The sequence below is a fragment of the Drosophila navojoa genome, chromosome 4 (genome assembly GCF_054131105.1).
Source record: "Drosophila navojoa isolate 15081-1374.11 chromosome 4, UAZ_NAV_1.0, whole genome shotgun sequence".
NCBI classification, from domain to species: Eukaryota; Metazoa; Arthropoda; class Insecta; order Diptera; family Drosophilidae; genus Drosophila; species Drosophila navojoa.
Window position 1 is genome coordinate 22,873,796 of NC_142892.1, and position 121,003 is coordinate 22,994,798.

Sequence of the window (121,003 nt, forward strand, 5' to 3'; positions counted from 1 at the left end):
AGTTATTTGGCTTACAAAATATTTTATTATAATTTGTGTATAGTTGGAAAAGAGCGGGAGGGGGAACGGCGGGTACGACAAGATGAGAGGAGTCACTCCATAGCCGAGTAGTTGGCGATTTTGTACACTCAACTTTGGCATCCAATAAGCCAAATTCCTGAGCAGCGACTAATGACCGTAAAGCCGCTGGCAAAAGCTAATCAGAAGTGGCTTGGGCATCTGTATGCGTGCGTGTGTGTGTGTGTATGTGTGGAAGGCAAATTGCGTTTTTAGAATCATTAATCTGCCACACTCGGCGCAGCCGTCAACGCCAGGCATCGACTCAACCAGAGAGATGATATGCCACCCAGTCCACAAAAGGGCACATTAATTTCCTCTGCCCGCCGATAGAGGCATTACCTAGGCGGAGATCTGCCCGGACCGATAGCTTTAGCTGATTGCACAAATGAATCGGCTGTGCAGCTGGCGGAGAATCGCGCGGCCCTCGCCCTCGCCCATCTGACCGTGGGTAAACGTTTACGCAAAACGTGCTGAGAGCGATTAGGTGGCATCCTTTGAGAGCGCCGAGGCAGAGATGGGCTCTGCTCGAGCAGGTTATTAAGAACTGGCTGCCAAATGCGGCGTGGTATATCTCCATATTACGCATACGCAGCGTGTTGCGTTATGGCTGTTTGATGTTTCAACCGGTCTGGATGTGAGCCTGTGTGTGTACCGCCGTGTGTGTGTGCGGGTGTGTGTGTGTGTAGCTCTTTATGATGACATGCCGAACATTTATGCAAAATGTTAATTTAAAGCCAAGCTGTAGACATTAGAAGCGCTCAGCGTGCTGGTAGCCCACGTGTTATTCTTGTGTTTGGCAGTAAAACATTGCCACAGTGGGGCATGACAAACGTAAGTTGCTTTGCATTTTAAATAGGGTTAAAGAGACAGCAGAACAAAAAATATGAATACATATATTATTATTTTTAAATTAATGCTAAAACATAATACAAATTAAATAAATTAAATTTATTGTAATTATATTAATAAATTAAAGAACAATTTAATTATATTATTTAAATTATATTTTTATAAATTTATATATATATATATATATATATATAAAATTTTAGTAAACAAAAATAAAACAATATAAATAGTAAAATCAAATATGCATATACATATATGTTTGTATGAATTAAACTTTAGAGATTCTTTTCAAACTCAAAAGCCTCGGTATGATAATAGACAGTGATTAAACAAAAGATTAGAGTAATTTTGTAAATTCGCATTTACATTAAAAACACTTTTCTTTATTGTGTAAAAAAGTTGATAATGATTTTCAACGCGAAAGAGTTTGCTAGCAAAGTTTTCATATCAACTAGTAAAATAATTGTTTAATGAGCTATCTAAAAATTCCCCTACGAGTATGCCCCGTTTATTTATGGAGATATATGGAAATGTGTGGTAAAAGTATAGCTAAAGTATTCATTTTTTAATATGAAATGTATCAAATATTTAAAAGCATTAGATAAATATGAAACATATGTACATATTTTTATGAAATTATTTATTTATTTAATTAAAGACGAATTAAAAGTCGTAAGAAGAGAGTTTGCTTAGGGAAAGTCGTCTCTTTTATTATAAACACTTTAGTTAAGCTCTTATGTGAGATAGATAGAATTTTAATAATTTGCCGGTTGCTCCACTGTGCATCTAAGTAAACGCCTTCTCATCAGCATGGCTCGTCATGCATAACTGTGGAGCTGCCACATACTGGGGCGCATTTCTACAAGTATATTCCATAGGCCGGATGGCTGGCTGACTGAATGACTGAATGACTCAATGGCTGAGTGGCTGAGTGACTGAGTGACTGACTGCGAACATTAAGACTGGGCTATCACTCACAGCTCAGCTTGCCATGCCTTTAATGCATTACGCTGCCATTTTGCTGAGCGCTCAACTTCATTACACGAAATATTGAAAATGGCTTAACAGGAAATTAAGCAAAAACAGCAGGCAGAACGAGAGCCGGCAGCTAGTCGGACAGACAGCCGACTGATCTCTATCTAAATCTAATGGATATAACACAAATCTTAAAGGGAAATTAGCTGTGAGAATGCTTAGCGAATGCGAATGCGAATGCGAATGCGGAATCGAATGCAAAGTCGAAGCTTGTTGTTGCTGTTGTTGCAAAATGTTTATTGTAATTCGGCAAGTATTTGTGGAATATGAATTGCGAGTATTTGCATAAATGAAATGTGTATGTAAATGGCAACTCGTAATGCCAATCAATCACCCCAAAAAGGCTGGGCTCATACTCGCTCACACACTCGCTCACACATACGAGTCAGCTCCTCCCACAGTCACACACAAAACCAATAAACTAAATTCGCATGAAAAAATGTGTTGGAGAAAAAAGTGGGAACAGAGAAAGAAAACGAACGTAGCAAAAATCGTCAACAACTCAAAACCCATACATGATGAGAGCCAGTGAGTGTGTGTGTGTGTGCGAGTGAGTGTGTGTATGGGGTGTATTCCAACCCTTATCCTTGGCAGGATATTACATGCTTCAACAATGTTGTAGCATTCCCAATAACAACACCAACAACAACGCCTTAACATTCCTGCCGAAAATGAAATTCTGTTTTGCATTTTATGTCGACGACTCCGAAGCCAAAAGCATAAAGAAGAACGGCACCAGGAGCGGGACAAGAACCAGGAGCAGAAGCTGAATGGGAACGAGAGCCAAGCCAGCCAAAAACATGACGAGCACAGGAGGCGACTCACAATGATGGAGCAAAAGCAGCAGCAGCAACAGCAGAAGAAGAAGAAGTTGCAGAAAAGAAAAAAAATGAAATCTAAACAAAATGCGTTCGAGCGTGTGTGTTCAATTACAATGTGTGTGATTGCTGGAGCCAGCACAGGGTCAGGGGACGGGGCAACGCTCACACACACACACACACACACACACGCGTATACAAGCTGGCATAAAAATTTACAATGCGAAATAAGCGAGCGAAACGCTTTTTGTTTGCTGCTGGTCGTTGCCCAAACCCAAAGCGGGACCAGGGACCCGGACCTCGACCCGAGCTAGCAGACCATCCTTATGCAAATAACAGCGAGGGCACATAAAAATAAAATAATAACAATACAATATTTTTTGATGACAGCCGCCAACACAACGATGTTGGCCAGCCCCGTTAGGGCCACACCCTCACGGCTCGGGCCGCGCCATTGTTGCGCTTGGGCTGGCTTCGGGATCTCGACAAAGGCGCACTTCAAAAAGACAGCGCATAAAAGAAAGGTTTAATCGACGCGCATTTCACGAGCAGCAGCCACAAGATGGAGAGCGGGCCACTGGGCGGGTGTTGGTCTAGGGGGGCTGGGACTGGCAACACTTTAAATGGGTTTTAGTGGAAATTGTGAAAATTTTCTTATGACACCATCACGATGCGTCATCAATTTGGGTTTTATGTTCGCCTGCCGAGAAATACTCGATGGGTCCATAAACAGCTAAAAGAGAGGGCGAAGAGGGAGCGAGAAAGAGAGAGAGACATTGGCACAAATGGGCTATCCCACAAATATGTCGCATATTGGGATCATTTTGAATACCTGGCAAATCAGAAAAGAAATCAAACTTTGGCCAGCCCGAAGCTGTGAAATGCCTTGGAATAAAATTAGGACCGTGCAAATATTGCTTCAATCGAAAGCATTTTACATACAAAGAGCTGTTTCCACACTCGAGATATTTAAGGATTGGATTTGATAAGGAAAATTCCTACGAATATTTGTATATGTTGTGAAATTCTGCGAAATCCGTAATCAATGCTGAAATTTAATTTGCCATCATATATCAAAAGGTCAAAGCCTTCTGGGCCCACTCTGCGTCGGTCGATGTTAGTTACATGCGAGCCTCAAACCCGAGAATCGCAAATCACAAATCAAATTCCTCGGATGCCAAATGCAGCAATCTAAATAATTATTTTTGAATACAAAATGTTAAACAAACAACATGAGCGGAGGCACTTAAAGGCGGGCGAGCGGAGGGAGCGGGTAAAGGATGCGAGGACACGTTCGGCAAGGACATGCGAAAAAGAAAAATAACTGAACACAGAAATCACATTTGAATAACAATCATGCCGTATGCAAGTTATTTCGATTGGGAGCCAGCCGGTCGCAGGGGCGAGCTGCGAGCAGCGCTGAGGAGATATTGAAAATATGAAAAGAAATAAAAAATAAAAAAACACACACACACACACACGCAAAATCACAAAGAATTCATAATAAGCGTCATTGTCATGCGAAAAATGAATAAAAATCAAACGAGGACAACGACAACAACGAGCAGAGCTCGTTGAAAAGGTAAAAGGGGTATGGGAGGGCGCGCGAGCGGGTGGGGCGGGGCTAGGAGCTGAAGGGCACAGAGAGGGTACATTGAATTGAATGTGTCGCACAGGATGCGTGCTTCGTTCATGTGTGTGTTGGTGTGTGTGAATGGGAGCGAGCATCCAAGGTTGTGCCGGATCGTCAACAAACATCATCTGCATATGTGAAAGGAGAAAGGCGGCTGGCTGCGTGGGCTGCATGAATTTTAAATGCCGTGCCAACAACTTGAGCAAGGAGCAGCTGAAACGAAGCTGAACAGTAGCAGGACCAACGCCAGCTACGGCCATTGTGTGCCAGCCTTGCTCGGAACGGAACGCGTCACTTGAAGCAGGATGTGCCCGTAACGAACGAGCGAGCCAGCGAGTGAGTCCAAATATCCACACCCATTCCCATACCCCTGTCCATTCCCACTGTGAAAGAGCAGGCTGTAGACTCAGTGAACCAATCTCTGCTGAGATGCTGCGTCTATTGTGCGTTGACAAATTGTTGCCGGTCGCTTGTGGCATTTAATTTTCATCAGACGCCGCCAACAGTTGCTGTCATAATTGATTTCATTAAACATACTCCAGGGAGCTGGCAGCTGGCAGCAGGCAGCTGGCAGCAACAAGTGGCGCATGCCTCGCAAAACTTTCAGCTGAAAGTAAAAACAAATTAAGCTGAAAATAAATGAGCCGTCGTTGACGTCGACAGCAAAAATAATTGAGGGAATTCCCACGAACGCTCCAGACAGCCCAAGGACGCTGATGAGGACGCGGCCAAAGCAGCAGGAGCAGCAGGAGCAGGCAGAGCCAGACACTTTGACATAATTTCTCAGCCAGACGATGGCGACGACGATGACGGCGAAGATGAGGACGAGGGGGAGGACAAGGGCGAGAGCGCAGTAAACGTCTCCCGCCCGCACAAGGACACGACCATAACCAGCCCCAACAAAGTTTTAATTAATTGCGCTGAACTTGCACACACACACACCCACACACATACACACACTCACAAGAGCTCACACATACATTGGCAGGGCAACGGCAGCAGCTGAATGCCAAAATACCAAATGAAAATGAGCCAAAGCACAAAAAGTTAAGAGCAAATTATTTTATGCACAGAAGGCACTGAAATGTTTTGCTTGGCTACGGTGGCTGGGTGATTGGGGGGTTGCGTGGTGTGATGGTGGTTTGTTTGGTCGCTGGCTGACTTCTAAATGTGTGGCCAATGATGAAACAAGCTAATAACTGAGGCGCTTGACTGTAGCAGTTCATAATTTCATTGTGTTGCTTGCCTCGAAACGGGGTGTATTAGAGAGAATACAGCTCTAAGAACAAATTGAAAGGACCTGAAGTATTTAGCTCTGGAAGTAATTTCGCTTCCATGTACAATTTCTAAGTGCGGTAACGTTTATATAATTTTAAGATTCTATCAATTATGGAAAATGGGAATTATGAATGGAATTATGAATTTGATGTTAGTTTCATCTGCTCAAGTATCTTAATTAAAGATTGGGTGAAACGGGTAGGAATCCATAATATGAAATATACTAAGCCCCTGCTATCTTAACAGAACGACGGATTGGAATTGGAATAAGCTATCGAAAGAAATTATAACATTTCACTGCTTTTGTTATACAGGAGTATTCTTATAAGATAACTGTTTAGCTCTTATTATGTTAGAGTGAGAAAGAGAGAAAGAGAGAGAGAAAGATATGTTGATCGATGAAGAGAGAGAGAAAGAGAAGAGCATATAGTAAGTGACGGACGTGGTGATCAGCTCGACTCGTTCTCCCGATCAAAAATATATTTAGGTATGCCACTTACTTACATTTTCGTAAATTGATCTTCCATTTATAATGGATATATTAAAAGACAGCACTCCTCACTCTTCCCTGCATTAGTAATGCTGAACTGATGTTTATAATATTCGATTGTCTCTGCAACAATTTTACATTATATTTATAATTCAAGCAAAGTCCCAACGCTTTAGAGTCAGCAGATTAATTCGAAAGTTTTACCTTCTTAGGGTAGAAATTGCAAAAATATAGACACTAATAATCAAGCTAGGCTCGCGCAATGGCGGTGTCTCGACGCTATGATTGAAATTAAACAAGTTTTCTGTTTGACTTTCGAGACTTTGCATAATCTCAAACAACATTTTCAAAATGATTCGCAACAGTTCAGTGATCCAAATGAAGCTGCAGAAAATTATTAAAAATAAGGCATGAAATCCTCAATCAAATTCATGATGCGTGAAGACAATGCGTCCCAGGTAGGACAGACAGCGATAGAGATACTGTTGAGGCTATGGGCATGTATGCAGATGATGCTTGGCCATATGCAAAGAGTTGGGCCTGCCCAGCCGTCACAGCCTTTATCAACAATTTGAGCATGAAATCTACTTTGAAACTTCTCCATATCTGCGAGTTTGCTGTTTATAAAACTCTAATTAAGTACAACCACAGACACTCGAGTCGTTGCTCAGTGTCTGTGCGTAGCGAGCGGTGGAAAGTCAGGTACCCCATGGCCATGGCCATGGCAATGCCCAAATTGTTTAACCCCCGGGCACAACACAATTGACAGCAAAACCAACAATCATACACACACACACACACACACTCACACGCAAGCACACTCACATACACTGAGAAAGAAAGGATGCTCTCGAAACCCTTTTGTCTGGCCCATTGTCTGCCGTGCCATCCGAAGGCGATTTATTGCCGATTTGCGCCGAAAATCGAAAGTGGCTTCTGCGCATTTATCGGTAGTCCTGCGGGATGGCAACGGAGGGGTAGGGGCAGAGGCAAGGGTTATCAGTTGGTGCCCTGGACTGGGGCTGGGGTGGCCGGTGCGGTTGTGCAACGCATTATTATAAATTTGCCTTTTAATTCACGTTACGCCGATTTTAAACAATGTCGAATCAAAAATCGAACTATGAATATTCATATTGCCCCCTGCCAACTGACAACTGTTAATGGGCGAGCATATGTTAGGCTAGACCTGGGGAAGGGTACACCGCATAGGGGCGGCAGCTCGAATTCTGCATAAGTTCTCTACTGTGTTATCTCTGTAGTTGCATAAAAAATGTTGATTTATGCGATCCGCTTTGAATTTTATGCCGATTTTTCTTTATGTCCGATCGCAATTTAACAAAACATTTACATGGCAGACTTTTTATTTGCTCTATGGCACTGGTAAAACATTTTAATGGCATGTGTGTTGGTTGACGGAGAACAATAGGGCTGTTGAGACGTTTCGAGAGCATGGCAATTTCATATGCAAAATATTTAGACTTCATAAATAAATGTATTTAAACTATTAATATTGTTCGCTTAACGTCTATGAAATCTAAAGTCTGGCATCAAAATAAAATCTCGAGGCTTAAGCTGAGCTGAGAATTCGCAACTCATCAATCAAATAGCAGAGACGGACGGAAATTCGTCAGCTGATAAGCCGAGCAGAGACGAGCGAGCGACGCCTCCTGAGCTCACCGGGATTTGGTTGGCTATTCAAATTTGTTGCATTGCGATTGATGTGGGCATTACGTGACCTGCCAGCAGTAGCAGTCAAAGGGTTTCTCTCTTTATTTTTATTTTTATTTTTTCTTCTAATGGCATTTTGGCGTAATTTATGCGCCTGTGTAAACGCCTTTGAAAGAGACAGACGCACGGAAGCTGAGTCAGCCTACCTGGGCAACTGTGAGCCTGGGCAACCCCTTGGCAATGGATGAGCTCGCAGCGGGCTCTGCTGCATAAATTACAATTTATTGCGATTTGCATCACTGAAACGGGCACACGGCACAGCTGCCTACAAATCCTGCTCAGACAGCTCAGTCAGCTCCTCAGCTCGACAGCTCCGACACTCAGTCTGGGCCGTTCAGTTAGTGCGTGAAGTCCGCAAGTGTTGGTCGAGTTGCTGTTGCTGTTGCTGTTGTACGCTGCTGTCGCCCATAAATTAGCAGCGTTTTAAAATGAAATAAAAACCTAATAGAAATGTTAAAGACGCCACGCATGCGTAAACGTTACGGTCAAGTGGCCTTGCGATTAACGCGGGCTGCCTCTGCGGGCCGCAGTCGCCGTTTGTGGGCGGGCACTTCACTTCAGTTGGGAGTGTCGGGAGTGGGGCAGTGCCGCTTGTTCGGGGCTCTTCACATGTGAGCTGCATGGCACATACCACACTCGAGTCAAGTTAATAATATGAAAGAAATCACTTTGCCGCTTTGTGCATTGTTAAAAGTTTTTAAGCTGCGCCTCAAACAGACGCCGGCTCCAACTCCAACTCCGACTCTGACTGAGACCTCGATGCATATGCAGAAAAAGGAGGAGCTGCTCGCATGCGGAAAATAAAGTTGTTTGTAATAGCGCTTTTGTGGTTCCCTCCTCAGCGCCAATGCCTGCGCTCAAGGTACTCGGCTGGTAGCCAGCAAACTTTGCTGTTTGCAAACTTTTATTCTTCTTATTTTTTTCATCGCTGCAGCAGCAGCAGCAGTTTTTTTCTTACGCCGCCAACAACGAAGGAGCAGCCGCTGCGTAAAACTTTTCACTTTGACTCCACTTTATTGTATTTCTAATACTTTGCTTTTCAGCCAACTTAGTCGCAGCAGCATGTGAACAAAGTAAGCGGCCAGCGCGTTGCCGAACTGTGCAAACGTCTATGAAAATGTGCTGGCTATTGCTCCACGCGGCCCCACTCGATGCGATGGAGTTCAAGCGCACACCCCACAAATTGCAGACAATTGAAAATTCTTACATTTTATAACGCTGCGCAATTTGGTAGCTGCGGTCGGGTTTCTATACCCTGTAGTCATAGTGGTATGCTGAGTGATGAACTTGTGCGAGCATGAGACAGTCTACACTTGTAAAATTAAATTAATTATTCATTTTTTATGAACTTAAATGAACTATTGTATATTTTAGGGCATAACATCATAAGATATACGATATTTCTTTAGCAGCCTGCTTAGTGACAGGAGCTGGAGCTTAGACGAAAATCATAATACCAATTCATCTAGATCTGTTCCGGTATCCGCTTATGCATTTTTGTTCTCGTAAATTATGTATAACGAATAGATATTTCAGAGAGTATATTATACATGCTGCACGCATTGACAGGCAGAGGTAAATCAATTTGTGAAATATTTCAGGTCAAGAATATTCACTATTGAAATATCAATCTCTCATAACTTTGTTAACAGCAACAGACACAATTAACATCTTATTTATAGGAAAGTGCCAGTTACATGTATTTCTATTTCTTAGAGCTCACTCCACCACTCTCAAAGGATAAGGAAGCTCAAACGATAATCTAATTTATGGATTTCCATAAACAGGGTATTTCGAGGCATATACATTACTTCTGACAGGTTATTCAACTTTATGGAATCGCAGACATGGCGAACTGTTCATTGAGGTTAGAACAGAGGCGTGTAAAGTAAATCTAAAAGCCAACTGCTCTGATAAGGTGGGAATGTAATCGTGACTGAAGTATATGTATTTGAAAATAACATATCCTGGCTGTTGGTGCTAAACCAAACATGGAAATGGAAACCTATAGAAGACATAATATTATTCACATACCATTTTCAAGTTTTTCTGAAAGTTTTCTATTCTATTCAAGATGTTTTCAAGTGACTACCTCTTTGCTTGTCTACTTTGTTAGTTTATTACAGTTTTAGTTAAATCACAAAGGAAAGAGAGAATTGAATTGTTTACGTCAGCAAATAAAATTAACCTCAATTAGAAATGAAACAACTGTTCCAGCGAGTGACATCGTTTGAAACCTCTCTATCTCTCTTTCTCGCGCTCTCTGCGTGTCTTCAGAAAAACCCATTAGCAACTCCAACTGGCAATTTCGTGAACCCGAATTGGAAACACATTCGCAACGGGAGCAGGAGGATTAGAAGGAGGTTGGGTTTTCGAGAGGAGCAGAAGAGGGCGAAGAGGATTCGCTGTTGGTCTCTTTGACTGCTGCTTGACTCAAGTCAAGCCAAATGAAATGTGATGAATTGTGTAATTTTCACTGAGAAATGGCATTTGCATGCGAGGCATGCCAAAGTGAGCGAATTTGTTTGGTCTGCACTAAAAGCGCAAGAGGCGAAATAAAAAACCGGGACACCAGCACACGAAAAAGAAGAAGCGTCAAACTGCCAACCAGCAGCAGTTGAAGCGGGCAACAGCGAACAAAAAGAAAAACGTCAAACTGGCAACCGAATGCTGGAGCTGGCAAAAGCTGCGGCACTCACATCTCATTAATTTGTGATTGATACGCTCTGCCACCCCCTCCACCAGTAGACCCCTCCATTTTCCTTCTTGTCAGGCGGTCTGTCCGTCATTCTTTGCCCGTCCGTCCGCCTATCCCTCTGTCTGTGTGTTTGTGCGTAAAGCGTCACAAATGAAATTGAAGTGTGTTTGTGATCCCATTACAAATAAGCGAGCGAGTACTGCGAATTCGGTGGGGTTGGCTTCCGTCCTTCGCATATTCGCATTTGATGGATTTGCACGCGTTGTGACACAAGTCACTAAAATATCTTATTACACTCGCACACACTCTCACACACACAGTCACATATGGGTGCTTGGCAGCCATTTTAAAATTTCTGGCTCACACACGTATAGTCTGCATAAACAAACAGGACATGGACACAACATACAACATCGGCTCGGCATTTGTCTTCCATTTATTTTTAAACTTCGATTTTTGCTCAACGCAAATTTTCGAATATTTTTCTTTTGCAAATTGACACCCTCACACACACACACACACGCATACACAGGGAGTCATATATGTAGAGCTTGTTAGTGAGCTCTGGCCATTGTTGTTGTTGTTGTTGCTGTTGGTGGTTCTATCTGGCTGTCAAGCTGCGGCTGGGTCCGCAGCAGCTTCATCAATGTTGCTCGCACGCCGGAAGCGTGAAAATCTACAGCGCTCAGCGCAAAAGGGAAAAGTTCACAAATGGAAAATTACGGGTGCACACGTGCAGCACACATACACACACACACACACACATACATACAACACCCACCCTGTTGGCAGCAACCTCTGCCACTCTCTGTTCGTTCGTTTGTCATTTCAGGTTGTTTTATTCAATTTCGAGGCAAGCGAAATTCGCAAAAAAATAAGCAGAAAAAAAACTCTTTGAAAATACAACGCGGAAAATGTCATGTGATATGTCACACATGTAGCTGTAGCTGCCACGCCCCTCGGCACCCCCGTCATGGTTTGCCTTATCGACTGCCATATTAATGTACTGGAAATTTGCCATTTTCCTTTGCAAAGGAAGCGCTTTTCATTTAGCTCCCGTCGCTCTTTAATCTTATTTACAATAAAGAGCATTGCCAAATAAAGGCCATTAGGCATAAATATCACTGCAAATATACGCACGCATACATATATGTACCTCAATAGCCCACACACTCATACCCATACATATACGCACATATACACACTAATATACATAAACATATACATATTTGATATATTTGCAACCATAAGCCATTCAGGGCCAGTGATGCGTGTCGCTTGATTCTAATCACAAGCATTGCCCAAACTCAACCAGGCAGCAAAAAGCGAAAAGAAACTGCGAAACTGTCCTCTAATAGAAACTTCTTTATAGTCGTGCAGTGCCTCCTGTCCTTAATTTTCTATTCGTCTCGGGCAGTGTCCTGCTCAAGCGAAAGAAAGGTCAGTTCGGACTATGTTGCTTTCCATTGTGTTGACTGTCAATTGGACAGCTTTTAGCCAGACCTTCGGTCGTTTCCTGTATTTTTTCATTTGAATTAGCACAGAGTTGACTCTTCTTTCGGCCAAACAAAAAAATTGCGCACGAATGGGAGATTGATCTGACAAAGGGAATGATTGCAACATGTGCAGATTGAATCTGATTGCTGTTGTTCTTATTGGCAGCGGCCATACGGGAAGCTCTCAGCCGACTTTCGATGTTCACTTCTTACAATCTAGAGAGTTGATTTCAGTTAGAGACTTAATTGATTGTTCATAGAATGACATTTCAATCAATCGAATTTCTAAATAGTGCAAGAACGTCATGTAATTCAAAAAATAACAAAAAAATATACATTAATATACAAGTTTCTATAATTCATAATCACAAGATAATACACTGAGTGTCATCAGGATAGCCCATTATAAATTTGAGTATAGAATTTTTTCTTTAATCCTTGCCAATATTTGTTTTCAAATAAAATGAGTTTTATTCCTCTTAAAATTAACCAAAACTGAAACTCAGCAATCGAAAAAGTTCTTGACAAAACAATTGGCAAATATTTATCACTAGGACTTAGCGGTAATATTACACATTATGTTAAATGGGTATAAGAGCTGACAAGCATAAGAAAGGTATTATTTAATTTTTTCAAAATTATTTATTCGATTTTATTCTAATAAAAAAAAAAAAAATCTTTGATGGTAATAATGATATATTATAGGAGAGAAAAATAAATAAAATAAACCTTAAGTTGTGCCGTCTTGATAATGTATTATATATGGAAATCCTCGAGAGTAATACTGTTATTAAAAACATTGCAAGAAAGTAATTAAAAAACTCTTAATCTGGATCTTTATTATTATCATAATTCTTTTTATACTCATTCACGAAGTGAATTAGTATATTGGTTTTGTGCAATGTCCGTCTTGCTGTCCGTCCGTCTGTCCGTCCGTCCGTCCGTCCGTCTGTCCGTCTGTCCGTCTGTCCGTCTGTCCGTCTGTCCGTATGAACGCAGTTCATTTCACCGCTATTGAAGCTAGAGACTTGAAATTTGGAACACATACTCGTGTATAACTCCGATTTATAAAGTGTTAAAATTTTCCCGATCCGCCCACTAGGGGCGTGGCAAATCGGAAAATGCATTTTCCGATATACCAGAAATCATGTTAGTTGAAGAGCTAGAAAGTTGAAATTTGGTATGTAGATCCGCGTTGACCCCCCAAGTCCAAAAAGCTATGGTGGATATATCTACGCCCATTGGGGGCGTGGCAAATCAGATAAAACTGTATCTCCTAAAGTTCTAAGGCTAGAACGTTGAAATTTCGCACGTGAGCTAATGCTATAATTCTATAATGACTGATGAAAAAATTTTATGTCTATGCCTACTGGGGGCGTGGCAAATCGGACCTGAAGATATAGTAATTTTTCAAATTTGGCTATAATTTAGGCACTATTGATGCTAGAGACTTGAAATTTGGTATATATACGCGAGTTGACCACCCAAGTCCAACAAGCTATGGTGGATATATGTCCGCCCAAAGGGGGCGTGGCAAACCGCAAAACTTTATATCTCCTACAGTTTAAGAGCTAGAAGCTTCAAATTTGGATAGTTGAGTTACTGGTAACGTCCTCTATCGATGCCCCAAAAATAATTGTCACGCCTTTTTGGGGGCGTGGCATATCGAAAAATACCCTGTAATTTTCACATTTTTTGAGCGTAAGCATTCAAATTTCGCATTTACGTTACCGTTAGCTCTTTCTAAGAACTGGCCAAAAATGAGGTGTCTACGGCCACTAGGGGCGTGGCAATCGGGATTTGTAGTATCAAATTGCGACATTTATATGCTTGAGCTATCTATGTATGTACATGTATATACAAATAGGCTTAAAAGGCATTGATAACACGGAAGGAAACATTTTTATAAAATTTAAAAATAAAATTTAAATATTTAAAAAATATAAAAGAAGCTAAAATAACAAAATTTGCAATTTACAAAAAAGAGTTTTCCGCGGGATTTGAACTCGCACCCAAGCCATGTTTGTCAAAATAACAAAAACAAATTTAGCCGGCGCCTTTGCCGACAGCGCTACCGCCTACTGTCAACACTAGTAATTAAAATGAAATCCAAAAATAAGATTCTTGTTATGAGAGTAGCGGATGGTAAATTCAAGAACAAAGCAAAAACAAATCAGTCTCATGTCAACGCTAGAGTATGCATTTATGTGTACATACATACACACATACAAATGAGCGCGTGCATAAGAAAGGCTGAAATGCTTGATGCTACATATGCGTGCAGTCTTATGTATGTACATACATATACATGCATATATGCGTACATACATATTTGAGGGCTTTTTAAGAAGAATAAAATATCTATTTTATAAAAAAACGAAATATTTATGAAAAAAAAAAAAAAAAAATTAACCTTGATGGGGACTTGAACCTCCGCCGCTGTAACAAAACTTGCGACGCCTTTGGCGCCCACGCTATCGCTTTGCTTTACAAACTGGTAGCTAAAATACAATAAGCTAATAACAGAGCGTCATCTGACAAAACTACAATAACAGCTAGAAAATCCAGAAATCAATCGCAATTGGTAGAATGCTAAAAAGCGCGCTTTTGTAATGTAAACAAACGCTAAAGAATCTGCAATAGGTGTGACCGAAAGCTATCAACGAAAATTACCATACATTTGTACTCAAAAAGTGCACGATCAATATAATAATTATCGATTACTCGATAAAAATTACCAAATGCTACAATATAATCAAAAAGCATAATTGTTTTGTACTAATTTTTTTTAAAGCCAAATTAAATTAAATTTTCAAAGGGACTGTGAATGAGTATTTCGCAGTCGGTAGCGCCCGACTGCAACGTTCTTACTTGTTTATTTATTGTATGGTTTTCTTATCATATTAATTAAAAGATTTTATTTTAGCTATGCCATATGTTTTCATATAATTTTAGAACATTCTCAAGAATTAGTGTAAATCACAAATCTTTTAATTGTCAAAAACATCTCAAGCAATTTCTGCTATTCAAGATTTCGATTGCAGCCTTTCGAACAAAAATTAGTTAAAAACTGGCTTAAGCATTATGATTAAATAGTATTCAGGAGCACGATAATGCCCACATGAATAGCTCCATGGCACGCCGCCAATATTTGCATATGGCCTCATCTAGCCGAATACTTAACAGTTTTGTGCTCCATTTCAATTTCCGGCGGAGTCTGCCATTGCTCAGTGCCGTGAACTCTGCTGAACATGGTGACAGCTCCCACGCGCTTTGGCCATTAATTTATTTCGCCGTTTTAATTTCGCTTTCGTTTTCATGTTTCGGTCGCAAGGCCAAATGCAGCCGCACTTGGGCGGGAGGCGGGCACCGACAGCAAAAAAAAGAAGGAAAAAATTGTTGCATTAAAGCGGGAGTGCAACAGCCGGCACAGAGGCAACGTCATTGCTGCTGCTGTGCGAAAATGAGCCAAGTTCGTAGTTAGTCAGGGAGCATCGGTCGACGTCGACACCGACTTTGCTGTTGCCGGCAGCGTTGCAGCTGTTGCTGCTGAGCTCCGCTTGTTTCATTTCATTTATTTCAGGCTGTTGCGCCCCCGTTTGGCCCACCTGCCGCCGCCTGGCTTATAATTTCGTTCAGCCATTAAAAATTTACTTGCACTCACCCACTCGCTGCTCTGTGGGCTGCGTCGCAGTTGTCGGGCTGCGCCGCTCTCGTCCTGTTCCTGCGCTCCGTTCGTTAGTTTGTTTTGGCGCAAGCCACAAGAGAGCAAGAGCAGCAGCAGCAGCAGCTCCAGCGCCGGCGACGCCGTCGCCAAATGAATGGGAATGAATGAAACGAAAATGAATAAATGATAATGAGAGCATTCGCAGCTGATGAGCCGGCCGTGGGAGCATCGCTGGCGTCGCTGCCGCCGAGCCCTGTGAGGGCGGCTCTTGTACTCATCGTTGTTGTTGCTGCTAGCTTGTGGATGCTGCTCCTTCCTGCTGCTGGTGCTTCTCTCATTTTCATTTTCGTTGATGAGATAATGGCTGTGTCTCTGTGTTTTTACTTTGCCTCTGCGCCGGCTGCCGCGACGCAACCTCCGCTTCTGCTGCTGATGATGATAATGAAGTTGTTGCTGTGGTTCCGACTCTGGCTCTGGCTCTGCGCTAACGAGTGAATTATTTTAAATGTGGGTTTCAAGGTCAAGGTGATGCCGGCGCTTCCGCTTCGAAGTTATTGTTTTGCATTCCTCTTTTCGCATCGCATTCATTAAGCGTCGCGTCGCCAGGGCCGTCATTATCGTCTAACGCTTTGTTGATTATTCGCACAGCGCAGGACAATGCGGAAAGGTGAATAACCCACGCGGCTCCCAATGAACCTCTGCAACTGGTGGTTGTGTGGTTGCGTCGTTAAATGTGTCAGAATTTTTTACTAATTGATTTCGGCTATGGATCGATTGGCTGGCTGCATCTACAGTGCTGCCTCTGACTTTGAGAGTGGAAATGGACAACTTTACGATGTTTATAAAATATTTAACTCAACTCTCTGAGCGCTGAGCGAGCGGCTGTCAGACAGTCAGTGCGGCTGTCCGTCGGTCTGTCTGTCTGTCAGTTGGTTGCTTGGCTGGTGGCAGAGTCGAACGAGAATGACGCACATCAAAATATGCAAATTGGAATTTCAAAAATACAGCAATATTGTTGAAGCAGTGGGAGACCCACTCCAGGCAGCATCCTTTTCAGCTCCCCTCCCTTATGTCCAATGCGCCACAGCCTCTGTCTCTGCTCGTATACACATACACCCATATAGTTAACCCGATTTTGGGCGCATGCAAATGTCTCGTACAGCCCCTGCGGCTGCCAGCATCGATGCTGCTGCTGTTGCTGCTGCTGCTGCTGCTGCTGCCGCTGCTTCTGCTTCTGGCTCTGCTGCTGCCGCAGCTGACGCCATGCCTGAGGCAGCAGACCGAGCCACCATTATTCGCCTTTACGGCTGCACACGGTGCTTCGCCGGCTCTGCTAGTGCCAGGGGAAACAGGGCGGCGGCAGCAGCGATAGCAGCGGCCAGTGCGCAAGCGTCCTGCCCGCTATCGTCGTTATTCTCGCGCCGTCTCTGTCAGTGGCAGAGGCCAGCAATCGCTCGTTCACTCGCACTGCTCTGCCTGAGCGAGTGTGAGAACAACTTCAACCACCACCAGCAGCAACAGCAGCAGCAGCAGGAGAAGCAGGAGTAGCAGCAGCAGTAACGTCGTTCCATTCCGTTTCGTGCCGCATAATTGCTGTGGGGAACGTTTTGGCAATCGAGACGTGCAAATTAACACTACGCCCCGTACACGTAACCGAAACGACGCGTCGCTCGGCACGTAATGAATGAAAATGAAAATGAGAAACAAAGACTACCGAAAATTACCCAAAAATGAAGTTTTTCAGCAGCGGCAGCACAGCAGCACCAGCAGCAGCAGTCGCAGCGGCAGAGCGGCAGTGAGAGCAGCAGACCCATCACGATTGCCAGTGTTGAATGAAAAAAAAAGAAGAAATTGAATGACGTAACGTGACGTCGGCGTCGCTGCCAGCAATTAAGCAACAGTTAAATTAAACGGGTTTCTAGTTCAAGGACACGCACCAGCAACAACAACAACAATAGCGACGTGCCGGCGCAGCAGATGCCCCGGCAAATTGGGATGATTCTTTTATGCTGTTGAGGAATGGGGCAACGGCCTTGTTGTTGCTTTTTAATTGTGAATCTCAGCTGAAGGCAGACAAGGAAGAGAGCGAGAAAGAGAGGGAGCGAGATAGATAGAAGATAGATGATACGAATTGAAATTGCAATATTTGAATATTTTTATGATGTGATATGATATAATATTATACAATATGATACGAAATACCATTACATACGGTACATAATATTGGATATGAGATATTTCGAACTTCATTGAATACTATATTATGTTCTATGATTATCGTATTTTATATCTAAAATAGTTTTTTTCTTTTTGTATACAACTAACAATTAATATATGTACATACATATTTTATTTGATATAACATAAAATAAAACAAAAGACTTCAAAATCCTTGTAGAAAGTAGTTGAAGATAGAATTAAAAATATAAAATGTAAATGAAAATATTTCGTATAATCTTCAAAATCATTTATTGTTTATATATTAACATATTTAATACAAATTCTTGCAAACATTAATTTAACATTTTCCTTACATACACATGAATTTTCTTTCTTGTATATACTAATCATGTTTTCGTTCAAAATAATTTAATTTTTCACAATAAGTGTATGTTTACTCTATAAATTATATTTTAAGTTGTTTTGTAAATTCTGATACATCTATATTTATATTTAACAGTTGAAAAGAATAACGAATATGTACATATAAGCATACACATGCAGTAATTTTGAGCTCATTTTAAATGTTTCAATATTTGCATTGAATATCGAATTTGTTTATAGTTTTATTCGCAATGAATTATCATATGCCGCTGTATTAGCTCTACTATCGCAATTAGCCGCGTTCACCTTCTCCCATCTCTAAACTCTCTCTCTCTCTCTCTCTTTTCGGTTTGTGAGTCGGCAACACGTGCTTTGGCGCTCATTTTCATTTGCGCGCTTTTCATTTTCATTCATTCAGCGACTCCCACTCTCCCGTTCCATTCCACCCCCGCCCCGCGACCAACGACTGCCGTTCACTAATGACGACAGCGCAGCAACAGCAACAGCAACAGCTGATGACGTCGACGTTTGCTCATTTTCTTTTAATTTTTGCTCAACTTCTGTTACGCGCTTTCTTTATTTTTATCGCCAGTTTCGCAGCGCGACGCGAGCAGCTGTTCATTAAACATCTGCAGCAGATGAGGCGCCGAAAAAGGGTTGGACGGCGCTTCAAAGTAGGCAATGGAAAATCGCAATTGCTCGCAGCTTCGCCTGTTTTGGGCCACTTTGCTGACTGTGCTCTGGCGCTTAATTGTGCGTACATGAAATATCGATTGTTGCCCAAAACAATTGTAACTCCTGGTGTTGCCTACGCAGCAGCAGCAGGAGTAGCTGCGAGGACATCCAGAGGACAACGGCATGCAAATCGCAACATAAAATATATATGTAAAAATGTGCTTTTCGTTGCTGTTGTTGTTGTTGTTGTCGCGAGTACATGGGCTACATGCTAACATATATATGTATGTGTGTGCATGCATATGTATATATGTATACATTTTTATGAGATAAAATAGAAAATTTTGTTATCAGGCAGCAACGGCGAAAGGATATAAAGCAGCGCACAGCCACACACCCACACACACACACACACAGGCACACACACGTCCATGCATCTCTAGTCATGTGGGTGTAGGTGTGCGTGTGCGACACTTGAAATGGCAATGGCAATGGCAGCTACCCTCGGCTTGCTTGGAATCCTCTTTTACCGCACTGCTGTCTTCCTCCACGCCGGCGGGCGGCAGAGCCCGCTCTCAGTTGGCGTTGCCACTGCCAACGGAAAATGTCTTCGGGTTGAGTGCTTTTCCGGAGAAAATGTAATTTTCTCATGGCAGTCATCCTCGTTGCCCGTTGCTCGTTGTTCGTTGTCGTTGTTGTCCTCGTCGAACGTCGCACGATTGAAGTGTCGGTCGGTTGGATGGCTGGCTGGCTGGCTTGGTACCTAGGCGAAAAGGAAACTTAAAGGATGCTGCCAGCTCCTTGCGCCTCGCCTCGACAGTTTCCTGTTGCCCTTTTTCACCAGCGCCTTGCAAATTGCTCACGCTTCTCTTATGCATGTGTGTATGTGTGTCTATATGCCTTCGTATGTACGTACGTTTGTATATATTTGCCTGTGCGTGTGTATGTGTGTGTGTGGTATTGTCGTGGCTGGTGCTGTCTTTGTCATTATCCTTTTGGGGGTATTGCGACGTGTCAAAGCAACAACGCCACGCTTGGCTGTCTCTTGCCTGGTCCTGGCTCAGTGTGCAGTAGCATCCATCAATTTGATGGATAAATATATGCAAATTGTGTATTAGCTGTCCTTGTTGTTGTTATCCTTTAGCAAACAGGCGCACACTCACATCCCCATCCCCATATCCATCTCCTTCTCCATCCCCATCCCCAGCTCCATCCACATCAATAGTCGCCAACAGTGGCATGTTGACGCTGCTGAAGCAGAGCTCTTTTTGGGCCTGTGGATCGAGTGTCGCTTGGGCCGCATTCGATAAATCATGTTAACAGCCAGTCAAAATGCAATACATAAACAATTGCAGCAACTGAAAAACTTTCGTAAGACATTCGCAATGCGGCCAGCAAAAGTTTACTCACCCCAGTTCCCAGAAAATACCCAAACATCGCTAATTGAATTAACAAACATGCGAGTTCACACGCTTCGAGGCAGGCGAAGTATAGTTTTTGTCTTTTCTATTTCCACATGTGTAAGCTGAGCCGGAGGGCAGCCCCTATGCAAATTCCTTGACACTTGGGGTTGTAATCCTTTTCAGCAGAAAAGAAGTAAAGAAAAATAATTTATATGCAAAGTCCTGCGCAAAAGAAATGACTATGCACAGGACCTGAGCGAGGATCGACAAACGAGAAAAAAAACGATCAAATGTCGCTGCTGTTGTTGTCATTGTTGCCTCATTTGCATTTGCATTTGAATGCCAGCGCACAGTCAGAGAGGTTAGAGGACGCGTCACACTGTGAAAATTAATATTTTAGCGCGTTTTGGTTTTTGCCATTTCTGATTGTGCGCAAAATTTATGCAAATTTTTCACCATATGACAGACAAAAGAAGCTGTAACAGTTTATTTTTCCTTTGTGAGGTGTGAAAGGGTTTCCTTTTGTTTAATTAGTGCACAAAGGTGAAAGGGATGATGCTCTGTGTGAACATGTCAAGTCGCAGCAGCTGGATGAATGCGATGTGAATTTATATGAGAGAGTAAAAATTTAGACAGAGTCGCGATAGATTTTTAAAAATATGTTTATATTAATTGTATCGGATTAGTTTAATATATTGCTCAAACTAAAAAAAAAAAACGTCGAGCTTTTATTATTATAATAAATATATTAAATTAGAAGCTGTCAAAAATTGATTAATTACTCGGGAAACAAGTTTTTTATATACCAAATAACCTAGTCAGAAACTATGATTGGAGTATCTATTTATATTTAGCTTCAATGAGTTTAATTTACAGATTTTTATACGTAATCTATATGTAAGATGCTAAATAATTCGTAATTCAAATTGAATTTTTTATTTTTAGATTAGTATTATATTTTTATAAATTGTTATATTTAAAAATAATGCTCTATTATTTCCCAGCCATCAATCACTAAGCTACACTCAACTCCCATCGCTGCGTGCTGGCGCCATCTATTGCCTAACCTTGGAAACGCGAAGTGTGGATGAACAAACAAGCAGTGCAAAGGATGCTGCAGCTGGCAAGCAGTTCATTTCAGCAATGTTGATAGCATCAGCCATAAAAATAACTCGAAATAAACTTGACTTATCGCTAAATTGTTTTAAATTGTTTGCTGTGGGAAGGCCAAGCTGGAAATATGCGAGCAATAAATAACGTTAAAATTTATGCATGAATATGTAAAAGTTGATAATGCAGAAATTAATTTCAATATTTCGCAACAAGATGCCGCAGCGAAATTGTAAAAATTGTGAAAATTGTTTTGCAGTCTGAAAATATTAAAAAGCAATTAATAAGCCGACCAAATGACTATTCGTAATTACGGGGCTTGAAGACGGCCAGCGCGCTCCATGAATTATGTTGTAAATGCCGCGCATACTAACAGTTCGGCCGGTTGAGGCTGGTTAAGGCTCAGTCCGTCGGTTGTAATTGCAATGCTTAATGAAAATGCAGCAGGCTGATGGAGCTGCACAGTTGCACAGTTGCTCTGTTGCTCTGCTGCTTGCTGCAGCTGCTACTGCATTTGTGCATTAATTTCAAAATAAACTCTAGCCTTGGAGGGAGGGGTAGGGGAGACGAGGTAGAGTGGAACGGGTCTGAGCGACTTCAACTTCGACTTCGATTTGATGATTGCTCGTTAATTTGCGTTAACGATCGGGACTGAGCATACCGAGGCAGAGGCACCGAAATTAAAAGAAAACAAACAAGAATGCTTAAGCCGTTAAGCGAGAAAGCTCGCAGGATCGGCTCGATCGTATCGATCAGTTCTTGGTCAGCAAATTATCTCCTCTTTTCAAGGCAGTTTTGGGGTGCAAACAGAGCGCACGGGGATAATCGCCAGTGTAAACATGCAGCACTTTGCGTGCCGATGCCACAAGACATGAAACCCTTCAATCAGCATTGGGAGCGGTCAAAAAGAGGGCAGGAAGCGGACAGGAGTTGGGCAACCGGCTAGCTGTCTCACTGGCTGACCGGCGTTAGGATTCGCACCGTTAACCAAACAAATCGGCTACAGCAGCGACGACGATGAGCGGTGGACGAGTGAAGGAAATTCGCAAAATGCTGTCGAAGGCATTCTCGAGCTCTCCTTACATGCATTCGCTTCAAATTAAATATAATTATATTTGAGTTCCGTCCAAAATGCAACACATCCATCATCGTAACCTCTGGGTGCCAGCCACATCAGTTCCCGCCACTGCAGTGGACGGATAGCTGGACAGACCCAGTTTTTGATAATGAGAGTGGCGTAAGCGAAGCGCGATGCGCCTTAACTCTTCTGCCCGGCACTTTATTAGTGCACCTGAGGAGCACAAGGTGCCCGAACTGGTTTCGAATGTCAATTAAGTCTCACGTTTGAACTGATTTTCCCACAAGTTAAGAGTTTGTCGGAATGAATGGACATACATATATAGGATAGTAAGGGATATATAAAAAGAATTTGTTTGATATTTGCAAGGAATAATAATTTAAGCTTTGTATGAATGTTAATTAAATATTTATCTCTATTGCAATCTTGGCGTTGATATATGACAGTAATAATAAAACTAACGATCCATCAAATGCAAAAGAATTGAGCCAGCTGAATTCAGGAAGTACAGATGCCTGCAGACCATGCAGCTGAGCCGCCCCTCTCTCTACATTAATATATTTATTTATATGTATGTTTATGACCTAGCTGTTTCTTGTGTAGCCTAGCGAGGTATATCATGTCAAAAACAAATTACAACAAGCGCCAAAAAATTAACATGAAAAGCGCATAATTCAATTTCGCCATATACTTAATGGCCCAGACATTGGTGTAGTGCATTCTAATTACAATGCTTGGGCTCCTTGCACGCAAGCCCCAAAGACGGAACTGCAGACTGGAGCTGGGGCTGGGGCTGGGACCGAGCCAGATGCCGTTTCTGGACGAGCGTCATTGGCTGCCCGAGTCGTTATGTCTTCATAAAGATGACAATCAGGCTGAAAGCTGCATGTAAACTGGGCCAAAGCAAAAACCCTGGCCATTTGCTACTAATAATAATAGCTGGCCACAAGTGAGTGTGTGTGCGAGTGTGCAAGTGTGTGTGTAGCACTTACACATTTCATAATTCATGTTATTATAATTATTTTTAAACATATTGCGCACTGGTCGACACTTTGCATGATTTTCTGCTCGAATGCTTGATTAAGTCTGATGTGTTGGTGGATGGGAGCTGAAGGGGGAACTGCAACGGCAGCCGCAGCAGCCGCAGCAGCAGCAGCAGCAGCAGCAGCAGCTTCATTTCAATGACACTCAGCCCTGGAGAGTGCATGTGGCACAGAGCTGGGCAAACGATCTGTTAATAAACACCTTCCTACCTACCTCACTCTCTGTGCTGTTCGGCCTCCCTGTCGCTCTCTCTCTCTCTCTCTCTCTCTCTCTGTTGCCCTCTTGTCTGTCTGCCTCTTCTCCTGCTGCTGCTACCCCAACTGCCCACATACTTCACATGTGTATGCATTATTTTAATGACAGTGCCGCGCATGCTGCTTGTGACGCACGCCTCAGATATTAAGTACGACAACGAGGATAGCAGCGGCAACGACGTCGCCCGGCTCCAACAACAAGAGCTGAATGCGCGAAGGACAACTTCTGAGAACAGGAGCATCGTCGCTGGGCACTTGTGTTAATTGCAAGGCGACATTCGCCGCCAAGTGGGGCGGGCTGGGTAACGGCGAACCAGCGACTGGCAACCAGCAACTGGCAACCTGCAACTGGGGAACGGCAACTGCAAATTGTAAATTGCGCTTACACAACTCGGCACTTGCAAGCTGTGTCACTGATCGAAAGTTGGCTGCCCGGCCCCGTTGCACACGCACTCGAATTGCGAGCTTATTATGGGTCAGTTGCCAGTTCGTTGATGATGGATCGATGTTTATATTGTGCACACACATGCGTACATGAATATATGCATAGGCTGCATGCAAATTGCAATGCTGACACTGTGCCCTGTTGCAGTTGTTTATTTTGCATTAATGAGTTTGTAGTTGAGTGTAATAACAGCCTGCAGTTCGATGCAGTCGTTGTCCTATATAGGCGCATACGCAAAGCCAGAATTATCGAGAGGTAACCAGGTCAGAGGCGCACTCTTTTCACAGTTTGACAGGAATTGGCTCGGCTGCCGCTCAACGCCAGGCGGCGCTGCTGTGCCCAGATTGTGTATTGTATTATTGATTTAGGGGTTGCTTTCAGTTGATTGGAAGATCAATATTTATTGGAACTGGGCCTAAGTCGAAAAACGGACGAATGGTAAGAGAGCTAGCTATCAATTGGGAAACAGAGTGAGAAGATTTAAGATGAGAGACATCAATAATAGATCAATAGTTGCCTAGAGTTGACATTTTTATGTATTCACTTTATTTATAATCTACCTCTAATTTAGTCTTTAGTATTATAGCAAATTCAGTTGACGCTGTATCCACATCCATCCACATTCTCTGCTGCTTCTTTCCTTCAGATATTGCCTCCAGTCGACAGCGACTGACAGCGAACAGGCAAAAACAAACAAACAAACTAAAAGTGTCTCAGGTCGCTTTAAATGGACTATCCCTGCATCCCCGTCCCTGCGCCCTTTGCCCTTCGTCCTTCGTTCTTTGCCCTTTTACTGAGCCGTACGCTCTGTGACCTCGGGCACAAAGGCTAGACAACCCTTTCTTTGCACAGTGCCCGTATCGAGACCACGGCAATCAGTTCTCTCGACGTTGTTTTTTCCGTCGCTTGTTTTTTCAGCATTTTCTGTCAAATCGTCATGATTTAATGAAAAAATCAAGGGAAAAAAACTTATTTGCATACGGATATAATTTAGCATTAAACGAGCCAGAGGCAAATCATCAAAAAAAAAAAAGGATTTTAAAGCGAGATTTCTTTTTTTTATCGAGTATTGTCTATGTGTGCGCGTGTGTGTGTGATTGTGTGATAGGAAATGGCTCGACGATATCTGTTTGTTTGAGATTAATATGCCGTGCATCTGTCGGTTTGCGTCTGTGTCTGTCTTTGTCCACATTTGGGGGATTGTCCCATAGTTCGGCCTGTCAGCTCGTTTTCAGTTTTTGTTTTGAATGATGGTATAAAATTAGCATGGATACGATTTCACTTTTATAATCAGCGAGGACTTTTTTGTCTCTTTACATATTTGCTTTGGCAAACGTATAAAATTTCATTGAATCAATGTGATGAAAGCGATAGTAAAACGGTGGCAATAGCTGATTCTAGCTGTGCTTTTAGCAAGAATATCAAGTTGGATATATATGCACATATTTTATATTATTTGCATAAGCTATAGTCATTTTTAATTCTTATTTTATATGAACTTTGTATTTATTTGCAGTGCTAAAAGTCAGTTTCATACATGTTTGATTACAATTATTAGTTTTTAAAATTTCATTTAAATAACTAAACAAATTAGTTCTACATTTGGTGAAATAATAATATAAGCCGCAAGTCTCCTAGACGTTGATTGGTTGGGCAATCTGATCTTAAACCAAGATTATAATCTCTAACTGCCCCAAAGCGGACTATCTTAGATCAATAATACCCATGCCTAAGTGCTTAGCAACAAATCGGGCATTTTCGTTATCAATGGCCAACGATTTGTGCCTTTATCTTGAGGCGTAGCACACGCCCCCATGCATATCATTAGGGAAGATTCCAGGCGGCAAGACGGCCCGCGCTTGCGAGACGCAGCTTAAGTTGCAACTGAAATATTTATTATAACTTAAATTACCTTCTAATTACAGCTAACGCCTCCGAATTACCATTTCTACCTGTCGAGGCACGGCCCTAACCCCAACGCCGGAGGCTGCGCCCCCCGCCGAGCGGCGAGCCCTGTGGAAAAACAACATGCAATGCGGCATTTACATAAGAAATTAGCTTGTAAAATTAATCCGCAATAAGCTCGCCTCGAACAGCAGCCGAGCAGCCAAAATTACCGCATTAAAAAGCAATTAGCATTTAAATATCGGGCCAGAGACCGAAGACAAAGGACGCTACAAAAGAGAGAGAGAGAGAGATTGAGCAGCAGAGAGAGTGAACAGAGATGAAGAGGCACCGCGAGCCGGGCCAGAGTAACGCTGCCGCATATGGGCGGCATTAAGTGGAGCTCTCTGAAGTGAAGCTGGAGTGAAGGAGAGCCGAGCGAGAGCAGTTTGCCGTCAAAAGTTGCTTGGAAATTAAATTTCCGTTTGGTTGCTGAGGCGTCGAAGACGGCATTAAAATTAAATTTGCGCTGGGCGCGCAAAATCAAATATGGCTAAATCAGCAATGTTGCCGATAAACAAACGCGTTCGGAAGCCATTAAAAATTATCATATTGATTAGGACCGAAGCGGAGCGACCTCGTCGATGGCCGAGGGCGGGTGGGCGTTTAGGTTGACAGGTTGGTGGTGGTGGAGGTAGAGGTAGGGGTGGTGGTGGCAGCTACAACGGTAAACATCAGCAGGCCTCGGAGCCAGCGAGCTGTGTCATGTGCCCCTGAGACGCGCACGAGGCGCATTAGATTAGGCCGGCGTCTGTTGGGTGGCTGATGCTTGTTATAGAAAACAAATATCGATTCCATCCCTTAAGTTTACACCCACAGCTATAACGTTACCCTCAATGGCCACCAAACAAAGGAAATGAAAAAACGAACGCAGCAAAAAATACAGCAAGCCAAAAAAAGAGAATACGAGAAAAAAACTCACCACCCACAGGCAGGCTGGCAGGCTTTCAAGCTGACGGGCAGAAGTACGGGCTCTGGCTCTGGCAGGGGCGTGGGCACACCCTCTGACAATGCCAGACGTTCGTGAAGGCGCCGGGGGTTTTGACTTCGACTGCGAGCTCACTAGAGAACTGCGAACTGCGTACTGCCAACTGAGTTGTGGGACTTGGCTGCCTTGGCTCTTCAGCGCCTGCTCACCCGAGCAGCGAGCAACCATTAAAATTTCGAAAATCCATCATTGGAAAAATGGTTGAAAAAAATGTGCGCACAACTTCCGTGGCCATGTTTTTTTTTTTTTTATATATACACATTTTTTTGTTGGTTATTTTTGGCAAGTCTCAACTTTGAGGTTTGAGGGTAGCTGAGGGTGCGAGACATTTTGCAAATATTTCTATAAATTTTTCAATATTCAAAAATTTTGTTGCACCAACGAGGCGGCTCAAGTGGGCAACTGATTTGATTTTCTAATTTGCCGCAGCGGCCAAAAAAACTCAAACGAATTTAAATCTGAGCTTCAGCCTTTGGCTGTGGCTGTGTCTGTATATCTATCTGTGTCTGTATATCTATCTGTGTCTGTGTCTGTGTCTGTGTCTATGGCTATATGAATGTCTGCCTAGGCAGCCATGTAAACACAAATCCAATCAAATAAACGAAATTAAGTGCACGTTGATTGGAGGCAAATCTGTTTTCAGCCTGAATGATGAAAATCAGCTGGAAGACCAAGCTCTGCGACTGTGAGTCAAATCGAATCAACATCAGACGGCGCAGCGCTGAGCTGTGCGACGACGATGTGCTTAGCTACAACAAAAAATTGATTTCTGCAAACGTGGCACAAAAACTCGGAATTATTTTTATTTGAATTTTCAAACACCAGCCACAAAATATGCCGCACACAAATTTGCATTAGGCACCTGTAATTTCTGCAGGACTGTAGGCAGTGGCAACCGCAATGGCAATTTCCAGGCCACGAGCCGCGCTTATCCTCCGCTCCAAGATTATGGAGCGGCTGCCCAGGCAACGCCACGAAAATTTTGATTGTTATTTGTGCAGACAGTAAAAGCCAAAGCGGTTGGCCCTCTCAGGAGCCCCCACCCAGTGGCAGGGGCAGTAGCAGGAGCAGTGGCAGGAGCAGTGGCAGGAGCAGCGGTCGTGGCTTTTATTATAATGCGCACCCATAACTTGCGAGAAGGTAGCCGCCAAGGCCTAGCAGGCTGCAAGCGAAAAATTGAAATGTGAAATATTTTTAAAAACCAATTTCGCTTAGCCGCCGCCCCTATCTGCCGATGCTCCTGGACGGGGCAAAGAAGCAAGAAAACGGCATAAAGGAAATTGTTTTGTCCTGAATTCATAAGAATTTCATTGTAGCTTTGAGACAACAATGTAAGCAGACAAATACTAAATAACATAAATGTTATTGCAGCATTGTTTACTCGTAGACTGTTGCCTACGTTCAAATTGAGTATAATTACAACAATAATTTGCATCACAAGAAGATTTCCAATATAAAGAAAATTGTGTTAAGTGACTGGTATATACCCTTCTTTAATAACTATTTTTGTGATGATATCCGTGTTTGGGCTGGAGATCAACGATTTGTAGTGAAGATTATCTCATTATGAGGCAATGATATATCATAGCATAGCTGTCGATGTAGATATGACTATTTATATATTATCTGTCGAGAAATCTGAATCATTATCGATTATATTGACTAATAAAATTATGGTGGTGCCAGACTGCCACAAAGTCGTTTGGAATAACTATGACCAATTCGTGTGCGCATGCTTACCAAGTTAAATATTATTTATTGAACTACTATATATGGATGTACATCCAAGTGTAGTACGATTTTATTCACCAGACAAATGCACAAAGTGCTACAAAAGATAATCATTTCTACTAAATATAACATAATATTTAAAGTGGGAGAGGCCCTGCAGAGGAATAATGTATTAAGAGCGACTTTCTCGCTCATCAACGACTGACAATCTCTCTTTTATATCTCGTAGTCCAAGTATGTAATCATCATCATGCTGAAGCTGTAGATGGCCTTGGTCAATTGTAGAGCAGTTGTCATCGACAGTGGGAGCATGTCCGCCGCAGTTAGGGAGCGTTCGTCCTGGGACTTGGCCAGCATGAGAATGACGAGCTTCTGCTCCCTCACCGGCAGCTCGTACCACAAGCAGTTCGAGTAAATTTCATTTGTGAATTGTTCATTCTATGAAGAAATGCATCATAGAAGGAATATTAGTCAATCAATGCGCTTACCGTGGTTTCTACAATGGTGCCCAGACCGCAAAAGGTGTAGAGCACTATGAAGCAATATAGTAAGTAGAATGGCGCTGTGGGCCAGTTTTTCATGAAGATGCAGGAGATAGTGCACAGAATGCCGAAGCAAGTTGATATGAGCTCGACAAACATGACAGCCGTGTATATTTTCTTTGTTCCTCGCAGTATTCTACAATAAAACGAAATACGGGGAGACTGCTTGGAGATTCTCTGTTGAAGACTCACGTCGCGTACTTCTGATGCCAGTCCAGCAGATCCCAGAGCTTTGCATGCATCTCCTTATACTTGTCTGGCTGCACGACCAGCTCGTTGAGCTCGTTGAACTTCTCTTTGAATATGTCCTTCAGCAGCGGTATATTGATAATGAATAAAAATAGATACATGTCGCCGCCAAAGTTGCCAAATGCGCCCAAGAACAAGAACGTGGAGTGGATGCCAAACATAATCACATATCCAGTGTCGGATTTGTGATCGATGCCTGGTATCAGGAAGTGCAAGATCATGGCTTTCTTGTTGTAGACGACGAGCTCGAACAGGGGAAAGCAGATCATTATGATGACCGTAGTCGTGTAGAGAAAGACGAAGCCCAGCACAAGGTAATAGAAGTTATTGATGCGCTGGTGCAGATACTTGGAGTATACGCGACTTCTGTCCTCGTACTCCCTGTACATGGACTCGTAGGTGAGTTGTATATTTCGTACTAACGTAGCATTACCCACGCAGCACACCAGCTTTACCAGGCCCTGAGCGCCCGAACCAACCGTGGCAATCGCAAGCAAAATGGTCGTGAAATCCCTCTCCTGCACAGCCCTATACACTGTGTATCCGGTGAACCCAAAGTATGCGAATATGGTGACAGTGATGAGATAAGTCCAGGCCCACATACGATAGTTAGGGTTGGAGACATCGGTGCCACAGATCTTAACACAGAATCGAATAAGTCTAATAATCGTAGCAAACCGAGATACAGCCGTCTTCGCCATTGCTGGTGTCTTAAGTCTTAAGGATAGGACGCGAAACAAGAGAAGCCTTTTCCCAGACTGTATGGCAATGCACGGAGGAATTTACTTTTATTGCAGCGAAAGCCTAACACGAATGTCAAAATATTGACAACTTAATGGCCCATTTGATTGCGTTGTTTTAAACTATGTAATGGCTCAATTAGCGTGGTCTTAATTTGTTTGACCTTCACTGCTTGGTAATATATTTAATATTTACCGTTTATTGTCAGACCATCAAACCTTTTGGCTTGCAAATACACAAATGTATGTATGAAAACATATCCACATTTCTTTTAATTTGTTGTTTATATTACTTATATATTATAAATTTATTTATATAAGATATTTTGAGAAAATTGTGGTTTGTAAATACTTATCATAACAATAACGAATATCAATTCGTTTTCCTTTTACATCTATATATTGCTCAGCTTTATTAATTGAATATTCTAATACAATACTAATACTTATACTAATACTCTTAGATCATCAAAGTCTCTAAGCAATTTCAGAATTAAAATCTTAAATTAACATGGAGTTTGTAAATAATTTTGAGACATGTTTAAATATCAGAACCTTTATCTTGCACATGTTCCTTTTCCTCATATTATTTATAAAGCATAATAAAATTACTTTAAAAAGTGCAGATCATATAAGCCCTTAACCAATCGCAGAATGGCAGTCAAAAATGCAAATAAAGCTCGTAAATAAAAATAAAACTTAGGCTTTAAGTATACAAGATACATTTACAATACTTTTCTCTTTCACACCTTCCCTTTCATCGGGATGTTGATTAATTGAGTATAACGCAAACAAGACGTAATCCGACTCTGAATGCTGTCATAAGCACTTCATAATTAGCATGCCCGTAAATTTGGCACACTTTGAGCCAAGTCCTACCCCGATGGCCGCTAACAAAAGAAAGCGGCTTGTGGTGAAAGTGAAATTGCGAAAATAGGCGCAAAAAGGCAACACACAACAAGGGGAATTAGCAAACATGACAATGCAAATGACACAAAAGAGAATCGCACACAAAAAAGACAAAACACACATTTAGAAAGTTGCCGAGGGGATGGCGACCCTCAAAAGTGGGATTCGATTTTGTGACTTAATTGCTTTGACATTTGACTCAGTCAATTTGCAAAACTGCAAGCGATCGATAAGCGATTGGCAAACAGCAATACACGAGGGTTGAGCGCGAGGGTTCGAAGCTATCAATGGGTATTTGGCAAATTGACGGGGCGTTTTGGGTATTGCAAATAGCATTAATGATTTGATGAGCTGTTGTGGAAACCTGTTGAGCGGCTCTATTAGTAATCAGCTAATAGATTAGATATATAAACTGTTTGTCTATCATGCACGAGGCAGCTGCGCACGTAGATCGACCCTGACAATTAGCATCCTGGGAGTTTCTCACGCGTCTTTCGCCTCACTTGCATAATGCATGAGGCCGGCTGCTCCTCGAGGCAGCCACTCTCAGAAAACGTGCTTTGACTCCAGTCTCATCGACGCCTTGGCCTTTGTCAGGCTTGCAGGCTTGCAGGCTGCGTGACAGGAAGCAAATGTCCTGTTGTGTCACTCATATGCAAATTGGCAGGCTGGCAGGCTGGCAGGCTGGCAAGCTGGCAGGATAACAGGATAGAGTTCTGGTTTTTATATTTTTTATTAAGCGTCACATCGTCTGCTCCTTGCTATTAATTAGAATAATAATTAATAAAGCAACTCCTCGAGAAGGATGCACGTGCAGCCGAGCAAAGGAATAAAGAGTCTTCAACCCTTTGGCTGCAGCATAAATTAGTTGCCTCATTGACAGCAGAGCCAGAGGCTAGGCAGATGCTGAGACTGAGACTCTGACTGAGGCTGAGGCTGAGGTTGAGGCTGCGACTGGTGCAAGTTACCTGTCGAAAGGCAAACCAATTAAATTACAACAAACAGCAAATGATGCGTACTTAAACACGTCGACGTGACGTGAAATCGAAAACCGAATGAGAGTGAGAGCCAATTCCCTGGCTACGTGTAACTAAATATGATTTTGGTGTGTTCGCTGGGAGCGGCTGGCTCTTTAGGGTTAATCGAAAACTCAATTTAAATTTGCATATGATTTCTATTTAATTTAGGAAAAAAAAAATTAAGGGGAGGTTGGCTGCTTCTGGAAAATCGAACTCTTTTTTTCATACTCACATTTTTTTTTGCTGGACAGCTGTCAAATGACTGGCAGAGTTTAGCGGTATTTTGTAGCTATTTCTTTGACGTTGTTTTTACAGAGTTTCAACAATATTTCCAATCTGCACACACTTCCTGCACAGACAAAAACTACGACAGCCACAGAAACAACAACAGTGAATAGCAAAAGGACCGCATCCTGGTCCGCTTCCGCATCCAGACCGCATCCTGTTCAGCTGCTGCCTCATCGGTTGCTGCGTATGCAAATTTCGGTCTGAAACATTTTCTTTTTTTTTCATTCTCGAAACCTTTTTACGTGGATTTTTTATTTTCATTCATTTTTTTGGGACTCGTGTTTCTGTTGCATGAAGAGCGAAGCATTCTGTTGTCTCGACAATATGTAACTGACACTTGAAGGGGTGTTCAAGCAACATTTGATGCTGTTGTGATAACCAAACTAAAAAAAAAAAAAAAAAAAAAAACATTTTAAAAACAAAACATCGAAACCATCAACTACCGTCGACAGGCGGCAATCTCTAATGTACAATTTCCATTAGCAGCATTAGCAGTTGGCATTGGCGTAGCGCAAGCAGAGGCCCCTTAAAAGTTGTCGCATGTTTGATGATTTACTGAAATATAAGCCTGATTTATGATGTTAAAAATATTGCGACTGGCCACAAAAGCAAGTTGCCTTCTCCCAAATGTCGTCTAGTACATTAAAAGTGGGCAAAAAAAAAAGCAAAAAGTAAGGATAAAATAGTCCAAGAAAAGAAAAAGAAGAAAAAGCCATCAACCACAGGATGTGTTTGAGCCAAATTGATATGGACCATTAGGGTGGCTGAAATTCGTATTTCTTTCGGACTTTAGCCTATTGCTAAAGATAAACGCGTGGCTCCTTGGACATTTCTTGAGAGAAATTGTGGGGTAGCACCGTATATTAAATGAGATACAATAAATCAGCTACCTTGCTGACAACGTTTGGACGTATGTGATAAAAGTTTTGTGTTTAATTGTATTTGATTTTTAACATATGTATCTTGTATGTGCATAAAATGCAAAGTATTAAATTAATTACTAACATAGTTGTCGATTTCAATTATTGCAAATTGCAGTCTCCCAAGCCGTTTCCCACAGACCTTTGCTGAAAACATAATGTTGTATATAGTTTCGTATGCTCTGTCCATAATTGAAATTCACAACTTCTTTCCACGAAAATATTCACAGAGTCAACAAATATGGCGTCGTTTGAGATGCTTGGGCCCGCCTTATCCCGGGGCAATGATGAATAACGGTGCTTAGGCGCCGGACATTTGATTAATGATGCGTTTAGCGCCCCAGCTCGGGCCAACTTGTGCGCGCGCACAATTTTCTACGCCATTTTTTTTTCTTTCGAAAAAGAGGATGAAAATTCGAATAAAAACGCACCGCACACTATTTCTCACAATTTTGTGTAGATTTTTTATGCCTGGGCATAACTTTATTTTATTAGCACTACGTGGCAATCTGCTGGATTTTCGAGGCATTAAAAGACAATTTTTACAACTTACCAGAGATGATTTTTCCTTTGCTTGCTTACTTTATACCCTACAGCCATCATGGTGCTAGGAGGGTATGATGAAGACAAACAAAGTTCCTTAAAGGCATTTTTAATTTAAATTTTCATTTCTATTTTTATTCGTTGAGAGATCCTTAATGTAAGCAATCAAAATATATATTTTAAAAATATATAGTATTAATATATTATACATATGTATATATTATTTGTAATATTATTATATATTATTATATATATATTATTCTTAGTTGTCTTCATATTCAAAAGCTGGTGATCATCTAAAATGTATGGCACGGTATGTTCTATTCGGTTATTTATACAGTTTCATTTTTTTTTTTGGCGGAGCAGACGTCAGTAATTTCTTTCTTTTTTTTGTGGCCAATAAAGTTTCAGAGCGATGTTTATTAAATTCTTGCGGGCAAGTTCATTAGACAAAAAGCTGAAATTAATCAGCGGAGCAGGTTTACCTCAGCCCCCGTACATCATTGTGAATGTACTGGCTTGTCGGCATCAGGATGACCATCCCGTAGACATGCATTCTCAGCTGTAACTGAACTTCAACTGCAACATTTTATAGATATTGAAAGAAACCCGAGAAAACTGACGGATCGATAGTAGAGAAGAATAAAATAAAATAACATCTATTCAGTTACTGTAAATAATACATTTTGTAAGCTGCCATAATTCTGAAGCCAGCAAAACCTATTCAAATGGCGTTTAGAGTCGAATACCATTACCCAACTAATTGTACAGTCAGCTAAAGCATGAACAGTTCATTTCTAAGAAAAGTATATATTTGATCATCTTGATCAAATCTCTTTACGTCCAGGAAGCATGTCAGCGGCAGCTAGAGAGCGTTCGTTCTGTGAATTGGCCAGTATAGGAATGACAAGCCTCTACTCCCCCGTCCTGGCGAGTACGATAGCTTTTGGAGACATATTAACACAGAAACGAATAGGCTTAATAATGGTCGCTAAAAGAGATGAATCAAGCGCCAACCAATAGAATATTTTCCGTTTACTGAATGGTATAACAATGAATGGTATAACACTAAGGATATTATTTTGTTGCCGCAAAAGCTTGACATAAATGACAAAATATTGACAGCTTAATGGGGCAATTAATTGCTTTCTTGTAAACAATATAATAGCTCAATTGCCGCTGTTTTAATTGTTTTAGCCTTTATTACTTGAGATATCTTTGTGCAAAGCAACCTACTAAATGTTCCGATTCCCATGACCATAATATGATTTATACCATTTAATGTGGGGCCCTTCCTCGGCCACCCACTTTATGCATGAGCACATTCGACACCCCAACCAAAAGCTGCACGCAATTGATTTAATATACAATTTTTAATAAAATCTCGTAAAAAAAAAATGTATACCAAAAGAAAAAGAGAAGAGAAGAAACAAGAAACAGAAATTAATCGGCACTTTGTTTGTGAAAAGCCGACGCACGAATACCGTAAATAGAAATTTAAAAATAAAATTAATAAAAATTAAGAATGAAATGGAAAATGAATAGAAAACAAAAGTATACAATGATTTAAATAAATATAGTTTAAAAAACTAATTGCAAATTATAAATATAATGATAAATACCTTAACAACTATCAATCAATAAAGTTCAAAAATGTATAAAACAAATAATGTGCATAATATATATTTAAAAAAAAAAGATTTATAATGTTAATTATAGTCAAGAAATTTAGTATAACAAATATAATACATATCAAAAATAAGATAATATAAATTTTTAAATTTAATTAAATTTAATTTTTAAATTTATCCACGATCTACAGAGATCCCCATGCTTATTTCTGTTAGTCAAATACTTCCATATAGCAAACTCTTTGTAGAAGCCTGCAAGACCTCAATGCAAATCCGCTCTTCAAATCTCGCATCTACTTTTTGCTTTTGGGCCGAACCGGAAGTGCAAAAGAAAATGTAAAGCGCCTAAGCTTGGGCCCAACAACTAATAAAGGCTATCAACAACAGCTCAAACAGCAAACAACAAGGAGAAAAACGTCTAAAACAACAACAACAACAACAAGCTCTAACGACGTGCAATGGACAATGAAAAACTGGCGCAAAACAAACAGCAGAATGAGGATGGGCGAAAGAGGAAGAAGTACGCGGTGCTGGCAGCAGAGTCGAACATTTTTCTTCATACGCACTCAAGTGTATATTTTCTCATTTTCTTGCATTTAACTTAAAACTTGCTTTGAAGTTTTGACATTTCATAAAGCAGATTTCGCTTCCCACCCAATGTAGATTTTTATTTATATACAAGTAAAAAATGCTGTTTTTTGCCATCGAAAATCCAAGCAAACAAAAGTAAAAGCGGCGTCGACTGAAATTTCAGTTTCAATCACCCCTGCGGAAGGTGTGGCCTCAGCCAAGAGAAAAAGGAAAAAAACGACCCTCATAAACCGAGGCCTCCGCTTGCTGCCAGTCCAAATATATATCTACCCTGGCCTGCCCAGCCCTCCCCTATGCTCACATGAGCAAGGCACACTGCGATGCGGCGTATACTTAATATGAAAGACGATGACGAGGTTGGCTTAAAGTAGCCAAGACGACGCGCAAGAAGATGACGCAGCAGTTCGGCGTAGGTCTTTGAGGCAGCATTAGCTGCCTCACAAAATTACTGGCTCGTTAGTCGCCAGGTAGCAGAGTCGCAGGAACGCCGCCACGCCGCAGCGTCGGCAGCGCTGCGACAGAGACAACGACTGAGACCTCCTGTCTCACATGCTCCTGCTCGCTGAGCGTTTGTTGTCTACTCGCTCGCACACACACGCCAGCCCTCGCGGTGGTTCAGCGGTAGGGGTGGTCTGTGCCTGCAGGGTACGCTCACTTCCAGTCGCACAATTCCAGTGGAAAGTGCGTGCACAAACGCTGCTGGCCGACAGGCGGCGCTAACGTCTATGCGAGCTCTGCCACTAATTGCCAGCTCCTTTAGCCGCTTGTTTTGGCTTGTTTATCTCTAATTATATTTTAATTTGTACAATTTTTCTGTTACTCACCTTTGCTTGTTGCCCCAAAGTGTTTGCTCTTCGCGCGCGAGCATCCTGGCGTACATTTTAATTGCAATTATGGAAGGCCGACGCTTGGCCGATTCTCAAGGTTTGTCCTTGCCACAAGGCGCTCTGCTTGTCACGTAGCAGCATCAATGGGCCACTAATTATACCGGCGGGACCTGGTCGTCTGGCTGGCTGCTTGGCTGCCAGGCCGCCACGTCAGCAAATTTATGCCGAATCTTTCAGTTGTTTGGGGGTAATTACTTTATAGACTCAAGGAAATTGAGCGAGTGCACAAATTCGGAATTTTAAGCAGAGGCGCAAAAGACAATTGGCACAGTGGGTTGGCACACCTTAAATTCGGAAGTCTTTGCGTGGATAACTCGTTTGCTGGCGCTGAACCCTCAGTAGTCCCCTGCAACCAACATCCTACAAAAGCTTAGAAAATGCCGCTGAAATTTCGCAGCCGAGAATCAGACCGACGAATATTTTCAAAGACGTAGTTTGGTGAAGCTAGTCACGTACGGGGCAGCTCATTTCCTGTCCACGGGTCACAAAGGTGTCAAACGGATGCAGGGACGTGCCGCGTATGCACAATGTCTCCAGCCGGAGCTTGTGGGCCCTGGCCGGTAATCAACGGAACCAAGGAAACCCACTACGCAGCTCAAAGTTGGGCGAGCTTTAAACGTTTTCTAATTGTTAAACTGCCGCTGGCCGACTTCCTTGCACACAGAATGAAGTAGCACGCAATTAAACAGGGCCAGAAAAAACCGCCGAAGGACTAGAAAATAAGAAAACGCGAAGAACCCCAAGCAATGCCGAAGGAGCGCTGCAGGCAGGCGAGAGCGCGCGCTATGTTAATTAATTTGCCAGGACATCCGTGACGACCGGGTGGGTGGGGCAGGACTCTGCGTGTTTATTTTACGCCGTCGCGCTTAAGTGGTAAGCCCCATTAACAACTGCCTGTCGTTTGGCAGCGAAATAATGGTGTTAGATCATCGTCGCCCTAGCCTGGACACTGTCAAAGGACGAGCGCTCGGCACTGTGCGTCATTTGAGCGCTGAAAGCTTTCAGCGTAAATTGTTGGAAATTAAGAAATGTTCCTCCACACTCACACTCACACTCAGATAGCTGCACAGCCACCCAAATAACCAACTGCCCAGCTGCGGTGCAGGCGGCAACTCCGGTGCCCCCTGGTTCAGGTTCCATCTTCGTCATATTTCATGGCTTTTCCGGGCTCTGCTCTGTTGTTTTATGAGCGCCATTTGGACTTGTTCTTCGTGTCGTTGTCGTGGTCCTTGTTGGCGTTGGCGTTGTTCTTGTTGGTCTTGCTGGGTAGTTGCCATTGTTAATGTCCTGGCAACCACAAATGGCGACCAATCTGCGCCCAACCACCAGTGGGACGGACGGACAACGACCTGTCTTTGGTTTGTCTTTTGTGGTTTCCTTGTGGATGTTTTTCTTTAATTTGGTCCCTGACAAGTGGCTTGCTTCTGGGCGCGCTTACAATAATTAGATGTAACGGATATTGTAATTGGTGTTAAATTGCGTCAGAGGCCGTGCTAATGCTTGCTCTTTATAGGGCTGCCGATGCGTGGATACGACATTTCCCCGAAAGCCACGAAAACACGATATACTGGAGTATTGGTTTTTTATTTTTATTGCCTTTTGCTCTTTATGAAGAATTACTTAGCGTCGAGCTCGAGCTGAATACATTATTTAACATCATTTCACACAAGTGCGGGTCACAATTACAAACCATTTTAAGAACCTCACGTAATGAAATGTAGAAACATACTGAATGAAGACACATCCTGAATAAATTCAACTCGATCATCGACGAGCCTACCTGGCTGCCGAAAAGTTCTCAGACTTGAATGTCAGACTTCTCATGCCCGGCAATTAGCATGACAATGTCTGGGATAAGTTCAGGATGCGAGGGCAAACGGCTCAAAGGGGTTAAGCAAAAGCACAAAAAACTCGTGATGAGCAGACAAAGGAGGATCGAGCCTTATGACAGGATATGATTGAGTTTGAATTTGAATAAGAAAACACCGACGGATGTGCAAAAGCGCAACGCGTGTGAAACGATTAAGTACTACGAATTCCTAGATTCAATTTACAGACTCTCCTTGTCCCCAAGGAACAGACTTGCCAGACCCACCACAGACTCCTGTACATAAATCACAGAGCAACATTTGCATAAGTTTGCAGTCCGAAACGAAATCGACGCCAACAAATGCTCACAGGCCTGCATGGCTGCCCTTTCGGAAGCCGGCGTCTAACTCTCTAATCAAATTAGCAACAGCTAACCGGAAGTGCAGAAATCTGCCAACACATTCACCTTTGTGCCCCTGCGTGTATCTCATTGTTAGCTGTGTTTTTGTTTTGGGCTGCAATTTTTATTGTTGTGCGGTGCAGTTTTATTTTGATTTGATTGTTAGCACATCAGCGGGAGGCCCTTGCCGCCGGCCGCAGCTCCTGCAAGACCCGCCCAAAATCGAGTTCTCATGCAAAATTTTGCATTCGTATTTGCATTTGAATGTGGCTCGCGTGCGACGAACGTCGAGCGGCGTGCGGGGTGCGGGCTGTCGGGTGCGGCGCATGAATCACTTATCTTTGCTGCTATTGATGATGATTCAAGTATCGATTTGCATTGATTTGCATTTCAATTGCACTTTTTCGACACTTTACAATGGATTATTTTGCAGTTGCATAAACTCGCTCCCATCCAAACAGACGCGATGTGATTTATTTATACGCTGCATTGAATTTCAAGTGATTTGCTCGCGACTTGGTCTGCTTTTATTGTGGCTGCGAATAATGTGCCTTTTTCTCTAATTGTTGGCGTCTAATGAAAGCCCTTGAGTTTTGACATTTGTATATGCTGATTACAACCCGCCGATGCGTTTTAATGCAGCATTCAAGCTGTCCAACGGACGAGGTCCAGCTGGCTTTGTGCTCTACAAGTAGCTACACATGATATCCATTGCCTCGAATTCCACGTATCACAATCCGCTGTCACATTCCAATGCAGTCAATCGCTTTAATTTATTTTTATTTCTGTACAATGTAGACAATAAAAGTATTTTTATTTATATTTATTGCGTTCACAACTCTATACAACTGGTAACTAAATAAAATAATTATAAATTAATAATTAAGAAATATTAATGAGTTAAGCGTTCGCCACTAAGTATAAGAAGTAACGAGTAATTAAGTGATTTACTGAATACTTTAACGAAATACTTTGTCATTATTTACTGTAAAATATGTATTATTTCTTATATCATCTGCATAAAATTGCTACATTTATATGACAACACATCTGATAACCTTGTATTTACTATATGAAAAACAAAACAAAAATATAAACTTATACAAAGTATAGCTTTACACTGTTTAACATCTATGGACTATGGACGAGAATGACTCGGTTTTAAATTCGGATGAAGAAAAAATAAATTCGTTTTTAATAAGCGACTATACCAAGCATTAGAATTTTCCAATGGGGTCAGGATAGAATCACTCTGTGATTTATTAACATGAAGGGGAACCCTAATGTGAGTCACATAATACTATTGTAACTGTGACTTTAAAAAGCATTTGGCAATTGTAACATGTACTAGAATCGATATATGTACATCATTTGACAGGTTCTAATTTTCTGAGTCTTGCAATAAATAATTCTACTTCTCCGGTGCTTTTCTATCATTAATAATTAAAGTTATGGATAATGGAAGCAAAAAAAAACGACAGTCGATGGATGATGAAAATGCACAAGCCAAAAGGCAAAGACTATGCAAGGATGATGATGATGATAAAAATAATGACTCGAATGTATGTAAGCGATTAAAACGTCAATCAAAATAAAATATATGCTATATATTTGTGACTACAATATATACAACATAAATGCAATTTATGGTTATTAAATAATTCTTTTGCAGCACTCAGCTGGCACAAATAGCCCGAAGCGTGAATCTCCTAGCTCGGATATAAAAGAAATTCAAAGCATTGGCACTCATGAAGATCACGTCTCCAACGTACCAGCCGTTTTGGGAGACTCGGCAATGGGAAATTCAGTGGATGATCCAAACTCATTAGCATCACAGGATTTCCCAGTGCCATCAGCTGATGCTTTGCCACTCTCAGTGGATATGCCAATATTGTCACCGTATTGCTTAGAGGTCACAATAAGCCCAATGGCTGTGGCACCGTCCGACTTCAATGAACTTGAATTAATTGGCTCTGAGCAGAAACCTAAATATGATCCCGAACCAGAACTGTGTGCTAATCCGATAACAGAAGCCTCATACGATATGGGAATGTTTGCATCTGAGTGGGGAATAAATGTTGCGAATGAGGTAGAGTCAACAGTTGACAATGTTCAAAGCTGTGATAGTCTGGGTGGTGAGCCCGCTTGTCTGGATGTTTTTTCACACGATAATACAGCCAGAAAATATGATGAAGTTCATGAAAATGAAATGGTTACAAAAAACGTGGAGACAAACGAAAGCAAAGATGATGATGATGATGATAATAGGGCCTCAAAAACTATAATTAATATAGGTGGCTGCATCTATTCTGATGTTGAATTTACTGATGACTCCGACTCTGAAAATTCATCAGGTTCAGGAAACACAGATGAGTCCAATGACGAGTCACAATCATCGGACAACAGTTTGGGAATTTTTAATGAGGACGATTTGCTTGATGAGCTTGAGAGCATGGAGACTGCCGGTAAGACTCAATTCATCATCATCGGTGCATCATTCCGTTCCACAGATATTAAAGAATTTTATTTAAGCCCCGTAGCTTATGGCTCAACAAGTACGCGCTTAGGTCATTCGAAAGCAGCGCAGACCATAGCTCCATCTATAGAGCAGCGCAAGCAGAGTCGGACAGATGCTCCCAGAAAGATCAATTTAACTAACATCAGGTGCTGGACACAATATTCTGTGTTAAATGTTTTATTCAACTCACATTTCACTTCTGTATTCTTTTCTCATTTAGTCAGCTATCCAAACCAATGCATATACAGAGACCTGAGTCGCCCATAAACTCTAATGTCAGTCAGCCAACAGAAGAAACTCCTCAGACGGTATCCTCTTCTGATAAGAAGCGAGACTTTGAAAAGACCACAATAACGTACTTAACAAACTTATCCAAAATGGCTGAGAATAAAGCGCAGGGCGGCATTGGAGCCGCCAGTATTATCTCTTCGCCACCTTCTACGAAAGATTCGGATACTGAAGAGTTGAGGTGGCGACGAAAAGCAAAGCAGCAGAAATCTGGCTCAAAGGTCGCTAAGGACTTTTACGAACAAGATAACAATATTGAAGACAACATGTTTGAGCCCGACTATGAAGAGGACGCTTTTAGTTCGGATCTTCTTCACTCAAACGTGCTGAACGATTACGAGAAACTGTTTCATAAAATTCGCAAGATTGTGGACCGAGTTCCCAACCGCTTCAAGTACGAAATATACAGCCTTATGTATCCGGCTCTTGCGTTGGCCTACCTGCGAATGGTTTCCAGTGGAAAGTACCGGAAAGGCAAGTCGTTTGTGGAGAGCTCCATGCGTTACATTGATCACTCTTACGTAGCACGCGTGGGTAAACTAATGATACTACAGACTCCAGGTGATTTACCAAACAAAGCCAAAAGGCTCCTCTCTGACGAAAAAATTCATTTCTGCATGCTCGAAGAGACCTATTACGTGCTTCTGCTCCACATGGAACGTTGGAGCCGTTCATTACAGGAAACATTTCTTAGACATTTCGATCTAAGTCCTTATGATGAAAACGAGGAGCCGCGTCAAGTCAATCGCATTGGTTCACCTATTTTGGAAAAGATTTATTGGGCTACCACCGACACAGTCAAAGAAAATAAGGAAAGTAGCCCGCGACCCATGAAGCGTAGGCGTTTCAAGAAGGACAAAAGCTCTCTAGCTGGAAATGAGTATTTGCCGATAGGCAATCGCCTCTACATTCCTACTCCGAAGCGTTGGGACCAGGAACGACTAAAGGATGATGAGGAGCGGCGCGTACCACTTAACCGTGAGAGCCTGCCATCGGCCTACCTATATACGGCGCAAGAGAGCTCAGAGACCGTAATATGCGCCTCCTTCTCAAGCAAAACCACAATGATTTCCATTGGCACCGACTCTTCCCTAATCCATATTTTCTCGTTGACTTCCTCAAAGCTGGTGCAGCTCAAGTCGGCAGAATGCCTGAAGAGGCTCGACACTAGCATATCCGGCATAGATGACAGCATGTTAGATGCGACCAAGAGAAAATTGAGACGTACACTCTATGGCCACCAAGGACCCATTTATGGATGTAGTTTTTCTCCAAATGACCGTTTCCTACTTAGCTGTTCACAGGATCGAACTGTTCGTTGTTGGTGCCTGCTGTCCTGGAACTGTGTTGTCATCTATCCCGGACACTGCGGTGCCATCTACAGCGTTGTATATGCTCCGTTAGGCTATTTCTTTGCCACCTCTTCAGACGATCGCACCGCGCGCATTTGGACGCAGGACAGCAAGAAATCAGTCTGCATTCTTATGGGGCATTTAGCCGAGGTCATCATCTGCCAGTTCCATCCAAACAGGCACTACCTCGCGACTGGCTCAGCCGACTGCACAGTTCGCTTGTGGGACGTTATGAAAGCTACTCAAGTGCGCATCTTCAGTGCGCACAGGAATTCCATCAATGCGCTCGCGTTCTCCATATGTGGACGCTACTTGGTCTCCGGAGGTGATGATAGTTATGTGATCCTTTGGGACACTGATAAAGAACAAATGGTTCGCTGGCTGTCCCACCACACTGCGGCTATCAACAGCATTGAGTTTGGGCACGATAACAAAATGTTCATAGTTGGCGGACATGATTGTAAGATGAGCCTTTGGGATTTTGAACGCTTGGTGAGGGAATATGATTCTGAAAAATTAAAGGCGATGAATAACCCGGACACAGACATTAACCGACCTGAACTAACCACTAAGGATTTTCTGATTAAATCATATGCCAGCAGAGGTACACCGTTCTATGAGTTACGTATTACACGAAGAAACCTTCTGCTAGGCTTCTGTGTCCAGCTAAAAGATAATGAGTCAAAACGATCGGCTGATAGCATGTACTCAGAGTGGTTAGAGTTTCTGGATATTTTAAAACTCAAGGCGTGTTTTCAGCAACCTAACAGTCAATTTGAATCAAATCACTATCAGGAGATGAAAGTCGAGGAACCGTTAAGTACCTCGGAGGATGACTCCTCGGATGGTGAAAACGATGTTGATAAGGATACACCCACGAAACAATATTTTAATTGCTCAGATGATGATAGTGAAGACACAAAACTTTTAAGATATCCAGACGATGAAGATTCTACAGGTGATGAGCCAGAAACAATAAGTGACCCCGATGAAGAATCCTCTGAGGATGACATAGAAAACTCAAATATGAAAGATCGGAATTCGAAAACTAAACAGGATGCAATTACTGGTCTTGTAACTGGTAAACCTTTTAAAAGACATATTGCCGAGAATTCTGACAGCCCTGACAAAACAAACGAACGCGATAATAAGTATGTTCGTCAGGACAAATCTGGGTCATTAACTAGTTCAGCTGTTAAGAAGTCTATTGATGATAGTGAAGACACAAAACTTTTTAGATATCCAGACGATGAAGATTCTACAGGTGATGAGCCAGAAACAATAAGTGACCCCGATGAAGAATCCTCTGAGGATGACATAGAAAACTCAAATATGAAAGATCGGAATTCGAAAACTAAACAGGATGCAATTTCTGGTCTTGTAACTGGTAAACCTTTTAAAAGACATATTGCCGAGAATTCTGACAGCCCTGATAAAACAAACGAACGCGATAATAAGTATGTTCATCAGGACAAATCTGGGTCATTAACTAGTTCAGCTGTTAAGAAGTCTATTGATGATAGTGAAGACACAAACCTTTTTAGATATCCAGACGATGAAGATTCTACAGGTGATGAGCTAGAAACAATAAGTGACCCCGATGAAGAATCCTCTGAGGATGACATAGAAAACTCAAATATGAAAGATCGGAATTCGAAAACTAAACAGGATGCAATTTCTGGTCTTGTAACTGGTAAACCTTTTAAAAGACATATTGCCGAGAATTCTGACAGCCCTGACAAAACAAACGAACGCGATAATAAGTATGTTCGTCAGGACAAATCTGGGTCATTAACTAGTTCAGCTGTTAAGAAGTCTATTGATGATAGTGAAGACACAAAACTTTTTAGATATCCAGACGATGAAGATTATACAGGTAATGAGCCAGAAACAATAAGTGACCCCGATGAAGAATCCTCTGAGGATGACATAGAAAACTCAAATATGAAAGATCGGAATTCGAAAACTAAACAGGATGCAATTTCTGGTCTTGTAACTGGTAAACCTTTTAAAAGACATATTGCCGAGAATTCTGAGAGCCCTGACAAAACAAACGAACGCGATAATAAGTATGTTCGTCAGGACAAATCTGGGTCATTAACTAGTTCAGCTGTTAAGAAGTCTATTGATGATAGTGAAGACACAAACCTTTTTAGATATCCAGACGATGTAGATTCTACAGGTGATGAGCCAGAAACAATAAGTGACCCCGATGAAGAATCCTCTGAGGATGACATAGAAAACTCAAATATGAAAGATCGGAATTCGAAAACTAAACAGGATGCAATTTCTGGTCTTGTAACTGGTAAACCTTTTAAAAGACATATTGCCGAGAATTCTGACAGCCCTGACAAAACAAACGAACGCGATAATAAGTATGTTCGTCAGGACAAATCTGGGTCATTAACTAGTTCAGCTGTTAAGAAGTCTATTGATGATAGTGAAGACACAAAACTTTTTAGATATCCAGACGATGAAGATTATACAGGTAATGAGCCAGAAACAATAAGTGACCCCGATGAAGAATCCTCTGAGGATGACATAGAAAACTCAAATATGAAAGATCGGAATTCGAAAACTAAACAGGATGCAATTTCTGGTCTTGTAACTGGTAAACCTTTTAAAAGACATATTGCCGAGAATTCTGACAGCCCTGATAAAACAAACGAACGCGATAATAAGTATGTTCATCAGGACAAATCTGGGTCATTAACTAGTTCAGCTGTTAAGAAGTCTATTGATGATAGTGAAGACACAAAACTTTTTAGATATCCAGACGATGAAGATTATACAGGTAATGAGCCAGAAACAATAAGTGACCCCGATGAAGAATCCTCTGAGGATGACATAGAAAACTCAAATATGAAAGATCGGAATTCGAAAACTAAACAGGATGCAATTTCTGGTCTTGTAACTGGTAAACCTTTTAAAAGACATATTGCCGAGAATTCTGAGAGCCCTGACAAAACAAACGAACGCGATAATAAGTATGTTCGTCAGGACAAATCTGGGTCATTAACTAGTTCAGTTGTTAAGAAGTCTATTGATGGCTCAAGCCCTCTTGTAGGTTCCGATATTGATTGTGATGAAAGTGGTCAAGGAACAGAAATATCTGAAGAAGGGAATTCAAATATGGACAGCGAGGAAACAGAGGAAAACAGCGAAGCAGATAATATTATTTGTATGGAAGGTATTAATTTAGAAGAAAATTCTATTTTTGTTTATTCCGAAGAAGAAGAGGAAGAGAAGGAGGGAGAAGAAGAAGAAAAAAAAGACGAAGAAGAAGAAGAAGAGGAAAAGGAAGAGAGAGAAGAAAAAGAAGAAAAAGAAGAAGACGAAGGAGAAGGAGAAGAAGGTGAAGACAAAGGAGAAAAGGAAGAAGAAGAAGAAGAAGAAGGAGAAGATGAAAAAGAAGAAGAAGAAAAAGAAGAAGAAGAAAAAGAAGAAGAAGAAAAGAAGACTCCTCCAAGCCTCATCCTCCTCGAAGATCTCTCGAAAAAAAGCCTATCAATAAGGAGAAAAGGAAGAAGAAGCCTACCCAGCTCCTCCTCCGCTCCTCCGCCTATCTCGCTCCCCATCCGCCCAAGAAGCCGACTCCTCCTCCTTTCTCTCATCCTTCTCCTCCTCCTCGAGATCCTCCCCTTCTCCCCCTCCTCCCTCCTCCTCTTCCTCTCCTTCGCCGCCTCCTTCGCCCCCTCCTCCTCCTTCGCCTCTTCTTTCTCCTCCTCCGCCGTCTCTCCTCCCCCTCTCTCTCCTCTTCCTCCCCCTCCGCCTCCTCCACTCCGCTCTCTCGCCCCTCCTCCTCCTCCCCTACTCCTCCGCGCCTCTTCTCCGATCCGCCGCCACTCCCCCGCCCCCGCCGCCAGGCCCCTCCGTTCGCCGGCTCCTCCGCCGCCTTACGCTCTCCGCCCAGCCTCACTCTCGCCCCGCCAGGCCCCGCCCCTCTGGCCCTGCCGCCGCCCCCTCCTCCCGCAACCGCCTCCCGCCGCCCCTCCCGCGCGCCGCCCCTTCGCCCCGCCGCCTCCGCTGCTGCCGGCGCCCCCGTTCCTCCCCGCCCCCTCGCCCCCTGCCCCTCCTCCTTGCCCGTCTTCCATAACTCCGCCCGATCAGAAGACTCCGAATGAAGGAAAAGAATGAAGTGAAGAAGAACGAAGGTGAAGAGAAAGGAGAGGCTACGGAATCAAATGAAGAATCAACTGGTGATGAAGAGGAGCCAACCCAGTCAATGATTCGTGAGGTACAACTTAGTGAAAGTGAAGATTCTATCGAGAGTGACATGAATGATGGTGAAGAATTAATTGAAGAATCAACTAGTGAACTTAGTGAAAATAACGATTCTTCCGAGGAAGCTATGGAAAATCAAGACTCGGATTATGGAGAAGAAGAGGCTACGGAATCAAATGGTGATGCAAATGAAGAGGAGCAAACGCAGTCAATAAATTATCAGACAGCATTACTTAGTGAAATTGAAAATTCCTCCGAGGGAGCTATGCAAAATCAAAGTTCGGACGATAGTGAAGAAGAGGAAATAAGTGAAGAATCAACAGACCATGAAAATGAAGAACCCCCAAGAGAAAACGCAAATTCTTCCGAGGGCGATATGGAAAATCAAAGTTCGGAATATGATGAAGAAGAAGCTACGGATATAATTGAAGAATTAGCTGGCGGTGATGAAGATGAAAATGAAGAGGAGCGAACCCAATCAATGAATTGTCAGACAGCATTACTTACTGAAATCGAAGATTCTTCCGAGGGAGCTATGGAAAGCCAAGGTCTTGTCGATATTGAAGAAGTTGTAGGAGAGGCTAAGGAAAAAATTCGATACTCAACTGGTGATGCAAGTGAAGAGAATCCAACTCAGTCAATGAATCGTGAACCAGCAGCCCTTAATGAAAATGAAAATTTGCCCGAGGGAGACATGGAAAATCAAAGCTCGAAAGACGATAAAGAGACCACGGAAATAATTGGAGTGTCAAATGACATTGCAAATGAGGAGGAGCCAGTCCAGATAAAAGATTCCGAGGCAGCATCCCAAAGTGAAAATGAAGATTCTTCCGAAAGAGATATGGATTATGAATGCTCGGACGATTGTGAAGAAGTAAAAGAGGCAACGAAAATATCCTTAGAATCAAATGGTGATGCAAATGAGGATTCTGAGGTTGAATCTACCGATGAAGTTCAGGACTCTGATGAAGAATAATAAAGAAATTCGATTTCAATGCCAACGGTTTAAAGGGAAATTAAAGCTAATAATTGTAGAAGTAGATTACAAAAACTGGAAGGTCATCAAATCATGTTACCCCCATGTTGAATATATGACAGAGGTATAATTATGAGGGATATTTCTTAGCTTGTACGCCTAAGATAAGAATGGAGCATTATTATGGAGCACGATTATGGGGAGACCTTACGCTAAATTAAAAAAAAAAAAAGAAAATGATTGAAATATAGATATTGAATTATTACAATTAAATTAAAATGAGCCGAGATGAATTAGAAGAGTCTGAATTTTCCACAGAGCAAAAGAATATAGATCACAGTTGGGGGAAATTCAAGTCCCCCAAAAAAGATAAAGTTTCCATTGAATGGAAATCAACATTTCAATATCTCTACCAAAACATTGTTCCTATTTTAAACTGCTCTCAGATTTTATAGCTAAATAAACCAAAAAAAATTATAAAATTATAAAAATTCCTGTAGCCAGAACGTCGCTCGACTACCCCCAAAGGAGCTGAAACAGTAACAATTTGACAGTTTCAGAAACTGGCCGGCCACGTGCACCGCCCACCATCTGCCCAGCCACAAAAGGCGTGTAAAATTTATAGACGCACGCATTAAAAGCCGCCAGGCACGCTCGACTAACTGCGTCGCACTCACCCACATTTGCTTCCTTGTTCAGTTGCGCAACGCCCACAACTTGCTGCTGAATAGTGTCCTCTTTATAGGTAACCCCCTTCCCTGACCCCGCCACACTCAACTCGACAGACCGACGGGACAATATATTTACGCAACTTCTTATGCTTTTGTGGTGGTTGGCCTTGTTGTTATTACGTTTGCTGGCTCCAAAAAAAAAAAAAAAAAAAGTAAGAAAGCTCTAGTCGAGACTGCTCGACTACGAGATCCCCTGAACCCTTCGAGCAACTGATATTTCAATAATAATTAGCAAACACACACGCACACACACACACACGCATACAAACAAACAAACGCATATACACACACTCACATATACAGGCGATTGCGCTTGGGTTGCGCTGCAGTGTTGGCAGTATAATGACAACTTATTTGTTGAATAATTTTATTTCTAGACGTACGATCGTAATGAAACTTTCAGAACGTAATCATAATGTTAAAATGTATGTGTATACCGAATCACAAGTCTCTAGTATTTGATATACGACTTTTACAAAGATGAGGGTGAGGGGGTGGATTTAGGTGTGGGGGGTAAATTTTAACAAAAACCGAAATTGTATAAAATACATCTTTATATACATTTTAAATTTGGAGACTCTAGCTTGAAAGATGTAGGAGATATAATTTTTTAAGTGATCGACGATAAGGTTTTTTATCGATAAAAAAGTATCGGAATGAGTTATCGTTTTTTAGTGATAAACTCGATATGCGCGCGATATATACGGACATTTAAAAAAAAAGTTGAAGTCTCTAGCTCTTATATCTTCTGAAATCGACGCGTTTTCAGTCATACGGACGGACGGACGGACGGACGGACAGACAGACGGACAGGGCCAAATCGACTCAGCTTGTCGCCCTGATCAAGAATATATATACTTTGTGGGGTCTGCCACGCCTCCTTCTGCCTGTTACATATTTTTAACAAAACCATTATACCCTGATTTCCAATTTTCAATGGGTTCAGGGTATAAAAAAAAAAGCGAGAGTCGAAAAAATGTGAAGAAAAAAATAAAGGAACTCAAGTACTGTCCTTTTTGTCCTGGCTGCTGTTGTCATTGTTCTTGTTGTTGCCGTTGTTATTGCAGGCAGCATCTTGTGCCTCGTTTGTAGCAGTTATCTTTCGGTCCTGCTGAGCTGCCCGCGCGAAATGAAATTGTTTACTCCACTGTCATGTGCACGTGAGACGTGGACAGCGCTGTGTCCTGGCTGCTGCTTACGGCACACTTGGTCTGTCGCTATCATACAATGAGAAATCTCTCTTTTTTCTCTGCCCAAAAAATGAAAGAAAATTCAACGTAATAATTCTTTTCCGCTCGGATAAGGTGCGATTGGAATGAGCGCGATGGAGGGTTGGACCACTTGCCTGGGCTTTTGCCCCGTAATTGTGCGCAATTTTTGTTACATTTGTGCTGCCCATTTGCCAGCAGTGGCAAACATCTTCAGTTCAGAATTTTGTGTCTTTAGTCCGGCTTTAGCTGGTCTCCTTTTGCATTTTGGGCTCTGCAAGTTAGCGATTCTCTCGCTTAACACTCCACCTCGTTTGGCACGCATCCGCTTTCTTCATAGCCAATTGGCATTCCGATACGGCTCACCATTTTGGTCTGCACACATGTGAAGCACGCCTACCACCCACATGAGCAATCGCTGGCTCACGCCTAAGCCTCGGCCATTATTCAGGGGCTTATTAAAGGACTGCGCATCAAACTGTCGCACCAAGGCAAGCAAAGCAAACAGCACAGTCCATTTAACTGATTTCAGGGAAAATAAAAACAGAGCGTAAAATAAATATTTGCAAGGGATATAATGTACTGTCGCGAGGGCGTGCGTTTTGCTGATGATGAGCAAACAACCTAAAGCGCAAGCATTTTAAATTCTTACAGCCTGTACTTTCCCTCCTGCGGTGCTCCTGCTGCCTGCATTCGACGGGCTCTCAGTCGTGGCAGTTAGTCCAAGCTAGGGCGGGCACTCGAGCTTAGCCCTTGCCCAGTTTACGGAAGCAGTCTTCAGCCCATTTAGAATCCCCCCCTCTCGGTCATTCGGTCCATCGATTCCACGACGCTCCTATGGCCGAATGGCCGTTAAACTAAAACCGCATATTAGCAGACCATAAATACGGGATGTGTTTTTGGACTCGGTACTTAAATATGATATATGTGCATATTGTATTACATTTGGATTTAGGGCAGCGCCAAAGACAATAAATTAGCCAGGACACACACCGATAATTGCACACATGCTGTGCCTGCACTCCTCGCACCGAACAATCAATACTCTTGCCATAGAGGCAACTATGTTTTGCATGTAAGTCAGGTCAAGTCATTATTGGTAAATGGGACTTATACCGAATCTTATTTTATTTCATTATAAAAATCTATTACTTTCTTACATTTGATTATCATTGTCGAACCGTTTAAAGCATGTTAGTCAATTATAATATTAATTCTTATAAATTATCTTAAATGCATTAAATAACATGCAATTATTAAAAATAGAAATAAAAATTGTTTAAATAAATTCTAAAATTTTATTTGAAACAATCAAAATATTCAAATAAATATTTTTTTAATTTATTCTAAATATTTGCTTAATACAATAAAAATTTATGGTATTGCTAATCATTATTATTAATTCTTTAAATTTATTTTAAATTACTACAAAATAATAATTAATCTATAAAACGATATAGAATAATTTTCATTTGTAAAAATAAACTGTTATACTTAATACTTTGTCTATTATTTGAGTTTTCAATTATATCACTCTATGTTTTCAGGCAAGAGCTGTATAGCGCTTGGCCGCTGCTGGAAGCCCTTTTGCGTCAGTGTATAAAATGCAACCCGTAATTATGTATGGAAGTGGCCAACATGCAATCCTCCCAGTTAGTTGACCGGCTGACCAGTTGGCTGCCCAGCTTGGTGTCGTCAATGCAACGTTTGCCAAATTTACACAAATTCCAATTGCCGGGCGGCAGCCAACTACCGGACTTGCGTTGACTTGAGTTGAGTTGAGTTGAGCTGAGCTGAATTGAGTTGGGGTCTGGGCTCTGGTCAGCAGCACTTCTGCTTTATGAAGATTGGCCCGAAACGTGTTTTTGGCTGGCCGCAACTTCTTGCTCATCTTGGCCCGGGTCGATTATTATGGGCAGCGGTGCGCTGCAATTATGTCGTCCAATTAATATTAACACAGCGGGCGGTGCCTGATGAAGGTGTGCGGACCGGGAGGAGGCTTGGCATTTTATGCATAAGCTATTTATGAAATTTATTGTCTCTGATGGCATTCACTGAGCAACGGCAGGCAGTTGGTTAACTGCGACTGGCACTGGAGCTGGGCCTCGAACAGGGACTGGGTCTTGGACCACCCGTTGGCCGTTTGCAGTTTGAAGTTTGCAATTCGAATTTTATGGTATCCAGTTCGAAGTTGGTGATCGCTGAACTTATGCAAAATCGTTTGATCGGTTTTTCGATTAGGCGTAAAAATGCTAAACAGATGTCGGGACCGCACAGGCCAGGCATCAATCAAGCTGTCAATATGGCAATATATGGCCAGAGCAAGGTGTCCGCATAATTGCAGTGCCCACAGTTAAAATTTATTATAATTTCCACACTTCGAACGCGAGCCGAACTTGAAAGTCAAAACTATTCAGTATGCGGAACATTTTTTCGTGTAACTCAATGTCATTATGTTGATAGACGTTGCACAAGAGGCAGCTGCCGCTGCAACGTGACATGCCGTAGGCCGAGCGGCAGCACTCGGTGCGCAGGACGCAATAGGGGAGAGGTACGCACATTGCGCGCCCTTTAATTAACAATTAAGTTGCAGTTTTATGACTAGGCCAAAGTCGTCCTTTAATCCTGCTGCGAAATTGTTAATGGATCCTTCTAGCTGCCTGCTTATTAAATTATGCATTCAGCTCGTTTCTCACACGTGCATAAATATGCAAAGGACTCAAATCTTCCAGGTTGACTAGCAGGCGCAGGTGCATCTGCAGATCCGATCCCTCTGATATGGGAGCGAGCTTATCTAGGGCTTGTGGCTTGCGGCTTTCGCTTTCGCCTCAGCCTCAGCTTTGGCCCATCACCACTTATCGCATAAGCTGCTTGTAATTGAATTTGCGCCGAATTCAGATCAGCTCCCGAGTTGGCTTTTCATTATTTTGCGTGTCGCATTTTATTTTATTAACATGTTAAGGGCCACGTTGTAATTTGGTTTTGGGCCTGTTCGGAAAAGTACACAAAAGAGCTCGAGGGCTGGCAGCGCGATGCGACGCGCTGATGGATTACAAGCAAATTGGTCGCAACTCCACCATAAATTTTGATGCAATTTTAATGAAATTAATGACCTGACACACTGGGCCACAGCGCGAAGGCTAAACAGCCCGAACCAGTTTGCGATTACGGGGAGATATCCCCAACAGACGCGATGAAAGCAAAGAGCATTTTGAGCAGATCATAAACGTAAGTGCAGGGTGACGAAAGTTTTTCGAGACTGGGCTCGGTTTTTAGGGGCGAAATACCCCTAATTATCTGCCTTTCATTCTGCTGAAGCTCCCCAATTCGAGCATGTATTACAGAAACGCCTCAAGTCAAACTAATCATTTATCCAACTCACACAATATGCACAATATATCTATACATACATACATACTATAGGCTTCTGTACTGTGTCTATAATTGTGTTTGTGAATGCGAATGGGAAATTGGCAAGTTGTGCTCTAAGCATGGAACGGCATGATAATTAGGCTTTGCTATACAATTTGAAAATGCATTTTACATTAACTTAATTATTTTCCATCAAAAAACATGCCAGCAGCGACATGAGAATGCGAATGCGAATGCAATTGGCTGGCCTTAAGTGTAGTCTAGATTGTTTATGGCCCTGCCACACGCACTACTTTGCAGGTCTCCCTCTCTCTCTTTCTCTGTGTGCTAGCTATTGCCCTCTCTCTTGGACGTTTACTGATAGCCAATGCTGATAACCGCTGGCCTATAGCAGAAGGTGGAGTCGGAGCTTGTGTCAGTGGCTCAGTGGACGGGGTGGCGTGGACAGTGCCACAACAAAGTCATGCGAGTTCTGCTTCCATGGAAAGCTCGACTGGGCTAGGGTCTAGTTGCGGGACGGGCTTTATCGCTGGCAAATCGGCCATCAAATTGCAGAGCAGCGCGTGCATAGATAAGGCCGACATAAATTCGCCAAGATATACGAGCCTCAATCATGAACGGCAACGGCAACGGCAACGGCAGCGGCTGCGGCGAGGGCAACAACAGGCGCAAATCCCGAAGCAATTAACACATTATATTCCCTGATAAATTGAATGTGTGTGGGTTTGACACTCGCTCTGAACTCAACATGTGGTGAATAGAGCAGTGTCCTCTCACCTGTCTCGCTCAGTTACCTTTCTTCTCACTCTACCTCTCCCTCTCCCTCTTCCACTGTTGTGCTACAACAAAATCGATACGCATGCGATGCGGCTGCTGAGACTGAAATAGAGACTGAGTCGAGCTGCTGCTGCTGCTGCTCTAAGGCAGGCCAAGCCACGGCCTCCGAGAACACGACGAAATGACAGGGCGCACAGGAAGCGAGAGCTGAAGTTGAAGTTGGAGCTAAGCGTGGGGCAAGCGAGAGGCAACGCAACATGCGCTCGGCATTATAATGCCAGACGCGACACAGACCGACCCCACATACACACACACACACACACACACATATATATATATATACATATATATATATATACACATCCACATATATTTGTATGTATGCACGCTCATATAGACAGGCGCAACTGCTAAAACGAACTGCTGACTGGCAACGTTAAAACCGGTAAATCTTCATAGAGTTTGCTGCGTACGTTGCTCCGCGTTGCTGTCTAATACCCTAACTTGGCCCAACAGCATCTCAGCTCACCGATGTCCCATGACTCGCATAGAGAACTCTTATTCATATACATATTAATAGCATTGATAGTAACATTGATTATGAATCGCCTTTGTATAGTTATTCTACCTAGGCAAGATTAAGGAAGCAGAAAATTAGTTTAATAATAAATATATTCCCATTTTTAATATACAAATTTATAAAAAAAAGTATTGTAAGTTAACCTGAATACTTGTTAAACATGTTAAACTCAAAAACATACTACTGCATAGCTAAAATAAATAAAATATAAAATTGTATACAGATGTCTTGTCTTGCAAATCAGTTTCTCATATCAAAATTGACTGCAGAGCATAGAAAATTCAGGTTGCCTAATTCCATTTGGCTTACAGACAACGAAGCTGCCGTTGACGATGAGGGTTTATTTCATGCTTACTTTGGGCTTCTTGCCAGTGCCGGTGCCAGTGCCGTAAGCAGCCCCCAGTGCTGAGCGCAGTAGATCTGCCACCACTTAAGCACCACCGCCCAACCACCCGAGCACCACTTGCTTTTCTCTCCGGGCCGGGCTAGCTACTTTTCCATATTCTTTTCAATTTAAGCGGCGGCGCGGGCTTGTTTGGGTTGGCTGAGGCTGACTGGCTGACTGGCTGAGGCATTTTCTTTTGCGAAACTTTTGCAATTTTCTATTAAAGCAATACACATGCACACATGGCTGCTGCTGCTACGGGTGGTGGTGGATATGGTGGTGGTGGCGGCGCCGTATGTGTGTGCTTGTGTTTGTAATTCATATAAAATGGAAAATTTTCTTTATATGTTGGCGCATGGCTTTTGTTAGTTCTTCCTCCTTTAGCTCGTGTGTTGGCCAAGCGAAATGCCTGCCTTTACTCCGGCTCTTGGCTAATTTCACAGTTATTCAGCAAATGTATTTACAAGCTGCAGCGCCATGTTTGTTTGTCCACATGACCTCAAAAGTTTATACGCATTTTGCCAAATTGCGTGCGCCTTCTTTCTCAGCTAGAGGCAGCCACACCGTCGCACCACCCAGCCACCGAACCGCTAAGCAACTTTCTATCATTGACTTATGCCACTGAAGCGTTGAATAGTAGTTCTCGACGTTTTGTGTGGCTTTTGCTTTTAGGCAAATTTGAGTCGACCACTCGAACAGGGCTTAAATCCTTAAAGCAACTCCAGAGAGTCATTGGCCCGTATCTAATCAGGAAAACTCATTCATGCCTCAGTGATGAAATGTGCTAGCACTCGAGCGCCGCACGCAGCGTCCACTGAGAATCACTGAGAAAGGCTTTGACCAGCACAGCAACTTCAAAGGCTTAATGCGCTGATGTGCCAGGATAGAGCTTGCCAGCTCTACTCCACACTCTACTGTGGCCACTCTTCAAGCTTGAATTTGAATATGTTTGTAAATGTTTTTCCCTGTTTGCGTTTTTATTGAAAATGGCTAATGGAGGTGACGAGCTTCGTTGGTCAGCCTCTTCACGCTCACCTGTGCCCAATAACATTGAACCGGTTGCGTGTGTAAAAAGCGCCATCAGCATTTGGGCCAAGAGCCCGCTAGCGATATGGTCACTGGCTGCAGTGGTCGACGCTGGGTCCTCGGTCCTTGGTGCTTGGTGCTTGCTATCTGCGGCAGGAGTCTAATGTGCTCGTGTCGCAGGCAAACGCGTTCAAAGCCATTTTCTATTTTTATGTGCGCACAAACTGTAAAAAAAAATGTGAGTAGACGTTATAAAAAAAGGCAGTTTCGCAACGGTGGCCATAACAACATGGCCAGAGCACACCCAACGGCCAAGTTAACTGCATTTTAACGCGCATTTCAATTTGGAACGGATATAATTTATAGACGACTGACTGGCGCTCGCTTATGTGTCCACGTCCGTGTTGTTGGCAACCAAATTGAACCGTGCGCTTGACTGCCTGCCCCGCCCCACCCGTCCACATCTCCCTCCCCGCCCATCTCCGTCTCGAGGTCCCTCTCCGTTGCCGTGCACAGCTCAACACCCACAAAGTCAAGGCAGAATCTGCATGCCATATTTATCTAGATTTTGTTTTCCCAGCTGCGTCGTGGCCCGTTAATGTGCAAAATTTAATAATAAAGTATTACGAGTCAGTGGCGGTTAAAGAGTTTAATGTTGTTTAACTTGTTGTTGGCGCTGCCTCGCCGTCCGCCTCCGTCGTCTATTGCTACTGCTGAGGCGGCAAATGCAATTTCATGTAATTTGCAGTTGCAGCATCGGATGCAGCCAGTCCAGGCCGCCTGCCTTAAAGTATGCTTCAAACTATTTGCTCGTCAAATTTGGTCTATGACTGCAAGTGACTGGCCAGCCTGGCATTTGCAACGTCTCCTTGTTGTCCTTCTCTGCTGATGCTGAACTTATTTTTTCTGCCATCACTGCTGTCCCTTTTTCCCGTTTTATTTTTCTTTTCTTGTTATCGTTCAGCATTTTTCCACTTTTCCAAATGTCTGCGTGTTTAAATTGAACAATAACCCTAAGTTGTTGTCGTCGAAATAATATTTTCTGTGCCCTCCACTGCTGATTTCTCATACAAATAAATGTGCGTCGCCTGCCTCCGCCTCACGGTCGCAGCTTTTCCTGCTCCCACGAAGTCTTTCTGTGCTACTTGCTCGACGACAACAGCGAAAATCGCAAAGCAATCAAATAAAATTTGAATAAAAGATTTTTGTCTGTCGCTGATTTGCGAAAAGTACAACAACAATGACAGCGAAAAATTGAAAATAGCAAAATGATGGGCGGCAACTTTTCGAGTCCTGCTCGGGGTTGCTTTTGGGGTTACACATACACTTGTATGTCAGGTAAATGAAAGTACAGTAATCTCGGCTAAAACTGTGACAATATCGACTGAATGGAAGCGGAATTATCGGATGGATGGGCTGCAGTATAATATTATGTGCTTCACTGAGAAGACAACGGGTATAACAGTCCTCTACAGTTTGCTTGTTACCCTATGAGATTCAGCGTGTAAGTGAATCTTATCTTTAATTTTAACAATGTTGTTTATTGACTTTCATTAAATTAAGTATTCGCTTCTTATTAGAGCTCGGCAAATAGGTGAATCATATCCTTCTTTCTTCCTTTATTTTCATTTTTAAAATGAGATTAAATTAAACATAATTAGATTCAATTACTAATACTGTATTATATAAAAATATTAGCTCAAGCTAATAAGCTAATACTACAATACAATACTACAATACAATTACTAATACTGTATTATATAAAAATATTAGCTCAAGCTAATAAGCTAATACTATTATATAATACAGTATTAGTAATTGAATCTAATTATGTTTTATTAATTAATAATAAATATCTTCTTTTTTTCTAATTATCTCATTGTTCGATTAGTCGAATCTCATAATAGTATATTATTGGTGCTCAGACTAATTTCCTTTCTCTTACGATATGCGAAATTGTTAATCAAAAACCGTTAGAAATGGTTTTTTTATTTTTATTTTTTTATTCTTAAATTTGTGCACATTAATAATGCGGCTCTGCCACAACATCCCGAAACCTGACCCTGAACATAAATTTACTGTGACTTTGGCCTTGACTGAATTCCTTTGAAATGCAAATTAGTTCAGCTCGCCAGTGAGCCAAGTGAAAATAAAATAAAATAAAATAAAACAAAAACTCATTACGAAAGCGCTGCGACAACGCTGCGACACTCCACGCAGCCTTATTTAATTTCATACCAAATTACACAGCAGCAACAGCCGCAGCACCGCTGTGATGAAGGTAGCCCACATTTATGACGTCACCGAAGGGCAGACAAACCGCTGCAGCAGCTTAAACCTAATTAGCCAACCTCGGCGTCGCGGCGTTAGCCTCCTTTATTTTCAGTGTCACGGGCGGCGACCCAAAGAGTCGCTGGTTCCGCCCCGCGGATGACCCCAGCTCTGAGTGGGGCGCATTAAATTACCGAACCGTCTAGGGTCGCATTAAGGACGGGGCTGGAGAAAAAAGAAGTTATTAACGCGCCAAAACGGAAAGTTGCGCGACTTTTCTTGGCAGGGATATTACAGCCAGGCAACGCAAAGTGCGAGGGTAGGGTGGGTGTGTTCTGTGGGTGCTTTGTTAAGATGGCTGTCTGACCTTATTGCAAAAGTGTTGACCGCATAACATGCCGAAGGCGTGGCACTATTTGGGTCAAAGCTGGCTGCAGCTGGCGCCCCAAATGTAATTAACACCGCCATGCGCTGGGTCTCGCCCTCTCTCTTTCCCTCTCTCTGTAGCACTTTCATCTGTTTGCTCTCGCCCACTCGCCTGACTCGCTCTCGCTATCCAGCACTCTCGCTCGCTCTCGCTCTCTGTCTCTCTTACCGGCAAACAGCGCAATTGGCTGGCACTTGTAACAGGAGCCCAGCACCGAATGGCAAGCGTTCTTAATTAATTTTTGGCGCCCTCTGCCGGCTTTTTCACTTCACATTTTGCATTCCGCCTCTCCATTGAGCCGGTTGATAGAGAAGGGGTAGGGGGCGGTCATTTTGACTGTTAATAATTGTGGTTTTGGCTGCTGCGCGTGGCTCAATGTTTTTGCTACGTGTCTATGCCAATGTGTGTGTGTGTGCGAGGAGTTGTAAGTGTGAATTGGATTTCGGTCTGGAGCCAAAAATATGCTGGGCGAGCAGCAAACAGCGAATGTCACTTTGTGAGCACAAGTGTGAATGGAATGGAAACGCAACCAAAGCCGCAACAGACACAAACACAGAAAGAGAGAGAGAGAGAGAGAGAGATAGCGACAGAGAAAGAGAAGTTCACAAAGACGGAGAGTAAACACAGAACTGAACTGGAAGTGCGTTGAGGTCGTCAGACTCGAAAATGTTTATGATGATGATGATGGCTAAATGCTCATTAACAAGTTGTTAAGCTAATTAAAGCATATCTTTAGCTACTCCTAAGATTATTTGTTAGCTTAAAGACAGGAAAGATAAATAATGAAATATGATATATGAAATATATAGGTAAGCACTAATTGCACAAATAATATATAAATATCTTGCATATATTGCTTCCTGAATTGAACTAATAATTGCCAGCCATTAATATGTATATCCAGTTTCACTATCAAAAGACATGCAACATACAATGAACAACCCTCACAGTTGGACAAAAAAAAACAAGTAAGAACGTTGCAGTCGGGCGCTACCGACTGCGAAATACTCATTCACAGTCCCTTTGAAAATTTAATTTAATTTGGCTTTAAAAAAAATTAGTACAAAACAATTATGCTTTTTGATTATATTGTAGCATTTGGTAATTTTTATCGAGTAATCGATAATTATTATATTGATCGTGCACTTTTTGAGTACAAATGTATGGTAATTTTCGTTGATAGCTTTCGGTCACACCTATTGCAGATTCTTTAGCGTTTGTTTACATTACAAAAGCGCGCTTTTTAGCATTCTAAGAATTGCGATTGATTTCTGGATTTTCTAGCTGTTATTGTAGTTTTGTCAGATGACGCTCTGTTATTAGCTTATTGTATTTTAGCTACCAGTTTGTAAAGCAAAGCGATAGCGTGGGCGCTAAAGGCGTCGCAAGTTATGTTACAGCGGCGGAGGTTCAAGTCCCCATCAAGGTTTAGTTTTTTTTTTTCATAAATATTTCGTTTTTTATAAAATAGATATTTTATTCTTCTTAAAAAGCCCTCAAATATGTATGTACGCATATATGCATGTATATGTATGTACATACATAAGACTGCACGCATATGTAGCATCAAGCATTCCAGCCTTTCTTATGCACGCGCTCATTTGTATGTGTGTATGTATGTATGTACACATAAATGCATACTCTAGCGTTGACATGAGACTGATTTGTTTTTGCTTTGTTCTTGAATTTACCATCCGCTACTCTCATAACAAGAATCTTATTTTTGCATTTCATTTTAATTACTATTGTTGACAGTAGGTGGTAGCGTTGTTGGCAAAGGCGCCGGCTAAATTTGTTTTTGTTATTTTGACAAACATGGCTTGGGTGCGAGTTCAAATCCCGCGGAGAACTTTTTTTTGTAAATTGCAAATTTTGTTATTTTAGCTTCTTTTATATTTTTTAATAAATATTTAAATTTTATTTTTAGATTTTATAAAAATGTTTCCTTCCGTGTTATCAATGCCTATTAAGCCTATTTGTATATTCATGTACATACATAGATAGCTCAAGCATATAAATGTCTCAATTTGATACTATAAATGCCGATTGCCACGCCCCTAGTGGCCGTAGACACCTCATTTTTGGCCAGTTCTTAGAAAGAGCTAACGGTAACGTAAATGCGAAATTTGAATGCTTACGCTCAAAAAATGTGAAAATTACAGGGTATTTTTCGATATGCCACGCCCCCAAAAAGGCGTGACAATTATTTTTGGGGCATCGATAGAGGACGTTACCAGTAACTCAACTATCCAAATTTGAAGCTTCTAGCTCTTAAACTGTAGGAGATATAAAGTTTTGCGGTTTGCCACGCCCCCTTTGGGCGGACATATATCCACCATAGCTTGTTGGACTTGGGAGGTCAACTCGCGTATATATACCAAATTTCAAGTCTCTAGCATCAATAGTGCCTAAAATATAGCCAAATTTGAAAAATTACTATATCTTCAGGTCCGATTTACCACGCCCCCAGTAGGCGTAGACATAAAATTTTTTCATCAGTCATTATAGAATTATAGCATTAGCTCACGTGCGAAATTTCAACGTTCTAGCCTTAGAACTTTAGGAGATACAGTTTTATCTGATTTGCCACGCCCCCAATGGGCGTAGATATATCCACCATAGGTTTTTGGACTTGGGGGGTCAACGCGGATCTACATACCAAATTTCAACTTTCTAGCTCTTCAACTAACATGATTTCTGGTATATCGGAAAATGCATTTTCCGATTTGCCACGCCCCTAGTGGGCGGATCGGGAAAATTTTAACACTTTATAAATCGGAGTTATACACGAGTATGTGTTCCAAATTTCAAGTCTCTAGCTTCAATAGCGGCGAAATGAACTGCGTTCATACGGACAGACGGACAGACGGACAGACGGACAGACGGACAGACGGACGGACGGACGGACGGACAGACGGACGGACAGCAAGACGGACATTGCACAAAACCAATATACTAATTCACTTCGTGAATGAGTATAAAAAAAAAAAACACAACTGTCAAACTGACAAACGGACAATGCAAATTATCGCTTATGCCATTGATTATTGTCAATTGCCAATCAATTTTGACTGCAAGTCGAGGGCAGGGCTAGGAGGGCTGCAAAAATATCAATTGCCAATACCGAAATGCCACAGCGTCACGTCAACTTGCGATGTGGTAAGAGTCTGAGAGGGAGATAGAGAGAGGGATATTGAGCCACCTTTTGTCGCCGTGGTCGCCGTTGTTGTTGTTGGTAGGCGCACAAAAGGCAGTCGATAAAACAAACAGAGCTGCCAGCTTGCCGGCCTGACAGCCTGTATTTGTGTATAGTTTGTCCCGCACTTGACTTCCCAGATGAACAAAGGACGTGAGCTACACAAAGCACACTGCCACACTGCGTGCCATGCTGCAACTGCAATTGTTGCAATTAAGCGCAGCAGATTTGCAGCGACATCGACTAGGGAAACGTGACCCCTATTGAGCCTCTATCGATATCCTGTTGTATCCTGCCCAGCAGTATCCTAGCAGTAAGTCTTGTCACCCCGTGCCCCTTGCCATTCCCTGTTCCACGTTCCCGTATGCTTCGTGCTGCTGCGTGCATTTGCATAATTTGCATATAATTCTCTGTCAAACAGTTAGAGATACAAAGCAACATCGAAATATAAAAAACCGCCGCTCATGTTTTTCTATAACTCTATGCAAATTCGACTGGCGTGTGAAAATTCCACACACTGCTGAGTCGCGGCAGCTGCTGCAACCAGCAACCAGCCGAAGAGGAATAAAAGTTGGAATATCAACCTCAGCTTCTTGATCGGTCTGCACTCTATAAATATTCAAGGCCTGCATTGACAGCTCTGCCACAAGTTTCGCTCAAACTTTTAGCTCTGTGACAGCAAAAACAATGCACCAGCCTTGGTCAAACATTGAAATAGTCCACAGTCAGAGTCTGCCGCCCCATGGCTGCTAGTCGAAGCGAGACGCGAGGAAAGTTTGAGCGTGGCACTTGGTTACGCTGATTTGCCGGCATTCTATCAAATCTCAGGTGTTGCGGCAACCAACTGCCACGGGGCTAACTTTGAGACGTCAAACTTTTAGCTACAAAATGAACTGCTTTTCACATAATAGTCGGGGCTGAATGTTGAGCTCTGATTGTAACAAAACGCGACACGTTCAATCAAAGGGCTAAAATACTCAGCCGATACTCAAGTCGATGTACTGACATAAATAAGCTTTTTCTTGTTCTCATTGCACAAGATATGTTCTATTTAAATTTAAGTTTAAAACAGTCCGTTTCGCAAAATGGAGTTGAATTTCGGCGTGGACACAAACTGCATTGATTACCCTGGCTGTGTAGAAGCAAACTCTTGCAAAAGTTTTGCCATCAGCTAGTCAGTCTAAGGTTTATGAATATATAAAGTCTATGAGAATATAAAATACACACATATATGTATAATATATTTTCTTTTCTTTGTTAGAAATATATGTAGTAATCGGATCTTATTAGGCAATCGGAGTTTGATGAAAAAAAAAAAAACTGAAACTTGAATAATGTAATATGTGTGCTAAAATTTATTATTAAATTTATTACAAACTTAGAAGAACTTTGCTGGTGCTATATATTTATATGTAATTTTGGAAGAACAATCATAAAAATATATTAATATATTAATTTTATGAAGTTTGATTTTCACAGTTCAAATTAATGTACAAATTATTCTAATTAACATTTGCTTATAGCACACGTACATATTTATTCTAATTCCTTGAAACTCACATAATTGCTTAATCAATAGGTTTAACAAATTTCAAACAGAAAGAACAATAACAACGACAAAACTAAGAAATGCAAATGTCTAAAACTCTTCGACTGAGCCAATTAACACGCCATAAAGTGCACGAAATGAGCATCGGACGAGTGGAGACGGTGAACGGGCAACGGGCAACGGGCAACGGGCAACGGAAACTGGCAAACAGTAGCGCCTCGCAATTAGGCAGCTTAATTAAGTCTCGGACATAAACAGTGGCTTAAAACGGAGTGCGCATAATGAGAGAATTTGCATAATAAAAAGCAAATTAAAAGTGTTTAACTAGCTCTTAAAGGTGCAGCGAAGCGAGCAGCCAAAAACAAGCACGGGTGCGAACTGAATTAGCCATCTTGCGAGCCGCTGGACGGTGGACGGTGGACGTTGGACGTTGCTATTGCCATTGTGGCTGAATTTCAGTCAGGCTAAGTTCAATTTGTATGCAGCCATTGGGTAAGCATTTCGGACCAACAGCTCTTGCCACCAGCCAACCCGGGGTCCAGTTTTGGTGCCATAAATTTGAGCAGTCGGCCGTGTCAGCCAGCAAATGGCGAACTGACCCACACTGCAGCAACAAACTTATTTTCGTATTTGTTGCCAAAACAAAAGCATGCCAGAACGAAAATAAAAAAATAAGATACAAAATAGGAACAAGTAAGAATGCTCTATTCGGGCATGCGAGACTAGCAGATACTCAAAGCGACGAGCTAAGCTGCCTATTAATGCACTCTTGCAATATAATTATTGTACACTTTAATTTATTAATTTCAACAATTTGACTAATGGTAAAAATTTGCATCTGTATGTTAATAAGTGCTTTGGCATCTCTTTCAAAAGATATAAGACTGCCAGATGGGTCAGTCAAATGTGGACAGAATATAACATGGCTTTGGTAGTTTACTTCGCCTCTAAATTAAATTTCCCTATATCTCTCACGATTTCACTAAAAATGTTTGCGAACGAACCACATGTTCCATTAAATATGTTGTATATTTTGCACAAATTTATTTAAAGATCGCCCATGCTTTCATTGAGATAATATTGTATTTGTATATTATTGAAAAATATACAAATAAATTAAATATATATACAATATAAATCCAGTTATTAAATTTTTATAAGCTATAATATAAACTAGATCTAATTGAGACCATTATTGAAGATGGTGTTTGTAATCATGACTTCATGAGGATGGGGCAAAGTTAGAGGATTTTTGATATGCAATTTGTACGAGAAGAGATATATGAATGGAATCGACAGACAGGTTGATAGAGCTAGATCCTGAACCTGATCAAATATCTATATAAGCTTGAAGGAGTATACCACATCTTCTTCCGCCTGTTACATGCCCGCTCAGAAGCCTATTATACCCTGGGCTTGATAGGTACAGGGTACAAAATGGACAGTGCCATGCGATCCTACATGCGAGTGTAGACCCTGCCCTAAGCGTATTTATCTGAGCTAGTGCGCATGCAGTTGGCAGGCAGTGTCTCGGTTTTTGGGCCAGCCCATTTCGGCAGACATTTGTCTGCAGCAGACATCGGGGCGTGCATTTTGTTTTCATTTGCCAAAAATACAAAAAACGAAAATAAAGAGGCGAGCGAGCGCTGTATGTTCTGGCTGCAAGTTTATTAGGGCGTATGATTAATTGCTGCTCGCAGGCGCCGGTACCAGGCAACTCGGGCAACATTTGAAGACCCCGGGCAGCATGACAGTGCCTAAAAACCGACTTATTGCCAATAAAAACTCCACGCAAATTATTACAGTTTATCCTGCAAACGATGGCCCCAGCGATTACCGTCGACAGGCCGAGCTCAACTGTAATTAAAATTGATGTGAGGCGGAAGGAGATTGGAACCATATACACTAGTAAATGAAACTAGATAAATCTTTCTAATGTAAATTCCTTCCTTGCCTCCAATTGCTGTCCATTACAAAATAAGCATATTCCGACAGCACTTTTGCACTGAAGTTGCAAAGTCTTTAAGCGAATTCCTCCAGCGCCCACATCATGGCCATAATTAGAAGCGGCTTTATTGCTCTTTGAGGCAAACGACTTCAGTTAAGCCATCAGATTGCCATTGACGTTCCCAGTGGTGCTCGTCTGCAATGTGCTTACTAATTTTTGCAATTGTATCTCTGGCTTTGAATGCAGTATCCATGAAATCCATCCAGCTATATCTATCAGTCTCCAGCTACTTGTAACTGTATCTGTGCCTTGCACGCTGCCACACTCACGCTGGAGAGTATTTCAATCAAAACCGCACTAATGAAGCCCATTGAAAATGCAATGCTTAAGCAGCAGCTTCCGATTGATGGCGCTCGTAGCCCCACCGTTCTCTCATTAAGCCATCGAGCCACCCAGCCACCAAGCCATCGTAACCACATTTCAAAGCGCAGAGCTCCAATTCCCCAGGCGCTTGCAGTTTTCCGCTCGGCGTCAATTTTAATGGGCGCGCTATATTAATGACATTTTCATTTCCATTGCATTGGCGATGGCGAAGGCAAGAAAAAAAAGATATAAGTATCTTTATCTTGTTTATGGCTGTATCTTGTCAGCATAATTATGAGCTATACCACCGTGTAGAACTGCATGCTCACTCCCCCTCTCTCTCTCGCTCTCCTTCACTCTGTCTGTCTGTTCTCTTCCTGCTCCGACGGTATTTTTTTTCTTCTGCAAGTGCAGTTGATTTCTGGTATTGGTTTTACTTTGCTTCTTTTCATATGCATGAAAATTCGGGTAGACATGGAACTTGGGTAGGGGGCGTGGCTGGTGGCAGGTGAGAGCTGCAACCGGCTCTTGTTCTGCTGCTGCTGGTGCTGTTCTCATTGCTCTTGTTATTGTTGTTGCTGCATGCTTCAACGCATTTCCACTTGCCATGCAAGAGGTAACACCACACCAAGCCCAACCACACTAAAGCCACCAACCAACGAACCAACCAACCACTGGCGAAATAGACTTCTTCTTGCTCTGGGCTGTTGATGTTGATGCCAGGTACCTTCAAGTATTATTATTTTTCCACATTTCTTTATTTCCATGTTGCCATAATTGCGTCGTCGTCGGCGTCGTCGTTGTAGTCGGCTGCAATTCTTTCATCCAAGTGCGCCTCATCACCGCTTCAGAATGTTGCCCATCCCTTTCGAATACCTCCGCCGTCCTGTGAGCTGCGAGCTGCCTGCCCCTACTCCCTCCCCTCGATCCCTCGCTCAGTCAGGCCCGCGGTAATTAAAGCGAACTGCGAAATTTTGTGTGTGTTTTTTTTTCGGAGCTTTTCAGCGCTGTAATTAAAAATTTGAAAAGTCTTTTTCTCTTATTTTATGTGCATTTTTTTCTGCTGGCGCAGAGCAAATGCTGAGCGCTGTGTGGGAAAACCGCGTCAAAAGCAACTGAAATGCATTGGACAGGGTCTCCCAGACTCGCCTGGCGCTCCCAACAGGGAGGTCTTGACTTAAAAGGGCCAGGATTTCTTTGATACCCTTTGAAAAGGGTATTTATTACGGGAGCATCAACTCTGCGAATTCCTAAAATACTCTCTTATCTGATAATGGCAAATATAATTTGCGAGTATCTATCGTGAATGCTCATTGTAGGGTATTTAAGGTTCGACATTCAGAAACTAACATTTGTGTTTTTTGTTTTCGTTTTCGATTTTTGTATGCTTTGCGCATGGCATTGATATAGGAAAAGTTGCGCGGATTGTTGTCATTTTGGTTATGGGATGAGCTGACCGCAACTTAAAGGCTTAAAGATGTGCGCTGTAAAAACCTAAGCGAACATGAAATGGACACAATATATTCCATATTTGTGGACAGCCAGGTTGGAGCTGAGTCCTTAGATTGAAAATATCTAAGTTTGGATGCACTGGCATTCTGATGGTTTTGTTCATATGTATGTAACCGGTAGAAGTAGGCGTGGCTGGCGCAGGAACAACAGACGAGTTAACTTAGACCTATACGTCATTCCGTCTCTGCGTCGGATTGTATAAGAAACTATAAGAGCTTGAGATTCGATAGCAACAAAAAATTGCAGGACTTCAGTACTCTTAGGTTGTCAGATGAAGACGAACGCCTGGATAGGCGAGAAAGCGAATAAAAAAAGGACGGACAGGCGTAAGGATGGGTAGACTGGAGGACGTACAGAGCTAAGGAACAGGTCTAAATCAGATAAGCTCGTCATTTTTATCGACATATCGTGATTTTAATAAGCTTTGTGAAGCCTCCTTGGGCCTGTTTCGCATAGTTTAATGGATTCTGCCAATTATAATAATACATTTCAGTGCAAAGAGCTGCTACAATTTAAGACTGAACAAAGCTTCGTAGCAATAAAGAATATAAAACATATGAATATTTGCATTTTACATGTTCATTTATTTCTTTTTTTTCTCTTTTATTTGTTTTCTCTCAGATTTCGCATTGCTAAAAATGTGCAAATTGAATGCAAATAAAATCATATAATATCAAATTATATCAACATTCAATTTTGTACTACAATTCGTAGATTTCTATTTTAGAAAGTCCTTGTTTTTGACTATAAAGCAGCAATCCTCTAGCAATGGACTAGACTGTGGTATCATTGATTGCTTGGCGGCATTTCGCAGCTATGTTTTAATCAGAGATTGATTTATTATCAAGGGACTTAAGTGGCTACAAGCTGCTTGTGAAACCTCCCGCAACGCAACTCCAATTTGGCAGCTGGCGTTTGGTGCGTTTTGTGGCCAATCTGGCGAGAAAAAACTGTCAACTGACCAAAAACAAAAACAACGCAAAGGAATCAGAGACGAAAAGACCACAAATTAAATTAGGCGAGAGGCAGAAGGCGGCCAGTGCAATTTACTGAATTTACTCGAAGCTGCCAGCTAATCAAATTGCCTTATAACCCGATCTCAGCCAGCAGCGATCGTCGACCAATTCCCGCGTGGACAATTGCGACGGTGCTGGTGGTGCAGCCACACAGACGGTGGCGAGAGTAAATAGTTTCGTCTTGCCATAAAATTGGGCGAGGGCGGCGGCGGTGGCAGTGGAGAGCGGCGGCAGTTGGGGCTGGCAGCATCTGTCAATTGCTTGGAGATTGATGCCCCTGGATAATAGCGACACGAACAAACTGCGGAGTCAGCAGAGTCAACGGTTCAACGTGGAGGCTGCTGTCGCACCACCGTCGGTGGTCGCCTGTCTTGGGACAAACTGAATGACAACTCTTTAGCCGCTGGCCGTTGAATGTTGAATGTTGAATGTCGAATGTTGGGTGCTGCCTGTTGGTAACGGGATCTTAAAGCAAGTTATTTGCCCAAAAATGGTTTCGACAGGCGGCGAAGTGTCGCAGCCGAAGACAAGTGACAACGGCGCATGCGTGACTTGCCAATGGACCAATGCCGATGGCCAATTGGCAATTGGCAATCGGCAATTGGCAATTGGAAGACACCCATTGTTGGCCTGGCTGTGGCAGCGTCTCTCACTGATATGGGTATATGGTAAACGCATCGACTGACTGACACTTTGTCAGCATACGCAGCTTCGACAAATTTGCCTTGTTTCCCAACAGCGACGGCAGCTGCTTCTGCTGCTGCTTCTGCGGCAAGAGGAAGACAAATACGAAGACGAAGAAGAAGAGGAAGGGGCTCACAAGCTTAAGCCGGCAGCTGCATGCCTAGACATGGCCTCAGATGCATGGGCCTAGACAAAGGCCGCATTGTTTGCGGCGGGCAGGCAGGATGCAATAAAACGCAGTCACAGGTGCATCAAATGTTGGCTGCACGTTGCAGTCAACATGTTGCCAAGTCATTAACTTGAGCCTGTTTAGGCTTTTGTTATATGTTTGTGATTACTGCTGCTGCTGCTGCTGCTGTTGCTGCACTTGAGCGGGGCTGTAACAAAAGGCGGCCCAGGACATGGACATGTTATATGGACGTGCACTGCTGTTGTTGTTGTTGTTGGCTGTTTTGCTGGTTAATTGCAGTAGCAAAACTTAAGGGGCTGCTGCAGTGGCAATGGCGCTGGCGTTGGCAATGGTGTTGCCAGCGCCTTGAGCGTTTAGGCCATTTGAAAATTGCAGCCCTACAGCTGGCTGAGGGCGGTGAGGGGGATGTTGAGTCAGAGCAACCACTTTGGTCAACAACAACAACAACAAGGACAACAGCAATTGCTGCTCCTCCTCCTGCTGCCATTGTGTGCGTGTGTGTGTGTGTGTGTGCGAATTTTTATTGCCAAGCAAAACAACCCCCAAGTGGCGCACACATGCCAATTGTTCAAGTGAGTGTATGTGTGTGTGCGAGTGTGTGTTTGGCAATGTCAACTGGGGCGGCTCACAAGCTGCTAAGTGCACTTGCCCATCATTTCTTTGCATTTCGTTTGGCATTCAACTCCGCATGTGTGCAAGGATAGGTGTCTGGTGAGGGGAGTCGGAGGTGCATCTAACCCTTACATGTTTCAGCTTTATTTATTTTCCTTTTTCTACGGGTTTTCTTTCCTCTTTTTTTTTAGCAACTGCCATGAATACATAATGCATTTGAGGTGCTTCTTCCGCTACTCCCGGGCAGTCACAAAGGCGAGCGGCTAATTCAAATGATGGCACCCCGTCCCAGACCCGATGTGGACCAAGCCGACAGATAACTTCTATAACATTCTCCAAATGTGGCAGAAGGCTGCCAGCTGTGCTGGCCAAGGGCATCTTTGTTCGCCTTCCGTTGCCGTTGCCGTTGCCGTTGCCGTTGCCAGTCGGCCGGAAAGTAATTAAAATCTGCGCTTAAGTGCAGGTCCTTTAAAACAATGGTAGCTCAGAGGCAACAAAAGTGTTGAAAAGCTACTGAAATATGCAAAATGAAATATTTAATAGGCCTCGGTAACGAGCGACTTGAAAGCAAACGGCATCGCGTCGCACACAGTGGCGCCTTCTATCGGCAGGCGTGTGCACAAATCTCTGCATCCTTTTCGAAAAATCATAGAACTCAACAGCAAGTCCTTTTGCCACACATAACACCGAACGCCATCTGGCGGGCAGCTCAAAAACTGTTCCCAAACACATCGCAGGCGCAAAACATCGCAATGGGAACACTCGCGCCTGGCAGTAGGGGCATCAGAGCAGCGCAGGGGAAAGCAAGAAAGCAAAACATCGAAGCGATGTTCACATCGCACAAATGAGTTGCGCTCACACCGAAGGCACTCAGACTCAATTACCCCTGCGCGCATTCCACTCCACTCACAGCCGCAGCTCGCAGGAGCAAGGCTGAGTGAAAGAGAAGCGACTCAGAGTCGCATTGAGTGCGAACAACGTTTTGCTCAGTGTTGCGCCTGCTGTGCTAATTAACGAAAGCTGCATTCAGCAATCCGCATCACTCGCTTCCACTTTAATAATTAGTTCGCATTGGCATTAAGGCTGCCCCGCTGCTGCCTTGAATAATGCAGAGAAAGAAAAAGTTTATATGCCCCACACCCGAGCGATAATTGTAGCCAAAGAATGCGAGCCATTTTCAATATGTTTCAAGCATTTCTACAACGCAATCGAAAAACTTTTTTCCTTGCCACCCGCAGCTGCAGCCAAAAGTTTGCCAAAACAGAGAAGACCAAGAACCAAAAACCAAAAAACTAAAAAAAGAGAGAAATACAAAAACAAAGGAATAGAATATCTCTTCAAATGCAGCAAATGAGCAAAAAATGTAAAAAGTGGACTCGCTCGCCAGAGCAGTGGGCAGAGCAGTGGGCAGCCCACTAAACTGCGAAAATTGAAATGAAAATTACCCATTGTGGCAGCATTTCAGCATTTCAATTCAAACTCCCAACCTGCACGTGCCTTGTGCCTGCTGCTCTGTTCGGCTAATGGTCCATTGCAGTCTATGCCAATCCAGCCAGCCTCTTCTCCTTGTTCTTCTTCTTCTTCTTCTTATTTTTCTGAAGGCGACTGAGAATTTTATTCATGTCGTGCGACGTCAACGTTCGACTTTATTAGTTATTTTCTGCTCAATTTGTGCTCGACGGAGGCAGGATAACAAGAAAAATTATTTTCATTTCATTCGACATTTACCATAATGGAAAATGCGGAAAAATAGAAAGAAAATCACTTAGTTTGCTTCAGCAAAATGCATTCATTGGCACTCGAGCGAGCCACTTCCAATTGGGCACTAACGCTGGCTGTTCACAATTCATTGCAGTCTGGGCACGTACTAGACCTAGATATTTCCCTCTTGTTATGTAATTCATGTGCGAACAAAGAATATTAATATATACATATCTTATGAATGAACATATATCAGATTTACCAAATAATAATGTCTAAAATAATCTCAATCCAAAATAGAGGAATAACAAATGTACTTAAAGCTCTTAACAGTTTGCATAAGTATAAATTCATTTTTTATTTCAAACTAATATGAATAAATTTTGCATAACGGACTTGCGGAGTTATTATTAAATGTGTTGGTAGCTAGTTTTATTGAATAGCTTTAAGTAATAATGTTACATTCATTTAGATTTTAAAATTGGGGTTTCTTAATGTATGTTCTTTAGAGCAATTAAAATCTGAATAATAAATATGATATATTTACATATATTTGTATATAGGTTTTTAAAACACTTGAAATTAGATTATAATGATATAAATAGGTTTAACATATTCTTCCGATCCTTTTAGTTTTCCATTTTTCTGATTTTGTTTAAGTTTGAACCCATTGAAAATGGGAAATCAGGGTATAATGGTTTTGTTAAAAGTATGTAACAGGCAGAAGGAGGCGTGGCAGACCCCATAAAGTATATATATTCTTGATCAGGGCGACGAGCTGATTCGGCCCTGTCCGCCTGTCTGTCCGTCCGTATGTATGAACGCGTCGATCTCAGAAGATATAAGAGATAGAGACTTGAAATTTTCACGCGCATATCAAGTTTATCATTAAAAATCGATAACTACTCCCGATAATATATTATCGATTAAAAACCTAATCGAAAGTTAAAGTTAAGCTAGAGCTTCCAAATTTCGAATGTAGAATCATGTGTATTTTATATAATTTCGGTTTTTGTTCAAATATATCACCCCTCCCCTCAAGTAGTAGAGACTTGTGATTTTGGAATGCACATACATTTGAATATTATGATCAAGTTTTGAAAGTTTCATTAAGATTGGACGTCTAGAAATTATATTATTCAACAAATAAATTCGTTTAATATTGTCCACACTGCAGCGCAGCCCAAGCGCAGTCGCTGCTTACTGCGCAGTTAGCAGAGCGCGCTCTAAATAAGTGCCGAGTGATTGGAATACCAGACTGGAGAGTTCAGGGTATCTCCTAGTCGAGCAGTCTCGACAAGAGTCTTCTTACTTATTATTTATTGATTTAATTATTATTATTTTTATATTTTTTAATATTCATAATATTTTTTATTAATATAGTAATAATAGTAATAATAATATTATTATTAATAATAAAATGTAGATAATCCTGAGAGAGTCAGAAACAGGTGAAATACCTATTGAGATTTTTGCCTAGATTTTGCCAATTTAGAATTTACAGAGCATAGACGTTTCGTTGTATGGCAAACCGATGTTTTCCTGCATTAAATTTCTTTCCTCTTGTTACGTTGCGAAATCGTTTAAATATTTGAAAAATTGGCCGGCAGAGGCCGCTGTATTTTGGGCCAGTTGGCTAGTCAGCGCTCAATTTATGAGAGCTCCGCAGCTGTAAAACTTCACAGCTCCAAGGGCTAATTACGTTGAAAGGCTGTCGCTTAGTAAGTTAAAAAGTTTACGCACAATTATTAACACTTGGCCCGGCCGGCGTGATGGGGCACAAAAAGTTGAGAGACACGCCCAGTTCGGTGCAGCCCATTAGACAATATAAATGCTTGGGCTTCCATCGCAATCCGTACAGTAGGGAAAGCTTAGACTAGCAGCCAGCAGAGCCATGAACAGCTCCCTAGTAGAGAGTCCTCGCACCTTCGGCGACATGATGCGCATGCCCGTGCGCTTCTACAAGACCATTGGAGAGGACATCTATGCGCATCGATCGACGAACGAGCTGACCTCGCTGCTGCTCAAGATCTACCTCTACGCGGGCTTCATCAACTTCAATTTGCTGGTCTGCGGCGAGCTGGTGTTCTTCTACAAGTCGATCCAGGACTTCGAGACTGTGCGCCTGGCGATTGCTGTGGCGCCGTGCATTGGCTTCTCCCTGGTCGCGGACTTCAAGCAGCTCACCATGGCGGTGTATAAGAACACGTTGATACAGCTGCTCGACGAGCTGGAGGAAATGCACCCGAAGACCCTGCTGGCGCAGAAGGCCTACAAGATGGCCGACTTTGAGCGGACCATGAAACGCGTCATCAGCATTTTCACTTTCCTCTGCCTGGCCTACACGACCACGTTCACCTTGTATCCGGCTGTCAAGGCAACCGTCAAGTACAATTTCCTCGGCTACGAGACCTTCGACCGCAACTTTGGCTTTCTTATCTGGTTCCCCTACGATGCGACCTCAAGGAACTGGGTATACTGGATCACCTATTGGGACATTGCCCACGGCGCCTACTTGGCTGGCATCGCATTCCTCTGCGCGGATCTCCTGCTGGTCGTGGTCATCACGCAGCTCTGCATGCACTTCAGCTACATTTCCACGTGCCTCGAGGCCCATCCTTGCGACCCAGATCAGGACGAGGAAAACTTGAGATTCTTGTGCAGCATGATCAAGTATCACGACAAGTGTTTGACGTGAGTAGAACAAGAGAGAGAAAGAGAGAGTGAGGCCAACTGCCATCCCGTCTTTCTCAGGCTGTGCGAGCATGTGAACAGCATGTATAGCTTCTCGCTGCTGCTGAACTTCCTGATGGCCTCCATGCAGATCTGCTTCATAGCTTTCCAAGTGACCGAGTCGACGATCGAGGTCATTCTGATCTACTGCATATTCCTAATGACATCCATGGTGCAGGTGTTCCTCGTGTGCTACTACGGCGATGCCCTGATAGCAGCAGTACGTGGCAGAGCGCCATCAGAGCCATGCAAAGCTAATGGGCATATCTTTTGCAGAGTCTGCGTGTGGGCGATGCGGCCTACAACCAGAACTGGTTCCAGTGCAGCAAAAGGTATTGCATCATGCTCAAGCTGATGATTATGCGCAGCCAGAAGCCAGCGATGATACGGCCGCCTACATTCCCACCCATTTCGCTGGTGACCTACATGAAGGTGAGTGCGACAGCCAGAGCGGAGCTGACCTGAACTGAGCCATTCGTGTTCTTCCAGGTGATCAGCATGTCGTATCAATTCTTTGCCTTGCTCAAAACAACCTATTACAGAGACTGAGCAGACAAACATACATACATATATGTACGTATATGAATATGTATATGTAGTTGGCACTGTTAGAGCTCTGCCTCACTAATGATGTCCGCGACACACTTTGATAATATTTAATTAAAAATCGCATTTAAAATTAATAAGCTTAAATTGAAACCAATAGCGGCTGAACGAGCACAAACGAAAATGTGAAAATGTAAAAAGAAACGAATTCAAACACATAGAGCAGCGCACGGACAAAAACAAATTTTCAAAAGGAATATTACAGCACCCATAACAAATAAAAAAGAAGAAGAAACATATAAAAAAAAAACCCACACACAGAATCACAAAATCTGTAATGGCCCCAACAGAGGCGTCCACTGCACAGAGATGCCTGGAGGCATCGCCAGCGCCAGCGCGAGCGGCAGCGCCATCGCCACTCCCCAATCCCCAGTACCCAGACTCCTGCTGGTAATAAAAGGAACAACATAAAACGCAATCACAATCATCGACAATAATCCGGCAGCGGCAAAAAATGCTTATTATAAAATTTCACAGTTTTTCAATGAGCGGCAAAAAGCAAAGCAAGTAAAAGGCAAAATGAAAAAAGGAAAAAAGCAATGGCTTTTCAAAATCATAATGGCAGCTAGTAACAAGAGTTTTGTGTACAAATAAGTGGAAAAAAATTGCCAGGCAGTGGCAGAACGATCGGCATCCACGACCGCGTTCACGTCCACGTCCACGTCGGCGTCCAGGTTCAGGTCCGCGTCGACGATGTCTATGTCGGCGTCAATGAGAGCGAGCAAATACCACGTCAGCAGCTCCAGTGGCATCTGCACCATCCACCCCACACCACCCCACTCCAACCAGAGCGCTGTTCGTCAGCTCGTCGTGCACGTCACGCGCAACCACTTAAAAAACCTTGGGCTACCCTCCCAAACCTATTACCGTGCCATTCTCCAATTTCTATGCCCCAACCTCCAGCCTCCAGTCAGCACTCTCTCCCCCCTCCCTCTCTCACTTAGCGAGCTGCATTTTCCCTTAACAGGCCGTTAGTCGTTATTATTTTGGTCCATTGACGCTGCGGGCCATGGCAGCACAGCTCTATGTACACACACACACACACACGCACACACATTTATGTATATATAAATATGTATATATCCCGGCCGGGTCACCTCTCTGCTCTGCCATGCTGTGCTTAATGCGCCGTTCAGGCCAACGGCAGTGCCCGGGCCATATTATGTACCACCACCCCCAGCCCGAACAGCTCGAATAGCCCGCCCCGGAGAGTCCATCAACTTCAGCCAGCATCCCCCAGCCGCAGCTTGAGCTGTTTGCCACCCTCGTTGACGTTGATGTCCCGTATTGGAATCGCGTTCGTCTCGCCTTGTTCATCCTCGTTTGCCTCCGCGTTCACAGTCCACCTCCTCGTCCTCGCGTTCGTCCACGTCCACGTCCACGACCACGTCCATCGTCCTGGACGCGCACTCTCGGCTACAGCACCACCAGGAGGGCAATTTTTATAATTTTAGTCTCGTTTGCTTTGAATTTATTTTTCTTTTTCTTTTTTGCTGTTCTTTGTTTTCTTTTTCTTGTACTTTTCATTTTTTATTTTTTCCACTCTCTTGCCCTCTCGACTAACGCTTGACTCCTCCCTTCCGGCATGGCTGCACGGCCTCCCCGTTGCGGGCGTCGTTGGTTTTATGTTATATGCCTGCTGCTGCTGCTTTTTACTCAAATTTCTTGCTGTGTACCCACACACACTCACACACACACATTGATTCACATCTATACAGATTTAGTTATGGTTTTGTATTGGTTTCATTTGACGCTTTTTTTTACATACTCATCCGGTGCTACAAAATGGCGTTGGTCGTATTGATTTTTGATCTGTTGCTGCCTTTCTTTTCGTCAGGCCTCCGCCCTGTGTAGGCCAACTATCGACTAATCACAATTTACGCAAATTGGCACAATAGGCTGGAAGATGTCGTAGGCATTCGTGCATGTTTGTGAATGAATGTTAAAAATGAAATTTATTTTTTTGTAATTTCAGCTTGATTTTTTTTTACAGAATTTTTTTTTTAAAGTATTTTCAAGTGCTGCAATTGAAATGTAATTACGAAGTGCAATTAAAATTTATTAAAAATCAATTTCAATTAATATTTTCATTAATTAACAGGAAAGGCAAACAATAATTCATAAAATACCCATCTATAGCTGTTCGAATGTTTTTAAATTTGGGCTTTCAATTTAAAGATTTAATTATTAAGTATAAATTGTGTCTATTATATCTTTACGCTCAATTATGACACTCTCAAAGAGATTGTGTACATTCCCTCTACACCCATAATCGCGTTTCTATCGAACCAAGCTTAATGCACACCTTAAAGTTTCGATCCAACTTTAACTCAGAGAAGATAAAGTAAAAAACATTCGCTTCACTTTTTAGTTTGCTCTGATAGTTTTTGCGCATATCAGAGTGCTTAGCTAATTGATTCATGTCCTTTTTTGTTTGTTTTCAACTTTCATTAGCTGAGCGAACAAGAAACAGCTCAGCCGTGTTCGGTCAGTGATGCTGGAAAACATTTTGTATTGAATCTGCATCGGGATGCTGGCAAAGGCAACGGCTACAAAGTGTGAGCAAATACGCAAAATCATTTTATTTCGCTTGTCAGCTTTTAATTTTGTGCTCTTCCTGGAGGAGCAGGAGCAAGAGAAAGGAACTCGGGCAATGCTTGTCTTGCTTCGTGCCCTTTGTGCGACGGTAATGGCGCTGGGACTGGGACTGGGACGGTGGCTGGACCTGGACAGGACTGACTGCTACTTAGGCGAGCGAGCAACGAGCAGTCCGGGACTGACTCAAAAGACAGCCCCTCGACGTGCCCCTTGGCCCCCTGGCGACCCACCTTCCCCTAGCAACGCTAATGAGATCCAAACGTCGAGCGCGAAGCCAACTTTCCATTCCGTAAAATTCTTTGCTTGTTTTTGTATTTTTCGCTCCCTTTTTACCATCTCTCTCTCTCTCTTTCTTTCTCTGCCTCTCTCACTCTTTCTCGTTGTCACTGATGTTGTTTCAGCTCTGCCCATTCTACCGGCGGATGCCATTCGCCGCCGTCCCTGATCTGGCATGTGTCCTTATGGCTTGTTAAGAAAATGTCGCTCTCTAATGCTCAACAATGTCGGGGACAGGACGAAGGCAATGCTGCCGCTTCTATTGCCGCTGCCGTCGCGCTCTTAAATTAGAAAAATGTAAATTTATTTTAATTAAGATAAATAAGTAACAAAATGTTTTATGGAAATTACGTTAACAACGTGGGGACAAGCGACTGTAATGGGAGCGCGACTGCGCCGGGCGTGGATTTCTTTCGTTTTGGCTATTACTTTCAAGAGGCGACACACTCCAGAGCGGCGCATCGAGCGACCGCATGACAGCGCAGGACAACGCCGGACGCGGCCATGCTCCAACATGCAAATACACATTAACAGCGAGGGGGAGGCGGAGAGGGCACCACCCAAACCCATCCAGAACAAATAGAATTATTTTTTCCACGCGCAGGCATTTTTTTATGGCATTGTGAAAAAGTTAGCCATTGATTCAGATCGATGGATGATTTTTTATAATATTGTTTTCATGTTTTCATGTTTCGCATTTTATTCATGTTATTTATTATGTACACATACTTTGGGAGCGACTGTTATCGACACTCATTGAAGCGGTTTGATGGATGTTGTTGAAACTTTTAATTGAAGCCAAGCTGCCTGAACCTTTCGCAATTAATATATATTTGCACTTGCATTTACCAAACAATACTCCCAGCAAAACAAAAACAAATGCAAATAAAAGCCAGCGGGTTTTTTATTCACATTCTATTTTTTTTTTTTTTTTCGTTTTTCATGTAAAAGTTTTATTTATTTTAATTAAGTTGCTTAATATGTGTGTGTTTTTTTATTGCCTGGTCAGGCGTTGCATTAAATGTTCTGGCTGAAATTTATGGCCGTCGAGGAATATATTTTTGATTCTGCTTTTTTCTTGTCACGAACACCATAATTATAAAATATACAGCATGTTAAAATATTTAAGCCTCGGCAATAACAAGGTCATTATATGCAACAAATATAGGATTTTAATTAAATAAAATGCAATCAGTTTATGGTAGCGTGAGGCCCGGCTAGCGTTGAGCCCTTTCATTGAAACAACGAGTCTAATGCATCGCGCAATTCAATTTGATATGAAATATATCTTTTTATGTGAGTCACTTGAGCGTGCGCCATTGGGCAGAGGCTTAATTATTTACTCGTAATTAAAAGTCAGCTTTTTGCACATCACATCAAGTGCATAACAACAGCGTCGCAGGACTGGCCGAGCTGACAGCAGCCTGACAGGGCCATTGAGACGATCTCCGCGAGCGAAGAAGACGCCCAGTGCGGCCAGGGCAGGAGCCGGAGCAGGATGAGTGAGCATTTTCCTACATTAGCCGGCGGGCTGGGTAAGCAAGCAGCTGAAGATTATGTCGCCCCCAAAGTAAATAAAACTTATGCACAAATTACACAAGTCAGTTGACTGGCTGGCACTCCACTCCAGTCCACCTCCCTCCACTCTACGTGCCCCTCCACAGACTGCCCGATTCCGAGCAGCTCTGGCCATAATTAAAACTGGCACTGAATGAAATCGCATAAAATAAATTAAACATTTTAGGGCAATTTAGAGTGAGAGTCGCTGCCTCTGTAGGTGTGTGTGTCTATGGGAGGTGGTGTGGGGTAGGAGAAGGTGCGTCCTCTGCACGCTGCCAGGACAATTGCAGCTCTAAGTGAAATATTAATGGTGTGTATATTCCAGTCATGAAGCAGATTCTTTAATAATGTAATCCAGACGCTGCTGTGGGTGGGTGCTCGAGCTGGGACTGCTTTTAATGATTTTTTTGCTTCTCCCATTGTTGCTGTTGTTGTTGTGTTGTTGTGCACACACGCACACATACACACACACACTCCAAAACATTTTCAAGTGCATCATTATTTGTTGCGAAATGTGCGGAGGTCCGGGCCTGGAGGCGTGGCCAAGGTGGCAGCCTCGTGCAAATTCAATGCGCTGCATTTTTAATCCTGATGTCAGATGTTTTTTGCTCTGGCCATGTGTGTGCGTTTTTTCAATGCCGCAACTGAAGTGCATGCCACGCCCACTGCACTTCGTAAGCAAACATTTATGTTGAGGACGGCGACTGCCTTTCGCTGTGTGCCTTTCACTCTGTGCCCTCAAAGGGGGCATGGCTGCTTTTGTTCCGCTGCCCATGCCCATGTCCATGCCCATGCCCCGGACTGTGTCGAGTGCAGTCCTGGCTGCATAATGGGATGTCTGATGAAGCTCTTAGTCGGCATAATTATTATTATTATTACTTCTTTATTTTTCGAGCACAAGCCGATATATGTTGAGCGCTCCTCTCGCCGTTGCTTTAGCACGTGAAATGAATTTATTAATTATACGCGCATGGACTACGCCATATTAACTAATCAGCAAACAGTAGCAATGCAATAAGAGCGGTACAGAGAAAGAGAGAGAGAGAGAGAGAGAGAGAGAGAAAGAGAAAGCAGCAGGAGGTAGCTACCTTTGATCGCAACCACTTGAATGCCAATTAAAAACGTGTAAATAATTTTTAACAATTGGCAAGCATACAAAGGACTTGCATAAATTATGTTCTATTACATTGGGCAGGAGAACCTGCGCCAGGATAAGCGTGAGTTATGGCAACTGCATTAGCATAAGGATTTCGAGTGCCGCAAAGTTTGACACGGGTCCGGGCTAAGAAGGGAACCGACCGAGGAGTCTTTGCAGCCCAAGAAAGCGACAATCATAAGCATAAATCGTGGGAATGCAGAGAGCAACAACGAATATTCAAATTAGACGTATGTCACTTCACAGGACACAGGACACAGAGCAGAGGGCAAAGGACACAGACACAGACACAGGCAAACAGTAGGATAATACGGCATTTAAAGCTGGCGCTAGAGTTTTGTCAACGTACCCATAGAATAGATGAATAACTGAATAACAGAATAGCTGAATGGCAGATTGAATGAGTGAAAGGGTGATTGTTCTAGTTCTCACAATATGCGATCCCAAAGTGGCGATCGCTTTGTTTTTCTATGAGGGGTCGTCGATCGCCAGCATCACAGCGGATGATCAGGCTGTGCTGTGCGTCTTTTCAAGCTATCCCGTAACCCTATTTTCCTTTGCTTATATTTTTCCCATTTTGCATTCGTTTCAACCAATTTTTAATTGAGATTTTTACCTGAAAGTTTTGAGGCTCGCCATCGTTTGGGTGCGCCGCATGCAGCTGCGACCCGCTCTGGCCCTTATCTGAGCTCTGGATTAATGTACAATTGTGTATTTATTGAAATGCGCCAAATATTTTCATAAAAAATACCACAATATTCCAAATGGGTTAAACCGGTTAAACCGGTCTGCACATTACACTTTACCCCCTAGCATCGCATCCGTCAGCCGAGCACAAACTGCGGAAGGACCTTGAGAAACTCGGATTGACGCCTTATAACATTAGGAACTGTTCCTATCTGAGCAGATGGTCCGGTTTGGAATCATATGGAAAGACAATGAACTGTAAGAAATATATAAATTTATAATCTGCAATTTATCACATTATTTTTTTTATATTTAAATTAATATTACATTTTTTATAGACGCTTGAAGTTGAAAAAAACTGATTATTAATGTTAATACTAATAGATTTTTAAATCCAATTGCCGTACATTTTAATTACATAAAGAAGGACCATTTTTAGAAAATTAACATTAATATCAATATCAATATCAATAATGTAAATAATATAATATAAATCAATAATAATTATAATAATAATAATAATAATAAATTTAATAATAATAATAGTAATAATAATAATAATAAAAAGAATAAGAAGAATAATAAGAAGAAGAATAAAAGAAGAAGAAGAAGAATAATAAGAAGAATAAGAAGAAGAAGAATATAATAATAAGAAGAATAATAATAAGAATAATAATAATAAAAGAATAATAATAATAATAAAAAAATAAGAATAATAAATAATAATAATAATAATAATAATAATAATAATAATAATAAAAATAATAAAAATAATAATAATAATAATAATAATAATAATAATAATAATAATAATAATAATAATAATTCATAATAATAATAATAATAATAATAATAATAATAATAATATTCATAATAATAATAATAATAATAATAATAATAATTAATTAATTAAGTTTAATAGTAAAAAAGCAAATGTTTCGTAGACATTTCTTACATTTTTTAATCAAACAACATTTAATTTAGACTTAATTCAATAAATTTAAGTACTCCCAGCGCTCATATTCTAACTGCAATAGTTACAAATATTTGTTTGAGCCAGCAGTGTTCTTTTTTTCATTTCTTATTTAAAAGTTTATAATCTTTACAATCTATCAGAAAACTTGGATAGCGACAGCTGCGGGTAGATGAAAATTTAATTTCGCCGCCCCATTTTCAGCAAACGGCAACTTAATTTACGCTGAAATCCATTTGACTTTATCTGACATTCCAATCAAGCCGTCTAAAAATTTGTAACAACATAAAAAAAAAATCATAATAAAAAGCCAAAAAAAGGAGAAAAAAACGATCCCAAAAGCAAAAAAAAAAAGTTGCTCACAGTCACGTCGTACAACTTTTGATACAAATTTTTTTCCAAAGCATTTTTTCAGTTTCGGCTGCCTGTGCCATGGCGATGATGATGATGAGAAAGGATGATGATGATAGTGGGGTGGCGCTGCGCTAATGGGCAGCCCACCCCTTGCTGATTTTACGTACAAAAATAATTCAATTGTTCGTGCGTTCGCTTGCTACTGACTGAGAGGACTCGGAAAATTAAAATAGTGTGGCAAAATAATAATAAAAAAAATAACAAAAAACGTTGAAAAAAAAAAAAAAAAAAAAACGTGAGTCGACATTGCAACAATATGTGCTGCGAACTTGCGCCGGGGCTAGTCAGCCTGGTCGGTAAATGCTTGGGTAGCTCGGCTTCCTTTTAGCTGTTGCCATCAGATGCTCTGCTGCTGCTCCTCCTGCTGTTGCTTCTTTCACTGTGCGCACATAATTTCCGGCTCGTTTTTATTTCTTTTTTTTTTTTCAGTGGAAATCACATGCTGACATATTCTTCCTTACAACAAAAATACAAAAAAAAAAAAAAAAAAAAGGAAACCTTTTTTATTAAAAAAATTTATTTAAAAAAATGTAATTTTAGAGTAAAATTGTAACAGTTATTTTAATGCCCTCACAGAAAGTATTTTAATTTCGAAACAGGGCTCTGCGGAGTCTTTTAGAAACTTATGTGCTATAAACATTCAGATTTTGTTTATGCTAAATCTCAATCGATCCTTAGACTACAGACGGTCTTTCCATTCTAAGCTAAGATCGAGTATATTTTTACTTTTCAACAGGAAAAGTACGTCATTTGTCTTTAATTGTGAGTAGTTCAGCTCTACTTTAATTGACTAAAAGAAATAAAAATAAAAATAAATATATTTAATTTTAAAGAAAAAAATCCAAATTAAATTTAATATAAAATGCTAAAACATTTCATAATTCATTAATTATTTTAGTATATATATAATAATAAAATGTCACAACTACGTTTATATTTAACAAAAATCCCTAAATTTACTGACTATATTTTACTCTCCTGATAAACGTATTATTGCATATGAATGCCTGAAGTTAAGCGGACCAGAATTGGCGAAAAACCTCTACATTAAAAATTAATTAGATTGCTGCAAGAGTATCCAATATTCGTTACTGTTCGCTTATCTTCTCAAGTTTCGGGGTGTACTTCGTAAAAAAAAGAAAAGATACATATATATGTAGGTATGTATATATGTACATATATAAATGAAATTAAAAAGTGCACAGTTTACGCTCTATAAATTTTAATGTAAATGGATTTAGGTTTCTTGTTGTTGTTATTGTTGTTGTCGTTGTGGCCATTGCGTTTCGTCTCGCACACGCTTGTTAGCTTTAAAGCGCATTGTTACTGACAAGCTGTCGGATGCGTTTTATGTTATAAATTTTGACTTGTTTTTGTGAAGAGCAGCAATAATAAAAGAAAAAAGCAAAAAACTTAACAAAAAAAAAAAAAAAAAAAAAACAGACAAAAAATACTTTAAAACAAGTAAGAACGTTGCAGTCGGGCGCTACCGACTGCGGAATACTCATTCACATCCCGCGGAAAACTCTTTTTTGTAAATTGCAAATTTTGTTATTTTAGCTTATTTTATATTTTTTAAATATTTAAATTTTATTTTCATATTTTATAAAAATCTTTCCTTCCGTGTTATCAATGCCTATTAAGCCTATTTGTATATACATATACATACATACATATGTATGTAGGTAGCTCAAGCATATAAATGTCGCAATTTGATAATACATATGCCGATTACCACGCCCCTAGTGGCCGTAGACACCTCATTTTTGGCCAGTTCTTAGAAAGAGCTAACGGTAACGTAAATGCGAAATTTGAATGCTTACGCTCAAAAAATGTGAAAATTACAGGGTATTTTTCGATATGCCACGCCCCCAAAGAGGCGTGACAATTATTTTTAGGGCATCGATAGAGGACGTTATCAGTAACTCAACTATCCAAATTTGAAGCTTCTAGCTCTTAAACTGTAGGAGATATAAAGTTTTGCGGCTTGCCACGCCCCCTTTGGGCGGACATATATCCACCATAGCTTGTTGGACTTGGGTGGTCAACTCGCATATATATACCAAATTACAAGTCTCTAGCATGAATAGTGCCTAAAATATAGCCAAATTTGAATAATTACTATATCTTCAGGTCCAATTTGCCACGCCCTCAGTAGGCGTAAACATAAAATTTTTTCATCGGTCTTTATAGAATTATAGCATTAACTCACGTGCGAAATTTCAACGTTCTAGCTTTAGAACTTTATGAGATACAGTTTTATCTGATTTGCCACGCCCCCAATGGGCGTAGATATATCCACCATAGCTTTTTGGACTTGGGGGGTCAACGCGGATCTACATACCAAACTTCAACTTTCTAGCTCTTCAACTAACATGATTTCTGGTATATCGGAAAATGCATTTTCCGATTTGCCACGCCCCTAGTGGGCGGATCGGGAAAATTTTAACACTTTATAAATCGGAGTTATACACGAGTATGTGTTCCAAATTTCAAGTCTCTAGCTTCAATAGCGGCGAAATGAACTGCGTTCATACGGACAGACGGACAGACGGACAGACGGACAGACGGACGGACGGACGGACGGACAGACGGACGGACAGCAAGACGGACATTGCACAAAACCAATATACTAATTCACTTCGTGAATGAGTATAATAATTCACTTCGTGAATGAGTATAAAAACGGCACAACATATGCAAATGCGTGAGTAGTTTTATTGTCTGTTTGGGAACTTGGTTTTATGTGTGCCTAAGTGCTCTCAGCTCTGCGCTCTATGGCGGAAGGTAATGACAGCAATGGAGCTGCCTAATGATATATGGCCAATGATATATATGCCAAACGATTTATAGTTGCACGCTTAAGCATTCAGCTAAAGGTTAATGTGCTAAAGTCGAGTGCTGGGCGAGCATTATTATGAGAAATCACTCAGATATGTGGGACACCTGCCAAAGAAGACTTGGCGCCTACAATTTAACTGTTGCTCGATTATCGATGGCTAAGAGAAACTACTGCAACTAGAGCTCTGAATACCACAAGAAGACAGCGTCTCCTCTCATCAATGGGATATGCAACTGCTTTAATTTAATTGTAGTGTCTCCCGTTTACTTACCTAAAACACATCCAGTTAAACGAACTTTTAGTTTAAGAGCCAATAAAAACATTATGGCCAGATCTTCCGCCTCATATAAAACGCAGCTATCGGCCGCAATTCAGCAGCTTTACGATGTCCTATTAATCTACCAGTTGATTGTTTCATCAGCTTGGAGTCGCGCAACGTTGGTAATTAATGGCAATGCATTTTTCCAAGCCAGCGGATTTGATTTTCAACAACTTAATTGGACGGCCAAGTACATCAACTGCTACATGCATATCTGACAAACTTTTCCACTAACTTAAAACCACATTAATCTTGGCCACTCATCGTCGTTACGTTACGTGAACATCAATCAACAGTCAATTTGCTCACCCCGAGCCCGAGTTGCAGGCAACCCACAACATGGACGATCTCTCTCTCTTTCTCTCTCTCTCTCGCTCTCTCTTCGGTCTCGCGCCCTCTCAGCACAGATTTGTCTATTTTTTTTTGCACATTTATTGACATACAAATGGGATTTTGACGGCGCTAACAAGTCAATAAAGCAAAGTCATAGACCTCAAGCGACGACACAAACTGACAGCTAAAATTGTCAGTTTCAAGTGCTTGGGCAAATTTTACAATAAATAAAAGTCGAAAGAGTGCGCTACCAACAGCAACAACAACAGCACGTATTAAGCCTATTACCTTTTTTTTGCCAACAATATGAGTAGAACAAAAAAAAAAAATGGAATACAAAAACTCTGACGGGTCGCTGTGTTAGGGGTTGTGCCAGACTCACCCCAGCGAACGCACCCCATACGCACAATTTCACACCAAGCGATCAATGCTCATTTTGCCGATTGCCGATGATTCTGTTGTTGTTGTTATTGTTGTTTACGGCGTGTGTGTGTGTGTATATATATAGAATATAATATAAGTGCCGATTTGCGATCGATTATGCGGTTTGCATTGATCCCATTATTGATCATTGGCTGCGAACTGAGCCCCTCATTAGAGCTGGGTGTGATAGAACCCCTCGGGCAACCCTCGAACCTTTCTCGCACTAATTTGCTATTTGTAATTGCATTGTCTGAGCCCAATCTCCATTACAGTCTATTGCCACCTGAGTTCATTGGCGACCTTTTTGCTTTACTTTTCGTCTGCTCTTCTTCTTCTTCTTCTTCTTCTTTGTTGTGGTTAGCTCTCGTCAGACGCTTTTCCAATTGGAATTGCTAAATACGAATGCTGCAGCCGCGAAACCAACTCAAAAAATTTCGTTTGAATCAGCATAATTATGCAAAGCAAGTCGAGATTCGCTAGCAAGGAGGCGTGCCTGTACCAGATACTCTATACTCCATTGGCTTACCATATATATTTCCAATTTCGTTATATATACAATGAACTTATGGAAATGTCTAATCAGGATATAATGTTTTTATTTACTTTTCCTGCTGATATATATTGTTTTGTTTTTACATTAATCATATATAAATATAATATAGTATGTAATATGAATGTATGCACCACATAAGTATATATGATAGCTAAGACTTCGTATATTTAAAATAAAGATAGTTATATAGTATATACAGAAATCATCTCAAGAAGACCATAAGAGCGCCATTAGTTTACAAATTTGAAATTTATTTTTTCAAACTAATATCATGTTAGGTTTCAAACAAACTCCCCATCTTTATAAATAAGCAAGATAGTGAGAAAACGGCAATTTATGCTTTGTATATCACTGCTAAGATATACATTTATATATTTATATATTTGATTATATATTTTCATTATATATTTGTACTTATATCTATGAATGTATATCTATGTACATACATATGTATATTAAAGAAAAGAAATTAAATTATAGATGAATGTCAAGTATACACATTCATCTGTAATTTAATTTCTTTTCTCTTATATTTATATTTCCTAATATCAGGGGCAGATAACCTTCATTAGTAAATTGAAGAACAGCTAAGCTTGATTATAAATCAAAGTGGTTAAAAGCAGTTTCTGGTTCTTTCCACTTCGCTAATCTCTAACTAGGGACTATTGGACTTGACTCTCTGTAGCTTCAGTTTGAGTTCACTTAACAAAGAGCTTCAATAGTCAAGCGAGCAGCTTTAAAGCGATTTTTGACCACAAAACCTTTTTTTTTTTTTAATTATTTTAAAGAATAACCCCATATAGAAATGTTTACCCGGCATTTTCTCTGCGGCCTTTTCAATGCGGATCTGCTGGATGCGCATTCTACAAGTTTTGCAATTAGCTGCTGCTGGTCAGCTCTGAGAGGCGTCTCTCTTTCGCATTCATTTCATTTGAGAATGGAACAGCTCTTTCATTCAGCATTGTGTGGCGGGCCGACAGACTTCCAGCTGGAGCCTGGGGCGGGCTGGCGTTGTTGAAATGCCTTTTAGTGTGGGCGGGCGTCCGTTCACTAATATTTCTTAATTACGCGCATATTTCGCTGGTTTAGCGTGAGCCACAAAAATATTTTTCAGTTCATAAAATCTGCACGGTTGGCCGCAACCCCTAAGCCGCCCCAAAGCCGCCCCAAAGCCACCTCAAAGCCCCGATACCTAAGTTAGAACCTCTCCCAGCACTCTCAGTGCATTTAAAAAACTATTATTTTCCACACAAAGTACGATATAAGCTCGCCGGGGCTTCCTTATTAAATTTCCAGCACAGACACCAAGGATGGCGGCGCGTGGAATTTCTTCAAGGAAATCTTTTCAATTACAATTCGTGCAGATGGTTGCGTTTCCTTCGCGACACGCCCCGCCCTCTCTTCTCTGACTGAGCCTCGCCCCTTTTAGCCGGTTACTTTGTAAGCCCGGCAGACAGTGGCAATTTCTTTTTATTTTCTGCTTTCTGGCGTGTCTTCCCGTGGTCCTGCCTGTCTGCCTCGCTGTCGCCCTCGCAGAGCAGTTGACAAACTGCGGGCCATTTCTCCGTAGAGTCTAACGACTCGCTCGCTCTGGGCTCCCTCGAGTGGCGCTGCGCCATTACAAGTGTCTACTCGAGACCCGACCCGACTCAAAGGTAAGCCAAGGCATCTCCTGGCCTGCAACTTGCAGTTAATTAGTGTATGTGGTGCACAGCGCCGATTGCACGCGACAGCTGCCACAAAGCTGCCCGGAGCTGCGTAGCAATCTGCTTTCTGGCTTTCTTGCTCAGTGCGATGAGTGCACTGGCACCAGAGGCATTCGCGACTTCATAAGGAACGCAAACATCTTGCATTTATATACCCAAATGACGTCATCTTTTGATGCCGCCCTGGCCGGTGGTCGGCCTGGCCATAACTTGTGGCCGACGACTACAAATTGGAAAACCATTTAGGCCCTAATGAAGATCCGCCCATGGCTTGTAGCGCCGGCGCATGTAAAATATGTGTATGTCCTTTCAGTCGATATCTCCCAACTATGTGATGCTCTTTTTTGTATGCAGCCAAGACTGTATGCCTCGCATACTATACGTACTACGTACGAGCTGTGAAGACTTGAATACTTACGAAAAACCTATAAACTCTTTGGCTTTAACAACTGATGATAAACACCTATGGACGAGATATACATATCTGCTTTTTCATTTCGAAATAAGAGAGAAAACGAAGTAAAAGCTCTCTAGTCCTAAGTGCTGTTATTCCAATTTTTATATACTTCTCTTATAAAATAATATTGCATAATTATGGGAAATGAATGAATAATCTGAAGGGGATGATACAAAACGTTTTTTTATATTTTATAAACGTGTTTTGATAGTATAAGACGGAGGTTTTAAATATCCCATAAATATTAAATATGTGTATTGATTAAAGGTTTTGGTACGTTATGATATTCCACTTTTGTTTAAGTAAAGTAAATGATTTTGATAAATACATTCCTCAAGTCCTTTATTTATTTTTGGTTGATAGCCTTATTATTATTACAATATTATTTTATTATAATATTTTTTTTACTTTGTTGTTGGCCACCATTTCACAATTGACACTTAAGATGAATATTATTACTCAAAATTAAGTTATTTAGTTGAAAAAGTACTAGATAAAAAATTGATTTTCATAGAAAATATTTTATGTATTCTAAAAGCTATTAGAATTTATAGGAAAGTCTCAATGCCGCCTGCCAGCATTGCAGCGTATCTGCTATATATAAAAGACAAACCAAACTGCATCGCATCAATTAAAATTGTTTATGAACGACAATGATTGAGCGGATTGTAGATTGCGGATTGCGGTATCGGGAGATTGGTGATCAATAAGAAAGCTTCTATGAATAGTGAAGCGCTGGGCATTCAGGGGGAAACGCCTACATTTATGAAGCTCAATGCAGACGCCTCCCCGACGGCCCGAGGCTCGCCTGCTTCATATGATTTGTGCACTAATTACTTTTAATGTTCTAGAGCAAAAGCGATGCCAATGTGGTGTGGAGGTTTTGCGACAGAGCTGACAAATTTTCGCGATTTTTATTTATAACTGAAATCGTAATACTCTGACATAATCCGCTTAAGCGTATGCGGCTGTTGCCATAAATTCCAGTGCATTGTTCCATGTCAGTAAATCATATCAACAGCACAATTTATGCAAGCCCACAATACCAAATACCGAATAACCAGAGCCCACAGTCCGCCGACTCAGATGCAGAATCAGAATCTGATCGAGTCGCGTAGACGCAGGTCCAGTTGAGCTGCGCTCTCGGCTTCAGTTTCAGTGCGCCCAATTAAAATGCAGGAATTGTTAATGCGCGACATTAAAATTCATTATTATTACATACGTTTATTACTATTACAGGTATTTGGCATGCCGATTGATCTCATTGTTGTTGCTCTCGTGGTTGTTCCATGCAAATGGCCAAGCGAAACGCCTCTAAGCGCTTCAGGCGCAAGTCTAAGGCGTAGAGAATGCGATCCAAGAAGGGGCTTTGAGTAGAGCTATTAATAGCAATGATCTGTCAAATGAAGGATTTTATATTTATTTGCTTGTATATGTAGCTAGGAAAATAATATATTATCTCTGATAATGATTTATTTATTAAGCCATTCAAGTTCATAGTACAATTTATAAAAACATCGTTTAATATTAAATGTAATATTGGATTATTAAATATTTTTAAATAATAACCAAGTTCTCTAACTTTATTTATAATGTATTTTCGTAAACCCCTGTCTATATTAAAGTTTATAATATTAAATATTTTTCTTAATCTTGTCAAACTGGTAAACCAACGAAAAACGTATTACTCTTAGCAGCTCTAGCTATAAATAAATATATGACAATATATATTGGGCTTGGACTTTTCAAAATCTAATAGTTCTTAAATACAAGTCAAAGTCAGGTCGACAAATAATAGAAAATGCTATAAGTAAATGGATAGTGCTTATATTACAATTGAATTTTAATAAAATATTGTAATACGACTTGAACAAATCCTCCAATCGCCGGAATATCAATGCCTGACAATCTGCGACATTCGGATAGCCCTGGCAACCTTTTGCAACCCCTTTTGAAGTCATCGCAGCTGCGCCCCTGCGCGCCTTGGCACCTGAGGCCAACCAACTCACACGCTTTTTAACTCCTACCGTCTGTCAAACGCGTCAAAGACCAGCCCAGGCCGCATTGTAATTATTGACAATAATTTCTGTTATTTCTTGTGGCAACTAAGCGCGAGTTCTCAAGCAGCAGCCGCTCTAGCTGCCTTCATTTGGTGTCATTAAAATAGAAAAATGTTTCAACATGTTTCGCTCGTGTGTGTTTTGTTCATGCCCACCAAACGGCAAACCCGTTATAATTTATGGCCACGGCCCGGGCAGCAACTTTTTCTGCAATTGTTATTATTATTGAGTTGTTAACAGACGTGCATGATTTATTTTGTATTTGTACCTCTGGCCAGATTGAGATTGTCTATCGACAGGCGATAAACGACAAACGAGCGCGCCAGCCTGTGAAAACCCCAAAAGCACTTCGAGTCGCTCAACTCGTCGATCCACCCCGTGGCTGACCCTTGGCCTAAGCTCAATCAGTGCCAGCCCAGCGAGATAGCCCAGACTAGATAACGACAGCTGCAAGCCAGTTTACACATGTGTATGCATGCGTGTGTGTGTGTGTGTGTGTGTAGCATACTGGATCACAGGACCTCAGCTCACAGTTGGATGCACAACAAAAGCCTTAACCCTTTCCGAGGCACTGGAAAACACACACACACACATACACATACACACACGGAAAAAAAAGGAGTCGCCGCTGCCGAAATTTCATTTTAAAACATTTTTAATATGCACGCATGCGGTTCGCGTTGAGTCCTTGTTTGATTTGCAGTTCATTTCGGGCTGGTCCTGGCTCTGGTCAGAGGCTGGCTAGACAGCTGCCCGCTGTTGCCTGGCTACTCAGCCCCTCGCGCCTCGCGTCTCGCGTCTCGTCCCTCGGCCCGTGCAATAATTACACGCGGCATTTGCTTTGTTTTGTGCGAGTTTTTTGTGCGGCGAATGCTGGCAGCATCCCGTAAAAGGACGAACGCGCGCGCTTAAATAAGCAATTACCGTGTGGCAGCATCCTGCCCAAGCTCTGCCCAGAGTCCACAGGCGAGGCGAAAGGGTTAAGGCACAAGCAGCACGTCCGAGTCCTTTGCTTTGTGCTGCTGTCAGTTTTGATTTAAATCTCTGGGCCATGACATGTGGCCAGCAGACTGAACTGAAGCGTCGTCCCTCCGTTCCTCTCCCCCTCTCCCACGGCCTCTCTCTCTCTCTCTCTCTCTCTCTCTCTATCTTGTTCTTGGTAAATTCTCTGTGGTAAAATCAATAAGCGTCAAGGCGCTCTTTAAAGCCCACTCTTCGCCTTTGGCAGCCAAGTTCAAGTTCAACACTCGATAATTAATTGCGCGCCAGCTCGGAAGCCTCAACCCCAACGCCAATGCCAGCCCCAGCCCCAGCCCCAGCCCCACCAGAACCCATGACATGAATGCGTGTCGGCGAAAAGGGTCGTTGGGTCGGGTCATTGTGCTTTTAATTACAAAAAGGACCAAAGGACGCACCGAACGGGTTGCAAATGGAAATAAAGTAAAATAAAATGAAAACTCATTAAGATTTGCGCTGTGCATAAGCCCTTTTTCAGCTTTGCCGCTGCTGACCCAGTTTCGGCCAGCTCTGACCCTTGGCGGCGGCACGCCTGGCCCAAGTGCTAATTAAGTAATTAAGCTAAAAACACTTTCATCCCGTCGACGGCCACAGCGACCCAATGCGGAGCGAACCCTGACCCGGGTCAACCACCTTTGCCAATAGCCATGCATAATAACAGGTGTCGTTGAATGCGCCCTCCATCTCTCACTCTCTGTGTCTGTGTCTGTGTGTGTGTGTGTGTGTGTGTGTGGGTGCGTGCGTGTGTGTGCGCGCATTTCCTGTCATTCTTTTTTTTGTTGTTGCTGTTGTTGTTGTTGGCATTGTCCTTCACATTGACACATTTAGGCTGGCTTTGCTGCTGTTCCCCCAATTGCCTGTTTTCGCTGTCTGCCACACACACGCAACACACATGCAATATCCCTGACCCAACGCAATGCGCGATTCATTTGGTTTCTCTTCACGCTAAATAAATCTGTGATTGGCTAAGCTAATGACAGATTTTGCATTAAATGTATACTCATTAAGAGTTTCTTATAATTCGAAAGCGATAACTCTGAAGAGAATTGTCTAGCTAGATTCTACCTTGAGATTATCTACTGATTAGCTCTTTCTTACTAAAAACTCTCTTATGGCTTTTTATCAGAAGTAAAGAATGTTATATTTTGTATTCAATTTTAATATGTGCTTCGGACATAGCGAACTGATCAATTTAATCGATTAATCAATCGGCCGATATTTACAGATGAACTATATGAAGAGCGAGGCAGATTAGTTGAGATGTTATGGAAACTGATTGAGGAGAATATTTGTAGAACTGCATATGTATATTCTTTAAAGTATTTATTTTTATGTTTACAAAAGTATTTTTTTATTTTTTATACAAAAGTATTGTAAAGAAAATTAATTAAAAATATATGTAAATATGATTTTATGAAGTCTTCTAGACCTAGAAACAATAACTTACTATGATTTTGCTTAGAAGGATCGATTAAGGTTTCAATTAATCCCAGCCCGGTCTCGCAATATAAGTAAATCGCCATTGGAAGGAAAATAATCGATTGTTGTCTGTCATATCCTCATAGACTACTATTCTGATCACTTTCAAAAAAGATCATTAATGATTCATTTATTTATTTTAGACAATTTGGTCAGACATTAAAAGTGTTCAGATACTCGAATAAGTACATTCCCTCACAGTTTCAAATTTCGTTCCTCTTAATTTATTTAATTTGATGATGTCTGACGTCGTTTTCAGCTCCTCTGCGCCCCAAATACACGCATTTAAATGTAAATTATTTGAGTGCCTTGCGCGAATTCCTTAGAACACGCGCCAAAATATCTTTTTGCACCCGAATCATATCAGGCCTGAAGCATCACTCGACTAGCAGATGTTTCTCGGGCCGCCTCTGTCTGCGGGCGAGCTCGAGTTCGAGTCTGAGTCTGGGGTCCCTTCGAGCTGCTGGCCACACAACCAAAATGCAAACGGCCAACTCGAAAGCCATCGATCAATTGCCAGCATGGACATTAGACATTAGCTTCTGGCTGGCGAAGGGACAGCGCGGATCCTCGCCACTTGATTTATGGCTCTGCAGTTCCATTGAAAGTTGGCTCAGCTTTCGATCCAGAGATCCCACTCACACACACACGCACACACAGAGAGAGATATTTGATCGAGCCGACAATAAATAACAAACTAACACAAAATGCTGCCTCTGCTCAATTTGTAGTTTTCAATGCTCGAAGGCGAAAAACAGCGGCTAATGAGCACCGCCCAGAGATGAGGCCCATCTCAGTGGCCCCTGGCTGACGGGCACCTGTGCCCACCCTTGGCTGCGCTGCTGCAACTGCTTCTGTTTCTACTCATGTCTGCAGTCGGTTACACAATAGCCTCAGCAGAGCTGGGGCGGGAGCTGCAGCTGGAGCGAAGGACGATGCCCGCATTGAGCGTGCCTCTGCTGGAGCTGGAATACGTTTGCCGGCTGCCTGATTTTTCAAGATTTTTAAGCACTGCTGCTGCGGCGGCTGTGCGGGCGCCATAGGCAGGCGCAGCGCATGCCAAAGAGTTGAGGTCGAGGTCATGTGTGGGTGGAGCGCACTGCTGGGCGGGTGGGGGTGGCGGGTGGCATTAGCCGCTTCAGTTGGAGCTTTTGTGTCGGTTGCCAACCGCAGAAATGCACTCTGAGTCGGCTGTTCGTTATAGTTTTTGTTGCTGTTGCCATGCGAAAAGCAATGCCAACTAATTGAATGTGCAAAACTCTCACACACATACACACACACACACACATACACACACACACACATACACACCCACACACACTCACACTCAGATGCAACAGCATTAATATCGCGTTATATGGCGCATTAAGGCGCTCATTTCAAATTGTTTTTTTTTTTTTGCCTCTCGCTTTGCTCTCGCCCACAGAGTCGGAAATCTAAAGCAAAGACCACGAGTGGGCGGCAGTGGGTGTGGCGCTCATGCTCATGATGATTTCTCTGTAGCGCCCTGCATTTGTATTGGTAATTACAATGTCCCACTGTGTGTGTATGTGTGTGTGTGTGTGTGTGCGTGTGAGTGAGTGACGTCTGTTTGCTGTCCCTTTGCCATGGGGTGGATTTTGCTCGCATTTTTTTCACATTTATTTTTTAGAATTTTTTCTGCTTGGCTGTCACTCCCTCTCGCTCGCACTCACGCCGACAGAGCGGGGGCAGCAGCAGCAGCAGGCCGACTCTTCCTCGTCCAACAGTTTTTTCTCTGTTTGCCTGCCTCGGAAACCGCCATTTTTTATGCGCGCTAACTACGCCAACCTCTCTGGCAGCCCTCTTGCGTCGCTGCCCGCCTCTCTCTCACTCTCTCTCATCATCGCTTCCGTCCCTCTCATTCCTTCGCAGCGACCAGCCCGCACTCTGACGCACTCGCACCCTCGCACAGAATTTGCGCATTAGAAAAAATGTGGGCTGTGTTTCTGCCGTCTGTAAAAAAAATGGGAGAAAAAAAGCGAAAGAGAAGTAACAGCAGATAAATAAAAAATGGCGGTTTCTGTTGATACAAAAAGTAGATAACAGTATTTTGTACATTTATTTGCCTGCCAACAGTAAACTGCGGCAAAAAAAGCAAACAAAAAATAAATTTATTAGCTCTACATCAGATATGCACAGGTCAAAGCTCATGTCGAGGAAAAATTTGTTAAGGTACAATTTTTAAATCTATCATCCGTCAAATTGTGTATTCATTTAAATCAATTTTTAAAACTAATCTAATTATCTAATCTCTGTTTTTTATTATTTGGGTGTACCCAAAACGCCATCTACAGTACGACAGTTGACTTTGCACAGTAAAGTGCCATCTAGTGCTTATGTTATAATCTATTGGCGCCACCTATGAGTCAGTGTTTGTAAGCGGAAAGCAGTTCGATACGCACGAAACGCATATCGATACTTACATCGATAGCAGCTTCAATTGCTTAAATATTTTCTAGGTAACTTAACTGGGCACACTATTGCTATTCTGGCAACAAAACAAGAAAATATTGGATATAGTTTAGACTCGCATTTAAGGGAAATTGTAAGTACTTATACAAACATCGCAAAATAATTGATTTTAAACAAAGATAACATCAGCGAATTGAGGCGCTCTGCGTGGAAACACAGCTTCCAACCAATTGCAACAACAACGCACGGCAGCATGCATATGAACAACATCAATAAAGGTGGATACGTGCCACCAGGCTACTATCCTCCAAACGCACCGCCCGCCGAGGGAGCTCCGTATGCACCGCCCGCAAGTGCTCCCTACGCACCACCTAATGCACCCTATCCCCCGGGTCCCCCACATCCACAGCCACAGCCTGTTAACTATGTAAGTTTTTGGGGGCGTTGTCAACTTTGGTATACATAATTGAGATATACTATATATGTATATACATATGTATGTATAGACAGATGCACAGACACATAGTCAGTCAATGACGTCAATTTTAGGTTTGCGTGTCCATTTGTGCTCTGATTCATAAGCGATAGCTAGGCAATTCGCACTACACAGAAATAGTGTCTCCAGTGCACTATAGGCGAGTTTCACTGTGTAAATAATCAGATATAATCATGATTATGAAATGGAATATTTAATATTTTACTGGAACCGCAATGCTTAGCAAGTTTTTAGTAGTTCCGCTAGTTAGTTAGTCATGATATAAATTTAAGTGCGATTTTTCGAACTTATTAGCCGTTTTTAGTATGTGAATACAATTGTTGTATATATTACCTGCCGTTTAGAGACTTCTCCATATATTAACATCATTAAATTTTTCAAATATTTCTGAATGATTCTAACTAATCATTAAAAAGACTTAATCAACCTAAACAAGTCCGTCATAATTAGTCCTCGCTCTCTACTAGTGGGCCGCCCTCGCCTACTCCCCTTGCTAAACCATTTCAAATATTATCCGCATCACAGCAATGCAAATCAATCCATCTAAGTATCATTGGTTATCCAACTAATCTTTATTCTCTTATTTTGCCCGATTCGAGCAACTCAGCGACTCTAAATACGATATCGTTCAGCTCCCATTACCTCATTCATGACATTTGCAAGATATACATACCACAAATCGTACAGGGTGATCCGGTATCGTAAATATTGGTATAACAAAGGCCATGCAGTATATACAAATTCTTATAAACATAGACATAATACTATATCAGATATACTATATCAGATAGCTTTAACAATATAATATACCTTATCAGAAAACATCATGCTAGAGTAAAGATAAGCTATGTAGGAATATGCTGAAAAATCGATATGAGTCTTTGCTTTGCAAAAATGATTCATGTATTGTAATTTACTAATGTATGTATTATATCTTTACCACTTTAACTATCGTATCTTATATCAACCCATATGTAAAAGACCTTTCTTTTATTTTCGCTGATCATATATTGTGTTTTATAAACATAAATTCGGTTACAGGGATTCACACCAGGTCCACCTCAAGGAGGTTACGCACCAGTTCCCCAAATGCCGGCTGGCGAACCCAATTACGGGGGTCAAGCTCCTTTTGGAGCTGGTGGTGGGGCTCCACCTTACGGCTATCCGCCTGGGCCCGCTGGTCCCCCGCAGCCATTTGGATACCCCCCAGGCCCAGCAGGTCCGCAGCAGCCAATCATAAGCCAGCCAGGCATGCCACCAGCTCAGCCACATCCAGGCATGGGACCAGGAGGACCAGCAGGTAGGATTCACCAATTGCTAAATAAACATAGGGCTTCGCACTTTACTTCAATCTACAGACGCATTTGCATGTGGTATATTTATAGGTTCGGTGCACAGCTCAAATAGCTCTGAACGAGTGCGATAGCTCAATAGGAATGGACTGAAGTCAATAAAGACAAGGGAACGCATTCAGACATAGCCCAGTTTTACATTCCCAATTCCAATTAGGGTCGCTGCACTGTGAAAGTGATAATAGCGAGTGCACAGCCTCGCGGCCGTCGCCACGCATCGCACGGCGTCAAGGTGGTTCAAGAGAGCGTGGCGGCAGACTACAAAGTTCTTTTCTATTAGCACCCGCTTCTTTGAATTGTCCCAGATGAGCTCTTGTCCAGATAAGCAAAGATAATATAGAACCGTTTCTGTCAGCTGAAAGATGTTGTTGTTGACAGACAAAGTGCGCTTACTCTCCGACTTGATAAAGACCCCGGCGCTTCCTCGTAGCTATATGCAACCCAAAGCCAACCCGCTGGCTCTTATCACGAAGCGCCGTTCGCCGTTCGCTTTAATTGAACCAATAAAATAATACAATGCGCTATTTAAGACACGTTCGGCTATGTTGACTGCGATGAATTTTGAAAGCCGACGGGCCGTCAACTGTCAACTTGTGGGCCTCTGTCAGGCAGACGTTCAGTTCAGCTCGGTGCAGCATCGAGAACAGTCGCAACAACCTGAATATTGATTAGTGAGTGCGATGTCAGTGCCAAATACCGTAGCAGCCGCCACTGCTCCAGCATCCAGTCCCAATTACCTGTCCACACTGGATCTGACTAAAAACGAGTCTGGTGACCAAAGGGACGCCACGAGTGGCGGGGCCAGCAGTGGCTCGAAAGTGCTGCGGTTCATTTGGCACTCACTGTACAGCCAGTACAACTTCTTCTGCACAAGGTCCAAGACGCTTAAGCAGCTAGTCTGCCGTGAGGCCAATAAGCCCTTGCCCAAAAAGTTTCGCCACACAATGAGGCTGAACAAGTCGGCTAAGCGAAAGGGCTACGAGTTCTATATTAGCGACGAGGACAGGAGGTGAGCCAAATCAAAGCGTTTAGCTTAAGCTTTCCTTTATTCGTACTTCAAGTGTGACAGGCCTGTCAAGGCTAAATCAGTTCAGTGCGCTATATCTTATCGCGCAGATTGCAAATCTGCCGAGGTAGCTGTAACACAGAAAACAATTATATTATAATAGACTCGTCGTGATGAAATATCATCTGCGTAAATATTACCTCTAACGACACAATGAGATTAGATATAAAAAGTCATTGTAGTGGCATAAAAAGCACAATAAACCGCCCAGGGTCGTGGTCTCTCCATTGTAATGCCTTCAATTAGGCTTGTTCTTGATGACGTTGGGCAATTGAAACGATGACAGCGGCATTGACCAATTGACACGCTTTTGTGGGCGGTGGGGGCTCGGGGCGTGCATCCCACACATGTTGACGTGATGATATGATTGATGTGCCTTTTTACTCATCTTTTCATTTTACCTTCTTTCATTTCGCAACAGGCGACTGGATGAGTATACCCTCAGGCATTCCGAATTGTCCGCGCGGATTGGAGTACCTTACGAGTATCGACCAACTTTTAGTTAAACAGAAGGTGGAGCTGCTTGAGGCTTTCACTGGCTTCGAGACCAATAACAAGTTCTCAATCAAAAACGCACTCGGCCAGAAGGTCTACTACGCGGTGGAGGACAATGACTGCTGCACACGCAACATGTGTGGTCCTGCACGGCCCTTCGATATGAAAATTTTCGACAATTTCCAGCAAGAGGTCATTCACCTGCATCGTCCATTGGCCTGCTCAGCTTGCTGCTTTCCCTGCTGCCTACAGACAATGGAAGTCTCCGCACCGCCTGGCAATGTTATTGGATCGATAGAGCAGGAGTGGTCCATTTGCTCTCCGTCGTTCCGCATTTTAAATCACCTTGGCGATACGGTGCTTCGCATTGAGGGTCCATTCTGCACGTTCTCGCTCTGTGGCGACGTCGAGTTCAATGCAAGTGTTTGACACCTGATAGCTAAAAGACTTGTTAATAATTATATTTTCAATACAGATTGTCTCGCTAACTGGAGCGAAGGTGGGAAAAATATCCAAGCAGTGGTCAGGTCTGGCACGCGAAATCTTTACGGACGCCGACTTCTTTGGCATCACTTTCCCACTGGATTTGGATGTACGCATGAAAGCCGTGCTGCTGGGCGCCACTTTCCTCATTGTAAGCAAGAGCTTTTGTTATTTAATCCCACAAATAGATATTAAATGACCCAGAGTCCAGAGCTTGTCTAAATCAAAAGTTGATATATTGCGGCAGTTGTCGATAGCAGAAGTCCCAACGAAGAGTCAACTTATTTACTGATTTCTGTTAAATGATTTCTGATTTCACCTATTCTCTCTTCTTTCAGGATGCCATGTTCTTTGAAAAGTCTGGCAACCGCGAGGGGGATACTCCTGGAATGTTCTAGCTGTTTGTAAATTTTTGTACTATAGACGTGACCCCAATGTAGTGTGACAATGATTATCGAAACCCTGTGAACTATCGCATACTAGTCCGCTATGGCCAAAGCAAACGCATTTTTCAGTCGCCCAAATCACATTGAATTGATTTCAACAAGTTTCGCTATAAGCGATTTAAAAACTCTTGAATGTTTTCGTTATACTCAGGATACATTTTGAATGTAATTCATTTCAATTTCTGTTTTGTATTTATTAGATCACACTGTTATTGGGTTGTGTATTATGATATTTATATATATTAATTATTATTTTTATGCAAACAAACAAAATATATTCATATATATGTATATATATGTATGTATATGTATATAATGTATCGAAAAGAGAATAAATATGTTGAGGGAAAATCTGAAGAGAATAGGTACATATATAATTTTGTGTATTTAACGACTAATCGCCGTCTTAATATTCATTTAATAATGAATAATAAATATACTAAAAAGAATGGAAAATCACAAAATCAAAACAAAATCAAAAACAAATCTAGACAGGGTGTAAAAGGTACTTTAACTATTTACGTGTCTTCATATATTTAATATAAACACAAATTATATGTTTATAAATATTTAGTGAATTAAATTTATATTTATATTAATATTGCAGAGTGTTTAAAGTGAATGGTTTGAATATACATATTTATGTGCTCTGAGGAAGTACCTATCCTTGATTGTTATATGAACTTAGCAAATAAATATATGTATATATATATATTATGTGCACAGCGAGGTCGATACCTGTACATTTTATATTTATTTAAATGAATTTTAAATCAGCTTTAAAATAAAAGATTCGAATAGTATGAATTGCTTAAAAAAAAAACACACTAATTATTTTATTTATGAACACGCCAAACTAAATGAGGGTGAAGCTATATATGGAAATCGGTTTGGGGCTTCATTAATTTTAGCCAAGTGAAAATAAACAGATTTCTGGGAGCTTCATTCAGGTCATGCCTAACATTTGGCATAAGTATTAGACTTTGTACAAATGAATTTGAAAACAATCTCAGAAGCCGTAGGAGAGAAACTTGAAGGCAAAGTTTCCATATGTTAAATATGAGTAATATTGATTAATTAATACATTAAAAAAAAAAGCAGCCAAGAGGAAACATAAATATTTTTGTATTAATGATTAAAAGCAAACTCACAATAAGACTAACTGAAGAATCAACCTCAGGCAATTGGGGTCTACAGCTTAATCATATATATGTATGTGTCATATAATTTTTTCTATACAAATAAATTTTGGAACAATACATGAAATAAATTCGATTTACTTGACAATGCGATTCCTCTTTAATAGTTCACCAGGGTCGCGCCTAGAAATAAAATTAATTAGAGAGCGACTTATTTAGTTGTAGTTGAGATGTTGCCGCCATTGATTCCAGCTGTAGTCCTACTCGCGTTCTGTGAGCTGCAGACAAAAGGAGTACAGGTATGCGAATATAGTGTACATCAAAACTATGTCTGAAAACGTTGAGCAGTTGAAGAGGATTGGCAAAGCGTGAATGTTGTCAGCGAGAACAATGGCATTGAAGGTGATAAAAGTCTCCTTTCCAAGCTATCCAAACTGCTTGAATTGTATCTGTCACAGTCTGGTGGCTTGACGTTGGCTAGGAATGGGTTCAACTTAATTTATCCCACTGTCGGCCTGAGGAGCTGCGGGGCAAGCACTTTGGGAAGAACGCGACCTAAGTCAGCTTGGATGTCAGCCACAACGACTTGTTGCCCATCGACTGCTCTCTGAAGAGGCAGTGGCCCAATCTCGTTTACGCCAACTTCTCAAGCAATTCAATAGCCCGTGTGCCGGAGTTTGATGCCTTCAAGAATTTCAAGCACTTCACACTCTTGGATCTACTCACCAACGAACAGGAGCACATTAGGAGCACGATTGGCTCGAATGCCAACCTGTGGTACTTTGCCATTAGCAACAGCAATGTTGGAGGTGAAAGCTAAGACGTCTTTAAATTCAGACACTTTCAAGTCCTTCCCCCTCTTTTTAGTTTCCGTGGTGTCACTTTCGCTTGCACAGCAACTGACTTGAGGTTAAGGAAAGGGGGTGATTTGGCCCAGCTGCGAGTGCTAAACTATCTATGTACTATCTATGGCCTTGCACCTGATGTTGATGCTTTGATGTAATCGCTCGACTACAGTTAAAATAATGTGAGGGTTCTGGAGGATTATTATTAACTCACGGCAACTGGCAACTGGGCCTCTTCTTTGTTTTCTCCATTTGAGCAACAATGATATTGAACAAGTGCACCCGCTGGTTGTCAACTCCATGCCCTTTCTGGAGGAGCTACGATTGAGCCGCAACAAGGTGAGTGCACGTCAGGTCCACTGCGCTAACTGCGGGTGTTGCTAAGCTACTTTGAGAAGCTACCCGATCTGGAAATGAATAACAATCGCTCGACCTTTCTGCCTGCTGCCGCTGCTGCATCAGACTCAAGGGTAATCCCTGGCAGAGCCTGGGCCTGGAGAAACTATGCAACGACGCAAGCCTGGCATGAAACAATGCGTGAGGGAGCGGCCGAGAGCTACCAGCACGAGCTAAGGTGGCAATGGAGCAATAAATCAATAGCACTAAATGCTAGTGGAGTCGCCTAATGGGTGGGCTAGATGAGCGGAGCCGAGTGGGCAGTGGGTGGCTGGCTTTCGTAAATCACGGACAAATGAATGACCATCAGGCGCAAAAGTTTTGCAAGCCAAAGTATTTGGCCAACTGTCGTAAAACAATAAAACAAAAAACAAAACCGGCCGCAGAGCACAGCACAAATATAGAACAGCAGAGCAGCATTCCATGGGCTATGGCGCTGGCAGGGGGCAGCGGTGTATGGAGGAGCACAGATTTTCAAATACTTAACACCACTTAAGCGAACAGTTGGACGATGACAGCGACAAGTGGATTGAGGGTTGGCGGTGGGCGACGGTGCGACTGGGCGTGGGCGGGGCACACATTGATTGTTGAGCGTAATTTAACGTAAGAATTTTTATTAAAATTTTCCGATTGCGTACAAAGTTTGTCGCTCGCAATGAGCAGCTGGCTGTCCATGACCTAATGAATAAATGATTGATAATGAATGAATGCGAGTGTGTGTGAGTGAGTGCAAGGGAGGATAGCTTCCGGTGCGAAAAGTGAGCTGTGGGAATTTTTAGTGTATTTTGCAGATTGCATAAATGAAGGAGCGAGTGGAGCAGCCATCCTGATGAATAATGAATACTAAGTCAGCCAAGTTGCGCAGAAAAGTTGCATATTAAATGTGCTGAAATCTGAAGACGGTTTAGTGTTGAGTGTGCACTGAGTGTTGACTGAGCGTCTATTTGTCTTGGAACGTTGTCAATTGTCAATGCGGGCGATTCATTTCGAGCAAGTTTTTCCAATTGCTCAGCCCAGTTTTCGAATGGCCAATTATTCTGAATGTTGTTCTAAGAAGATGTTTGCCTCTATGTACATAAATAACAGGTCACATACACACGCACACACGCACACGCACGTTTACATTGACTGCTTTATGTTGTGCGTCGGCAAATAAGTAGTTCAAGTTTTGCGTATTCACGCAACTGCATTGAAATCGCGCACAGGTATTCGAGGCATTCACACGCACAGGTGACAAAAGGCAGCAGCGCCGACAGCGAGCACAGAGAAAGATGTCAGCGCAGTTGGTGCCAGGGCAAGGATTCAAGTCGAGCAGGGCGCACAGCGAGTGCGACAATTATAGGAGCTGCAGGAGCAGTGGGAGCTCAAAGAATATGGAGCCTGGCAGCTGGCGCCGTTGCCCAACAGCGACAATAAAAGTTTTGCTTGCGGACCGAGAGGGAAATTACTTGCGCCGGCTATGTGAACTAATTAAATTACTTTTATTTCGCAGGTTAACATTTTCAAACGCGCATGTCGATGTTGGGTCGGTCAAACCATTTCCGTTTGAGCCTACAACTTTTTAAAAGTTGCGTCAATTTTCTCATGAGTCTTGTGAACGACAGCGAGGCGACGGTGCCTAGGAACCGGCCTCAGTCCCTTATTATTATTTTTCTAAGCAAGCCTAGTTTCAAATTTTGTTTGAATAATTTGATAGCGCACAGCGGCAGCCAGTGTGGGTGGCTGAGTGGACGGGTGGCTGGGCGATTGGGTAGCAGTGCGGGGAGCAACAAGTGTGCCTTCAAGGGCGTGGCAAATATTGTACCCTCATCAAAACGTTGCGTGCTGGCAAAGACAACACGGCCTTCAATTGGCTGACTAACGTTCTGTCACTGCCCAAGTACAGAGACTTTCGGCCCACCTGGCGTATGCGTGACATTATGAATTTTTACCTTTTTGGCTGTCTGCATTTGATGTGTGCAGCAATTGTTTGCGAGCTGACTTTAAGAGGCTCCCGCGTGGCTACTCTCATATTTCAGTCAATTTCGCTCTGAGCTAATTGCATTTTTGTGGCCTAAATAGCCACACATAATTAGCAAACAAAATATTTGTAAAACATTTTATCATTTTTACACAATTAGTACGGCAATTGTATATATTTTAATGCAGCCCATTCGCCATGAAATGCCAACAAAAAATCAAAAATTAGCGCAAACTGTGAAATGGCAGCGGCGGCGGCCGGATGTGGTGCGGACTGCACTTCGAATTACAAAATTTTGCGGCTCTGTGGTTCGCTGAATTTATAATTATGCACAGTTGCTGTTTTCTGTGTGTTGCATAATTCGATTTACACGCAAACTTTTCAGCTTAATTTCACGCCGAGTTAAGAGTTGCGCCTGACTGCAAATTCGCAGGCAACTTTTCGGCTAGTTCTATTAGTCATTTTATTGTGTTGCTGCATCTGCTGCATAGAACTTTTCTTGGCATGTACATAAATGTATACATATTCAAATTTCATATTGTTCTTCCCCATCACGAGACTCCAGGCACCCTCATTATCGTTCTCTGCTAAAATAAGTCTTCTCTATAATAAGAAGTATAAAGGTTAAAGTACCCTAAGTTCATTGGAAGTTCATATACAATACTCATTATTATAGATTATAATGAATATAATATTAAAACTAACTTAAAAATGAAATGTATAATCCCTTCTGGCAAGCCTTAAACGAGTTAACAAATTTAGATAAATACTATCGATAGATATCGATAAAATAATTACGCTTTTTTAACATTATTTGCATCCAGTAAAAGTACTATAGGGCGCCTGTGATGAATTCACAGAATTTGTATATTTTGAGTTTTGAATTCATTCTCCATTTCGCAAGTAATTTGCTTAACTTATATGTAGAACTTTTAATCATACGCGCCTCAAAATTGATTAACAATGTCTGCCTATAAGGAATAATTTGTTGAATCAGTCATTCAAGAAATAATTTCCCAAAATAAAGCAGTCAACCAAAAATTTCCCTTAATATAGTCCACACTGTAGTCCCTGCGTGAACTACATGTGTATGTGTAAGTGTGTGTGTAAGTGTTTGTGTGTGCGTGTGCCTGTGCGTATGTGTGTGTGTTGTGAGGAGCAATATAGGTATGCACGTATTAATGTATATGAACGTACGTATTTGCTGTGCGTTTATATGCATATACGTGCATATATATGTTGCTCCACACAGCGACGCGAATACTGTAGGAGCGACCCTCGCACTGGAAAGGGGGGTCAAAGTCCTGTTAGAGGCGGTCTCTTTCGCTCCTACAGATTCAGCAATGGGTTCGCGTCGCACGCACGACGATCATCGGGGACCGTTAGCCGAGGTGCCGTTCGTGCCGGGTGATAGTAGTGATCACGTTCACTCGCAGGGCACCAACGGTACTTCGGCCAATGGGAGGCGGTCACGCAATTTGGCGGGCAAGTGGCGTCACCCGAATCACGCCACTTTACCGTTGCTGTGGAGCCGAGGTGCCGTTCGTGCCGGGTGATAGTAGTGATCACTTTCACTCGCAGGGCACCAACGGTACTTCGGCCAATGGGAGGCTGCCACGCAATTTGGCGGGAAAGTGGCGTCACCCGGATCACGCCACTTTACCGTTTGTATGGGCACGAGCGGCTGAAAGGCCCCGCTCCAGAGCCGAACGGGCCCCGTTATCACCCGAAGCAAGGCCTGTGGCTGGGCTATAAAAGGCCACCGGCGGCTCCATACGGGGCTGGAAAGGTTTGAAAGGTTGGAAATGTTTGAGAGGCTGATACGTTTGAGAAAAGTGAGAGGCTTATGAAAAGTTTGGTGATTAAAGTGATTAGTGAAAGTCAACGCGAGTGGTGAATCAGGACTCCCAGGACTTCAAAGGACAGCAAGGACATCGTGGGAACAGCAAGGACATCGTGGGAGCAGCAAGGACATCCAGTGGGAATCCTTGCGACAACAAAAGAGGCAATCAGCAGCATCAGCGGCACCGATCAGGACATCGGTGCATATCAGCGGCTTAAGCGAGGCCTGCACATCTGAGTAAGTTCGCGTAGCCGTGCGCAAGAGAAGTGTTTGTGAGCGAAAATAAAGCTAGTGTTGTGCTGTGAGCGAGTGGGATAGTAGGAGAGGCCTGCATATCTGAGCGAACCGCCAGAGTTTTGTTCAGACCGAAGTCCTGGCGTTTCCCGAATCGTCCCGGTAAACTAGCGTGTTTTATCACAATACTCTCGCAGCCGGAGTGCGTTGAACCAGCGCTCGGTAGGTGTGCTTCGCTAAAGCCAACCAGCGAGTCAGCATAACTTTAAGTGACGTGTACATTTTAAACTTAATCAAGAGAATATATTTACGCTATAAAACCTAAATTCACAAGTGACTAATTATTATCGCAGGGGCTTCAACAAATAAATTTGTTGGCACGAATCCACAGTCAGCTGAAACTAGCCCAGCTTAGACTCGGGATAAACCGAAGGTTCGTTACAACTGGCGCCCAACGTGGGGCCCTGCGATAAGAGTTTAATTAGAAATTTGTGACTATGGTGCGAGCGTGGGTATATAACTTGAAAAAGGATGAAGTGTTGAGTTATGGTGACGAGTTCGGAGTGAGCTTGTCAGGCACACTGGACGCTATGCGGAGGCAGTTTGGCGAGTGGGTTGAGAGGAATGAAGGTAGCATTCCTTACTCACTGAGGATCGCCGAGCTGAGGCGACTGCATGGACGCCGTGCCTCGCTGAGAGATGAGGCAACGACCGCCGTAGTTGACGACGACTTGGAGACAGAGCTGGCGCATGTGGCGCGGCTCTGTGTGCCTTCTACGAGTGCAGCGGCACGGCTGCAGGACACGCGACAGGGTGAGATAAGGGCCACATCCACCCCGCAACCAGAAATCAGGCCACGAGGACTCGGCAACACAGCCCAAGAATATCCAAAGGTGGCCAAACAAGTGCGAGAGTGGAGCTTCCGCTTTGATGGCACCACAAAGCCTTTGGAGTTCTTGGAGCAGGTGGAGTGGTCGGCGGACACATATGGCCTGGATCTGGATATGATCCCGAGGGCGATGCCAGAGGTGCTGAAAGGCATGGCCTTGAAGTGGTACGTGGCCAACAACAGGCACTGGACGGCGTGGGCGACGTTCGTGCGCAGCTTCCAGGAGTTCTTCTTGCCCAGAGGCTATCTGGAGAAGCTGGAGGACGACGTCAAACGCCGGAGGCAAATGGTAGATGAGAGCTTCAAGGTCTACATGGTTGAGATGCAGACTCTCATGCGGCCTCTGCGCTATGGAGCAGACCGCGAGATGAAGCTCATTTACAACAACAGCCTGCCCGATCTGCGTGCATACGCCCGCCCGTATCAGTTCCATAATCTGGTGGAATTGATGCACCTCGCAGACGAGTTCGAGGAGCTGGAAAGAGACCGCGAGAGGTTGCGGCAGCAGCCACGGCCGGGCCGGACTCGATTTATGGCCATGGACGACGCTGGAGGCGATGTGGAGTATCGCTGCATGGAGGATGAGGCGAAGCCTTCACCTGCGCCAAGGACAGGCGCAACCGGAGCAAGGACTCACATCCCGAATCCAGCCAGGGCATGCCGAGTGTGTGGCCAGGAGGGGCACCGCGCTTTTACGTGCCGCAACAAGGCTTTGGATTTCTGCTGGCAGTGCGGGCGCATTGGAGTGAGAACGTTTGCCTGTTGCCAGTCGGGAAACGAGCAGCGGCACCCGCCATCCAGGGGCGAGCGGGAGCAGCGGCCAGGAGCCCCCAGGCGCTAGTGGGCCGTCTTCAGGATGAAGGCAGCCAGATGACAGCGATTGTGGCCATTGGAGCCACCCAACAAAAAGCCACAATCGACACTGGAGCCACAAGCAGCTTTATAAGCGAAAAGCTTGCTGACAGGCTCAGAGGAGTGGGCGTGGTGCGTGCAACACGGCGGCGCATACGCTTAGCGGACGGCAGTTGCAGTCATGTGGACTCGCAGCTGGAGACGACGATCAGCCTGGGGAATCAGCAAAGCCAACTCCCGGTGCTGATTCTGCCAGGAGTGATCGACGATCTGGTGCTGGGCTGGGATTTCTTGGCCAGCATGGGCACCACACTGGAGTGCGGTGGCTTGACGCTGAGGATCAAGCCAAGAATTCCACAGTCGAGCGGACAGTCAGAGGAGAAGCTGTCTGTGGCTGTGGCCAGCGTGGAGGCGAGTCCAGAGACGCCAGCGGAGGCGAACATGGAGCAGCCAACGCCTATGCACAAAGACCCAGAGGTGGATGCTTTTCTGAGGCATGAGCTGGAGAAGTTCCAGCATGTGAAAGGCACCACCAGGATCACGGAGCACCGGATCAGGAGGCAGGACAATAGGCCCATAAAGCAGCGCTACAGGAAGGGCAAGCGGAATGTGGTAGCGGATGCGCTCTCACGGCAGCCACTGGGAGAAGAGGCGTGCCGTTTGGTCAAGAGCAAGGAGATGCCAGCTGGGACAGGATGTCGCTGGCTCACCAAGCTTCGGCAGGACATCAAGAAGGCGCCACATAAGTTTCCAGACTATATGGAAGAGTCTGGAAACTTATATCGGCACATCCCGCATCAAGGCGGCCACGGGCATGTGGCTGCATGGAAGTTGTGCGTGCCGGCGGACCGGCGCAAACAAGTTCTGGAGGAGAACCACGACGCAGCCACCGCTGGCCACCTTGGGAGCCGAAAAACGATCGCTCGGGTGGCAGCGCGGTATTACTGGCCAGGTATGTACCGTGATGCGAGAGCATACCTACAGCGCTGCGAAGTGTGTCAGCGATATAAGTCCAGTCAGCTGCAAGCTGCTGTGTTTGAGATAGTGCGTCGAAACCTGGAGAGAGCTGGACAGGATCAGGCGCGGCATTACAACCTACGGAGGCGGCAGTGGAAGCCGGCCATAGGTGACAAGGTGTGGGCCGCTTGTCGAATGCCGCAGAGGGTTTTGCAGCAAAACTGGCACCACGCTATGGAGGCCCTTATATCGTGGCCAGTTTTGTGTCGCCTGTAATCTGCCGGATCAGGTCGGAGGCCGATAAGCGGACCAGGACGGCGCATGGGGCGGATCTCAAGCCGTGGAGAGGAGACACGGGTGAGCATTAAAGCTATTTTTTTTTTCTCTCGAAAAAAAAAAAAGGGAGTGAATACACAGCGAAGTGTATTGCTTCTAATTTGCGAGCAGAAAGAAGAAGAAAAAAAACACAGCAAAAATTTTGCTAAAAATGCATAATTTCGGCTGCGAAATGCATCTGTGGCTGGAAAACTACAGTTGCCATCGGGATAATTACGGTAGATTGGGTGCGCAACAACAATTTGTTTGAACTGCGCGCGCACGACAGCAAGCAGTGTACAGTACTGCACTGAAAAACTTAGCTGCCAGTGCGTGTGCAATGCACTATGCACAGATACAACAACAAAGCAGTGCAAGTGCAAGCAGTACCCACCTGCAATGTAGGCGCCCTTAGCAACAGCGCGCGCGCAGCCGAAATTATATGCATTTCTAAGCGAGAGCGGAAAACAAAAACAAACCGCACGCACTCCAGGTGAAAATTGCACACCCACACCCACAGCGAAGCAAGAGCGAGCGAGAGCAAGCTCAGCGAGCGAGAGCAAGCTCAGCGAGCGCTAGCGCACAGCGACGACTAAAATCGCCAACAACAAACACACGGCGGCATGTAAAACGATCGCTAGCGAAGAGATGCCAACAACAATGCAACGCGGCAGAAGAGCTTGCATTGGATGTTCGGCTAGGAGGGCTATGTATGCGTGTGCCGATGGGAGTGTGGGAAAAACGGTATCTGGGCAGTACCGTAGCCTGCCTGGAATTCAGCCATAAGGCAGCGAAGCCTAGAGTGGGCTGAGCATAGGATACAGGACCCGTTATGTGCTGTCGCCTAAGCAGCGGCGCGCGGCAGCATAGGGTATAAAATGGGCATGTGGGCATCGGGCCGGGGTTTTTCTTTTGGATGAGTTACCAGAGAGGACCGACGGCGCTCGAGTGCGCCGTCCACATGCCATCAAGTGTCCGAGTGGAGACGAGGAGCACGCAGCCATAAGTTGGGTTGCCAGTTGGGAGTCCTGGCCACCATCGATGCCTGCCACGCGACGAATTCATCCAGTTGTCCGTGCTTGGGCGTAGGCGCGTTTTGCTGGCCGAATCCTCGCGCACTGGCCAGCGATTTTGCTGCGAGCTGTGCGCGAATGAGGAGTGGCCGCAAAATGCCAGCCGGCGTAAAAGTTCGACACCGGGGGTAGTTGCGAACGACATCGATGTGGCCAACTCCCAACAGCAATCCACAATTGGGTCGGCGGCGCCGCAGAGAGACACAGTACGAATTTGGAAAAGCAGCTGCTGTTGTGGACGCCTTCAGTAGCGGAGAGGACGGCGAGGGATGTCGGAAGGCAGGTGGCCGCCGCACGAGTGCCAACGCCACCGGGGACTACAGCTCAACAGGTGAGTTTTGTAGGAGCGCCCGGCGTGGGCAGAGGCAGCGGCGGCGAATCATGGACGCGGGGCATGCAGTCGGGCATGTGGCTGCTTGCTGGGAGAACATGGCGGCAGACGCCTGCCACGCAACTGGCTCCACCGGCTCCGACTTTGGGTGTCGACGAAGCTTGGCAACCGGTCCTCGCGCACTGGCCAGCGACTTCGCTGCGAGCTGTGCGCGAAAGAGGATCGACCAACAAGCGTACCGACACCAAAGACGCGACACCGGTGTCCAATTTGCGAACGACGTCTGTGGCCCGATCTCCTAGCAGCAGCGCATGAAATGACCGCAGTGCCCCACCGGAGCATCCCCAAGGGTCCAAGGAGCAGCAGCAACCAGCAGAGAAGCATCTCCAGCGGCGAGGAACATCATGCGCCAAATGGGTGAAATGGCCATGGCCGCGCGCACATGCGCCAATGCCACCGGGGGCTGCAAAACCGACAGGCGAGTTTTGCAGCAGCGCCCGGCGTGGGCATTGGCAGCGGCAGGCCATCAGGTCAAAGGGGCATAATGGGAAAAGATGCCCGGCCTGAAACATAATATTTTGGTAATTTTATGGAAAATTGGAAAAAATATTGTACTTTTCACTCACCGGCAGAACACAGCATTGCCAGCAGTAAGCGGAAATGCAGCTGATGGCGTTAACAGCGCGTTAACAGCGGCGATCAGCGCAAAATGGAGCAGCGCAAAATGGAGCAGCGCAAAACGGAGCAGCGCAGCGGAGACGGGCGCCAAATTCAAACACGATGGTCTCGTGTTTTCCCGAAGGAAGAGGGGAGTGTGAGGAGCAATATAGGTATGCACGTATTAATGTATATGAACGTACGTATTTGCTGTGCGTTTATATGCATATACGTGCATATATATGTTGCTCCACACAGCGACGCGAATACTGTAGGAGCGACCCTCGCACTGGAAAGGGGGGTCAAAGTCCTGTTAGAGGCGGTCTCCTTCGCTCCTACAGATTCAGCAATGGGTTCGCGTCGCACGCACGACGATCATCGGGGACCGTTAGCCGAGGTGCCGTTCGTGCCGGGTGATAGTAGTGATCACGTTCACTCGCAGGGCACCAACGGTACTTCGGCCAATGGGAGGCGGTCACGCAATTTGGCGGGCAAGTGGCGTCACCCGAATCACGCCACTTTACCGTTGCTGTGGAGCCGAGGTGCCGTTCGTGCCGGGTGATAGTAGTGATCACTTTCACTCGCAGGGCACCAACGGTACTTCGGCCAATGGGAGGCTGCCACGCAATTTGGCGGGAAAGTGGCGTCACCCGGATCACGCCACTTTACCGTTTGTATGGGCACGAGCGGCTGAAAGGCCCCGCTCCAGAGCCGAACGGGCCCCGTTATCACCCGAAGCAAGGCCTGTGGCTGGGCTATAAAAGGCCACCGGCGGCTCCATACGGGGCTGGAAAGGTTTGAAAGGTTGGAAATGTTTGAGAGGCTGATACGTTTGAGAAAAGTGAGAGGCTTATGAAAAGTTTGGTGATTAAAGTGATTAGTGAAAGTCAACGCGAGTGGTGAATCAGGACTCCCAGGACTTCAAAGGACAGCAAGGACATCGTGGGAACAGCAAGGACATCGTGGGAGCAGCAAGGACATCCAGTGGGAATCCTTGCGACAACAAAAGAGGCAATCAGCAGCATCAGCGGCACCGATCAGGACATCGGTGCATATCAGCGGCTTAAGCGAGGCCTGCACATCTGAGTAAGTTCGCGTAGCCGTGCGCAAGAGAAGTGTTTGTGAGCGAAAATAAAGCTAGTGTTGTGCTGTGAGCGAGTGGGATAGTAGGAGAGGCCTGCATATCTGAGCGAACCGCCAGAGTTTTGTTCAGACCGAAGTCCTGGCGTTTCCCGAATCGTCCCGGTAAACTAGCGTGTTTTATCACAATACTCTCGCAGCCGGAGTGCGTTGAACCAGCGCTCGGTAGGTGTGCTTCGCTAAAGCCAACCAGCGAGTCAGCATAACTTTAAGTGACGTGTACATTTTAAACTTAATCAAGAGAATATATTTACGCTATAAAACCTAAATTCACAAGTGACTAATTATTATCGCAGGGGCTTCAACAAATAAATTTGTTGGCACGAATCCACAGTCAGCTGAAACTAGCCCAGCTTAGACTCGGGATAAACCGAAGGTTCGTTACAGTGTGTGTGTGTGTGTGTGTACATGCGTTGCTTGCTATTTATGCACAAAGGAAGTGGAGAATGATTGGAGTATCAGCATTTTCGCAGGGATCTGCTTTTTGCAGGGATATCCTAATCGGGCCATGCTAATCAGAGCACTTTAATTTGTTTTCAAAACCTCCTTTGTGGCGTAGCTGCATTTGTGCTTTAGCAGGTTTCTGCTCCATAATGTTGTTGCGATGCGATAGATGCGTTCAGCTTCTGCGTGTCTATTTCTGTCTATATGTAGTGGCACTCTGCTGCATCCACACCAGTTGTCCTTTGACCACACACGGGTCCAACTCTGAGTGCTTGTTTTCCTTTAGTTCCTCAACATTGTAAACAGTGGACGATCATTCGATCTCGGAGGAGGCAGACCAAGGGCATGGCAGTGCGTGATGACAGCATGCATGCAGTGTTTGCCTAACAATGGCAAGCTTCTGTAAAAGTTGCAATAATGTCAGTGCCTGCTGGCTCCTTGTTTAATAAAAATGCTTTGGCTGGAGCCATAAAGTATGCAGCATGCAGCATGCAGCTGTAGCAACGTTGCCTGCCAAAAATGTTGCTTCACCGGCATCGGCATTCCCTCAGCAGCTACTAGCTAGGCAGCTCGGCAGCTCGGCAGCTCGGTAGCTAGGCATCTAGGCAAGTGCAGGCAGGTAGACACAAAATACCTTTGCTAATGATTTTTAATGGCTAAATTGCATGGCAAGCCTTGAGTGGGAGCAGAGCATACTTGAGGCTGGCTGCTGTAGCTGCCAGGCTGCATGGCTGGTTGCCATCATTAGATGATAGGTCCAGCAGCTCGCATGCTTATTAAAAGGGTATTTGTTGCTGGTCTGCCATTGAGCCGGGCCAATAGTGTAGGCTTTCAGCCTCTCATACACGTGCGAACAGAGCCCGATGCAAATTTTAGGTCAATAAATTATGCATGCCACCGACGCAGCCCCAACGAAAGAGGCGTAATGTGAGAGGGCAGGCAGACTTCCCGAAGAGAGAGAGAGAGAGAGAGAGAGATAGAGAGAGAGAGGGCGGGGAAAGAAAAAACAAATTAGTGGCGCTTACTCAACAAGATTGAGTCTGTTTGTGGCTGTGTCATCGTGATGCTCCTGTCTGTGTCGTTGAGAGGCATCCAGTTCTCTCGCCCACTCGACCCCTCGCCCTCGCCGCCTCTGAGCGCTGCGTGCAGCATGCGAGTCAACGTCAACGCAGCATGCAAAAAAGAGGAATTCGAACTTAATTAATGAAAGAGCTTCCGGCTGTCATTCCGAGCATATCGCTCACCACACACACACGCTCTCTCTCTCACTCTCTCTCTCTCCCTCGCTCTTTGGAGAGCACTACTATTTATGTAGCCATAGATATTAACTGATGAATATTTATACAAATATGTGCGGAATGAGTGCTCGCTCACCGCTCAACGCTGACATGGCAAATCAACAGTTAAATATAATTTTGTTAACAAAAACGTATGAGGCCCCCTCCTGCTCATTCCTGCGAAGGAATAGGTACCACAATGTTAATGGAAATGGAAATGTGTGGACTTTTGGCAATTGCCCTCCGCATTTGCTGCAAATGAAATTATGTAAATGTGACAGCAGCAGCTGCCGTCTGTGTGTGTGTGTGTGTGTGTGTGTCTGTTTATATGTGTGCGTCGTCGGTTGACCCACAAATACAATGGGTATGCGGCTTTGGTGGCTGTCGCTTGCCTAAACATGGCTTAATGCTGATTACTTGCATTAAACATGCGAAAAGCGAGCTGTATATGCAATATATGGGTGTGTAAGTGTGTGTGTGCGCCGAATTGACGCTACAATTAAACATTCGCGCGGCAATTGAATAAAATGAAATTTAATTGCAAATAGGGCTTATTACGATTGGCGAACGGCAAACGGCCAGCGGCTAACGGCCAATGAGCAATGAAAATGGTAATGGAAATGGAATAGAAATTGCTGCGGTCGCCCATAAACTTGGCAAAGCCAATCGATGCTGCAATCTCCGACTGCAGCATGCAAATTGAGAACGGCAAGAAAAATCCCATTCAAGTGCCCGCAAGCTGTTTACGAGCCCAGCAGCGGCGCGGCGTAGATGGCACGGCGCAGCACGGCTAACTTTAATCGTAAATAACAACAATAACAAGCGCCGCAGGAGCCGCCAAGCCGGCAAGCCGCAGCTGCGCCCCGCTCAAAACTTCCTGCGAAAAAGTTGCAAAACTACATTTCCCTTTGACGGCCGTCACATGACCAACTCCTTGACGGGACTTACGGCCCGAGACAGCGCCAAGCAGGGGCCCTACAAGACCAACACTGATCTCTCTATTCGTCTGCTCTGATAGATTAACTAGTTGGGGTAGATACTTGACGGCCAAATCAATTTGCCGTTAGATATTTGCTAGAGTAGTTGGCTTGCCTCTTTGCTCCGTTCGCTATTTAAAGTCAATGGCGATGCTGAGGAGTAGACCAAATACATATTGATTTTGTTATTGGCTTCGGCTAGGGTTGGCCTTATCAGCAAGGGCTGCGCCTCAAGTGACAAAAAGTTTGCAGCATTATTTATGCGGTTTGCAGGGCCCGAGGCAGCGGACTCTTAATACATTGTTTATACAAGCGTTCGCTTTAAACTTGCGTAACAGCTGTGTTGTCCCAATAAAATACCATATACCGGAATGTCAAATGCATTCGCCCAAAGAGCCCAAATTCTCATAATGTGTTAAGTTTTGGCATTTCGAATGCTGGCATTTCTGAGTGCTGCTGCTGCTGCTGTTGCTGCTGCTGTTGCTGCCACTCGAGCTGTTTCGCAAACAGTCTGGTAAGCAACTTCGCCACTTGAAATGCCGAAAAGTTTACCCAAAAGAGGCCAGCAAACTAATTATTTAGTTTCATTTCGAGCAATGGCAAACGGCAAACGGCAAGCGGCGAACGGCAAACGGCAAACGGCAAACGTCAGCGTAAGCAAAATATCAATAAAAACTCCAATCGAGATCTATTTCAATTAAGTTGTATGAAAACTTTTTAATTAACGGCACTGCAGAGCCAGAGAAACACAAGCCGGTCTTTATTTCCGGCTTGCCTCAAATTGCTGAGCAATTTATTGCTGCGTCTAATTGGGCAACGTGCAACAGTCCAGCAAAGCTCAGACAATGCAAAAAGAAATGAAGGTGGAAGGAAAACATCTAAATGAAAAAATTCTAGTTATGTAAATGTTTATAAATCAAGCTGCGACTGTTGTACGTGACAAGCGGACAACTGTTGGACAGTCGAAATAAATAAGTAAATACGTATTAAGCACAGGACCCCAACGTGCTCGTGCTGACCCCATTTTGCGGCTGGTCTAGTGGGAACTACATGGATTGTTGCATGGTTTGCCGAGACCCTCATCACAAATAGAACTGGAGTCGTAGCCGGGTCAGGCTTTGCCATGACACCTTGTGATTTAAAAGGCAGGTGGAAACTAAAGCTTTGCCATTCGTTTGGCTGATTTATTGCAGTTGGGCTGAGTTAGCGCTAAAAATGCCATTAGCAAGGCCGTCTACCAGGCCGAGGCGAGCACACGATATGTTGGCCACAATTATATCGTCTAGACTCTGCGCGAACTCTGCCAACTGTCAAACTGTTGCCTACTTTTTATTGTTCATCCTTCAGCGGCAGAGAAGACTCACATACGGCGAGTCAATGGCCCGAAGTTTATTATAGAAATGACAGACGCAGCGACATCTCCGATTGAGCTGGCGAGAGCAGAAGCTCTTTTTTCTCTCCAGCTGCTTGATAAATTGTGCGCCGCCCGCACCCGCCCGCACCCGCCCGCACCCACCCGCACCCGCCGGGCTATTAATAAGATAAATGAGCGACAATAGGTTCTGGGCTGGGGCTTGCTTCCGCTGCACCGTGAGGCGTGCGCGTAATTACCATTTCATATGCATTAAGCTTCAATCACAGGCCGCAGAGCACAGAGCCTTTAAGCAAATATTTGTTGTATCTGGCCTGGCTAAGAGGCTTTCCTAGCTGGCTGACAGTCTGGCCCGGTTGGGTCTGGCTGGGTATGGTTTGGGTCTGGTCGGGTGGTGGGCTGGCTGCCAAATGGCAACGCAATGTCATTAAGCGCATTTGTAAAATCATCAACAATCGCTGATGTCGTCGCCGGCGTCGCGCTGCCAGGCTGGCAAATGGATTTTATTGTAAGCGAGGCATAAAAAATGCACAACAAATTGAAGTGCGATCAATAATAATTATTGCCGGGCGCACAGCCAGTACACAGAATAATTGCGTTTCCATGCAATTGCTCAATTCTCAATTCCACGAGGAGCTGCCTATCGCACAGTGCCGGCCGGGATTATCGAGAGAAATTGATGGTCCTCAAACAATATCGAGCGACAGCTTGAACTCGAATTGTAATGTATACACTGAAATGGTTTGGCGACGTTTATAAATCGATTGCACTGCCGCTGAGATCAATCAGTCTGTAAACACAGCTACAGAAGCCAAACAGTAGAGAGAAAGCGAAAGTGGACTTCCACTATTCAAAATCGATTCCTTGCCCGTAAATTCTTTCCGCAAACTTTCAATTATCATCCCATTGTGCGGCGGCATCGTTTAAAGAAACATTAGTCCGCGCGACAGTTGGGAGCGCGCAGCAGCGCCGCTTTACGGCCTCGGCTTAAAGCCGTAAACTAGTGAGCGTTTACGGCAATTGAGGCACAAGCATTCCGACTATTTCGGATGACCGCAAGGCCGGCTCTGCTCTTGTTAAACGGCCTTGTCTAGTTCGTCACAATGGAAATCCAATTTAATTTTACTGACTCTGCACTTTGGGCAAATCGAAGTGAGTCCCCCACTCGACAGGCCACAAACTAACCAATCTATAAGTGTGTGTGTGTGTGTGTGTGTGTGTGACTGGGGGCAGATGGCTGCATCTCAGAGATGTGGGGCATATTGTAAGTGTATGCGGAGATCAGTCGACGGCGCATCTAATTATTGTTTACCGTACCTAAACGCTGGGAAAATTGAATTGAAATCAAAATAAAATGCGACGAAAATTGAATTTAGGTCCGGAAGTTGAGTCGGCGGCCAAGACAAGCAACCGTAACCGGTGTCAGCAGGGTCAGCTCTGCCCGGCAACCACCCCCCCACCAATCATCGTCCACGAGTCCTTGAAGACTTCAGTATAGCCTGCAGCCCGAGGCAATAAAAAGCAAGAGAAGCGTAACATCAGTAAAGGCAAAGCCAAAAGCAGCAGGTAAAGTAAACCGAACTCCGAGAGAAGAGAGCACAGAGCACAGAGCGAGAGGCGAGGGTCCGCTCCAGCATTAGAGGTCTGTCAAGGTTAGGCTGTGTCCTGCCCTTGCCTGGTTCACCGACATCCAACAATGTGTGTTTGACATTTGATTTCACGGAAAAATAAAAGTCGTCAGCGCTGCTCCTTGCTGGCCCATTGTAATCATTTTGCTGTATGCCTCTCGACTCGAAACTCGATGCGGCAGGCGAAATGCATCGGAGCAGAGCCAAGCAGTATCCAATTATAGGAAAACAAGAAGCGAACTGACCCAATAGCTGTCAGATATACAAGTCGTTTGACCTCGCCGGACTTGAGACTCATTTGCATTTACAAATGCAAATTGGACTGTGAATCAGAATGCGTGTGAATGGGCAGCGGTTCACGAAAAGTAGAGACTGTTTGGAAATTTAAGCTCCTGGACTGCAGAACATCATCTAATCAAGCTTAGTTAACGTTGGCCATAATTCAATTGAATACATTAAGTGTCACATGAACAAGGATTGCTCATCTCTGTATAGAAAATCGAGGACCCATTGTGGAGTTTTTCTCAGGGTGTTTACCCTGAGTGGTTGCTATGCAAATGTCCAGCTTTAAGCACTGTCCCCAAGGTCTCTCCCGAGTCGCTTCATCTTCAGCTACAGGCAGCTGGACAGCGTGTTTCCGGTCTGGGCATCTACTCAGATTTAATGCAAATGCCAGCCTTGTTCACATGACCAACAACTCAAGAGGCTCGCGTTATTTTCGTAAGCCTCCCGAAAGTATGCTACAAAATAAACAGCCGCGGGTTATGCTAATGCCATGGCCGGCCGTTGAGGAGGGGCGGGTTGGGCGCGTTGACTTTTTTTGGTGTTAATTCAAATGACATTATTTAATGCACGGCACACGAAATACAGTGCTAAGTGTCTCTCTGCGTGTGTGTGCATGTGCGTGAAAAGAAAGTGTTTTTAAATGAATGTGTTATCCGCTTGCATAATTCCGAAATGTCACTGAAAGTGAATTTATTCATGCTGGAAACACATTTGATTACACAATCGACACAGTCGTCTGTCCGTCCGTCCGTCCGTCCGTTAACAATTGCTCGAGTGCCAAAAACCAACTATCACTAATGGCTACTCAATGACAAAGTGCCAATTACGGCTCGTCAATTGTATCGCAGGAGAGCTAGAAAGCACGCATACGACACGTATTCGCATTCGCATTTGTATTCGTATTCGTGTGTCTGGCAAACACTTTGACACTAGTTAATCGCAAAAGCAACACCTTCAATGAAAATCAATAACTCTCAGATAAGCTTGAGCGTGCAAATTTGCATATTTATTAAATTTTGTGATT

General features: G+C 43.1%; 6 protein-coding genes across 7 annotated transcripts; 5 read left to right on the forward strand and 1 right to left on the reverse strand.

Annotated features, from left to right (window-relative positions):
* Nucleotides 1–29,082: 29,082 nt before the first annotated feature.
* Nucleotides 29,083–30,697, reverse strand: Or67d (Odorant receptor 67d). The gene is made up of 3 exons (XM_018102630.3): nucleotides 29,703–30,697; nucleotides 29,457–29,646; nucleotides 29,083–29,406 (listed from the first exon to the last, which is right to left on the reverse strand). Exons 1-3 carry the CDS (start codon nucleotides 30,458–30,460, stop codon nucleotides 29,185–29,187), a joined length of 1,170 nt encoding a protein of 389 aa, XP_017958119.1. The 5' UTR covers nucleotides 30,461–30,697; the 3' UTR covers nucleotides 29,083–29,184.
* A 6,094-nt stretch (nucleotides 30,698–36,791) lies between these two features.
* On the forward strand, nucleotides 36,792–42,270 carry LOC108650319 (uncharacterized). Its single transcript, XM_089259228.1, has 3 exons — nucleotides 36,792–36,809; nucleotides 41,169–41,961; nucleotides 42,263–42,270. The coding sequence occupies exons 1-3, from the start codon at nucleotides 36,792–36,794 to the stop codon at nucleotides 42,268–42,270; spliced, it is 819 nt and encodes a 272-aa protein (XP_089115354.1).
* A 121-nt stretch (nucleotides 42,271–42,391) lies between these two features.
* can (cannonball) lies at nucleotides 42,392–47,778 on the forward strand. The gene is made up of 2 exons (XM_089259229.1): nucleotides 42,392–47,123; nucleotides 47,768–47,778. The coding sequence occupies exons 1-2, from the start codon at nucleotides 42,392–42,394 to the stop codon at nucleotides 47,776–47,778; spliced, it is 4,743 nt and encodes a 1,580-aa protein (XP_089115355.1).
* Nucleotides 47,775–49,174, forward strand: LOC108650320 (uncharacterized). The gene has a single exon (XM_018099436.2). The coding sequence runs from the start codon at nucleotides 47,775–47,777 to the stop codon at nucleotides 48,852–48,854; it is 1,080 nt and encodes a 359-aa protein (XP_017954925.2). The 3' UTR covers nucleotides 48,855–49,174.
* A 24,715-nt stretch (nucleotides 49,175–73,889) lies between these two features.
* Nucleotides 73,890–76,284, forward strand: Or67c (Odorant receptor 67c). The gene is made up of 4 exons (XM_018102786.3): nucleotides 73,890–75,096; nucleotides 75,157–75,355; nucleotides 75,412–75,567; nucleotides 75,625–76,284. The coding sequence occupies exons 1-4, from the start codon at nucleotides 74,297–74,299 to the stop codon at nucleotides 75,682–75,684; spliced, it is 1,215 nt and encodes a 404-aa protein (XP_017958275.1). The 5' UTR covers nucleotides 73,890–74,296; the 3' UTR covers nucleotides 75,685–76,284.
* A 20,810-nt stretch (nucleotides 76,285–97,094) lies between these two features.
* On the forward strand, nucleotides 97,095–102,226 carry scramb1 (phospholipid scramblase 1). 2 transcript variants are annotated; one of them, XM_089260303.1, is made up of 6 exons: nucleotides 97,095–97,160; nucleotides 97,217–97,454; nucleotides 98,565–98,823; nucleotides 100,363–100,853; nucleotides 100,912–101,070; nucleotides 101,258–102,226. In XM_089260303.1, exons 2-6 carry the CDS (start codon nucleotides 97,281–97,283, stop codon nucleotides 101,315–101,317), a joined length of 1,143 nt encoding a protein of 380 aa, XP_089116429.1. In that variant the 5' UTR covers nucleotides 97,095–97,160; nucleotides 97,217–97,280; the 3' UTR covers nucleotides 101,318–102,226. The 2 variants fall into 2 exon arrangements, with proteins under 2 accessions (XP_089116429.1, XP_017958067.1); XM_018102578.3 differs by lacking the exon at nucleotides 97,095–97,160 and having other exon boundaries at nucleotides 97,179–97,454.
* The last annotated feature ends 18,777 nt before the right edge of the window (nucleotides 102,227–121,003 follow it).

Coding starts and splice junctions, on each gene's coding strand:
- Or67d (XM_018102630.3), bottom strand. CDS start 30,460: ATGGCGAAGACGGCTGTATCTCGGTTTGCTACGATTATTAGACTTATT. Junction 29,647..29,702: donor TGGCATCAGAAGTACGCGAC/GTGAGTCTTCAA, acceptor GTTTTATTGTAG/AATACTGCGAGGAACAAAGA. Junction 29,407..29,456: donor GCACCATTGTAGAAACCACG/GTAAGCGCATTG, acceptor ATTTCTTCATAG/AATGAACAATTCACAAATGA.
- can (XM_089259229.1), top strand. CDS start 42,392: ATGGCTGAGAATAAAGCGCAGGGCGGCATTGGAGCCGCCAGTATTATC.
- LOC108650320 (XM_018099436.2), top strand. CDS start 47,775: ATGAAGGAAAAGAATGAAGTGAAGAAGAACGAAGGTGAAGAGAAAGGA.
- Or67c (XM_018102786.3), top strand. CDS start 74,297: ATGAACAGCTCCCTAGTAGAGAGTCCTCGCACCTTCGGCGACATGATG. Junction 75,097..75,156: donor TATCACGACAAGTGTTTGAC/GTGAGTAGAACA, acceptor CGTCTTTCTCAG/GCTGTGCGAGCATGTGAACA. Junction 75,356..75,411: donor GCGATGCCCTGATAGCAGCA/GTACGTGGCAGA, acceptor TATCTTTTGCAG/AGTCTGCGTGTGGGCGATGC.
- scramb1 (XM_089260303.1), top strand. CDS start 97,281: ATGCATATGAACAACATCAATAAAGGTGGATACGTGCCACCAGGCTAC. Junction 97,455..98,564: donor AGCCACAGCCTGTTAACTAT/GTAAGTTTTTGG, acceptor ATTCGGTTACAG/GGATTCACACCAGGTCCACC. Junction 98,824..100,362: donor GGGACCAGGAGGACCAGCAG/GTAGGATTCACC, acceptor ATTTCGCAACAG/GCGACTGGATGAGTATACCC.